Source organism: Micropterus salmoides, unplaced genomic scaffold, assembly GCF_014851395.1.
Source record: "Micropterus salmoides isolate LMB-PRFRI ecotype aquatic unplaced genomic scaffold, ASM1485139v1 Ms_hic_scaffold_7, whole genome shotgun sequence".
In the NCBI taxonomy this organism is placed as follows: domain Eukaryota; kingdom Metazoa; phylum Chordata; class Actinopteri; order Centrarchiformes; family Centrarchidae; genus Micropterus; species Micropterus salmoides.
Window position 1 is genome coordinate 13,923,979 of NW_024044459.1, and position 144,179 is coordinate 14,068,157.

Here is a 144,179-nt window from a genome sequence, read left to right on the forward strand (position 1 = left end):
GGACTCTTGAATCCACAGTGTAATCATTTGGCTTCTGAACACTTGGATCATGCCGCTGAACTGTTTGGGGTAATTTGCTGGTCATTTTCTCCTCAAAAGGAATCAGCTGACTCAGACTTCCACCTGCTGAGTTAATGTGGTTATTAAAACTTGGTTTTTAGATTTACTTGAAGGTGAATAGAAATCACAGTGCTATATATATATATATATATATATATATATATATATATATATTTGCATTCACATTCTTTTGTCTGCGGTCCAGAGAGAATATACTGTCCAAATAACAGAGTGGGAAGCCACTTGGGTGGCAAGATCAGTTGCCATCTAGTGCCAGCCTTAACACCAGCTCATCTCTCACACATACAGAATGTGTATTACCAGAATCTGCGAGACCTTAACCTAGCAGGCTGTAATCATTAAACATTTTCAGTCACAAAAGAGCCCTGTGATGCATTGGACTCTGAACACTGTGGCTATTGGATTCAGAAAGTGGTCTGACCTTCAAAGTTTCCTCCTGTTGAGACGGCTTTAGGTAGACTGATTTTGCGGAAATAAAAGGTGCCACATGTCACCCGAGGATACAAAGTTGGTGGTGCCCTTTTGTGTCTAGCCAGCGGTTCTTGGACACTGCTGACACTGTCAGACTGACCAATGGTCTGTTGTGCATTAGAAAATGCCAGCCACAACAGTGGACGTTTTGGTGTGGACTCATCTCAGTGTCTGTGTAAAGGAAGAATTCTGGAGATGTTGAAAGTTATTTAAAGGGGTTATATAACCAATTCAGATATTGCAGGTTATAACTGATCATACATGAAATAGGTAAAACTAGTCAAACTTTCCTTTCCTGGGTGCTCCTATATACTTAGCTTTATGTTCTCACCTGTTTTTCACAGACTGCTTAGTTGTGTTTGCTGGATGGCATCCATGTTCAAGTGTAAGGAGAATGAAGATACCCTTAGAAACCTTAGAGCTTTTTATTGGCCACTTGAGGACAGCAAAAAAGTTGTGAACTCAACATTGACATATCATCACCTATTAAGACAAACTTGTTAGCAGTAACACTTACATATTTAACACATCCAACAATAACGGACCAACATTATCATTCATCTGGAGTCGTGCTTCTGTCCACCTGGAGAATTAAAGTCCAATATTCACTCTTTGAGCTCTGTTTCTAATCTCCACAAATTCCTTAGGGAAATATTTGGCTCTTTAGCTGTTCACTATCAGTCTGTAACTTTGTCTGTCTGTTCAGTGCTGAGCAGGAAGGAGCTTTTTATCTGAAAACAGCTTTCTGCTGTGGTAAAAAACAAAGATCTGAGACCGGTAAGAGTAAAACATAATTCTTTAATTGTTGTTTCATTAGCTTGTGACTTCATGACTTTCCCTATTAAGAATGACTCGGAATTGATCACATGTATCAGAGGTCTGTTACAGAAAATAACACATTACTTCTGTTTGCAGTCTCAGAGACCACAACTGTAAAACATGGTTAAATACAATGCATGTCTTTATCCGTGATTGGCGTTGACAGCACCTTTCAGGCAGCATTACCCAAATTTTGGAATTGTATACAGTACAGTTTGTTCACAAATGTTCTAACAGGGACTTAAGTGAGATGTTTTATCACTATGTAGAAGGATGTGGATAAGATATTATATATTTCTTCATCTGTGGATGACTTTTTGGCAAACAGAAAGAATATGTATGTGTTCATCCATTGCCCATATAACATATAAAACAAGAAATATTTCCTTATTTGGCTTAATAACACTACATGGTCATTTTCACAGTTTGTCACCTTAATCAAATGCAAGCCCATTTTGTGCAACAGGAAGGGCTACCACTTCAGCGTATTTCAAGTTTCTTATTGCAGTTATTATTATTATTATTTGTTCTTTATTATTATTATTTTTTTACACATACATAAGTGGGGTTTGTTGCACCCCAAACAACGATGAAGTAAAGCCAGTCTAAAAAACAACAACACAAGGGTTACTGTGGTGTCAGTAAATCGGTTTTATGAATGTTTCCATAACCACTTTGCATAATAATAATAATTCACTTTTATTGCTTTGTTTCCCGAAACAGATGCATACACTGGTCAAATAAACTGCTTAGCCAAGATACAGCCAGGACACTACTGTAATTTATGGTCAATTATAGTTTTATCCATAAAGCAAGAACATTTTATAAATCATGAAAAAACATAAGGCCCCCAAAACAAATTCTCATTGTAGGGTCCCAAGAAGGCCATGACTGGCCCTGTATGTGACTGAAATGAAATGTCTGAAACGTGCCTGAAATGCAGTCTCCTGCCTACGGAATTACCAAGAAGACAACTCACCGACATCAAAAATTCAACTGGCTCTTCTGCCCTGCTACATCTTACCCCGGACTTCTTAGCCAAACATGTCAAAAAGTACAACCGTTCATTTCAGCTGGATCGCTCTGCACAGATAGTGGTGCAGCAAAGCATACAGTTGGAGAAAGACAGCCAGACAGAAAGACAGACAGATAGACACTTTATTTAAATTCACGTGACACAGCAGCAGCACATAAAAGAATGGTGCAGATGATGAGAGAAAGCTAGAGGGATTTATTAACTACTTTAACTGCTGTCCCCTTCTTTTTTCTCTCGTCCTCTCTTATAATATGTTAAATACTACTGTATGTCACCTCAGTCTAGCCAACTAAATCATGCAAAACTCCAAATGCATTATAGTGCCTGGTCATCCGTTAAAATATAAGCAAGTGGCGTTGCGAGTTACTAATCAACAATAAACCTACCATACTTAGTCATCATTCACACTTTATGGTTTGGCTATAGCTTAACATCGGTGAATAACCGGAATGCACACATAGAGAGTACTTGAACAAAAACAAAGAGAAACAGAGAGGGAGGGAGGGGAGGGTGTGTTTGTGCGGACGTATGTATCAGAGAAACAGTGACGGGATTGAGAGAGAGAGAGAGAGAGAGAGAGAGAGAGAGAGAGAGAGAGAGAGAGACTACATATCAGATATACACAGAGAGCTTCCTTTCACAAAAAACAAACACTCCTCCAACTGAAGATGGAACAACTGGATCGCACTGCGCCCCCGTGCCCATGACCAATTAGGAGCGACCAATTCTTGTCTTTGAGGATCCCGACACGCGCTTGCCAGTCATTTTTCTCACGCTTTCAAGAGACACATTTAGGTTTGCTTGGTTGTATCAATATTTTAAGTGTAACACGTCGTTTCTGTGGATTATATTAAGGTGGCTGGATCTTGAGGACGGAGTGCGTCAAGTGAGCGCACGTATCCAACAAGTGGATGCATGAATTTACTCTCTGCGGAGAAACGCTGGGACTAAAACCACAATCAATCATTGGATTGATAACCTACAAATCTGTGTATCGACTGGTCGGTTTACAACAGACTAATAACCCGCACTAATTAGCTCAGATGTGGAGCTGGTCTTGATTGAAGGTGATGTATATGTGTGCGCATTGTCTCAGTCTGAGGTAGTTTTTTTATCCATTGACTTTGTGTATTATCAAGGAAATTGTTTTTCAAACAAAATGCAATGTAAGACACCCCCTACATTTTCCCTGCTCTTCCGTCATTGACCAAAAGCAAGATTTCGGCAGACACGCTGCGGAATCCACCGTCTCTCACCTCGCCCCTCTTCCCCATATCCATGGACTCGCTTCTCTGTTCCCTCGGTGACCGCGGGAGGAAGTTGGGACCCTCTCTGTAGACATTTCTGTATGACGAGGGCGCAGGTGGCAGCCAAAGGTCGCAGTCATGCCGATGCATCCAGTCACCTCCACGTTGATGTACCGGGGGGTCTGCACCATCCCTGACATCCTCTCCTACAGGACCCCGGTGAACCTGCCCGAAGACGAAGTTGAAGGTGAGATGTTACCTGTACGTGTATACCTGAGGGTGGTCAAGGCTAGTGAGCAACACAGGAGCTGTTAATTCATAACAAGCTCATGTAGTGGCGGTGTGTGTGTGTCTGTGGTCAGCTCCTGGTGGAGCTCGTTCAAACAGATCAGCACCTTGGACAGCGCTCCAGAGATCCAGATGCAGATTTAACACGTGGATAAAGATTTGAAATGATTGATTTTCAGCTTGACAGAGGACTGTTTTAGGGTTTTGGATACATTTTAAAACCCACCCCACCCCCATCCCCTTTTCTGATCTTGTCTGATCTTGAGATATGTAACAGAATGTGCAAAAATAATTACTCACTTTGTTATTATCAGTGTTACTCAAAGGTCAGCTGTCTTGTTACAATTCTCTTTCACTGATTAAAAATATAGATTTGCATCTCATTCAGAGTTTTGGTTGAATATGCCCCCAGTGTGTAGCTGATTTGGTTGAATAAAAAAGGCATCCCCGCACCCTTTCTGCCATGAAGTGTTGCTTCTTGATGACAGCAATGATGCATTGTCTTTAACCAGAAGCAGATTTCATCAGCCCATTAAGTCTGGCCACACAGACTTTCCGATGGTCAGATAATCCAGAAGTGTTTGATAATCAATCCTTTTTCCATCTTTTCTGGGGGTGAAATATTTGTACCACAGCTACTAAATTATTTAACCAACATCCAGGGTAAATCCTCTCTTGATTTAAAAAAAAGTTATTTGAAAACCATCCTTCTACATCAATATACACATTCAGCTTCTACGGCACTGCAGAGGCACCCAGCAGCAAAAGAAGTGACATCCCCCAACAACTATGACAACTATTCAGAGCAAATTATTCTGAGGATATTCATGCCTGGAGCACTTGCGATATGAACCTGTGACATCTGGACATTATCATGCAGCAGCCCCTGGACATTGTTCAAGTCCCAATGCGTGTGTGATGTAAGTAAGTTCTTGCGTTGATGCCATGTTTTCAGTGCAGTGACACTGTAAGGTAGCTGACGTTATCCCTGCTGAATGATTTGTTCACTGCACCTCTCCTCCTTTTTTTTTTTTTGACAGATTCAGAAAGATGATGTGCACACTATCTATAAAAGATACATTTCTGATTAGGCTATGACTGAAATGCAGAAGTGTGAATTACAGACAAGCTAGGTCTTGTGAGCAATCTTGTCAGTGGGTGCTGACACAGAATTTCACAGGGAGAAATCCGAACCGTTAATTGAACCTAGAGCTGGCCACATTTGAAATTACACAGCCACACAGTCCTTCTCTTTCTCTCTCTCTCTCTCTCTTCTCTCTCCCACACACACACACACACACACACACACACACACACACACACACACACACACACTGAGGTTTGCATCTGCAATACGCACGCTGGTAGACACATAATAAGGTTGGCAGGGAAATGTTACTCAGTACTGAGGTTGATATTAATTAGAAAAGCTGAGTAGAAGAAGCCAAATATGAATTTGGTTTGACTCCCCAAAGGTGTTCAATGAATGGCCTCAGTACCTTTTACACAACACCTGTTTAAGAATGCAAAAACAGAAACAGCAGAAACATCTAGATAAAACACGAATGTGTGCAAGATAGATCACGCTGTGTTCCTTCTGTGTTTTATACCCTATTGCCTTTCTCTTTTGCTTTGACACGCAACAAACTGATCCTGTGATAGAAGAATTGTCAACATGTTAGTGCCAAAAGTGATCTTTGCATGATGTCACGCCCGTGATTATAGCATTGCATCACTCTTTATTGCGCTTTATTGTCAAACATAATTTCCAGTCTACAGAGCCTTTGCGCGACAGAAATATATTTTGTGCACAGCAGCAGCAAAGAAAAAAAAGAAAAAGATTTGTGCCATATTTCAGTATTTTTTTATCAACTCCAGAAGAAGCTTTTGGTTGCTGAAATTGAGGAATCTCAATTTATTTTTCGCCCTCCCACTTTAATTTATGCTCAGCTTTGGGTGCGATAAACAGACACCATTTCATTTTAACTTTAATTAGTCAAATCCACTTGCACTTTCCTGCCGCAGTAACTGTCGCAGGACAAAGTGAGCTGTTCCGGCTTTACAGCTCAACTTATAGTGGCGAGTGTGGAGAGAATAGGAGAGCCTGAGGTAATGCACAGTTAACAGCGGTGACAAAGCCTTTTTCAGCTGTTGTAGAGAATTAGTGATCCCATGTGAGGGATGTCTTACAGGTTGTGAAAGAGGCAGACTTTAAAGGCAGTGTCACTGGGAGACTCAATGGTGCTGTTGTCAAGAATGTAATTGAGATTCATAGCTTTTTCTTTCCAGATATCGCAACATGGGAATAATATAAATGTGACAGGGCTGATTGGTTTGTTGATTGTTGAATAGTTCAAAAGGTGACTACATACATATTTTATCATAGAGTGTGCTAAGATTTGTGCTTTAAAAACAAAATGTATAGCCTTTGGAAACAATCTATTTCTGCTCTGATTTAGTATCTTCCTAAATCAGAACATTCTTTGGGTCCAGGCCCTGAAAACTAAACTAAACTGAAAACATGTTTAACATTGTTTTATTTGCTTGATACTTCACGATTTAATCATTAATTTTCTTAAAACTTGTTTTAAACGTGATTTTGAACTGAGGATGTTTCAAAAGTCTGCTATTCCAATATGCTCTTAGAGACCTCACTGTAAAACATGGTTAAATACAATGCATTTGTGTATGCTCTACATCTGTGAGTGGTGTTGACGGTACTTTTTATGCAGCGCTATACTCTGACATTCCAAATAAATCTATTATTATTTCTGTAATGGAGATTTATAACAGAGATGTCTAAAAGAGAGTCAGACCTAGAATCTTATTGGGTTTTATAAAAAGGTTAGAAGACAATATATAAAGGAGAAAATTTGGTTGGTTTGCAGCACCCTAACTTCAACTAAACCTAAAGGCTGATCTTACCTACATCAAAGGTCGTTAAGTTCCAAAATATAGTGTGCATTGAACAATCTCGAGTATTCGTTGATCAGATGAGAAACGCGTTGCGTGAGCATCAATCTCCGTGTCTCGTCACCGCTCTCATCTCTTGAGAGATAGATGAGAATTGGTTGGAAGTCTGAGGTGTCACATACATCAGCTCGGCCGTCAGAGAGACGGGACTTTGTCACGTAATGAAATTGCACATTAGTGAATATGTGTGTGCGAGCGCATGTATAGGGACAGGAGCCTCAAGCCCTATTGGCACGCATAGCCAAGGACTTGATTTTCAATTACTGGCTTGGACACCCCAGGGATTGCACCATTGGCACCATACTTTGGTAGCCGAGAAGGCTGTCAAAGCTATAATTGGAACAAAAAGCAATTTTTCTGATGCTCGATAAGCCTTTGTGTGTGTGTGTGTGTGTGTGTGTGTGTGTGTGTGTGTGGTAGAAGGTGTGGGGTGGTAGCAAGTAACTAAATGTACAATGATGTGAGCATAAATTGAGCTCCATATTCTCCATTTCCCCTCCTACACGAGAGTAATGAAAAAAAACAGTTGGTCATATTACAGGAGCTTGATATAGTTTAGACCTCCTCCACCACACACACACGCACACACACACACACACACACACACACACACACACACACAAAGCTCAGTGTCAATATCACTGCAGGTAGAATTAAGTGGGTTTTACATTTCCACACAGCCAAGCAACAACCCTATTGGAAGCAGTTTCAAAATAGTCCCAGGGCTGAGCTTAAAGCATTTGTAACAGGTCCCAGAGTGTGGCTGTGTAAGCAGACGCCAGCAGCTTACTCTAGACAGGAACAAAATGTTTGCGTCTTTCCGACAAGGTTGTAATCAGTGCATTTTATTTATCGTCTCAGTTCAATACTGCTCTGGCTTTCCTTTCATTGTTTCTCACTTTTGTTATATTCAGAGTTGTAGAATTGCACAGACAAGCTCAATTTCAAGATAGAATAATACATATTCCTGTGTCTGCCCTTTTGTTCATTGACTCTGTCTTACATCCATTGAAACAAACTCTGAAGATTGCTTGAGGGGGGTTTATTTAATGAATTAGGCCCAAATTCTGTTTGTAACTGACAGATTCTCTAGAGAGTTGTCCCCGAAACCTCAAAACACCTTTATTCATTTGGGACGAAGAGTAAAAACTAATATATTCATACATTTATAAAAGTTAAATCCTGACATTAAAAAATGATCCATTTGACTGCTAAAAAAGCTAACAAAATGATACATTTCCTGTTGTCAAAACAGGAACATAATTGCAGCAATGTATTAGGGAAGTAGCTACAAATATAAATGAATTGATAACAAAAAGCTATATATTGTAACCATCTCAATCTACATACTAGTTATTCTCTTTGGAAGCAAGATGTCAAATTACTGTCTAAGTCATTTAATATGGTTGCAGAGAAAAGAGAAAGAGAGAAGAAAGATTCTACTTTATTTCAATGGCAGCTGCAGTCGATGAACCCTTTTTCTGCAGATGGAATGAGAAAATCAAGTATTCCTCAGATTAAAATGTACACCAAAATTATGGTTTCATATCCATATACATGTTTAATGATACTTACACTCAGTTCTAGTTCCAGAGTGTTTGGTCAGGCATGAAAGCCTTCTCTTAATCACTGTCGAAGAAACATGAAAGTGTATCCAGAGCCAAACCTGTCACAGTGCCCGAGCGGGACAAATCTCTCAAGGAGCATTTCAAACTCACCGAGGAACTGTTTGAGGTTATCAAAATCAACACAGCCTACGAAGTTATCTCTTCATTTGTTCACGCTTGTGGCAGAGTGAGGGGCCTTTTTACTTGTCTCCTGATCAAACACAGATTGGCCTGTACCCCCAGACACAGGAGGCTGAGATGCTCCACACAGGAAGTGATTGGAATAATGGCACCAAAGTCACGGAAGAAGAAACTGGGTTTATAGCAACAGCACTGACATTCTTTCATTTGCTATGTGATAGAAGTGATTGTGGGAAGGTCTGCTTCATTTTATTGCTGATTAGGAGAGTACTGGCTTGCAGTCACTGTGTTTACGGTATGTACACTTTGATAGAGCGACAATTGCGATGTGCAGAAGGTTTGCACTGGAGATGGCTTTGCTAGATGTGTGTTGCTGTAAAGGAGAAGATTACGGAAACTTTCTGAAAATTCCTTAATGTTTTTAGCAATGCTAGCTGCATTGGCTCTAGAAATGGCACTGTCAGTTGGTCAGTCAATTAACTAGTTTGGTCCAGACTGAAATATCTCAACTACTGTTGGATTGATTGCCATGAAATTTGGCACAGACATTCATGTCCACCTCAGGATGAATTGTAATAACTTTGGTGATCCCTTTTCATGTAACGCCACATGAAAGTCATATTTTGAAAATTGCCCGTTTTTTGATTTATGACCAAATACCTGCAAAACTAATGACATTCCTATCAGCCTCAGCTATACCTCATTTAGCGCTATAAGGGAAGTTGCATGTCAGCTATGGTGTTGCTACGGTGGCTATTTGGCATAAATGAATGAAATCACTCCACCAAAGAGGGTATTTAGTATCTTTAGTTAGACCCACAACAACACGCAGACCTTCTAAACAAATTAATTTTACTAAATTGAGGTAGTTATGCCTTACACAGCGCAGGGTTAGTCTGATGTGTGTCAGAGAAAAATAAAATCTGTGGGGACAGGGATGTTAGGTTGAATGTGAAACCTTCCAAAAACAACCAGTGACATTCAAATACCATAGGTTAAGTTTGTATGTTTGGATGATGAAACACTGGAAGTCAGCACTCTTGGCTTGTGGCCAGGACTGATTGGGGACTTTCTTTTCTCTGCATGTGTCCCTTAGGTTGTAAATATTCTTATATAATATTTTCTTACTGTCTTCCACACTGCATTATGTTTTTGAAAGTAGTTTGCTTTCAGCTGTAACAATTTAACACATGCCATTGGGGCTTCTTTTTCAACTTCTTTCGTTGTTCCCTTGGCAGAGTTTTTTAGACTTTGCAAATCGCTTTGACTGACAGCTGCTCAAAAAAACACTGACACCACTCTGTTCTTAATGGTATAAACTGCCTGTGAGGCGATCTTGATGTTGCTGCTCGACTCCTACTGTAGCTGCCACAGAAAACATTGACTCATTCCTTTGCCCTGAGGTGGAGGGTTGACTTCCATTCCTTTGGAAATACTTACATGAATACAAATGAAGATATTTAAAGACACCGGCATCTGCTTGGCAAGACAGAAATTATGCACATAACGTATTGCTGGTGCAGAATCAGTGGGTGTTATGTGGGTGTACTTCCAAGGGGTCAACTGAGACCATTTTAAAGCTTGTTCTGCTAAGAATATTTGCACAACAACACATAACAAAATGACCAATCATGATAGCAGCAGATATGCTGGCTCATTTTCTTGAGTGTGTAATGTGCAAACGATCCAGATGTGTTTACTTTTTTTGTCTTGCTCACTTTAGCTATTGACTGCAATTTGCAAGGCTATCTCCCAAGAAGCCATAATTAGTTCAATTATTGTTCTCTTACAGAAAAACACCTAATTTTATCCTTTGTCCTAACGGTTTGTTTCCCCTTGCATAGGCACGAGCTTTTCATATCTCCCAACAGAAGAAAAAACTGAGTTTTCATCAAAACATTCTCCCTCTGAAACAATACTGAAATAAAAAAGCGAATCAAGCTAATAAATTAAGTGTTTTTTCACTACTAACATCATTACATTTCCAGTTTCTGCCTTTCAAATCATTTTGACAATGTTACAAGGCCTGCAAACTCAATTTATAACTCGAACGGCTTTTCTTACTGATTTAGAAAGAAGAAAGACATGTGGCACTGACTGCTGTAATTGTTAAATTACTCCAAAGTTAAATGCCAATTTTCCAGTTTATATATTTATTTTAGTTCATTGCCAGAATTTGGCATTCTATAAAACCCTGATGCAGGATGGGTAAATAACTTTGCATGAGTGTGGCGGAAAGGTCCATCAGTTTGTTCTGTATGAGTGCTAGAAAAGCCTCAGAGGCGTTCCTGATTATCATTAACGACCACAAAAGACAAAAAAAAGATATACACCTACATGAAGGAGAGAAACACAAGCAAGACACGAAGATCAACTTCCATCCATTTTGAAAAAGGACATGATTTGTGACATTCCACACATGCGGCGCTGGGGACACCCATGAAAACACCTTGCTTACATACAATCAGGCTGAGAATTATAAATCTTTTTTTGTACGTCTCTTGTCAGTCCGCTCAATCCTCAACTGTTCTCGCTCTACCTACATGATGGAGGGTTGTCTTACACAATCTGCCAGACAGGCAGGAGGGCAGAAATGGATTTCAAAATGGCTCTCTCGGTTGCACATGTATCACCTGCCTGGATGAGACAAGCGGCATATGAAAAAGCTCTACTTGACATAGATGGTGACAAAGATGTGAGATGTAATGAGCCATTTGTTAGAGGACGACGTGACCCAGCACCACAGCCGGTGAGCCACAGGTTGTATCTGTCCACTAAAACAGCTTTTTTAAAAGAAGTGTGGTTTCGTGGAAATATTGTGGAGTTTGTGACGATATTATTGGCTGAAGTTTAACATAAACTTAATGGTATTCTGGAAATAACCATTGAAATGTTTTTTTTTTATTAAGCAAACGTTTGACATTTTTGGAAATATGTTTATTCGCTTTCTAGAGGTGAGTTAAATGGGAAGATTAACTATGCCTGTACGTGAACGTGAAGCTACAGTCGGCCGTTAGCTTAGCATAAAGACTGGAAACTGGAAGGCTATAGGTAACAAAATCTACCAACACCTCTGAAGCTCACTAATTAACACATTGTATCTTGTTTGTTTAATCTGTCCTTCTGAAACTTCACTGAAGACTCCAGCTAGTTACTGTGCCTGGTCAAGAAATAATCCATCACCTAATGCCCAGAAAAATGTCAAATGTCATTTTTTCACTTTGGTTTTTGTAGCTACAGATTAAAAAATTTTGAAATAACATGTTAATTAGTGAGCTTTAAAGGTAGCTGGATTTTGTTACTGTTACAGAGGAAATATGTTAATTTCTTTGCATTTATTCCAAAATAGTGAACCAGAGAAAATGTTGTCAATCGATATTTCCTGGTGCCTTTTCAATAGTGATCACAGAATGTAGTTTGTGGTCAATGACATGATCTGAAGACCAGAAATGTTCAGTCTCGCTGTTATCTGGCATGACATCGTAACTTGCCAAACTGGGTTTTGATGGTAAACATGTGGGGCAAATTAGCAGAGAATATCATGAAGTGCTCTGATTATGGCTGATGGGTAGGTTAAAGTTAAGCCATTTACTTTTTTGATCAATTGCAATGAAGGAGGGAATCTAACAGCCTTTATTACCTGCAAAATTAACTATGATGAGTTCTTGGAGGTGAAGCGCTTTCCCCCCCTTGTAATATTTCCTCCCTTTAATGAACAATACTGCAAAGTCTACATCAGACAGTAACAAAATCCAGCGGTAGAAAAACGGGATCCATTAGCGAGCATGTACCGTTAACGTGGTGGAACTGATGAGGGAGTGTTGGATAAGCTGTAATGCATAGCAGAGGCTTTTGATTGTTCATCTGACCTTTGTTTGAGGTGCTTCCTTGTGGATGTTGGCCGTGGCTCAGCTTGGTATCGGCTGTGATGATGAAAACTTGCAGCTTTGAAAACATAAGAGTGAGGGAGGGAAAAATGGAGATAGATCAATGATTCCCCTTTCCTGCTGGAAAAGAAAACTGAAATAAGCAACAGAGACAGGCTACAATTTCACAGCTTTTCACTGACTTCAATCATTCAAGGTCAAGTGGGGTTTAAGAAGTTAGCAGGGGGATTTTTTTCTTACTGAGGATAAAGTACCTCGACCTTTCCAACTTTTTTTTTCTCTTCCAGTTTCTCCCTGTGGTCGTGTCAGTGTTGCATTGGCGGGGTTAAAGCGCTTCAAATATAATAATGAATGGAGGAGTTTCTATCCAGATACAGAGATGGGATTTTTACTTAAGACACAGGCGACTTATGACTCTGCCACATACCCCTTTTGAATACTCCAGAGCCTTATTAGAAGCCTGTTATGGTAATATTCAAATCTTCCGAGTGCCCAAGTCAGCCCTTATCCACATAAAGATGGATTAAGGTTGCTATGGGTGTTTAAAAATAGTTGCATGAGGTTCACACACACACAAAGCAAAGCTGTGTTTTTCTCACACTGATAAGTTCTTACATAAAGAGTGGGTGTGCTGCAATTACCAATCCAAAGCAGCTCTGAGCAGATGCAGGTCTGACTGAGGCAAAGAGGATCTCTGGCTCCGAAAAACAGGCCTTGGATTACATTCCCGGACACTTCACTGCCCCAAAAGCTACGGCATTACCCTGTTCTGCTCAGAGTGCACCGCATGTAATTAGCAAAAGTTTTCACTGATGCTAAATTTAGCCGGAAATAAAGCTTTGCTCCAGGCATGCCTTGAAAAGCTATGTAAACATTTCCCATGTGATGTGTTTCTGTTATGTGAGGATGAGAAGAGTTCATATCACCCATTTTTTTGTGATTACTTTTTCTTTGTTATATATATATACAGTCAAAGATGATGACATGATGACTTAAAATCCACCTCAATCCTCTATCACTATATTGTCGAGAGTCTAACAGAAAACACCACACAGAAAGTTGATGTCATGCCCCTTGTCATTGAGGTTTCAACCTAGTCATGATCCGAGCACTTTCTATTTGTCTGCTTGAGTCAGCTCCATTTCCAAGTGATTCCTGACTTTGTCTAGTGCAGTAGTACAGTTCACAGACTGCAGCAAGGTTCCAGTGCACTTCATTGATATACAACAGTGCACGGGGAGAGCAGTGTAGTGTGAGTACATTGCACCTTTCTCTTGTGGGAGTTCAGCTTCAGATGCTTGACTCTCACAGCACACAATCTTAACATGGGCTTTTCATCCTCTGTCAGATCCCACCACAGGGGACTGCATGGCAACTTTGAAGGCCAACAAGCACCTCTCTACATCAAAGCAAATACCACATGCTTTCAACAAAAATATTCACGCCTCCCTGGTGGAGCCGTGGTCCCAGAGACAGAGTGGAAGATGCAACAACAACAGCTTCAAAATCTAAAAAAAAAAGAAAATCATATGTATATTAATAGGGTTGTAACGGTAAATGTAATTAAAGCTGAAAGTGAGAGTTGGAGTTTAAAGAATCCAGAAGCAATTATAAAACCTGCAGCAATGAAGGACAAATCTAAAATGGTGACAATCTAATTTAAATGGAATGCCAAGTTCATTATTTGTCCGCTTTTATGTCAGTTCAAACTGCTCTAAACGGGTACATTTTGACTTCAACAAATATGGAAAATTATTTCAAAACCTATTTGAACACCCATCGTTGCTATTCACATCACTTTTTTAATTTAAAACCATCCATAATGGCATTTTGCTATAATCCACGCTCACTGGTTTGCTATTTGGCAACCACCAAGATTCCAAGTCTTGAGAACTTAAACCTGCTCTGATCAATATTTTATATTAACAAGGGATCAAATGACAACATGTAATATGATCATTGTGTTATATCCAAGAGGAATTGTTAAACAGGAAAGAGTTGCTATGATTCAATATGAGGAATTAGCCAACAGTGTGAAAAAGTCAAATCTCCTGTCATTGTGGCAAGCAAGAAGATCTCTATCCACTACCTCAATGATTTAGAAGAAGAAGAAGAAGAATTACTTTATCCATCCCTGAGGGGATACTAAACACATACACATTGGCTCGAGATACAGACAATTAATGAAGTAACGTATTAACTTAGGTTAATAGCTGAGCCACACCTTCAAGCCAGTCTTAACCCATGCTATTTATCCTGCCCCTTTTGTCTCTGAGTGTTGACCCACCCTCCCTTTGCCTTCATCTATTCACCTTCCCCCCTCATCACTTCATCCCTACACACATCCACTCATCCTCTCCCCCTCCTCCCTTCTTCCCTCACCCATCATCCCTTCATTCCTTCTTCCCTCATCCACTCATCCTCTCCCATCCCTTCCTGTTCAATGCAGTGCCTCTCTCATGTCTAATCTAGGTACAGTCTGGATTGCCTGTAATAAACTCGGGTGAAAACACTCCGGAGACAGAGCCCCCACACAGAGTCTCCTCCGCCCGGTCTTCCATTTATCCTCCCAGACCAGTCTATCAGAAGACATCCTTCTTTCACCGTCACCCTTCCCCTTCACATCCATTCATCCGTCCTCTATCATATACATTCAGAATCTTCATAAAACCTTTAAATGACATATTGTTGCGGCAGCGTTCTTGCTAGTGAAGTTACAATTAGTCTGGGGACATGATAGTGGATTGTAGCTACTGACTTTCTATGCATTCAAAGCAACATTACATAAGATGTGTTTTTTTGCGCGATTTGGCAGTGTAATTTACCGCTGTTGTAAATAAGGACAGCTGTAGACATGCATTACATAGATTACATCATGATCGAAAACTAGCCTGTCGCCAACTTTGCTAACACAGCCAAACATCCAGCTAATAGGTTATTACTTACTAATCTGGCTCTGCCATTCCTACACATACATACATATATATATATACATTCCTCTGCCATCAGAGCAGGGGCGTCTCTCTATAACTTCAAGAAGCTCTTAAAAACTCACCTCTTCTTAGAACATTTCCACTCATAACACCTCTAACTCCTAACCTCTAACATGAACTTCCTGTGCCTTTTTTTTGCCTCCTTACAGTTATCTTATAGATTGCACTATTCATTAATTCTTACCTCTTCCCCATGGTATTTATCCCATTTATGCTGTACGGGCTAATAGCTCTTACTAGTATTTATTGCTGCTTTTATTAGTATCTATTGTCACATGTAGATCTCTTTCTTCATCTTCAAATGTAAGTTGCTTTGAATAAAAGCATCTGCCAAATGAGTAAGAGTAAATGTAAATGTAGTCCAAAAGCAAGAATGCCAGCTCAACATCTGTCTTGTATCCTTTCAGCTCTTTTAGCTCTCACCAATGAGATAAAGTCAGTCCAATATTTACTCTTGTCAAGTCTCTTGCTCAGTCTCTCTCTTTTTCTCTTCCTTGTTTCCTCCGAAGTCTTCTTAGGCCTCTTTGCAGCCTCTGCCATGATATCCATACTGAGAATACCAAGCTAGCTTCCAAAGAACCTACATAGTACATTTTAAACTTTTTGTTTCGTCATATAGCTTGCTTGCTGAAGAGTGGAGTATGAGTAAATATCCTACCCGGGATTCCGATGTTACATTGCACAGTATAGCTATAGCGCAGCGAGCCAGTAGTGGCAATGACAGAGCCATTCACTCTCTTACAAATCAGTGTTCCATCAAAATAGATTGCTTTAAGTATGTGTGTCTCGTATTTAGATCAATTTATTTCAAGGCTACATGAATAGGCGGTGATTAAATTTTGTGCACACTTGTTTTTGTTCATTCATGATTGGATGGGACAATTCAGGTCATCTGTGCAGCGTGCAGGTATACACCAATATCAGAGCTATTCCCTTTATTTTTGCCAGAGCATCTATTCACAGTCAGGGGAAAGAGAACATTTTGTATTCTGACAGACGCAGTTTCTCAATGACCATAGAGTCACTGTGGGGGTATACATGTGAATTTGCCACATTTTGGGCTCACAGAATAAAGTGAAAATGGGAGAATACAGTTGTCTCTCCTCAGGACATTTAAGATAAACTCTCAAAGAAGATAACACTCTGTCTGGATGGCGTGTGGTCAAAAAGAGAAATTAATTCTTTTAGAGGATGATTAGTCAGACTCCTTTGATAAATTGGAGTGGGGATTATGTATGGTCTGCTTTTCTTTAGAGATTGGTTACTTCATTCTAGTACTACTCTATTTGTCTCGATTTCAAGCTGAGCCAAGTGGTTTTGATAATATATTTACAATCGCTATATATTCTGGCTTTATGGTTGTATATACCTCACTGGACTTGATAAGCCATCTATTATATTTCTGGCCCATGCGGCACTTAAGCATCTGTGATCCGTGAATGGTTTGTGACAGAGTATAAAATCCACAACAAATTGTGGCTCTATTATATTACACAATACAAACTTTTTATATGAAATATACTACACACCACTCACCAGTCAAGATTTTTTGCTCAACTTGGCCTTTGATCAATAAATAAAGCTTTTAGGGGAGACACAGTATTAGCTAAAATTGTTTTGGCACCTTATTTAAGAGTGTGTTTGCCTCCTACGTGGTGGCAACATGTTTTTTTCAGCAAGTGTCGGCTGGAAAGCCCCTCTTTCTAAAGTAAACAGATGGAGCAGGGACCTCAGGTGGATACTGAGGTATTGTTATTCTACAAACAATAAGATCACACCCAGGGAAGGAAAAAAACACACAGCTGGAGGCTCTCAATGATTCAAACTATACTACCAATAAGACATTTTGTAGGGAAAAACAATGTGAAAAATAGCTGCTGCAAATGTCAATCTGCCTGGTTTTATAAATTGCATCCCCAGATGTAATCCATTTTAATACATGATTGTCAAGTACCCTTGTCCCTGCGGCAGCATTTCTATTCTGTGGACGTGTACTTGATAAAGTATTTCCTTTTGCCCCGCCACCACATTATACACAGAATGACACACACTGTGTCCTGCAATCATTGATATTTAATGTTTTGTTTTCTAACTGAAATATTTGTCACAGACTGTCACGCTGTGGATTTTGGCCAGAGGCTGACCATTTGTCGCCGTTCTGACACAAATCACCGGAGCAGCAATTCTCAATCGACAGGACTTTGGGCTATGCAGTGGATGGATAAAGTGTGTTTTGTATTACAATTCAGGAACTTAACAACAGCTAATTGGCTGTAAACTGAGAAGAGAAAGTAATTGTAATTCACATTTGAATTTTTATTTTGCCTACCTAGAAGGCTGTTATTCTCAGTCACTTGTATAACAGAGGCAAATTATGCATAATTTAGCAACAGCATTCAGTTCTTGTTTTGTTTCAATTATTTATTCAAAACCCGCTGAACAATTAATTTATAAAAATATCTTTACATTGGCCTAATCTATAATTGTCTATAAAATACCTTAATTCTCTGAACCTTATTCCAAAGCCTGAGTGTGACTCTTGCAGGACTATTTAATGATGCATTTTAATTTCCAGATTCCAACAAACGTTATGGTAGAGAGATTACTTACATTTCATGTGATTTTCTAATTTTTCTCATCTCTATCTTAACATTCATCTCCTGCGCTTTTGTGTGCTAATCAGGCGTGTGACATGACGATGTGACAAGTCTAAAACTGTTGGTGCCCTGGTTGTGGATGTTAATGCATATAAATGAAGGGATATAGTCCCTCATGAAAAGTAAACAAGCAGAGAATGCAGTGTGGCTGAACTAAGGATTAAACAGATTTGCTGTAGTGATTGTGTACCTGTATTAGTGGGGGACATCTTCTACTCTTCTTCTCTTTGCTCCTAAGAGTTTAAACTGTGTGTCCAGTACTGCAAGATCTTTTGCTGCGTCATAAATCGCATCACACCTTATTGACTCATGTTAAGGGGGTATTCCAAAGGTTTAGTATTGCACCAGAAACAGGTTATGAATGGTCAAAATTGTTGTATTTTGGGTGTTTTAATACATTTTTGTTCTTAGTCTAAGTCAGGCTAGTTTGTTGCAAGGTTGGAAATCTTGGGAGGAGCATTGTTTGACTATCACATGAACTGGTCTTTGGAGGTAAGATTCAACATGGCAGCATCTTAGTGGGCATTAACACCTACCTCATTTGGTCTAGACTTTGACCCAAACTAAAATTACAGGTGTGAAACCCCTCCCGGACCACGGTCTGGACCAAACATACAAAATTTGGTCAGATGAAAAGAAGTACTCTCAGTCTGGATCAAACTAAAACATGGTTCTGTTTGTTCCTAGTGTGAAAGCATTTTTTGGATGGTTCAGACAAGCCATTTACAGGAAATTTGGAGGTTCCTGTGTAAACCAGAAACAAACAAATTCACAGAGAAATGCACTGAAATAAGGACACAATTATAAATCTCCCGTGAAAGCTCATCTTTTAAACCTTGCTTGCTGTCTTCTCCTCCTTTCCTGCCAATTGCAACGATATAATGTTCACACAACAAGGACTTTAATTTGGCAAATTTGAACTAGCCTCAAGTTAAGTTGGTGCTGCATGTAGTAATGCCATGATAATAACGCAGTCTCAATGATAATGTATCTGTTTATCCCTCATTCATTCATTCTTATCAAAGCCACCTGTGGAACTGTTTACAAACCAATCAATGTAAAGTATAGGGAGACACAGCCCACATAGATGGATGCAAGTATGTCATGTAAAAGTTCTTTAGTGCGCTCACCGAATTGCAATGTGAGACCAAACCAAAACTAACCGAATGTATCAAAATGTATCAACACATGAACATGGTTCCAACCTTAGTGTGGCTTTTCATGTGTGAAAGGACCCTTAGAGACAGAGCAGCTAGCAGCTACTCAAAGAAAATGTATTTTATGTAGGAAAAACTAAAGCACCAATCAGCCCACACCAACCATTCCTCTGCTTCTCTAAACCCACTGCAGAATAATCTCAGTGTCATTTAACAGACTTGGAAGCTTTCATTAACCACTGTTATTTTGGGCAAAAGTACACCAAAATCATCCCAAAAAAACCCAAAATGATTTAGTAGCCCAGAATTTGTACGCAACGACATTGCATCTATTGAAAAAGCAAACAATTCACTCCATTCCTCTGTTGAATCACAGACTGAAATTGTCACTTATGAAAAGAAACTGATTATATAAACGATTCTGGACTGGAAATATCTGAGACAACTTCATATTCAACACGTGAGTGGAAAGTGAGCAGGGAGAGCAAGCGAGGGGGTTTTGGATGGAGCGCAGAACAGATTTTTTAAAATGCTAAGTGTTGCCTCATCTCCAGCTTGAATCATGCTCCAGTACCGCTTCTTTTGGGGGCAAATGAGTGTATAGAATATTATCTCTTGGTTAGACCCTCCCTGCCTGGTAAACACCAATATCTTTAAAACTCCATGTGAACAGTTTTTTATGTAGGCTTTCTGTTAAAAATGTGTAGTGTCTAGAACAAATTGAGATATCCCTGATGATATCATTTGGGTTATTTTGAGTTCAAAATGAATATATAAACATATAAAAATGTTTTTTGACTAAAGCATAGACGCACATTCACTTCATTAAGTCTAATAATCAGTCACTTTTATCTCAGGGTCCGCCATACCTTGTCTCAAAGTTGGGTCTATTTGGCTGTTATATTTTCTACACCATGTATATACATAGATTTTGTAGTACACATTTTGTGCAGTGGAGCTCAGTGCATGGTAGTATGACTAATCCTTTCACATTATTTGATTTTAATGGCTCTTACACAGATGGGTTCAGCATTCACTTTGAGTTGTCAGTAATTGTTTAAAATATTAGGCATCTTATTAAAAGTCAGTAATTTGTTTTCTTTCTAAGGAATTATTGGACTGATAGTAATCTAGGAATCACCATAATGCTAGACCTCCCCCACTTGGTATGACAGCAGAACATATCTTGTTAGGCTATTTTTGGCAGAAAGCATTTTAGTTTTTGGCAGCCAAGAGAGTAAGACTTTATGGTTTTGATTCATCCCCATACAATCTAAAATACAAGGAAGGCAGAGCACACTGCCCTTCAAAATGTTGACAATTTGTCCTGATCTCAGCTCTTGTTGAAGGGTATTTGTTTTATTTTGGCAGGGTTATTTGTTTTTTGTTTTTTTGTCATTTTAATGGTGGAATATTTGTTCTCCTGAGCTGCCAACCCCCATATAACTATGACTCAAACATTGATGCGGCATAACAAATGTGTCTTTGGTGCGTGGAACATTTCCTGCTTTCATATCCTGCTCTGCCGTAAGACTTCAGCTCGAGTGTGTGTGTGTCTTCTCTGCAGAAATACGTGAGGCCTTCAAAGTATTTGACCGTGATGGGAATGGATTCATCTCAAAGCAGGAGCTGGGAATGGCCATGCGCTCCCTTGGCTACATGCCAAATGAGGTGGAGCTGGAGGTCATCATCCAGAGACTGGACATGGACGGTGAGGCAAACACACAGCTTGGATTTTATTATCTTGAGTCACAGAGCACAGGAGCAGTTTGCTCTCTTTGTGCTCACAAAGCTGGACTGTAGTAGGCAGTAAAACCAACGACAATAAATACCAACTGCTCCTCTTTTCCACAGGTGATGGCCAGGTGGACTTTGAAGAGTTTGTCACTCTTCTGGGCCCAAAGCTGACGGCAGCGGGGTTGCCAGATAAGTTCCACGGCACTGACTTTGACTCTGTTTTTTGGAAGGTGCTCATTATTCAGTTACTCCTTTCCTGACTATTAGAGAGAAGACAGCAGAGTCGCAGCTGTAGCAAATCTCCAAGCGCAGAAACATTTAGACTCCGCCACTGTATGACTTTAAAAGAAAACCAGTTTTAATTGCCACATCCACTGGGTTGTTAAAGCGAGGATTTGAATCTTGGAGAGGTTTGGATTCCCTTAAGAACTGTGTTCTTCATCAAGACTTTGAGGTGATATCTCCGCCTTTTTGTGTGTGGCGACAGTCTTATTACTTAGAGCATTAACGTCAATTTTTATGTAAAATAGATATTAATTTATTTACAGACACCTCATTAGATAATCAATTGCTCACTTTGACAGTGGGATGAAATGAATGGGATGGAGCTTGTGTCAAAGCTGCCTTTGTTGGTAGGTGATAACAGCGCCAGAGTGGCTGTCAGAAAGTGAGGCTCCAAATAGCACGTGAAAGAGAGGGGAATTATGGGAATTCTTGGTGCCGTCAGTGTACATAAAAAGAATCACAACCAAAGACACCTGCTGGGAGAGTCGAGAAACCTGAGGGACTCTTGCAAAGGCTGCATAGCTTCACATATTATTATATGTGAACAGTAGTATCACGCGTGTGTTGCTGGATTGATCACATAGAGCCTCTGGTCACACTCAGTCTAAGCTGAAAATGAGTAACATGGATGAGCTTTTCAAACAGGCACAGATCATGGATTGGCATTTATGTAGGGATTGTGCTGGTCTTAGCCATAACAGATTATTTTTTCACTTAACTGGGTGGCGATGGAGCAGTGGATAAGACACATGCCTCTGGTGTGGGAGACCTGGGTTTCATTCCCACTGCAACATCCACCAATGTGTCCCTGAGCAAGACACTTAACCCCTAGTTGCTCCAGAGGTGTGCAACCTCTGACGTATATAGCAATTTTAAGTTTCTTTGGATAAAAGATTTTTGCTCTACTAATTTTATCCGACAGCTGGACTTTGCAGAACACAATTTTACAAAACAGGTTAGGGTTAGGATGATCTGGTTCTAAAATACGATGCATAGATTAAATTACCCAACAGTATGTAAGGGGTTGAAATTAGTTCCACCTGCTAACTACACCAGTAAAAATCTGCTCACACACTAATGTATTGGTAATAACAATATAATGCAGTTATATAATATACAGCATGGCACTGACAGGAGCCATACTCCATAGTGTGTACTTTATGTACATTTTGTTGCCCATACTTCTGCACGTTTATATAAAGTAGAATTTTCCACCATGATGCAAGTTTGGTTGCAATGCTTTGATGCCCAGTAGACAAATCACACTGCTTAATTATCAAAATAGGAAAAATATGAGTGGATGTGTACTTAGAAGTTTAACTTTCTGCACATTCTATTTTTTTTATATTTATATAAATCATGTTTATATTTTATGTGTATTTCATACTATTTTTGCTATTATTGTGTACTTTTTTCATTTTTATGTGTTATATGTGTGTTCTTGCATACTGTATGCATGTGTGTGTTTGTGGTATTGTTTCCACCACTGTGTCCATGTTAATGTTCAGTTATGTCTATGTATCTCCAGTGTGACATGCAGAAGTTAACGGTCGAAGAGCTGAAAAGGCTTCTGTATGACACCTTCTGTGATCACCTTTCCATGAAAGACATCGAGACCATCATCATGACTGAGGAGAACCACATAGAGAACCCTGGGGAGTGCCAGGTGGATATAGACAGTAAGGAAGAACCTCCTACTTCTGATGTGTGATGCATTTAGCATTTCATGGACAATTTTGCATTTGATGATATAATATTCACATACCTGTCACAGATCCAAACTAGAATACATATGTCTATATTTTATTAGTGTATGTTAAACATCAATGGGTGACTTCACCCAAATATAAAAACTGAACATGGTCCAGTACCACAAAGGTTATGTGAAAAGAAATGCTTCTTATGAGCCAGTGTTTTGAACTATTGGTATGGGGATTAATCAGTGTCATTGTAAATGTACAAATGACTGTCAGTCACCAATATACATGACAATTTGTAAACACAAAACACGATCTACAAATAGATTCAGAATCGACAAACAAACTCTTCATGATCCACAAATAGAAATCTAATCAAAATCTAAAAAATAGTAAAATTATTTGTCTGCGTGTGATGGTGATATTCTATTTGTAGATTGTTTCACTTTTGTTACAAATTGCAGTTGCTACAAATGCACGCATCACAGTTTACAAACACAATCTAACTTGCATTTTCAAACCACAGTGGATCACAGTGTATTTGCAGATCGCTTCCTACAAATAATATTGACACTAGTTTACCAAAGATAATGTGACTATGATCCACAAATATAGCCAGCCAATCAGTGGTGTTACTTCTATGACATGCCCCCTAAATAAGCCTTTCAAAATTAGAGCTGAAACGTGTCGCAACATGTACATCATCTACTCTTTATCCATTCCTTTATTTGTGTTCATGGGCATGATAACTTAAGTGCTGAATAATTATTTCCCTGTCCTCGTTTGGTTGGTGAAGTGTGACTCTGGAATACAGTTTAATATTTACATATTACTATGTATGTGTTTACTAAGCCATGCAGATTGTGTTATTTGCTCTGTAATATATTTATATCTATCTATCTATCTATCTATCTATCTATATATACTGTATATATTTGTCACAAATATATCTTTACATAAAATTTGATAGTGACAGTAGAGATACACACAGGAAGCATGGGAGAGAGGGAGAGAGTGTGTGTTCACTTTTTTCAAACATCATTTTATCTTGGCTTCGAGCACCACAAATAGATTTTATTCACTTTTGTTATATTAAAATCTTAGAGGTAGATATAATAAATAAAACCCAAGCAATGTGCATGGCTCGAGTCAGTAGTTTGTGATTTGGGTGAATTTACCATTTAAGATGCAAGCAGAACTCTTCTTAAAATTACATCAAAGATGACATAGCAAGCCATATCAAGCCATATCATGCTTAGTCTTTCACCACACTCCAATGACAATATATCAGTAATAATGCTTTTTAAAATGACACATTTCACCCTTACTGATTCCTCAACTTTTCTAGTCTCACTTTTTTCCACCAAAGTCCAGCAATCGCTTAAGGAGAATTGTGTTGTTGAAACAGCAGTGATACCAATTTTTCACATCAGCAGCCTCAATTAATCATAATGTACTTCAGCAGTGTCTGAAATACTGTGCCCTTTTAAGCAGCTGTTTTGTAATTCGAGCAACTCTGTGCAGCAAATGGCATCTTCCCCTCCCCCCTCTCGCTTTCTCCTCACCTGATAAAATTACCACACTGTTGCTAAACTCTTTCCACCTACACACACTGTCTGGAGCTCATTTGAAAGTCATTGTCAGAATTGCAGGAAATCACTAAATGAAGTAGAAGTAGAGGCAGTTTTAGGGAAAATGGCCACAGTATAAAGGTAAATTCCACCTCTTCAGTAAATTATTAAAGTATTCCTTTAATGGTTAATTTACAGGCTGTTAGGATTCTTTGTTTTTATATGATAATCTATCTAATGTACTCATATAGGTTTAATGATGGTTGGAGCCATTACAAACCATCCTATTTGCAATGACAAATATCTTTTCTTTTCTATTAGAAAAACACTCAATGATACATCAAAAGCAAGATCAATTTTAAGCAGTTTGAAATATTTGTTTTGCTTCAACTGCCTTGGTTCTTCAGATGATTCTGCTGGTATGTGACACGTTTTCTTGGAGCACTGGTGTTTTGATGAGCATCCTTTAATTTGCCAGTCAGGTGCCAATCCATTTGTTTGTTGTTTCAAAACTCCAATCAACATTTTAATCCAGATGCAGTTAAGCAGCGTACAGGTGTGAAAACAAATATTCTTGGCAGTTTCATCTTTTTTTTGTGTGTGATTGTGTTCATGTAATTGTAAAGTTTTGTGATGAACTTGTTCACTCATCAGATATCTTTCAAGCATTAAATAACACCTGATTCAATGGATCTTCACATAATTTTTTCTCCTTCCCTCCCACCTCTTCTTTTCCCCCAGCTTCCAGCCCGACGCAGCAAGTCAAGCAAACTTGTGTGCGCAAGAGCCTCATCTGCGCCTTTGCCATAGCTTTCATCATCAGCGTCATGCTCATCGCAGCCAATCAGGTGCTGCGGAGTGGCATGAAATAGGAACTGTGGCATTTTCAGCCTTGAACACCACCTAAAGGCTGCCTTACAGATACAGATAAAGCTAAAAAAACAAAAAACAAATAACAGACAATCGCACAGCTGTAAAACAGGCCAACATATGACCGTAGAGTAACTGGAGTTACCAAGGACACTACATGTGCAGGAATTGCTGACATGCTGACAACTTACAGAGCTTCAAGGACAACAGGACCTCACATGTGTTTAAAGTGGACAGCTGACTATACATATCACTCTTCGTAAAACAACATTTAGTATTCATTAGCTGTGTGCACTCGAGCAGTGTTTTCAGTATGGTGGCAGCTATAGAGAGAAGTGTAGTGTCCAGTTTTGTATTTGTCCAGTGTACCATGTGGTTTATTATAAACGAGTAGAAAGAAATCTGTGAAATATTGTAATGACATTGGAGAAAATTAGATAAGAAAGTGCAGTTATGTGCAAGGTCTGGAGTGCAAAGTGTTGTGGAGCTGTTGTATGTGTTGCAACATAGTTCAGAAACCACTTGGGAATAACAATACCTTTGTAAGAAACAGATAAAATGGTTTGCAGGGAGGTGCATGTCATCGTGTGGACAGTTTTACTCATTCACTGACTGCAGGGCTTCAGCGTGAGAAGGATGGAGCGGGATGAAGCAGGTGAATGGCTCTCAGGAGGAAGGTGCAATCTGAATGCACAGGTAACTGGCTGGACATGCAGTGAACACTCAGCTCTCTCTGTCTCCACAGCAGGGCCTTGTGGGCCTCAGAGAATGACCATCATCTATGCATGAAATGCATGGATTTAAACAGTTGTCTTGACACATTTGTAAAAGTTCTTATCAATGTATTAATCATTATGACTGTGTAACAGAGCTGTTTTCAATTACTTATGACAACTGTGAGCAATTATGTGTGGTGGGGATATCAGCAATTTCAGCAAAAGTAAAGCATACAGCTGCATGAAGAAGAAGGGCTGCTTTAGTACATGCTCGTAAAAAAATATTTTCGGGATTGCTAAACTATGGACCCTTTGCCCCGTTTGGGCACCTGATGATCATCAGTCACAGCAAACGACTCGTGCCACTCAACTATTTAAAGAATATGCATTGAAACTGATCTGGTTGGGAGTGCTGACACATACGCACAGGAATGCATTTTGTTCTTTTTTTTAAATTTCTTTTCTGTTTGGATGCGTTGCTATGGAGCAATAAATGTGTGTACAATAGACATCTCACAATGCTTTGAACAGATGTGAATCTTCAAAAGCGTTAGCACCAATGGACCTACTAACTTTTGAGGTCAGAAAATGTTCTATAGCACTTTTCAAATTAAGGTGTTGGCAATACATCAGAGACATTGGCCCAGATCAAACAGCGGACAACCCTCTTATTCAGTGAGATACAAAAACAGGTGAGTGGAAACCTGGGTGTCAGAAGCTGCCCAGGGCATTGCAGTTTGACAAGGGCCAAATGGTGTAAACTGTGGCAATAAAACATAAATATCTGTGAAGCACCACATGAATTTGATTGGGTGTAGTTTAGATTGTTGTGCATGCACCTGGGTAAGGTCTGTCACTATTGATGTGTATTGTACATAGAAAACAATTTCAACCAAAGCTTTAGAGGGGTCTGTGACAAGAGAACTGGGCCAAATAATGAGAGCAAGCTTCGTAAACAACTGATTAAATTAATATTTTACCAGTAATTATTTAGAAGAAACCAGAACCAGAAGTCAAAGATTCAATCTTACCTGAAAGGTAAGGTAAAAAGGCCCTTCAAAATGGTCTCAAAAACAAGATTAAATAAAAATTATTCACATGAATATCCCTTTTAAGGATCGTTATTGGCAGCTCCTCCAACTTGAATCTCACACAAGAGCCAGAACCTCATAGAGGCAACAAAATCTTCGCCCAAAGCCAGAAAGCATAACGACTATCTGATGCACCCAGGCAATTTGTCAAAAGTGTCAACTCTGTGCAGAACACAGTAAAAAAAAGATAATTTTTTTTTATTAACAAATATCTTTGTTTCCATTTTGCACTTGAAAATGTGCTGCAGCGCACAACAACAACTCACCGTCATGATTGTTCATCCATTTCCAAATATAGTTTAGGCATAAAGAATTACTTTACCATAGATATATCTATTTTTGTGATAAGAACGTGATGGAAAAGAATATTAACTGACTGACAAATTATACAAATTTTCATTAGTTTTCTATTATATCATCACTGAGGGAACATTTTCATGGGGAATAAAGTTATAATAATTAGATTTGTTGCCTTATTCTTTGAGACACTTTGGCATTGTGAATACACATAAAAACACCAATCATGAGTTTATTATTTATCACTCGAGCAAAAATGTACAAACCAATATTTATTTTCTTTTTACATGTGAAAAGAACTGTATGAACATGTTGATAGTCTGAATGTCCTATTTCCATTGTTCTGTACTTTGATACTTGTCTTTGGATGTTTGTTGACTATGTGATATCTGTTCATTGATTCCACCCGATGTTCTTCTTCTATGTCTGTGAAATGGTATTTCACAGGAATAAAAATCACGTAACAACCATGGTATGTGTCCGTGAAATAATTTTCGATTAATCAAATCCTCAATCAGGGATTGAGGCGACTGTGGAATGGTGAGGATCAGTTTCACTGTATTGATTGACATCCTGACATTTCAAATTGAAATCCACAGAAAGTGATCGATTGACCAAATTCATTGATTGCTTTATTCCATTTTGACATGCCCTTTGGCTTAGCTGGGGCTTAGCTTTTGGGTCCCCTCTGTCACATTTATCCCCAAATAACCACCTCTTATATCTCCACTAGTGATTGCAAGCTGTATTCTGGCAGTATAAAGGAGACTGACAGAGACTTTCTGACTAGAAAAATGCTGCTTTATACATACTGCATAAAATTGTCTACCTAAGTTATGTAGACCGACTCTTGTCATGTAGACCGACTCTTGTCATGAATAAAATTACAAAAGGTGCATTAAGTAATCAAAGACAGATGCATTCCCTACAGGTGTGCCATTCCCTTGAGCTGTGGTAGACTATAATGGTCAGTAAGCTAAAATCCAAGAGAAAAATCTTGTGAGCTGGTAATATATCAACATACAAATACTACCACTGCATGTACATCTGCTTTTTTGGCTGAATAAGGAGACATCTCAACCTTTTTAGCTGGTAAATGTTGTGATGATGTACTACTGTATGTTATGATGCTGCTCACGGCGCCATGTTCTGTCTTTGAGCAGCTGAAAATGCACGTAGGTGGTGTGAAGAGATTAGGAGTGTCTTGAATTGCTAGGAGGCAGACAGTTTGTGTCCCAAAACGGAGTTTAAACCAACCACTATGCTGGAAATCTAAGCTGCCTTTGATGTAATTGTGCAACCATTGATACATAGAGTTTTGATCATTTTGTGCAATAGGATGAAGCTTACTACGTCTGTTACATAAACAACACTTGACAAAAACATTTTAGTGGTCTTCACTGGTTTAAGCAAGTAAACCCTTTATTTTCTGCTGGTGTGACCAAAGAGTTGACATTCAATTTGTCCATTAAAAAGGTAAGTGTCTATTTACAGCAAACATGCACTTTTAATCAATCCCATAATCTCCATTAAAGTGAACAATATAACCTAAACAAAGAACATATACATGAGACAATTTTAAAAATAAACAAAATGAACTAACAAAAAGCTTCCCCAACACTTTCCTCTGGTCACACCTTTTGGGCACAAGTTTGGCTAGTGACAGAGACTGTCTGACAAGAAAAACTTTTTCTGACTAGAAATAGTTAATAACTCTACTACCATATTTTTAAAACAGTATTACAAAAGTTTTGAGACCTTTCAGTGGTATATATTTATATCATGCCATTCTGTCAATTCTCTAAAACACACCACATAAAAAACATATTTCACTATGTCCTGGAAGGAAGCCATCTGAAAAGGTTTGGTTCTGAAATAGCAGTGTCACAGTTTGTATGGGCCAAAAACACTTCAACACATGGCTTAGGTTGAATTAAAAACCCTGAAACATGTTGAGATATACAAAGTACACATCTGGAAATATGGGATACATAGGAAAGTTAAACAAATAAATATATTACATTAGATCTATTTAAAACTTCATGTAAGAAATGAAAAAGTTTTTAAAATATTTGCAGTTGCAAAGAAAACTGAAATTCTTGTGAAAACAACTGTGCACTTCTAGAGAGCATTTGTCATGCATTATTCCAGTGTAAGGACATCTCTATCAGAGAACCAATAACTAATAATTATTATTATGTGTTTCCTTTACCATATTTTCCTGCCCCGATATGCTCTAGTTCCAAATGGCAGCACAGGCCCTTTACAGAATGACGGTTTTGATTCCCAGAGGGAAAGGAAATAGGAAAGTATTTAATTTCTTTTGTCTCAACTTTAATCAATTGCTGAATGCCTCAAGGTGAGCACTGGTAATCAAAAGGAAATAACTGGCATGACATTCATCTTTTTTGTGTGACACTTGAAAACCTTTGAGACACACAAAAGAAGGTAATAACACCCAGCAATGGCCAGCGACCCATTAGAGAAACCTGCTGATCAATGAAGGTCAGAAAATTAAGTTCCGCATGAACACATCGATCATGATGGAGGAAGAAGAGGCACTTGTTAGTTTTCTACATGGTGGTGGAGAACTAAAGTCAAAAGCCTTGTTTTTTCAGGAGAGAAGCCAGATTTATCCCAAATTCCTCTGTGGGGTCAGTGACTCGTGGTAACTTTATTACTCAACTGCGGGGTTCAGAAAGAGCTCTAATGCATCAGTCCATAAAGGGCTTTCAAGTTCTGCATATCACCGGTGCCTTTGTGCACCCAGGGACGATCTCCCTCCCTGGCAAAGCTTTAAGAATTCTGCTTCAAAAGAACAAGCCAAGGTTTGAGAATATGACTTGAAATCCAGAGATGGCATAAGCCCAATAGGTGGTAGAGAAAGGACAAAAATACTCAAGATAATACCTTAAATACCCTAATAGAAAGTTTTTCTAATCTCATCACAGCTGCACCAAAAACAAGGCAAGTGAGCATGTTTTCCTCTCTACCATACCCAAATAAGCACTAGAGCTAAGCCGATATGGTGCAATAGCAGAGGTAATGAAATTTATTTATGGAAGGGAGCAAATTAGAGAGCATATAAAAGTTTGTTTTAGGTGTCTCCGAATTCATAAAAAACACATTTAATTGGATAAGCAAATGATCACATGGGAGGACAACAATATTCATGCAGCACTGAATGTTACATTGCTAATTGCTTGACAGTTTGTCAGTCAGGTGCATAATGTGTATTTGTGTCAAGATATGCATTCAGATGTTAAAAATGAAACATCAATCTCTGAATTAAACGCTGCACATTCTTGCTTCAGCCAGTTCTTTCAATCGTCCTCGCTCTCCTGGGCGTCTGAGCACAACGGATCATTATCATTTCCCATTAAGGTATTAAACACACTTGCACCATCCAACTAAGTTAATCGTCAAGGGACCGTCTGTAGTGTTTGCCAATCACCATCAATTTGGATGGCCCAGGCTGCATACAGATGACTCGTTTGTGTTCTATACATGCAGCCATCTTTCTGACACAGCCATCTGGTAATTTGTGTCTGTGCCATTGGTGAAAGAAGTCCTCAAATCTTTCACTTAAGTTCACGCCACACAGTAGAAATCAATGTCCGGTCTCGAAAATGTTACTTAAGTAAAAGCACAAATGTATTAGCATCAAGATATACTTAAAGTACCAAATGTAAAAGTACTCTTTTGCAATAATATGTACAGTACAAATTATATTATTGGATTGTAATTATTGATGAAACTGATGGTCACTTTAATGTTTCTGCTGGTTAATGTGGATCTAAATTTAATTTATTTACATAGACTTTATATTCATACTGCTGAATAACTTGGGAATTTCCCCCTCGGGACCAATAAACCCATCATGACAAAGCTATCATAATTTATTTATTGATTATATTTTTTACTGTTACTTAGAATCTGCAAAGTAACTAATATCTGAAGCTTTTTAAATAAATAAAGTGCAGTAAAAAATACAATATATTTAAAGTAACACTATAAAGTATCGAAAAAAATAGAAGTACAGTACTAAGTAAACGTACTTAATAACTTTCCACCACTGCTTTGTGCATATTGCAGCATCAGATCACATCGTTTTCAACAGGGACATTAGCAGTCACATCAGACCACACTATGATTTCCCACAGAGAGCGAGTGATTAAAAGGACTGGTTCTCACAGCAGCGGCAGAAAAATGGAGACATTTCTCATCCATTACTGATGAGCCTGTTTAGCCTCCATAGATGAAACCAGGGATCTGAGCTTATTAATGATTTATACTTTCAATTTCAAATGTCAGTAAGGGCAAAGTTAGAATTGTTTAAATTAGCTTTTTCCAAGTCATTATATCATTTACAGTAACTGACAGTAAACAAAGGTGCAGAAAACTAAAACCATTTAGGGAAAGTATAAAGTGATCAATTGCATTGACCTAAGTTATTATGGGTCACAAATGATTACACATCTCTATAAAAATAAAAAGGACAGTGCTTTTTTATTGTTCTAATGTTACAAAACTTTGTCTCTCAGCCTCCTAATCACAAAACCGTTCTTACATCAGCCACAAGTTAGAAAAAGGGAAAGATGTATGGGATTATAAATCTCATAAGTATTTTAAACAAATGTCAACATATGTAACTTGTAAAACTCAATGCATAAATAAATGTAGAGTGATGTGTCTGTAAATCTGGATCCGTATCTGTGCCTCTAATTTACAATTTGTACATCATTCATCATGTATCATTTGTACATCAACTTAACATTTGTCAATGGAAATATATTTGTGAATCTCCACCTATTTATGTGGATCCTTTTGAGGTATGCCATTTGTGTCACAAGACAAATCACAGGTGAAGGGAAGATAAAGACTTTCCAGTAGATGGCAGTAATGCAACATCTCAAAACAACATGATATCATGGGATTGTGTATTAATAGAACCTGACATTTTTCTCTCTATGACATTCTCGCGTAACATGACACGGTGTCTCTGCACAGAATAAGACAGCACAGACAAATTGACACGAAAAGCAAAAAAGGCGTTGTGAGAACACCCAAAATTAAAGAGGTCATATGATGCTTTTTGGCTTTTCCCCTCTCCTTTATTGAGTTATATATCTTTCTTGTGCATGTAATAGGTTTGCAAAGTGAAAAAGCCTAAAGTCAACCCCAAAGGGAGTTCCCATCTCTCATAGAAAACACTGCTCTGAACTGCCTGAAAATAGCTTACATTGTAGTCCAGCCTTTACTTCCTTAAACTATCCGCTTTGTAACACGTAACACATTTGTCATAATGCTCGCCAAGCAGCTAGTGTGGCACGCCCTCAAAAACACTGGTGGAGAAACACACTGAGCTGCAGACTAAATGATTTATTGCTGATTAAAACGGAAAGATGTTCGAGGCTTGCAGGTCTTAAATAGACATTCAAAAGTGTTATGGGGAAGCTGCGGTTGGGAAATCCGCCGTAGCACCCTGGCACGGCGGACCCCCTATAACCTTATGGAGAGGAAGAAGGAGATCAGGAGGTAGGACAGAGAAAGCAGTGGGGGGAGGTGTGCAGAATGCGAGAGCATAGAAGAGGAGATGGGACATGGAGGTGGGTATTTTTGGAAATGCTGGTAATGACATGATTGCTGTGTGATCCCGCTCCTGAAACTCTGCTAATTAGCTCCACTTAAAAAGTTACATATGAGACAAATTTGTAACAAATGAATAACTTACGACTCTGAAACTCTTGCTCCAGTCTAGGTTGCAAACTAGTTCAGGAACATGTACAACTGAACCAAAGCCCTGGGATGAATTCAGCGCCGACAGAACTTAGCAAAATGTTTATTTCAAAGGAAACGGTGGTGCCTTGAACACATTGTTGCCTACGAAAGCGCTACTTTTTACTGCCTTTTTAACAACACTGTGTTTACAAACAGGGCTGGACCGGTAATCCGCAGTTATTCATGGTAAAACAGTGGAGCTCTTGATCATGGTCCCTGAGGGTAAACCACAGTCTCTCACTGCCACCTACTGCCAGCAGGCCAACCATTCACATTTTTAGCCATTTTACTTATCTACCACATAAAATCTTCTTCAAATAAAGGAAATAAAATACAGACATCACCTTAGATGATTTAACATCTTAAAATCAAATACAATGTGATCACACTCTTGTGGGCATCACACTACGCATCACGCATCAAGGACCTGTTGATTACATTTACAAAGCATCTTACAATTGCTATAAATGTCAGAGATCGCACGCCTCTGGACCAACTAGGGATTAAGTGTCTTGCTTAGGGACACAATGGATAGATCACAGTGGGGATTGAACCCGGGTCTCTCATATGAAACGCACAGCCTTATCCATTGTGCCATCGCCACACCCTGATTAACAAATAAAAATGCTAGGAGAAAGGTTTATTTGCACAATAAAAAAACCTGCAATACAATGTAAGTATAGAAGAAACCTCTGCGTTGCCCCAAAAAAGTATTTTAAGCAAAAAATAATAATAAGCTACTGATTCCTACATTATTTTTTATTATAATTTTATATTCTGAATTGTTACCTGCCACCTGAATTTTTTGCTTCCCTTTATAAAAATAAAGACATTTCCACATAAATTGGTGCAGAAATTTAGTGTTTAATACTCAAAATCCCCCAAACCCCCCTATCAAATATTTCATCTATAAATATTTTTTTCTAAATAGTAGGTTTATTAAAATATATTCTTGCCAATCTTGTGCAAATCTTACATCTCAGTGTTTTATCACACCCCTAATCTGACCTCCTAAATGGATCAATGATGTATTGGTGAGGAGTGTCCGACCGATTTTGGTGGGCCGCCTCGGCCAAAAATGCCAGGGACGATTTTGTGTCCCACTCCAGCCCTGTTTACAAACTCGTCGCAGCTGATTGGGTTATATTTCTGTCGTGCCCAACCAACAGGATAAAACATACCTCACGTTACCTGACGTTCAATCAGAAAATTCTGCAAACTGGTGCAAAACATTTTGAGCTTGAACTCGCATCTGTATACCACTTGACAGGACCGGCCATACTCTGCTTCCTTAACTAGGTACTGCGCATGCGCAACTCCCATCAAAGATCAATTTAAAATGAAATGCTTCACACAGTAGCAAAAACACACAAGGTGAAAAGAGCTGTAACAATGTGCAGTATGACAAAAATATTAAAATTAAACCATGCAAACCTGTTCTTGTACAATCTATTAATTAAATTATGAACCTGAAAATCAGCATTATATGATCAATATGACATACTTGGTGATACTAGGCTGCTCAAACACATTTATGAAACAATGTTCAAGCTTCGTTAGACACAAATGTCAATCCTAAAATTAACTCAACCATGAATTCTATGCCTTATTACAACTCTAATGTAATCTGAGAATCTTTTAATAAATGCAAATCTTAAATTATACATAAACATCATCCTATACCAGAAATACCCGTCAAATGACTTTGTCAAAGTGACAACCAAGCAAAGTGGCCCTAAACTGTAGGCTTTTCCGCATGTGTGACATTTTAAGACATTTGTTCAACACACTGAAATACAGGGTCATCAGACTTTTCAGCAAATCAACTAAAACTTCATGCTTAAAACAAGTTTTAATGAGCTTCCACATGTCCAAGCATGAGAGGAGCTCATTTCCAGCCACTTCCTACCAGGAAATCATACTACAGTCCCTCCCATGCCCCATCCAGCCTGTTCACAGCTCAGGAGATGAAGAATAATCATCAGACTTCCAGGAAATCAAATAATTTTTTATTTCCTGCCAAGCAGAGATGTCATTCAAGTCGACCCTTAGGTCACTTCCTGTTTGCTTATGTGAGTGATGATCTGAGGACCTGTTTGACGCCATCATTGCTGGATTTGATGGACCGATGAACAGATGGAGCGCTCGCTGCTGATGTCAGGCCAGCTGCAGCTGCAAGAAATGTCACGTTTTAATTTATCTTTTCATTGTTTATTTACAGTGTATACGTTTTTATCCATTTTGTGTGTTTGTTTTTTGACTAGACAGATATAATGTGATGGAGGTTCAATGATAGGTTTACAATTGTATCACAAATGTCTGGCCATGTTAAGATTTGAGAACACACACAAATAATTAAATGGCTCTGTACACCAATGCAGGAGTTAGTTATTTTAGTCACTTCGACCTATGATATGGTTTAAGTTGGAGGAAGTTCTGCTGGAAGTTATGAGGTCATCAAACTATATACTACTACTAGTATATAATAATACTATTCAATGAAGGTTAAAGTCAAGGGCAACTGGACTTGGTTGAAGATACTGAAAGACGTTTCGTCCCTCATCCAAAGGACTTCTTTAGTTCTGACTGACTGGCAGGGAAACTCAGCTATTTAACCTCAGTGGGGTCGTTTGCCAGGGTCATCGATACTGCTGGTTCGGTAGTGTTCCTGGTTGTCCTAACGACAGTCCTAACGACAGTTGTTACAGTCATTACTACCGGTGGCCAAGACTGAACGACCATCGTTTTTTCACCTGAGGCCAATAGGTTACGTTTGTTGAGTTTCCTGGGAAGTGATGAAAGGACAGCATTGTAAGTGGGGGATAAGTGGTGGTGTAGACCCCTTCCTCTGTTCAATGACGGCTTCTCGACCCGGGTGTAGATGGCTTCCTTGACACCTCTTTCAAACCATCCATCTTCTCTTTCTAAAATGTGCACCTGGTGGTCCTCAAACGAGTGTCCTCTGTCCTTCAGATGTAAGTAGACTGCAGAGTCTTGACCTGAGGAGTTGGCCCTTCTGTGTTGAGCCATGCGTTTGTGTAGTGGTTGTTTAGTCTCCCCAATATAGAGGTCTGTGCATTCCTCACTGCATTGGACCGCATACACTAGATTGCTTTTCTTGTGTTTGGGTGTGCGGTCTTTGGGGTGGACCAGCATCTGTCTTAGTGTGTTCTTGGGTTTAAAAAACACAGGGATGTTGTGTTTGTTGAAAATCCTCCTGAGTTTCTCTGATACTCCAGACACGTATGGAATCACAATGTTATTGCGTTTGACCTTCTTTTCCTCCTCCCCTGTAGTTTTGTTCTTCTTGGATCTTGTGGCTGTTTTCACAAAGGTCCATTTAGGGTATCCACAGGCTGTAAGTGCCCCCTTCAGGTGTTTCTGTTCCTTCTCTCTGGCTTGGGCGCTTGGTATGTTTTCCGCTCTGTGGTGCAGTGTTCTCATGACCCCTAGCTTGTGCTCCAGTGGGTTGTGGGAATCGAAGAGTAGGTATTGGTCTGTGTGTGTGGGTTTTCTGTAAACACCAATCTGCAGGCTCCTGTCCTCTTCAATGTGTACAGCGCAGTCCAGGAAGGCCAAACTGTTGTTGTGAACATCTTCTCGTGTGAACTTGATGTTACTGTCCACAGAGTTGATGTGTTCTGTGAAGGCTTGCACTTCCTGGCTTTTAATTTTGACCCAGGTGTCGTCCACATATCTGTACCAGTGGCTCGGTGCTGTTCCTCTGAAGGAGTTGAGGGCTTTGTTCTCCACTTCATCCATATAGATGTTTGCCACAATTGGGCATACTGGTGAGCCCATGGCCCAGCCATGCTTCTGTCTGTAGAATCCTCCGTTGTACCGGAAGTAGGTGGTGTTTAGACAGAGGTCGAGTAATTTACAGATCTGGTCAGGGCTGAGGCTAGTTCTGTTGTCCAGGGTGTTGTCTTGTGTTAGCCGTTTCCTAACGGTTTCTACTGCCTCTATGGTGGGGATGCAGGTGAACAAAGAAGTCACGTCATAGGATACCATATTTTCATCTGGATCCAGTTTTAGTCATCGAACTTTGTTTACAAAGTCAATAGAGTTTTGGATGTGGTGAAGCGTGTTTCCCACCAAAGGAGCTAAGATGGTAGAAATGTGTTTGGCAATGTTGTAGGTGACCGACTTAATGCTGCTGATAATCGGCCTGAGTGGGGCTCCTTCTTTGTGGTCTTGGGTAGTCCATAAATGCATGGAATGGCTTCTCCAGGATACAAAAGGTAATATTGTTCACGGGTGATAGTGTTGTCCTTCTGTAGCTGTTGTAGACATTCTATGGCGTTTTTCTTGTATCCGCTGGTTGGGTCTCATCTCAGTGTCTCATATGTGTCCAATAGTAGTGTGTTGACTTTGTTCTGGTAGTCCGCTGTGTTAAGGACTACCGTGCATCTTCCTTTGTCAGCAGGTAGGATAGTGATGTTTTGATCCTTGCTCAGAGATGTAACAGCTTTCCTTTCTTGGATGGTGAGGTTGGAAGGGGGGGGCTTCGCATTAGAAAGGACTGCAGATACCTTTAGTCTGAGCTGTTCCGCTTTTGTTTCTGTTAATTTGTTTTTCCTAATGGCCGATTCTGTGGCTGTGATGAGGTCTACTATAGGTAGTTGCTGTGGTGTAATGGCAAAGGTTAATCCTTTGGCCAGAACGTCTTTCTCTGGTTGGGTGAGTTCCCTATCTGACAAGTTTTATCGCCCATCTGTTGTATGTTTCATGTGTTGTGGGGTTGTTGTCCTTTCTCCTCCAAGACAATTCTCCTGTTCTGTGCAGCTTGCTCTGGACTGTAGGTTTTGGAATTTCCGGGTCTGTCTTTCTTTGCTCTTGTTGTGCTGAGATAGCTGTGCTTTCTTGATGAACTCCATGACCTTTCCCAGTGCTGTACTGGGCAGATATGTTTCTAGTTTGTGGTGTATGTTGTCCAATTCTTTGTTCAGGGCTTCAATTGTGAAATGTATCTGTCTCACTCTCTCATTCAGTAGCTGGTGTTGCACTTTCTCCAGGATTATTCCGGCTCTGTGTCCTTTTACCGTGGAGCCTAAGTGTAGGCTGTTGGGAAGAAGTTTGTGTTGTCGGCATCTCAGGTTAAATCGTAGTCTGTAGTCTGCAATTTTCCTGGCTGTCCTTTCATACTCCTGTACCAATCTGAAGGTGTTCATCCCAAAATGATTAGCAAGATGTCTATGACGATTCTCATCCGACTGTCGTTACAGCAACCAGGAACACTAACGAACCAGCAGTATCGATGATCCTGGCAAACGACCCCACTGAGGTTAAATAGCTGAGTTTCCCTGCCAGTCAGTCAGAACTGAAGAAGTCCTTTGGATGAGGGATGAAACGTCTTCCAGTATCTTCAACCAAGTCCAGTTGCCCTTGACTTTAACCTTCACTGGATAACTATGACCTGGATGACTGAGAATCTTCATAGACATCTTACTAATACTATTACTCATAGTACTACTACATAACTAATAAATGAGTAATCGAGATAACAAAAGAAGAAGAAAGGTCCTGTACGCATTCTCTGCCTTTGCAGTGCTTCTCTTTTGAACAGCAGGGAGCGTAGTTGTACTTATTGTTTTGAGCAGTGCAGTTACTCAGAGGTCAGGAGGCAAGAGCAATTATATGAAGTCCAATTAACACATTTGTCCTTTTAAGTTGATGAATAATAATCTTTGTTATTAGAGTTTTCTGTTCAAATACAACAATGTGTTGGTTGCTTACTGTCCATTATGTTGATAGACAGTTCCTATAAATGCTTGGTAGTCTTGAAAGTCTTAAACCTTTGCTGATGGGCATTAGCAAATGTTGATGAATTGTATTTTTTTGTAAACCTTATTAGTGGCTTAAATTGTCAAAGTTCAAAGTATTTAACTCAACTGAGTGAGCTAAAATACTGCATAGTGATTCTATGTGTATTCCGCAATAGATTTGTCACAGCCATTCTTGTACCGTACTTTGGCTCCAATTGTGAAATATTTTGGCAGACTTTGTATCGTCTTTGTACTGGTTTTTAGCTTCAAACATTTTTAAAAGAATTTGGAAACCAGTCTTTTTTGGAAGCCAGAAAACATTGGGGAAACTACCAAAGAAACCCTCCTGGCAAGAGAAAATAAAGACCTCACAAATAGTATTTCAAGCATTGTGTGTGATATTCTCCGGCTTTAAAACAAAAACGCAATGAAAGAGTAAGCTGCTCCAGTCTAGTTGCAACAACTGAACAGGGAAAATGTCAATCAAGAACAGCCTGTGCACACGCACACAGTCCTGACAAAAAATCTAATCAACCCAAATAAGTATACCTATGTGGTGTACCTTGTGTGGGGGCTTTAACAAACTGTAAAAATGTATTTAAAAATTTCAACACAAGTGTATGTACACCACGAAAACATGATGTGGATTTGTATTTTCATTCACTTTTATTATCACACATTCAGTGAGTGGTCTAAAAAGGTAGATTTGTTTTCAGTTTCGGTTGTATTTTTTGCTTGTCACACAAGCAAATGCCATGTTAAGTTATGTGATTTAATCAAAGGTCATTGTAAACCCTAGCAACAGTGCTTGTGCATGAGGTACTGTAACTTTCCATTCACACAGAAGGCTGAAAGGATCTCTTGTACCAAATGGCATCTAGTTGGAAAAATGCCTAATCATTTCACCTGTACACAGTTCTTAATTGAAAGCTTAAGGTCACAGCAAGCGGAAGGCCATGGTTAGTCAATTTCATGAGTAATTTGTAATGCCTTAAAATGTAAGGAGCCTCAACACTTAGAGATGTGACTCACTGCCTACTTGCGGCCATGAGCCCAGCCAGGTCCCTCTGCAGGGATGAATAATATCCCTCAACTGAAAACTGAAAGACTCAGCAGCACTGTGCTGCAGAGGTGTCAAGCAGTGGTGCTGCAGAAGGCGGTCACACAAAGTACAATAGGATTACAAAGTGACTACTCTCAAACCACACCACTCCTTATAATATCCAACAGCTGCAATGAGAGCAAGAGGATTTCCTCTCTGGGCTGGAACACAAATCTAGCAATAGTTCATCAGAATAATGTTATGTTATGAGTTATCCATCCATCCATCCATGGTCAACCGCTTATCCTTCATACAGGGTCGCGGGGGGGCTGGAGCCAATCCCAGCTGACACTGGGCGCAAGGCAGGGTACAACCTGGACAGGTCGACAGTCCATCGCAGGGCCACACATAGACGAACAACCACTCACACTCACACCTAAGGACAGTTTAGGGTAACCAATTAACCTAGTCTGCATGTCTTTGGATGGTGGGAGGAAGCCAGAGCACCCGGAGAGAACCCACGCAGACACGGGGAGAACATGCAAACTCCACACAGAAAGGCCGGGGCAACCGGCAACCTCACTTGCTGTGAGGCGACAGTGCTAACCATGATGATGATAAATAATTGTGTGGCCTGTGTAGAAAGCACTATTGATTGAGAAGTGTTGTTCAATCAGAAGTGTGAGAGATGAACATCTACTACAAAAGGCTGTAATGTGGCATGTGTAGACATGCTGGAACGCCTGTTATAGCCTGACCCTCTTACTAAACGTGAGTGTAGTAGTGTAATATAACATAAGTGTTATATCTGTACTCTTTTAAACTACAACCCTAGATGATTCTACGGCTAACCTTCTAACTTGAACCACAACAGAAACCCCAGTCCTGAGCAACAAAAACAGGCAGTCACACAAGGTATTGGTGGATTACAGAGAGAATATATTGATCTTCAGTTATTTCATTGTTTTGCATTTCTGCATTTCATTTCTCTGTCATATTTGTGCCCCATTATTATTTTTGCAGTTAATGTTGCGTTTCTTTTCTCCATCAGTCCAATAGATCAGTGCAGCACACCGTGCAGCATTAGAGAAATTTTACTCCCCAACCTCTCCTGGTAGCATTCAAACAAATAAAATCATCATCACAGTCTGTAGACATCTGGCCATCATGCTGCAATGACTTAAAGACATGTTCTTTGTCTCACTGTTTTTTGAATTCATCTCAGAGCTATATATTTCCACCATGGTCCTGCCCTCAAGATTCAAGTGTGTCATGTTTCTATCTGTCTCTTCTGTTGCATTATCATTCACGTCATGGTCATGGACTGGAGCCAAGAGCTTGATTGGATCAGAAGTCACCGAATTTCCAGTTTTAGTTGAATGCTCCCTCCAGGAGTCTATGGCCCATGGGCAGAAAATACTAAGCAGAGAATTAAGAATACGCATGACATGTCTGGGGTGCATTAACTGGAGGCTTTAAAGAGGTTAATAGCCAATGAATATCAATACATACTTTTTTCTTTTACATTTTTCTGTAGTCAGAATACATGTGGCTTGATTTCAGACTGAGTAAGAAAATATAAACAAACCATTACTTTTATCACTATACAGCTTGATTAAATATTTCATTAAAAAATGTGGAGAAAAATACGGGTCTGAGATGGTAGTTGTGTCTTCTTCTTTTAATCTCTATATCTCGATTGTCAAATACTTTCCTCTTTTTTATCTCTTTGATGTGCTGGGCTTCACTTGAAGAATTGTCAGGCTGGAAAGCAGTTATTAGTTTTCTTTCAAAAGCCTGGCATCACTTTCCGCCATGTTTTCCCTCAACTGTTTGTCAGCTTGGAGGCAGCTTGATCATCCGGCTAACTATCACAGTTAAAACATGTTTTCCCCTGAGTGCCTGTGGAGAGTTTTCAGAAGCTCAGTGGCTTGTGCTGTTGCTACCCCTTGACAAAAACACATTAATGCCAGAACATGCGGAAATAGATTTCATATGAGAATACTTGTTGGGGAGTTATGGGTAAATAGTCATATTTTTCCTGAATAAATCATCAATATTCTCAAATTTATTATAATTTTTGTGTATTTGTGCCCACCACATGTGCACATCCAACCAATCAGTTAGCATATATGCTGTTATCCTCCTGGAAATCTCACAGACCAAAAGCTTTAATCCTTTTGACAGAACACACCTCAAATGGATATCAGAGTGCTGCCTGAATCAAACTCCTGGCCAGCCTGCAACAGCTTTAGCCCTTCAACAGAAGGGTCCAAATGAACTTTCATTATTTGTATTCATCATCAAAATTTATTTTGAGAACAAAGAAAGCAACTAAATGATTAAAGGCAGGATATTTATATGAAGACTTGATGACTAAATTCATACAGAATATACAATATAAATGTGAGGTTTAAGAACTTAAAAGTCACAATGAGATGGGGAAAAAAAATCTAAAAATATTTTTGACCTCTTAACAAGTTGTCCATATCATAGATTAGAAGCAGATACCGCAAATATTGATATTACTCTGTATTGGATGTTCCTTTGTTCCTTCTGTCATACAACAGCAGCAAAATGATCAGCTTCCAAAGTAGGTGTGATACATGTAAGACACAGAAGTAATACAAAATATAGAAATTAATTACTTGGTGTCCACCCCTTATAATTGCAGGTTCATCCCATTCTTTATTAATTTCAACACACAGCACTAGTATGTTGTCCATATTTTCTTCACTGGCTTGATTTTTATTTCCATTATGAATATAGACAATATATTATTATTATATTTTATTTTTATATATCAAAATATGAAGGAGATATAAAAATACTATAACAAATATGTACAATATAATAATAGTAATAGGCTAATTATTAGATGTGTAATATTTAGTCTTGATGAAAGGTCGGCACCTTTTGAGTTATTGAACTTTTATACTTATTTGGCATGTAGGGGCAGATATACATTAATTAATTAATTCAAGAAGATACATATGGATTCTGTAAATGCAAGCAGATTTTATGATAGGCCTTTACTAGCCACTTGCATGTGTCAACTTTCTGGTCCACTTTGTATGACAAATTCAATCAAGTCATGGTATGATCTGTGATAAAACCATCTGCTTACGTACATACAGTTTCTTTCTCGAAATGCCCTCATTATTAAATGTTCATTTGCGTGACCCTGCTGATATATGCTCCAGACTAATAACAACATGAACAGAAGTTACTTATTGTAACTCCAGATTCTATGAGTAAAGGCTTGGCCCTCTAAAGAGTGATTTATATTTCTGCGTCGAATCAACGGCATAGCCTCTGCGTAGCCCTGTACCCTACGCCTAACCCTATGCCAAAGTTAGCCTGCTCGGTTGGCAAAAGTCTGTGCCGATCAGGCTGTCCATCCATCGGCCCATCAAGCATGACATAAACCACTCCGAGTAGCACTCTAAAAACGGCAGTACGGGGTTTGTTGTCTTTTTACCCTCCAACTATATGACCAATGTTTAAATGACATTGCAACTACATGGCTTTTGGTTACAATTTCTGGACATTGAGTTTTTGCCTTTGTGAATGCAAACCAGACCAGTTGGAAAATTGAAGCAATGAATCATCCTTGCATTGGTTCGATTCGGGAACTGGACCTTTTGGTGTGAACCCACCATGAGAAAACCAAAAATGTCAGCAGGCTTCTTTTTGGTAGCTTTGCTAGCTTTTTCTACTTTTACAGTATAATGTTAACCAGTGAAGAAGCACATAACACAGAAGAAATTTTAAAATAAAGAGAAAGCTACCATTGGTAAGTGGTATTGTAGAGAAAAAAAACAATATTTTCAATAATTGATTACTACTAAAGTAAATGTATCCATTGTAAGATGTTTATCTTGCATGGCCAATAGTTAATCAGTAAGCCAGCAATAAACATTGCTAGATATTAGTCTGCCAGCCACAATGCTAGCTCAGCTACCCCTGTCAGTGACATGACCCTAACATTGTATGTCATAGTGGTTTGTCAAGAGTGGTACCACATGGAGGAAACATTAAATCTCTCAAGTTGAGGTACAGTACGGTGTGTTTAATTATTTTTATTTTACTTTTATGAAAGAAAAAAAACAAAACGCTGAATTATTTCTGTGTTATGCAACAATGTGTTAGTAGCATAAACTGAGAGGAGTCTAAGGAGGGAGAGGAGCAGGGAGCAGCGCTGCAACCTTTGGAAAAATAAACACCTGTAGTCGGACTATAGATCTATCTTTTGTTTGCTTACATTAGCTAACCATTCTTCTTTAAAAAATGCTCTCATTGTAGTCAATCCATAGACAGGCCTCTCAAAAGCATGCCTAAGTCTCAGCCTTCTTTACAAGCGCCTGTCTGAAGCAGGAATTATGATATTTCTATGGTGATGAAAGAAAGAAGGTTCATGTGCTCAGTCCTTGCAATGACCAAAGTTAATGTAGATCCATCAGCCAAAGCTGAAGTGTCCTTGAGAGAACTGTTTACCCCCACCTGTTCCCTCAATGACCAATCCTTTGATCATCAGACACTATAATGGCTGAACTGTAAGTGATACCTACGTAAGTACCATGCTTTTTGATCATCTTTTCAATGCTGAAATATTGACATATCTACAAATTATCAGTGGTCATGGCAAAATAAGCCACTAGTGACATTAGTTGCAATATAAGGAAGCCAAAAACACAGAGGAAAAAAGCCCAGTTTTCTTTTGGATAAAATGCTTGGTCACAGATTTGTAGGCAGTATTTTGCTTTTAATCCATCAATTGTGCTGCCAAGAACCATGACACATACCAGAATTCAGTTAAATAATGACTCTACTGGATCTTATTTACAAGAGATGGGATGTTTTTCTTTTCTATGCAGTTTTTCGACACATCATACTTTGGTAAATGCATTGTTGTAATTGTCCTTTAACTGAAGGTTCACAGCCTTTATATCACCACATCTAACGCATATATCATTGTCAGTTGCATTCAGTGTCCTTCACTACTGCGCTCTGATTTAACTGTTTCAGATAGACCTTGTTTCCCACACATTAACACATTACAGTAATAACTTCTACTTGTAGAATACAGCAAGGCCAGGGGGGCTGGCAGGCAGATGGATGCCTTTTATGGTGTAGTTAAATTTAATCTATAATAGTAGTGTATTTACAACTTGTAATCCTGGCTGGTTGGCTTGCTGACTGGATTGATGGATGGATGGACTGTGTTTGCTGGCTAGATGTTTGTGAACAGAGAGGATAGCAAACTGGAGTATGATGTTTCTGTTCTGCCTAAAATGTTTCTGTTTCACGGAAACTCTGAGAAGGCTGTGCAACCAATCCAAGCTGGAAGTGGGTCCAATTCGCAGAGCAAATGTTTCTAAACTGAAAATTCCTTATCAGTGTGTACTATGGTGGTTTCCTTACTCACTTAGTTGCGTGGAACAATCTCAATTCAATTCACTTTATTTCAACAGGATAATAATCTCAAGATCAATACTGATTTCTAGTCAAAGACTTTCGGCCTGGCTCCAAGCTACTATCGACTAACAAAACAGTGTTAGACCCGACTTAACGTTTGATCAGCAGTGCTGCAAGTCATGGCAGGCCAGACTTTGAAAGACCATATAAAAATTGACATTGCTGTGAGTGACAGTGGTCATAGCTCTTTTCTGTGTTAAGGATGGAAAGGAGTCATGTGGCTCAGGTCCTACGTGTTTTGGCGGCACCTGGAAGTTCTTCCTTAATCCTTGATTGTTCAGGTATGTTTGCAATATACTGGACCTCCTGTCTATATATTGTAAATCTACTATTGCTATGCAGATCTGACATCTATTGTCTGCCCACCCTGGAAGAGGAATGATGCCCATTTTTTTGTTAGGTATGTTTTCACTTATCCAAACTGGGGGTCTATACAAGATTGTAAAACCATTTAAGGAAAATTTGTGATTTAGTATTATATAAATAAAACCAAACCAAACTAAAACATTCAAACGTAAACTGAAATCAGGATGCACTTGACTAACTGAATGTGCAGACCATTACTATTATTTGTTTTATTGTTTGTATACATTGTTGATTTTAATATATATCATCCTAAAATAAAATTAAAATTAAATTGGCAACATTTGCTGAAACTAAATTATTTCAAGTAGACATGTGATTCAAATTGTTAGTCAGTGCTTGAATATTGAGGTTAATTTCTGACCTTTGTTGCTTAAATTATCTTTACAGATTTGTTCAGTTTTGTAAATGATATGAAATATATAAATATGAATTATGGACGGAAGACAACAAGTGTGTCTACTGTACTTTTGCTTTACCTGAATATGCACTCCAGTAGCAAAAAGATTTGCAAAAGATTAGAAGAATCCAGCTCTCAGTGAAAGAGCGAAACAAACCTCCCTCTCATGTAAAGAGCAAATGCAGGTAACATGCAAATGACTCTATTCTGAAACCCTCTCAAATTATAGCACAATAAAAAAAAAACATCAACTCATTATAACAGCTTTTATGTGGTATGCTTCGAAGGCAGTGCATTCTCCTGTGTCATCATGCTCTGCAGATTTAATACTGTCACTCCTGATAAAATATTAATCTGTACTATAATGGTGAGTGGCCATTTACACCACTGGGAGAAGTGAATTGCCCTGCCATTCCCCTCATCCAGTTAATCAGACCCAAATTGATAATATCCCGCTACCAATTTTAGTCTGAATTTCAATATTTCCTGCCTGCCAGTATGATGTCACATTTTGTGCAGAGCCTGCTGGCTGTAAAGGTGGAGACAATATAAGTGGCTTATGAATGAAATTTAAATTTCATGGCCCATTATCATTTAGAGTTAGTAATTGAGCAATATATATTCTGTACCCTTAAAAGGCACTTCCTCTCTTTCTGATTTGACTGGGAAGCAGTTGGGTCATAGGAATGGTGTCAAATAATGGAGCCATACATGTGTTCCCATCAACTATAATATTGCTATTTCTTTGCAAATGCCAGGTCCTATTCTATCAGCCATATCTGGGGAAATGAGTAAGAAAGATTGAACAACTTCCCACAGGATTTAGCAGTAGAATCGCAGCTTGATAATCCCTGCTGGCCTGCACAACTGAGGCTCATAGTATTTTCCTTCAGTTGCTAATGGAAACAGGTTATAGAGGAACTGCAGGGGTCTGTAGAGGTGGGTCAGTTTGAATGTGTTACTGGTTTAATGAGTTCATTAATAGCTAACAAAAGGTCTGGTTCACCAAAATTACAAAAAAATATTTTTTTCACCTCTAGTTTGCACAATTAAAACATGAAAGTAAATAACACACAACAACTAGAAGAGTGCATTCAGTAATGTGGAAGAAGTGGAAGATAATAATAACATCACATTAATCATTTTCTCAAGTGAAATATCGAGTACCTGAGGGCTATGTTCTTAACCCTCTGATTTTATATATGTATATTTCACCACTTGTTCAAATTATACGCTGTTTTAAGATTAATGTCCACTGCTACGCTGATGACGTTCAAATTAGAAAAAAACTTTAAATCTAAAGACCTATTTATCTGTTGTGAAATCCTGGATGTCACATCATTTCCTATGAAACTGAGGCTGAACTAACCCATGCCTTTTGTTTTATCTGGATTACTGTAACATTTCGCTGTGTGGCCTACTGCACTCTGCTACTAAAAGTCTTCAAATGGTTCAGAATGATGGAGCAAGGATCTTAACTAAAACCAGAAAATCTGGTTCAGATTTCAAGTAGTACTTATCCTGCTTGTGAAGGCTCTCAGTCATCCAGGTCATAGTTATCCAACGAAGGTTGAGGGCAAGAACAACTGGACTTGGTTGAAGATACTAGAAGACGGTTCTTTAGTGCTCCTGGCTGTGGTTACGACAGTTCATCATGGTCGTTAGAACCACCCGTGGCCAAGTCTGAACGACCATTGTTGGTATGTTCACCTGAGGCCAAGAGGAAATGCTTGTTCAGTTTCCTGGGCAGTGATGAAAGGACAGCATTGTAAGTGGGGAATAAGTGGTGGCGTAGACCCCTCCTCTGTTCAGCGACGGCTTCTCAACCCGGGTGTAAATGGCTTCCTTGACACCTCTTTCAAACCATCCATCTTCTCTTACTAAAATGCGCACCTGGTTATCCTCAAATGAGTGTCCTTTATCCTTCAGATGTAAATAAATTGCTGAATCTTGACCTGAGGACCCAAAGAAGGTTAAAGTCAAAGGCAACTGGACTTGATTGAGGATAGGAACAGGAACACTAGCGAACCGGCAGTATCGACGATCCTGGCAAAAGACCCCACTGAGGTTAAATAGCTTAGTTTCCCTGCCAGAAACATCTTCTAGTATCTTCAACCAAGTCCAGTTGCCCTTGACTTTAACCTTCTTTGGATAACTGTGACCTGGATGACTGAGAATCTTTACAGACATCTTGACCTGAGGAGTTAGCCCTTCTGTGTTGAGCCATGCGTTTGTGTAGTCATTGTTTAGTTTCCCAATGGACAGGTCTTGATATTCCTCACTGCATTGGATTGCATAAACTAGATTGCTTTTCTTGTGTTTGGGTTTGCGGTCTTTGGGTGGTATCAGTATCTGTCTTAGCGTGTTCTTGGGTTTAAAAAACACAGTGGTGTTGTGTTTGTTGAAAATCCTCACACATATGGAATGACAATCTTGTTGCGTTTGACCTTCTTCTCCTCATCCCCTGTAGTGGTGGTCTTCTTCCTGGATTTTGTGCCTGTTTTCACAAAGGTCCATTTAGGGTATCCACAGGCTGTCAGTGCCCTCTTCAGGTGGTTCTGTTCCTTCTCTCTGGCTTTTGCACTTGTTGGTATGTGGTCCGCTGTGTGGTTTAGGGTTCTGATTACCCCTAGCTTGTGTTCCAGTGGGTGGTGGGAATCAAAAAGTAAGTATAGGTCTGTGTGTGTGGGTTTCCTGTAAACCCCAATTTGCAGGCTCCTGTCCTCTTCAATGTGTACAGCACAATCCAGGAAAGCCAGACCAGATCTGTAAATTACTCAGCCTCTGTCTAAACACCACCTATTTTCAGTACAACGGATAGCTTTCATGAGGAGGAGGTGCGTAGGCCCACCCACTCCCTGGAAGAAGTCCTCGACCTGCTGTTACCGCAAGAACAGGAGTTGTACGACTCCGCTTCTTCTATTCACGGGTCTCCCAGTGGCTCCCCGCTTCCCGGGGAGATCACTGGCCTCGAGGTGTGCGAGCCCAACCTCAAGATAGCGCACTCCGTCAAGGTCTCTGTCCCGCTAATGGCCGCCACATCCCTGCCATCCATCGGCGGCCTCATCAGAGAGCTTCCTTACATCATCCAGAGAGCTGCCGCCCACTGTCACCTGTTGTTCCTCTGGCCCAAGAGCTCACCCTCCGGACGAAATGGCCAGCGTTCTCGCTCTCAGACAGCCTGCTAAGCAGGATCCGGTCTGGCTGTGCTTTCCTCCCATCTGGCGGTACAAGGAGGGTGCCGCCACAGACCCAAAGGTTCTGCAGGCTCCCGTCTCCACCTACGTCCCGATCACCAAGGTGGAAGGCTTCTCTGACCTGGGGTTCCCCCAAGTCCCCCCGCTGGAGCCCAATCTCCCCACCTTATTCGGCGTGATGTCAGCTCAGGTGGCGGCTGGATGGCGCTCTCCTGGCTTCCCCTGGAGCGCAGTGGGTGGCCCATCTCGCTGATAAATCCCACCAATGCCCCTTCCAGAATTCAGCCTCCGCCTATAAAATGGCGCTGATTGCGTCCTCCTTCACGAAGTTAGCGGCAAACTCCACCACCATGATGGAGGAGATCAGCAAAGGCTTCAGGCTTCAGCTGTCACCGCTGCCCGGATCGGTGTTTGGCAGTCACAAATTTACCTAATTCTGTTGCCCCTGCAGTCTGCCATCCTTGAGGCCATCAGGAAGGATTTGGCTGAGGCCCCGGTGAGCCCTGACAGGCTCTTCGGACCCGGCAGGCGGCAGTGACATTCTGGAGGGAATTCTGTGTTCATCGTTCATGTTCTGCCAATGTCACAAGCACGCCGCCTCGTGTGGGCACCCCAGGTGACGCCGTCTCCCCCTGTTTCCCTCCCATCTCTGGGGGAGCGGCATGGCGTACCCACGAGAGCAGCCATGCTGCCTCATGCAGACCCTCCCACCATACACAGGAGGACGCTCCAACCCTCCTTTATTGTGTGTGGAAGGCTGCCATGGTCTGTGCCCTTCTAGTGGTGCCATATAGGCTGGCCTACATGCTGGATTCCACATGATCCTATGTGCGCTAGTGCTTGAGTCTACCACTGCACAATGGAATACACATATTAAAACCTGGCCAAATATAACCAAAACTGTCTGCATGGGTTGATACCACAAGAGTTAAAGGATTAGTTAGAAGGTTAGACTTCCCTAACCCGCCTTTGGAACTCAGCCTTAAGCCCATAGTTTCTTCTGAAGACACAAATCTTTAAAAGGCAGTTCACAAATATATTGTTTAATTGTTTAAAAAGGGTAAATAAATTCCTTTAACAACTGGGCACTGTAGCTTTTAGCAAACAGTACTCAAACAGGAGTAAAAGGTGCATTTTTGGGGGGATTATTTTCTGTTGTCAACTTACAGGACTCCCTTGTAAAAGAGTCTGTGTCTCAGTGGGACTTTTCCTGTTTCAATAAATGTTTATATATATATATATATATATATATATATATATATTTGATACACTAGCATCCACAGTAGCATCACTGGTTATGTGGTACTTACACAATAAACTACAGTGCCCATGTTCATCAAAGGAATGATCCACCCAGTGCAACAGTGTGGCTTATTGATGTGTTTTTAGAAAACAATGATGGTCTGTGACATAGAGAAATGCTAGGCTTTGGCTTCATAGGAAATACTTGTTAGCAGGATCAATTAATTGTTGGTTTTGGATTTTTCATAGGATTTGTTAATGATAAGAAAGACAACAGTTTGTGAGGTTTAAAGCTCATTGTTTAACCACCTGGGATTAAGAGGATGGAAACATTTCCAGGCGTCTTGGCAGGGCTGGCGAGCTCTCCATCATGAGGGATTACTGAAATAAGGGATGAGGATGTCGCTGTGATGTCTTGGATATTGCCTCCTGCCTGTGCTTAGCACAGCCTCGTCAGTCACATTCTGTGATTACCTCTGAGCTGCACCCAATCGTAATTAAGGTGATGACAGACTTACCGAAGCCCAAATGACGATGTGCTACATTGCTGTACTGTGGGAAAGACAATGAATAAGAAAACTTGATAAGAAGTTGCATGAGCACATTTCAAAGGATGCTAAAGCATCCTAAAGCATAAGGGAAAGAATGTTTAGTTAGATAAAGAACATTTTGTCCCTAGATTATCCAAGGCAAGAAAGACAATTTGATGAGGCAAAAGGTGTGAGAACCTGCTTCAGATGTGACTACTGTGTCTCCAGGGGGAATTTCCATTACTTTCACCACCAGCTGGTTAATCTCCTCCTCTCTGGTTCCTCCAGAGTTAGAATAGAGTTCATACTTATTAAAACCAGATACAACAGAAGCTGAATGGGTCAGCGCATTGTGATGAATGTACAGTACTTTCTGAAGAGTAGTGAGCATGGAAGCAATGCTATAATACATAAAACATCAGAGTAGTGTCACTCCAAGAAAGATATAAGCTTGAAAAGAGGACATTATTTCTCTTTTAGGAACACAATTTCGGTTGACAATAAATTAAGTTTTATAAGTTTGGGAACAGAGACCACGCCTCAAACACATCCCATTTAAGCACAAACATATTTAAAGACACCTTTTACCTTCCCTTCACCTTTGACTCAGTTTTCAGATGACCCACAACCAGGGTAGTTGGGATTACTTTAAAAATGTAATCCAGTACAATTACTAATTACTTGTTAAAAAATGTAATCAGTAACGTAATCCAAATACCACAATATAAAAGTAATACAGCCTGATTACTTTTAGTTACTTTTGGATTACTTCAGTACCAAATACGCAAATAACAGCAAGAGAGTATCAAAGATGTGTTGTCTGCTCAGTTATTTTTAGAGAAACTTATAATACTAATACATTGCACCATCACCACCCTTACGTAATCAATATCTGTGACACGTCCCTCTCTAGCTTTGTGTTTTTACAGGAAACATGGAAACAAGTAGCACTGCGCTTTCTGTGCTACATGTAATCCGTTACTCCTCAACCCTGCCCACGACAATTCAGAACTCTCCGCACAGGTTGTTTCCGTACATGTTCCAACTGGCTTTCTTTGGCTTTCTGTGCTGCTCAGAGTTAACCCCTTAAGGCCAATTGTCGCAAATTTGCATCATACTGCTTCCATTCAGACTGCCAAGATATTGTAGTGAACAACGGTGTGGATTTGTGCATTTTACATTGAATAAATTTGGAGCTACTCCAAATTCCTCTCTCATCTCCCAGAGAAGAAGGGGGGGGGGGGTTGCTTTCTTTAAGTGCTATGCCTTGGCAGTTGATCCTAAAACTGACACCTTTTTGATCTATGAAGCTGGGGCCTGACTGTTAAACTGACAAAGGGACACAAACCAGCCATTAGCATTTCCCTGAACAGCCATCAAAACTGCCCCCCACACACATGTAACCGTGGCAACTGACCTTTCTCTGTGTTTCATTACCCCATCAAAGGGATACCCCTGTCTCACCCAAGTTGTGACATAGCCCAGAAAGCCGAACTTTAAATAACCAAAGACTGGAGTCTCCAAAGACTCAAAGCATTTAATTAAGTTTAATTAAATCTTTAGTTACCTGATCACGTTTGCCTCTATTTGAGTAGTTATGTTAACATGTTGTTGCTATCTGTTGTTGATATTAATGCTGAAAAGAATCTAAATAAGTTACTTTTGCAGTGTTTTTATTTTCAGCAAGACACTCCCTCATCTAATGGAATCAATGCTTATTCATAATACTTTCCTACAAAATTCCTTTAGAAATGATGTTAAAGAAATGTCTTACTATACTCTTAATCGCCAGCTTGAATTTAAGGATGAATAACTAAATCCCCGGGTTCCTAAGGAGAGATGATCTTGGATTAATCTAAGCTTTCCTCATGTAACCGGAGCTCCCCCAAGTGGACGAAATAAGTATTACATACCATCGTTGGAAATGCCGTTAAATGTATAAATACCCTGACCAATAATGTGACAATTGTTTCCTGTTACCAAATGCTTAACTTAGAACAGTACAACCGTTTGACCATTGAGGTTCGATTGTGGAAAATATTTGATTATAATATGCGCAAATAGATTTTCTTTTCTTTTAGACATTAAGTTTAATAAGGCAGTCCCTCGGGAAACCTGAAACGCCCTCTGGGGAACCACGCCCCAGGCAACAAAAGAGCGACACGCGACTTCATTCGCTCTCTTTTCTTCTCTGCTCCTCTCTCTCGGCTCTCGGCTCTCTGGACGCTTCGGCACGTGTCCGGCGTGCCTCGCCAGGCAACGCCCTCAGAGTCGACCAGCGAAACAGGCCTTTTGTTCGCTTGAAGTTACACACGCAAAGTGGCGCGACATCGATCTGCCCCTCAGTTTGTTTTATTTTCTTTCTTTCTTTTGTTTTGTTTGTCTTCTTCGTCGAGCCAACTTCACCGAGGTCAAACCAAGCCACGTGGTCTCGCCAGCGGCAACGATGGAAACCTGAAAACAGCCAAATTGCCAGACGGAGGATGACGTTTTCTTCAGTCAGACACGGAGAACCCCTGAGAATCCCTAAGAAAAAGCCAGGATCGGGCAGCTAGCGTGGGACCCGTGCAACAGGCCAAAGCAGGTCTGCCGTAAGACCTAACAAACATTCTGTGGTCAGAGATTTCCTTTTAACTCCTAAATTCATAATGTTAGCTTACTTTCATTAGTTCCCCTCTGCCGTATGAGTCAAATGCGTCCCATAATCGAACCTCCATTTCTCATTGTTCAGCAATTGTTTATTTTACCTTTATTTAACCACCTTTTATATCGCATTAGTTAGAGAATAAATTCACTGTAATATAATCAGGAACTGTGTGTGTTGCCTATTTCTACGTCCCTGCCAAGAGAATTGACCCTTTAGATATGAGACTGACTGATTGATTTAAGATAATTGAGCGATTATTAACTAACTGATCACTAGTAATAATTGTATAATTATTACAGCTACCTAGAGGTCCGGAGACTCTAGGAACAACTCCGGTGGTGCCCTGGAACGAGGAATAAATTTTGATTTTATGAATATTAAAATTCATAATTGGGTATTAGTTCTCATAAATTTATTAAAATACATAACTAAATCTAGGTCTGCTACAATATCATATGTATTCCCCCAATGCCAGTTTGTGCATATTCGATACATACCTAAGAACCTTTTGCAAGCATCCATTTATGCTTTATGTTGTCACTAATTTGCATCATACCTACTGTAGGAGCCACCTGTAAGTCTCCCTTGTGTTCTATGTTTAGGATCTCATTCATAATATTCACTGGATTGTAGGTGGTGGGCGTGTCCACTGGGGTTTGGGAGGAAGTGATAGTGGTCTATTTGTTTGCTTCACCTGTTCACCTGTGTTTTTTGGGCTTTGACAGAGAGAGGGGGTGAGCCTGGGAGCGAACACTTTCTGTTGACCACTTTCGCACTCACACAACAATTTTTATGACTTGGTAACTGCAGTGCCAGTTTGTATTTTTTATGTGTTGAAGTGTAAATAAATGCTTGAACTTAAATCGTTGAGTGGAACACAAATAATTCATTTTTTTTATGTAAATGTAAATACATTCAGGTGTCAAGGGGTTAACCGCTTTTACCCTCAACTACCATCTATCTCGACACGAAACTATGTCTATGTCTATGGCTTTCCTCCTGCTCGACTCCGAAGCATCAGTCAAACTGGGCTGAAGTGGTGGTCCGTGGCTGCAAGAGAGGCTTGGATGGGGCTGACGCTTCGGTCGATCCAGCGGATGCACCTGCGGCTTCGAGTCTCCCTGATACGGATCTCTTTCGGCAGACAGTGCCTGCCGACACTGTTGCATCTCCTTCACCGGCTACATCTCCTGCACTCGGCCGCCGGTCTGCCGGGCCTGATCTGTGGCCGTCATCCCAGTCAAAAGCCTCCGCTTCCCGACGTAGGATCCTGAAGGAGGCTGTACTCAGACGCTCCGGAGGCCGTTTCTACCCTGCACCGTCGGGTAGCCCTTCTCTCAGGTATTTTACTGCTACTCCAACACAACACTCTGCAGCTCACACACTCCATCCTCAGTCCGCACGCAGTGTTGAAGCAGATTCTGCTCAGTCCTGCTCTGGAACCCCACAACCGGCATCTCCTCGTTCTCTTTTCTCCCCAACCAAACAAATAATTGGTGACTCCACAACCAGAAACATCCGTTTCTTTAACGCTACCACTCATTGCTTCCCGGTGCCACCACAGCTGACATTTAAAAAAAACTCCAGGACCTAATGCCATCGCTCCCGTCCTCCATCCAAGAGTGATAGTCCATGTGGGAACAAACGACACAGCTCTTCAGCACTCTGAGCTGACAAAATCAGATTTTAACTGTCTTTTTAACTTTTTAAAGCAGTGTGGAAAGTCTGTTTTTATCTCTGGTCCCATTCCCACAGTTGGTCGCTGTGCTGGCCACTTCAGTAGACTCCTTGGCCTCCACTACTGGCTCCAGTCCGCCTGCAGGGCTCACCGTGTGAGTTATGTGGATAATTTTAATATTTTCTGGCAAAGAATGTCTCTTTTTAAGACAGACGGACTTCACCCAAACAAACGGGGCTCAGAAATGTTAGCTGCTCACATACAGCATGTGGTGCGGTCCACACATGACTTACGTGAATTTTAGTCAACCGAGGGTCAGTGGTCGTGGTGGTGGGCTAGTGAGCGTGTATAGGAAAAATTTAAAATGTCATCAAGTAAGCTGTGATGAATTTAACTCCTTTAAAGTTCTCAGGAGGGCTTCAATCATATTTGTTATAATTTATCGCCCCCCCCAAAACCGCCTGGAGGATTTTTATCAGAACTTCCTGAATTTTTATCTATTCTCGTTTTAAATTATGACAGAATTGTTCTTTGTGGTGATTTTAATATTCATGTTGATGACCCCACCAATGTTAATGCAACTGACTTTTTAAATATGGCCACTTCCTTTAACTTCAAACAACATGTCAAAGGGCAAACCCATAACCGTGGTCATACACTGGACTTGGTTTTTACACTGGGTGTCAGCATTTCCTCTGTGGAATTAGTGGACATGACCATATCTGACCACAGATGTATTGATTTTAGCTGCGATTCGCCTGTTACTCATGCCGCCTCACCAAGCTGTACCAAGTGTTTCAAAGTTTTGCGCATTCTTTCATAGCCAAAGCCAACACCTGTCTGATTCCAACACCAACAATCTGGTCGATCACTTCAATCATATCTGCTTGTCGTCACTAAATATTACTGCTCCTCTAAAGGTTAGGCCTATGTCTAAAGCTAGTAAGCAACCCTGGATAAATGACAGCATTCGCAGCCTAAAAAGGGAATGCAGGAAAGCAGAGCGCAGATGGAAAAAATCCAGTCTCCAAGTCCATTACCTCAGTCTGAAGGATTTATTAATTAACTACAATAACATGGTTAAGGATACGAGAACACACTAATTCTCTGAACTCATTACTACACATAAACACAATCCCAGGTTTCTGTTTAAGACTGTGGATCAGCTGGTAAACCCAACCCCTCCCCCCCAAGTAATGATGACTGTGAATTGTTTTTATCTTATTTTACCAATAAGGTGGTGTCAATCAGAGCCTCTGTTATCCCCACGGCCTCTTACTCAGAGGTCCCTCACCAGCAACAAGAGAGTTTTAACCAGTTTTATCCCATCGACTTGTCTGAGCTTTTACAGTATCACAAATGAGAGTGTCCTCCAGCCCACTTAATGTAATACCTACAAAGTTTTTACTGAAAGTAATGGATTCTGTTGGGCCCCATTTGATCTCTGTTTTTAACAGCTCCCTATCTACTGGTTGTGTCCCTGATTATTTTAAAACGGCTTGCGTGAACCCACTTTTAAAGAAACCTGGTTTAGATCCCTCCCTCCCACAAAATTTTAGACCAATTTCAAAACTGCCTTTTATTAAGATTCTAGAAAGAATTGTGACCAAACAATTGCTCACTGTACTGGAAAATAACAAAATATTTGAAAAGTTTCAATCTGGTTTCAGGAAGTACCACAGCACTGAGACTGCCCTGCTTAAAGTCACCAATAACCTTTTAATGTCTGCTGATGAAGGTATGTGCTCAGTCCTGGTACTCCTGGACCTTAGCGCTGCTTTTGACACCATTGATCACAACATCATGTTAGACAGACTGAGGCACTGGGTGGGGATCTCTGGTACTGCCCTAGAATGGTTTTTTTACCTGTCAAATAGGAAGTTTTGCGTGTCTGTAAATAACTATGTCTCTTCGTTCTGTCCAGTTAAATATGGTGTGCCTCAGGGGTCGGTCTTAGGACCCATTTTGTTTTCCTTGTATCTGCTTCCCCTTGGACATATTATCCATAAACATGGCATTTCTTTTCATATTTATGCTGATGACACACAAATATACTTGCCTTTCAGATCCACAGACCCTGGAATGCTGAGTTCACTTAACAACTGCCTTTGTGAAGTTAAAAAATGGATGTCAAATAATTTCCTCCAACTGAACTCAGACAAAACAGAAATCCTGGTCATCGGGTCCCAGCAGATGGTAAATCAAATACTGCCATCTGCTGGTTCCCTAGTAAATCACATTAAGCCTGTGGCAAAGAACCTTGGTGTCTGGTTTGATAGTAATTTAAATTTCGAGCAGCATACCACAAAGCTTGTTCAATCCTGTTTTCATCTTAGAAATATAGCAATTAACTTTTAAGGACACCGAGACCATTTTACACGCCTTCATCTCATCACGCCTGGATTATTGCAACAGCCTTTTCACCTGTTTAACCCAAAAATCTATTGATCGACTCCAGACTGTCCAGAACTCAGCTGCCAGGCTTTTAACCATAACAAAGAAATATGACCACATTACTCCTATTTTAGCTTCATTACACTGGCTCCCAGTATGTTTTAGAATTGACTTTAAAATTCTATTGATCACTTTTAAAGCTCTTCATGGCCTCTTGCCTTGTTATATTTCTTAACTTTTAGTTCCATACACACCAGCACGTACCTTGAGATCCTCGGGTAGAGGTCTGTTGTCTGTTCCAGAGTCTTGACTGAAAACTAAAGGGGACAGAGCGTTTGCTGTCAGGGCCCTGAGGCTCTGGAACAGCCTGCCCGAGGAAATCAGGTCAGCTGAGTCAGTAAACTCTTTTAAGTCCCTTCTTAAAACATACTTTTATAGGAGAGTCTTTCCCGATCTTATTTGACTTTATTTTATCCCTTTTATTTTATTCTATTTTACTAATTTTATATTTATCTTAAACGTGTATTTTAGTCTTTTCTTTTCTTTATCTTGTATTGTTTTTGTATTATTGTTTTTTTGGGTATTATTGTCTTTACACTTGTTAAAGCACTTTGTAACTTGTTTTTGAAAAGTGCTCTACAAGATTATTATTATTATTATTATTACTATAGGGTATCTACACATGATAAGTGGTCTAATCTGGTAACACAGGAAACAGTAATAATCAGGCACCACAGGTACAGACAGACAACAAACAATCTGGAAAACATCAACTAAAAAACCGCCCTCTATATATAAACTGGGATGAGCTAATGAGTTACAAGGTACAGGTGAACAAAATCATGTGATTAAGGAAGAAACCTCAAAGAGGAGAAAAAGATTATAGGGCCTGACAAAAAGATTATAGGGCCTGACACTCTTGCCAAATGAATGTATTACATCTTACCGAAAAACTTATGACTTTAAAATGGTGGAGGGCTCACGAGTTTGGCAGATTCTTGTTGTAAATAAAATTCCCAGTTGAACAATATGTATAAGATGTGATTGGTAGAAAGATGTTTTATTTATGCCCGGGGTAAAGTAATTTGCATGTCACAGCAGCAGTACACAAAAGAACCTCAAAGAATAGAGTAACTGGAGGAATAGAGTAAAACATATGTCAAACCAAGTATCAACATAAAAATAAAAAAAGTATGTCCTTTTAAGTGAAAATTGTAGTAAGGTGTGCAAAATTAATGCATTTTTCAGTTAAAAGTGCTTGAAGCACAGCTTTTCCTCTCTACAAGGTCACACTGGTAAAATTCAAGACGTCTAGCATTTTTAATTGAGGTTAAAAAGTCTTAGGACCATGGAATATTTTCCATGTGTTTGGCACCAACTTGCTTATTAGGTCAGTTTAACTTGTTTCAACCCTCAAGTGTTATTTCTAAGGACAACCAAGATACATTGAAAAGTAAATAGATATATTTTCCACATCTTTCTTCTCTGCTGCAATATGTGACCACTTCTACAGTACATAAAGTGGTAAGTGTACATTACAACCCTCCATTTTCTTCCCTCCATGAACAGTGCAGCAGCCACTGCAGGTTGGTGTTTCCTGAATATAAAGTAGAGCGGAATAAGCATGTTGAATCACAGAAATTGTGTCTCTCACATAGCCTGCTTGTTGACAACGTAGTGCACCAAACAGAATAATTTCTCAACAGCAAAGAAATAATAGAACACTGAGTACTGGCAGTAAGCTTGTTGTAAAACAAGTGTGACATCTATAGTGGCTGTATTTACATCCAAACAGAGGAAAACGAGGTGTACACAGCAAAATATGAAATCGATTTCCATGTAGACATGATGTGGGGTTATAGATCATCAAAAAATACATCATGATATATCATATTCAAGTGTGGACATGCCTAACCTTTATCCTGCTGCCAGAGGGTTTCCTGACCAACATGTGCTGCATAGTAATCTGTTCTCATTGGACTTTGCAGCACTGTCAAATGCTCCCCATCCCTCTTTTGGTCGCTGACTGCCACTGTGTGGTCATCAATATTTAACACAATTCTGCTGCAGTTCTTTCACTTTACAAGCCTTAAGAAATTTGATTGCTGCATCCCACTTATGAAACAGTAAAGCTAATATTCTATACTGTAGGAACGACTTAAAGATAAATTGGAAACATTTAATGTAAGTCTCACATTGTTCCTTCCAGAAACAAAAGAACAGCTTGCTTTATGCCCGGGGTACCCTAATCTTGTCTCATGGGCAAAAAATTTAATCTACCACTCCAGCCTCCATCATCCATCATCATTAAAGAAGAACAAAAAAAAAAGATACCCTTTAACACTGTTTGATAAAAGCAGCTACTGGCTTGTATTTCTGAGCCGATTTTGTCGTTTGATGGAGCATTTTCCTCCGTTACCCTGTACAGTCATACCACTCCATGATAGTTGACAGCTTGCATCAGGTTTTGACACTTATGGTGCAGCTAAAGTGATGTTTTAGGATGTTTCATCTTTTTAAAACATCAAAAACAAATGTCAAGATTTGGCATCAGTGTTATTTAAAACACTTATAGTACAGGCTTCTTTCTAGAGATGTCATTTTACACCAGTAGTCTGACGTCATACAAAAAGATATGACACACATTTCTGCACAAAGTGGCCTCAAAAGACCTGAATACAATGTTGTCACAATACATAAAGAATGACACAACCCAGCTTTTACAGAAGGGTAGGATAGCTGTATTTAAATACTCACAATGCTAACATTCATTCTCTGGCAGTTGTTGAGAGGCATTCTGGCAAACTTAAAGCACACAAAGTTCTTTTGTTTACTTAGTAATAGTCAGTAAATAAATGTTGTATAAATTAGAAACCACGAACTTGAACAACTTAGCCACAACCTCCTTTCCTCCCTACTACTACTGTAACTCCTTATTTACTTGCCTAAACGATGCAGCAGTTGCCCATCTACAGCTGGTGCAGAATGCAGCAGTGAGACTTCTCACAAACACTCGATGTAGGGAACACATCACTCCCGTAGTGGCTGAATTACACTGCCTGTCCATTCGTTACAGAATTCAATTTAAGATTCTACTGATTACTTTTAAATCCATACATGGTCTGGCTCTTCTTTACGTTTAAGAACTCTCAACCCTTTATTCTGCTCCGAGACCCCTCAGATCAGAGAATCAAATGTTGTTAAAAATGCTCCACGCTTAAAACAGGGGAATCATACTTTTACTGTTTTAACTCCAGTGCTGTGGAACAAACTCCCCCTCAATATCAAATCAGCTGAGTCAGTGCATCAGTTCAAAATGTTTATTTATTATTTGTATTATTATTCCAAATGTAAATATCTAAAAATGCAAGGTTAATTGAAAATGGATTTTTACTTTAATGGTACATGTCATGGGTGGGGGACATGGGCAGGACGCTGCGGTGGTAAGGCAGCACGTAGACAGGACTCATTCCTGCATGGCGGAGGTTCTCCACCTTGCCAAACTGCCGCAGATGGAAGAGCAGGGTGAGCTTCCGGGTCATGGTCTTGAGTGCCAGAAAGGAGGCCAGAATTTGGGCAAGCAGGAAGAGGAGGTAGAGGGAGTGGACGGCTTTCTCTAAAGGCAGGATAATAATTCCTTCATCGGTCAGGAAGAACAGCAGCACTGGCAGCTGGAACATGAAAGACAGGAGCCAGAAGGCTGCCAGCTCTGGCATCTGATGACAGGGTGAGAATTCGGGTTGGTGGATGGAGGCGATACAAAGATAGAGCAGTCAGGCATCAAGTGCTTCAGTTGTATCCACATGAAAGCACAGACACACACACACATACATGCACACACTCAATAGACAGTTGTAGCCAAGAGCTGATTGTTTACGCACACAGCCAGAATACTTAAGCAGCCACTTCCTCCGGTGTGTTATTCAGGTTCATAAAAGAGCTCTGCGTTGGGCTTCAGAGAGGATGTTTGTTTGAATTACCTTTTCTTTAAGGTTGCCAATGTAGCCCAAATAAAGTCGGACCACTTCAATGACTGTGAGGAGGATCATCCCGGTTATGAGCAGAGCCTGGTAGTACCCGGGAAGATAATAGAACTGGAAATAAAGCAGATCTGGGAGGTGAGTATGTCAGGAAGGTACGAAAACATATTTTGACTTGCTGCTCACGGGACTTCAAACAGAGTACCATTTGGTGGCCAAAAATGCCTAAAACACAGATAAAAGTATGGTGTGATTATAAGATCTTTCAAATTATTCTGATGGCATATGCTTGGCTTTAAAGAAAGAGATATTGAGATTATCCCTGTGGTGCAGTCTACTGTATGTGTTGCTTTCGCTCCATAAGTTTTACTGGTTAGATGATTGCCATAAGGTCTATTTAGCTGCTACAGCTAGACGGCGCCAAAGTCAAAAGTATTCCAATTTGACATAGTGGATTTAATAAGTGGGTTAAATTTGACAACTTCTGCTACTTCGGAATACACAAAAAGTATCCTCACCAATATTATTTTTTTACATGTTTGAGTATACTTTATCTTTTTATATGGGTACAGCCTTTAAGTGCAGTGAAGTACAGCATGAATTGCTCTCCAAAAGAATAAGTCTTCTTTTGGTTTTTCTGTGTGTCCATTTACACTAATGATGCAACATGGCAGGTCATCAGAGCTCACTACAAACTAACCTTAACTTCCAACATGAAGACAGCAGAAAACCACCAACAGGGAAAATAAAACATGTTGAAGTACAGTAGCATCTGCAGGGGAAGGTGAGAAACCAGCTCGTTGACCACTGCAAGACAGTCCATAAACACTCATATTCATTACGTCCATAACTCATTATTATGATGATCACATAATGTTTTCTTTGTACAATTCCCATTAGCAGACAGCTGCATGGAATACAAAATCCCACAATTTAGATGTCAGGGGTATGCTTTGTCTATGTATTGCAAACACCATAAAAATATAGAACAAAAATATGTATACAGAAGGTAGAAAAATTAATGTACATAAAAAGAGACTTAAATCCTACTATAACTTAATCACAATTAGCAGCACTGCAAAGGTCCATTATAGGTTTAATTGCAGTAAGCAGCTAGTTGAGGTCAGGAAATCAGAACTTTGTCATGTGACTTTTTAAACAGCATGACAAAAATAAATCTTCTAAAATATACGTAAATAATCCCAAGAGTAACATTTAATGGAAAAAAATAATAATAATGTCAAGAGAAACATCATTAAAAATGATGACAGTATATGAGAATCAGACACTAGGTTTTCAGCAAACCCACTGTCCAGAAGAAAAGAGTGCAGTGTTCACATTATTTTGATGTCATATACCCTCACAGCTAGGTATATGATTTCAGAATTGGTTTCAGATACACATTATCACGTAATTCCCATGTATGTTATCACTATACTATATTATAATTTATTCTAAAATGGTATCTTACATTATACAGCAGCAAACTACACAATAGTAAACAGTCTGTGGAATCAGTAACTAACCAGAAACGTCCTCCTGCTCCCTGGCGAAGTCGCTGTCTGCTGTCCTGTTGTTGGTGAACACAGAGCCTCCCATATAGGCCAGACCCATGTGCAGGTGCTCGGGAACAGGTGAGTAAAACACAGGCATTGTGGGTAGAGCTGGGGACCATGACCAAGCCAAGGAGTCAGGAAGTGTAACAGTCCAAAACTGTGTTCATTACCCTGTGTCTACTGCTACTAATCCCTGTTGTGTTATATCACAGAAGTAAACAAATGCATGAAGTCACAGCTACAAATGGACACACACAGACGCATGCTGGCAGACACCACTGCTAATCAGATTATAGTGAAGGGGGTGGGTTGAGGATTAGGCTGAGACAGCGGCATGGCAGTTTGTTAGTAAGTCACTGCTTGTTTATGATGTTCAGTTTAAAAAAAAAATCTAAGTAGAGAATTTAACAGTTATTTAAGCTCTGCAAAGATAAAACAGTGTAAAATCTGGCCATCAGAATAGGGACCAAAATGAAAACCAGAACAATGCATGTTCATAAAAGAAAAAGGAAATCTGTCCTAATTTTACACCCACATATAATTGTTCTCCCATACAGATAATCCACACAATGATCCACTGAATCATTTATTATGGTGTTTTACCGCCTTTTTATTTAAATTCAGCATATAAACAGAGTGACACAACAATGACTAACACACTGCACGCTGCACTTGGCCAGCGAGTCCTCAGAATGGTGCCTGGCTTATCGTTTTGGCCTTGGGGCCCCACTCGTCATTAATGTGGCCGGGGTGCAGTGGCAAAGTTTGGCCACAAGGTGTCATCACAGCTCATCCCTTGGGGCACGAAGGGGGAAATGCTGGAACTCCTCTGGCACCTCTTCCCCTTTCTGGGACCTCTTGAAGAAACCGAGTGAGTCTAACAGGCTGCTGATCTCGTCCGCCTTCATTTTCTTCACGGGAACAGTCTGACGTGTCGTGCAGGGAACAAAGAGAAGTACAGACGCACATGCATTTGGACACATGGTAAAAGGCTTAAAAGTAGTGATGCAGTGTAAATGGATGTGTGAAAAGATGTATGTTTCTCCAGATATACACTGTGTTCTGACTCGCCTTAGTTTACCAGTACCTTAATTTTGTTTACCAAAATTGGATTTTTATTAAAACGTGTTCAGTGACTGCTGAGAGGTTCCTCCTGAAAATTTGTTTTCATTTATTTGTTCAATGATTTAGTCTCTGAAAAAAAAACTTAATTTAAAGGAAAATTACAGTCTCAAAGGGCTCCCACTTTATGAAGCAGTAAATGAAAACAACAAACATTAGAGCCTGAATGTGAAAAAAGAAAACTCCTACTTAAGCTTTATAAGAGGAAATGAAAGGTGAACACTTCTAGAAAGCAGTTAAGTTTACATAGTTTACTTTTAAATCACAGCTGTGGCTCTGTGCATAGAAGTGGCTAAAGAAATGTATGCTTTTATTTTAGAGGTTTATTGTCCCATGCTGGTCTAAATGCAGGGCTTTTAAAAAAAAAAATAGAAGTCTGTGAGAAACACTGAACAGTTGTAATTTCAGGGCATAAAAATGTTCAAATTCATATCAGATTCATAAGCAAAAATATTGCTCAGCTGTCAGAAACCCTAATTTATATACTTTCTTACTCTCCCTCTTTCTTGTCATCTTTTTTTTTTTTTCTGTCTCGCTCTTTCAAGCACACTTGGCCTTGACTTAGTATCTGACAGCGGATCTGATATCAGATGCGGCAGTCTTAAAACTCCCCTACATGAATCTGTCTTGACATTCTGGCGCTCCCCAGATAAGCCCCATCCTAAGGCGGATGAGTAAAACATCCCTGAACTCACGTCTCACCTTTACAACCTCGTCCTTTTCATTATAGAATATCAGACGTGGATTCTTCTCCTCCGATGAATCATATTCCAAGTTGTGGCTACACAGGAAGGAACGGATCAAGGCAAACAACAGGTAGGCAGTGAAGAATAAATCACATCCATCTGTTTTTGCTATTTTTAGGCTCACTCAGCATGATTTCAACTTGGAAGAGCAGAGTTTTGGAAAGCTCACAGAGCTGGCACTGGGCTTGGCAACTTGTTAGGAACATTGTTTTGTTTATGAAAGAGGTCATGAGAAAATCTGTGGTGTTTTTTAGGAAAAGTCAGGTCTTACCAAAAAGCCTGAGGAACAGAAGAGCACAAGGATACTATAAAGCCCAGCGCTCCATGAGAAAATGATGGAGCTCTGGCATTTTCTTTATGCCTCATCCGACCACACTGGGAGCCTGCAGGGACGACAACAGACAGTTGTTAAAACAGCATGACAAATAGCATTGTGCACGCTTCGTTCGTTGTGTGATCAAAGGTGCCAGAAATAGGTTTCATATCTCAGCAGAATACATACTGACATGACACATGCACATGACTTATCCCTCATCTCATTTATTTTCCCATTTGCTCGTTGAATGCTACTGTGCTCCCTGCCCTCTTTTCATGTGTAAATATTTAATTGCAAAGTTTTCTTGTCTCTGCACTGATATCACAAAATCCTGAACATTTTAGGGTTATGACAGGCATCCAGATAAAGTTACTCCATATTATTATATTCCATACTTACCAGCAGTTTACCTCTGGCTATAACAAGCTTTTCGTCAATCGCCGTGTCATTGTTAGTCATGTCGTTGTTAGTGTCTGATGCCCTAACAGCGAGGGCAAGAGCGAGCACCAAGGAGGCCCACATTTCTATGACAACTTAGTATGTTTGAAGGGTTTTGCCTGAGTTATTAGACAACAACAATATGTAACCCTTTAAAGCACTTGGACCGTTTCCCAGGGTGGACAAGTCCATGACACATTCCTATAGGGGAGCAGTGCCCTCCTGTGTTAGATGTTTCCTACTGTTTCTTGTTGTTTTTCTATCTTTTTTTTTATAATCTGAGAAGTAGGTCACTGGTTAGCCAGCCTGTCTGCATACCTATTTTGCTCTAGTCTTGGTTACAAGCCTGTTTTTGATATTTTCAAAGGCCATGCAGAGGCCCCTAGCTTTATAGTTTATAGTTTCTTCCACATCAGATGTCATTAGGTGTCCAGAGAAACCACAGAACATCTGTGCTCTTATCACTTTTTCCCACACTGTTAACTTGCAGGTGGTTGATGGCCCCTGAGAGCCAGCTACACTTTCATGGCTGCTGAAAAGCAAATTTTAACATACTATATATATGAAAAATTTGGCTTGTGTACTAAAAAGAAAGGCATTTTGAATCTCAGGGGATTGTTTCTGGTAGGAGAGGATCAGTATTAAGAGAACATCTCTACCTTCTCCAACTGAAACTCATAGGTTTGTTATTGGTTAGTTGTGAAGGCAACCACCAGTCGCTTCATGTGTTTAGGATTCTTCTAGAAAAATGTCAAACAATTACCAGACTTCTTAATTGGTGTAAATAAACTTTTATAAATCCGAAACCAATTTTTCTAACAGCAAAGCACCAAAACATCTCTTTGAGAGTTAGATGAGAAGATTGACACTACACTCATTTATACAAACACTGTTAGCTTAACATTAAAACTAGAAACAAGGGGACACAACTTGCCTGGCTCTGGCCTAAGTCCTAAAAAAATATGTCTAACTACACCTCTAAAACTAATTAACATGTCATCCCCATCCGTTGTTTGTTTAATTCATACACAAACATAAATGGAAGAAATTACCATTTTCCGGGGAGTTACATGCTGTAACTACTTCTTGGCAAACAGCCAAGCACAGTGACTTCCCAGAGACTTGTTGCGAACATGTGCCAGACAACCAGCAGAACATGCTGCCTGCAGAGAAATGCTGGATGGATGGACAAACTGTTGTTTATCAAGAAACAGTGAACAGTGAAGGCTCAAAGTTGCGGGATGTAAGACAAAACGCTGAGCTGAAAGATGCTACAAAGCTATGAAAAGCTGAGCTAATTGCAGAGTTGGCAATAATTCTGTGGGTTGATCACTACCATTGACCCCTTTTAATTATTGAGCTTGAGAAGTGTTAGTTGTATTTTTAAATAATAAAATACTACCAGGCCAGCTGTGTCCCGCTGCTTCCAGTCTTCATGCAAAGCTAAGCTGTAGTTAACACACAGAGATGAGAGCGGCAACTCTGTTTGTTTAACTCTAAATTCTGTATGCAGGTTTGAGTCAAAAAAAGTTTATCTTAAGACACGTTTGTTAAGTTTTCATCATTGTATTCTTTATATTCCAAAGTTTCAGACCAAAATCATCAGCAACAGATACAACTAACATGGCAAACCCCCAGTGCATTTCTTTCTTTCTTTGCTCTCTTTTTCGTTATTGCTTTCTCACTGTAGCTGCATGAGAAGTAGTGTTTAATTCCATTATGTACTCGTGTGTGAACTCAGACCTCATGACAGCACGGCACATTTGCACTATGTTAACACCCTGAAAGAGGAAAAACATCTCTGCTCTCCAACTTTAGTCAACTGCTGTGTTGAGAAAAAGCAAAGATTAGATTAGGTCACCACAAGAGGGCAGTAACGTCCACATTTACACTTTCTGGCAGTTTAGCTGGTAAAATGTACTTCCAAATCCTAGCCACAGACAATTATGTTTCCAACAAAAATAAACCATTCCTGCCTGGAATGCTAACGCATAACCATCTCTCTCTCCTTCTATCTTTTCCAGACACAGAGCTCTGCAGCTCAGAGTCCTGCGCTCTGCATGTACTGTTTAAGATTATGTGTCAAATGGCAGTAAAACAGTCCCCCTATTTAATAGGGTTTCCTCCCCTTGGCAGCCATCATAAATCCACAGGCCTGTATACTTCCTTGCTGTGGAGTGTTTACATCTTTGTGTTTTAAAGTTCCAGTCTTGCTTCTTACATTGTATGTTTGGCCTGCAAGAACTTAAATAGTTGGTTTAGAGAAAGAAAGAGTTGACAAGAGAGGGGAGAAAACACACTGCAGAGTGGGGGTGGGGCTGACTCTTCACTCTATATGTGTGGATACATACCATATGTGTTCACAATCAGCATGTTTGTGCTACGTGCCATACAGGGGCGAGCACGGCCGTTTATAACCAGTGCGTTATGGAGCTGAGAGTAGATTATGAAAACATTGACAAACTTTTTTCCTGTAGGAGTTTTGCAAATTGCAACACTTGCAGCTGGCAAAAGATCAAATGCTAAAAACACCTCACTGTAATCCTGCCTCCCTCGGAGAGCTTGTTATAAAGACACACACACACTTCCTGTTTCCCCAAAGCACCGGATGCTGCCCACCAGCCAGCAGGACATTGTGTTGTGTTTCTGTTCTCTTATGATGTGCACAGTCATTTGTGCATGTTTGTGAAAAAATATTTTGCTCTAGTGTCTATTTCTCTGTTCTTTAGTGTGAACATTTATGTGTACGTTGGTCAACGGGGGATGAATAAAAATATGAGTCTGAGCATAAACGGCTATCTTTGTGTGTGTGCTTATCTGTCTGGGGCCTTGGGGCAACTGGGCGGATGCCTGTTGCCTCTCTGCCTGCTGCGCTCCAGTCTGCTTATAAAGAAGAGGCAGTGTTGAAAGTAGTGACGGCCATGAGGAGGGCTTCATTCAGTAAGAATTCAATGCTAATGAATGTGTGCCACTGTATAATACAGTAAGTAGACATAACATGGTGGAGGTTCAGGTTCAAGGCACAAAACATTATTTCCTCTAAATGTGTCTTAGATTTGTGTCAGCACAATAGCTACATTAAAAAGACATCACATCTGGTTAAGAAAACACAACATAAACAAGTTTATCTCTAAATTGTTAATTTGATAATTGTCAATTGATTGTCATGAAGCTGCTTTCTTGGCCGTGATTCTCTTTAAGAAGCGATGACTTATTAGTTGATTTAAAAAAAATCAGCAAGTAAAGCAATAAAAAACAGGGAAATGGAGTGGGGTGTCTATGCGTGACAGTAACTGTAAGCAAATTTACAGCTCATGGAGTGAACGAAAATGTCACTGAGTTTGATTTAGCTTGAGGTTGGTGTGAACCTACGACCTAAAATATGTGGCTCCAATTTTACCCACACAGGGAGGCCGCAGAATGGTGAGAGACCCTGGTTGCCTTGGCAGAGGATCTGTGTTGTCCCGGCATGGATGATGAGGATGGTTTGCTGCCAGTGACCTTGTTTGCAGCGTTTTTGTCATGTTGGTGGTGAAGGTGAGAGAAGGCTGCTAAGATTATAGCCTATTTAGTCAGTTGTAGTGCAGTATGTGAGATAGTGTTTGACATCTCTTCTACAGTTAAAATTTGCTGCATCTTGACCAGCTACAACAATAATTAGTACTTACTTTAGATACTTTTAATACATTTTGCAGATAACTCTTCTGTACTTTAGTAAAACACAGTATTTTTACTTACAGTAATAGTCCAGCAAATTGGGAAATACACTTATTCGTTTTCTTGCCGAGAGTTAGATGAGGAGACTGATATGAGTAGGAATAGGAAGTAACTACGCCTGGCCAAAAGTCCTGCACAGAATAGATGGATTTGACCCTTGGAGAGAGCCAGGCTAGCTGTTTCCCCCAATAGTGAATTTCACACCATGGTCCAACAATTGTCACAGACTCACTATCCCAATAACCATGCCGAAATCGGTGATTGTGATATATTTGTCTAAGGGATAGACTACTACTACTACTGTTGACTGAAATAACATGATAGTGTTAACTTGCACCAAAGTCATTGAAACCGCAAGCAGTTTATGTTTGTCTTTCACTCCCCTTATTTTTTGTCTTGTAACTTTCAGGACAGGTCAAGGGGTGTAGCATGTTCCTATATGGGTTTATAGGATACTGCATTTGCGTCCATATGGCTTAGGGGATAACGCTTTTACCATGTTGTTTTAAACACCGTCTGGCTCATTAGAAACAACGATGAAAACCCTGCAGAAACTCAAACTCCACTGGTATTAAATGCAAATAGAAAGACATAAATTACTAGAATTTGTCTGACTGACAAATTCTCTGTCAAACTTTCATTGATTATCACTTCAAAGTTTTGGGATGTAGTGTACTCATTAAAAAACTATATTTGTAAGCAAGTTTTGACACTGATAAATGATGTGAAGAAATTGCTTGTACTTTTTTGGGTTGACTGCTATTTGAGCTACCCTTCAGACTCTTTGATGACACATAGTCATCCTGCTGAAGTGTCCTTGAGTAAATCATTGATTCCTCACACTCTCTGGTACGCTGTTCTGTAGCTCACCCTGACCTCTGACCTCCCTAGAGGGGCATATAAAAATCCCTTGTCTTTTGTGGTCACACACCAGAGTTACAACAGTTTTTATGATTCAGGAACAAGAGCACATTTTCAAGAATACAACAGTGACAGCTTGGTGCTTTTGGTACGATATGTAGGTCACTACACTGACAAAGATTCCAGTAGTCACGTATTTAAATGGGGAACAGGATAAGGTGATAGATAGGCCTGGTAGTGACATCAAGGCGGATGTGAAGGTTTGGAATAGAGGTGGGAAGGCGGTGAGGGCGGCGGAGGGATTTGCACTGATGGATGTCCAGTTGCTGGCCACATGAGAGGGGCCAGGGGGCACGCAGACAGCAACCGCTGCTCCCCTCCCTCTAATCTGCGCCTGGGTAATCAGAAACACATGGCTCCCCATAATGGCTTCAGTGTTGGCCTGTGAAGTAGAACAGGGCTGTGAGGGTTGCATACACAAAGCCACGGTGACGGTAAATACACAGCAAACACTTCACCCTTCACATGCCAATGCACTGCAACCACAGCAAATACATTCTGGCATAAACAAGTAAAGGCAACTTCTCTTTTAGGCTGTTATGAAAGTGTGTCTAACCAAATAAGTCGCGCATAAGAAGAGTGTGAATAATCCTGACCCGGCCGCTGAGTCACAAAGACACGATAAGTAAATCTGATGTGGTTTGAAAAATGGGGAAATGTTCCTGTTGGCTCAAGGTGAGTAACTGTACATGTGTTTCTGTGGCTGGATTTGGCAAAATAAAAATGGAGTGAAAGTTTTTGTCTCAAACAACAAAGCTGTTGTAAGCTACAGTTCGTCGGTCACAGACAGGACTGAGTGTCAGGACAGTTGGGGTTCAGTGCATAAAAACATAAGCCATCTGGTTATTTTCCTTGGGTTTGGGCAGACACATTTGGTCTTGTGATCATTTTCCATTTCAATATCTGGAATAAAGCAGCAGCTTTCTCGCTCTTTCTCTCGCTCTGCTTTCTCTCGCTCGGTTGGAGTGAGTGAGAAGCAGAAAAGGAAAAAAAAAACATTGGGTCAGCCTGTAGAATTATGTGAAAGCTGAAACCTCAAGCCACATTATGAAGTCTGAAGTCCCACTTTACTGCACAGATAGCGGATGGATGGGTGTGTGAGGGAATAAAGGATATGGGGAGGAGGCGAGGGAATAAGGAGTGCATGAGGGAAAAGTGAAATAGGCTACAGAGAAAAATATGAGAGAAGGAGAGAGGATTTAAAAGAAAGAGGAAGAATAAAGAAAAAGAGAGAAAGAAAGGAAAAGAAAGAAACTGCATCTGACTGATCTGCTTTCTATTAGCCAACCAAATCTTCTCCCCTGATACTCGTTCCATAGAATTATGCTGACAAAGGGGAAAAAATCCAGGGCAATTTGAAGTCCCAGACAACTGTTTGTACACCCCTCCATGTGGAGAAGAAAAAAAGAGAAAGAAAATCTCCATCTGGATAGAGAGAGAAACTGTGGCTTAATTACTTTTCTGGCTATTCATATTCATTTCTATTTCCACATTTACAGAACTAGTCAAGATGAACACAGTCAAGATGTGTGTATGTGTCTTCCAGAAGCTCTATGTCCTAACGCTGCTAGAATACTGATACTGATCATTCACTCACAGTAGCGTCGCAAGATGTCACGGCTGCATCAAATTCATACAATCTCAAACTACTCAGTTCAGTTTCAGCTCTTTTGACCTAGTTTCAGCACTTCACCAACTTGTCTGAGCATCTATTTGGGAGGTCGGCCTGTGGTGTGGTTGCGCTTAATTTGTGCATTAAGAGCGGCCTTTTTTTGCTCAGTGCCACTGCAAGGGAGTTTCGGGTCTTTTATAATGTCTTAAAACGCAGAGTGAGTAGATGTCACTGGAAATCTATAAACACACATCTGATGTTAGCGCTGTTTCTCCTCCCCATTCTGGTTGCGCACTGACCTCAGTTTCAGCGGTTTTGGCTCAAGAAAAGCATCAGCTCCATTTCCAGTAAATGTCATTTCATAGTTACTGCATTTCCACAGGGCTGAGAAACAATATTTAACGTGTAAGGAGGACTGCAATTAGACACTGTTTCTCGCAGACAGCGCGTCGACAGGGATAAGAGACAAAAACAGCATTTTCAAATCTCCTCTGGCCATGTCTGATGCAATGAATCGGCATGGGAAATGACTGCATTTTAGGAAATCGTGCTGCAACAGAAACACATTTATGTCAGACAGTGAAACATTTGGTGGTTTGAACACTAGAATAAAAAACGACTTTTTAAGTGTAAACGTCAAAACCTCAGACTCTCTGTGACACTGAGATTTTCAAGAAATAGCTTGTGCTAAGCTCATGCAACACGCAAGCATTTAAACAATGGGTTTCCAGAACAAATAAGGGGATTTACACAGAAAAGTGCTTTCTATGACCACATCAAATCTTGCCTTTGTTTCTTTAGCATATTTATGCATCCATGCTAATAGAAGTTGCTTTCCACTTAATGCCTCTTGCAAGGTCTCAACTTAAATTGCGTAAAGCTTAACTCATTATTGGGAATTTACATGGGCACCGAAAAACTGCTCTTGACTGAATCCATGGTAGAATTAATATTTTCAACCTCTTTCAAGTGTAACTCGACTCCACTTTCTTTCTGCTTTGCATTGCAGAAAATATTTGTCTTTTTCCCCCTCACTCATAAATTTCTTTCTTCCTCTCCTTGCAGGGACTGAAATGGCTACCAGATGTGGTTCCAATCTGTTCTCGTTGTCATGGAAACACAGGGACTGGAATAGGTTTTCTGAGTCCAGGGCTTTTGGCTGACTCATAGGGCCTGAGTTTTAAAGCCTAGCTGTTTCTATAGACTTGGCACACTGACGATGCCCCAGCTCCAAGTCATGTTTAGATTGGCAGCCGACATGTCATTGAACCCCCTTCCCACACGCCAAACCCTGACTTTTTGACCAAGCTTTGCGTTTTCCTGTATAGTCACTCCTTTGTGTTATTTTATGTTGCCTGAGCCAAAGTGAATTTATGTTTCACACGTCAATCTTCAATACCAAATCAATAAAACCAGCAAAATATTACTAATAGCTAACTGCAGAGGGGATATGAAAAGGCCAAGTTCCATAATCATACACAGGCCTTTCCAATTTATATCCATTCAAAAGCAGCAAGCGCAGAAATCCATCACAAGTCGTACACATGCTCAATCAACACAGTTTATCCTGAAATGCTGCGCAGTGGTGACACGCAATTCCAAAGTGTGACTTTCCCACAACACGTCAAGGATGAAAAGCCAGAGAACATGTGTTGGTATGCTCAGCTGAGAATCTTCTCCATCTGCGAGTTGAGGATGGGCAGATGGAGGCAGTTGTGTCAACATTCCTCTCCATCCTGGCAATGAATCAGACTTCAAGCCATTGTCGCATGAAAAATGGGCCGATTCAGTGGGGGAAAGTGTTTAGATTCCAGTATGGGGTTGGAGAACAAGACTAAGTCTATAGCCAGCTTAGTGAGACTGTACACAGTGGTTATCTGAGCTAAATGCTCAGATCAGCATGCTAACATGCTCACAATGACAATATTAACAGATGTTTAGCAGGCATAATGTTTACTTACCATCTTAGTTTCTTAGCATGCTAACATTTTAATTAGCACTAAACAATGAAATACAGATGAGGTAGATGGGCAAAAAAAAAATGAGTCTCAAAAGTCAAGCTCATGATGATACTAGGAGAATCCTAAAGTCATCAAGGTTCATCCTTTGGAGGCCATAAAAGGCAATCCATCCAACAGTTTTTGTGATTTTACATTACAGATTAAAGTAGTAGACTAGCTGACATTGCTATCCCTAGAGCTGTGCTTGGAGGAAAGGCTGTCCATGCTGAGAGAATCTTTCATTGTTTAAAAAAAAAAATCTTTTTAGAGTGGTTTATAAATCACTAGATCAACATCAATTTGTTGTCAACATCAAATCAAGGCAAAATAAGATAGTCCCTAATTCCCTGAAGTTTTACAGCCCTGAAAAACACTTTTGAATTACACACATGTACATTGTAGGTAGAACACCAGAAGTGTAGAATCCAAAACAAAGCTGCTTCGCCTTCTGGTTCCAATTACCCATCACATGACCTATCCATCCATCCTTATATCCATCCATTCATCCTCCTTCATTGCCTTGTGGCCCAGCCCTGCTATATCCCTCTTCTCCTCGCCAAAAGAGGACACATAAGCAGCGCGTGATTAAGTCCTTAGCACAGAGTTTCCACTGTTTTTCCCCCATGAAAGGAGCTCTTGTCCCACCGTCCTGAAGGAGCCAAATGAACAGTTCCCTCAAACTCCCTGACTCTTTGAAGAGCCGCTGTGACCGAACGACTCTGGAGGACTCGGTACTTGGCAGCCCAGTAGCCTAGAGTCACAGGAAAGGGTCAAATATCAATGAGCATTTGAATAAATCTGTTTGAAGAATACAATAAACGATTTATGTTGTGTAGCACCCAATATCTCCCTTTTGACCTTTGTTGTTCTAGTTGATTGTACACTGGAAAAAGACAAAAGATGCCAAGGAGAGGTCAAATCCCCATGATAACGAGGGTTCTCAAAGAATCACTATATGATGACTGTCATTGTTAATCGATTAAATGAAGACTTATTTTTAAGTTCTGGTTTGACTAAAGCTACATGTATTGCTTTTTTATTCCAAAGAAGTAAATGAGGAAACACCAATTTAATGGCCATACACAAATGCAAATCAAAGATGGTAAAAACAAACCACAAAAGACAAAATATACCTTACAGTTGGTAATGTTTTGCAGCTTTTCAGGCCCTTCTTTACAAAAATGCACTGTAAGCCTATAAAAACAGGCAGGGCCAGTCAGATAAAAATTGCCACTTCATAATTACACAATGCTATGGTTTTAAGTATATGAAATTGTTTCAACAGTGGTATCATAGTAGTATTGTACAATCCTTTCTGTATGAGTTATTTTTTTATGGGAGACAATAATAACAATTGGGGGGAGAAGGTTACATGTTTCCTGTGCAGCTATTAATGCCATATAATTACACTCTGCGTCATGCAGTTAAGTGTTACACAAACAATAACATCAACAGAGAACAATTACAAAGCCAATGTAAACTTTACAGGAGTAAAGTAATCATACTGTAGTTTTGCTTCGGAGCCAAAAATAAGCAACATACAAAAAAAGCAAATAAAACATGAAAGCCAGTTCATTGACACCAAGGAAAACTACAAAGGTCATATAAGCACAGCTTACAAAGATAATAAAAAGTACACAATGTATACAAGTAGAAAATGTTGAAATAATAACCAGAGAAATGTGTTGTACCTTGATAAAAAATACATAAAACCAAGACAATTTTTCAAATTAGCTGTGAATGAAGATATTCTTCAGCTCAAAACATACCATGTTAACCATGGCATGTTAACTTGCTGCATGCATACCTATCATCCTTTGTACATAGCTCTTATTTTGAGTGCTACTTTCAAAAAAGCTATCCACCAATAACTGGAATTAAAAGATTTTTCCTCTTGACAAGCTGAATTCGTCCAGTTTTAGTATACCACCCCACCACCTTTTTTGGTTTACTTATTTCATGATCAACACTTGAAAAAGTTGGAAACAACATTTAGGCAAACAAAGCTTCTTTTGCTTAAACTGATCCACAGTCGAGGCACATTTTAACACTTGAGGCACGGTACCATCTAGCCTTACAATCTTACCTTAAAACAATGAAATTAAAGCACAGTATTACTTCAGCATGAATCTACTAGCTTAAAATAATATGATACTTAAGGGACAAAACATCTTTAACAGTTTTTTTCACACAATACCCCAATGGCATAAACAAATTCAGAAATGAGAATAGGCGATGGCGATATTGACCTAGTTTCTCAACTAAACCAAAAGAGCACATGGCAGTCTCTTTCTGTAGTCTCATCTGGGGAAAATGATACTAATATTTATTACTTTAACGGAACTATCTATTGCATCTGATCTACATGGAGGATTTGTCCTGCAGTATGTTTTCTTAAATACAGCAAAGGGAAACTGCAGATGTTAATGTATTACAGAGAAAGTGAGTGAGTTTAAAGTGATTTATAAGCATGACATAAGTGAGGACATGGCATAGCTTAGGATTTTATTTTTGGTTTAGTGGTTAAGCTGACTGAATAAAATGTACAGTAAGAACACATTCTGGTGATTTGGTGTTAACAGAAGTATGAAAAAGGTTTAAAACAGCCCTTTTTGCAGAAAGATCAAAGCTCTTGTTTGGGTTTCAACAAACCGTGTCTGACATAGTTGGACAAAAGAGAGCAAAAATGTTTAATCCAAAAATGTAACATTTCTGTAGAGAATAGCTTTGAAACCAAAGCTAAAGCTCAGTCAGGAATTGAAGGTGACTCATGAGCACAGAAGACAATTCAGTCTTCATTGTAGCATAACTTGTGTACTTTGGGGGTATTGAATTTAGCTGATTAAAGAGAAGTAATCCTAATAACATAGTAAATCAACCTGGAAGTTTCTCTGGTAGCAAAATAGAGAAGGAACATAAAAAGGTGCTTTCTCTGCTAAAGACAACGTTCTCCAACAAGTCACACTGAAACTTTTAAATGTGACTCTTAATTGATAATAATTAAGTAGACCCTTATCTGCAAAGAACAGCTTTGACATCAAGAATGAGGATTATTTCTAATTTAGGGTGACTTAAGGTAGAACTGTTTTTGTGCATGTTGGTCCAAAACAAAACAAAACAAAAAATAGCTTGCAATCCTTAGAGGATCTAATTTTCTTGTTATTTTCAGTACCTTCAGTACCCGTGGAGAGTGTCCATAAAAATAGCTATTTTTTCGATACCTGCATATCAAATTACAGTTACTCAATCTCAAATGTAATCCATATATAAATATAGTGGTGGACATACTGCAGAGGAATAGAGATGAATGAACTGTGGATTATGAGTGTGCAGCACTGTTTTCAGTGTCCAGCTGATCCACAGGTTGTGGTGTGAGATTGATACATAGTTGTTACACAAAAAAGGATTCTTGAAATGAAATACAATGGTGTATAGAGGTCATTATAATACAACTCACCAATACGATTCAACTGCGCACTCAATTTAAAGGCCTTTCTCACTGTTGACTGGTCCTGGAGTCACAACATACTCACACAGAAAAAATATAAAATTCCTCTTTGGACAAATCCATTTTAGTCTCTTTGATATCCATCACAAACTTTGGCCATTTGTCTTTAAAAACATTTATTTCACTAACTGGGGTGGCATAATCGCTGTCTTTTGCTGGGGTATTTTACTTTCCGATGTATCCAAAGTACCCTCCTTGCCTTTCTTCCTGGGTGGCTTTTTTATCGGAGTCTTCTTTGGTGTAGAATCCAACATTGGATCCCCTGCCCTAGAGCCGTTCAAGTCCTGCTTCTCCGGGCTCTTGGCTTCAGGGGTCCCAAGGTCGGTGGTGACCGGTGCCACCATCTTCTGGAGGCTGCTTGAGGTGGGCAACAGGGGCTTGGTGGAGCCCTGCTGATTCAATCCACTGGAGGGGGTCCTCTTGGCTTTCTGTGGAGGTGTTGGCTTCTCTCTGTTTCCCTTGGGTGTGGAGAGACCATTGGTCTTCGTCAGACCTGTTCCCTCATTCCTGTTGATGCTTTGGGTTTTCTCCTTGAGCTGAGCAGCCAGGAGTGTGGCAGCCTCAGAGTTCATATGCGGGTGAATAACCTTGGGGCTCTTGGGTGGCTCCTTGGGGGTCTCCTTTGGACTGTCAGCACTCTTCTTCTCAGATGAGGAGCTGTGGAAGTTACTTATCTTCTTGAGGGCATTCTGAACCACACCATTGATATGCTCCATGTGACTGGGACTGCTGTGCTCGTCCCCAGACTTCTTACCTCGCAGAGGTTTGTGTTTGCTGGGCGAACCATTGATGTCTGCCCCCTTTCCCTCTTTCTTCTGTTGCTCACGGCTCTTCTCCTTCATTTTCTGCCGTTCCTCACTCTTGGCTGAGCCATCACTGGAGCTCCTCTTCTTCTCCTTTGGCACTGCAAGCACCTTCATTCCCCCCTGTCCCTGCTGCTCTGACTGGGGAGAGCCTGTAGTATTTCCATGTATCCATGATACTTTGGGCTTAGTAGACGGGTCTGGTGGGCGAGGTTTGGGCTTGCCAGGTGAAGGTGGTGGCTTTCCATTGCGCTTAGCCTCTGGTGTAGGGGTGCTATCCCCATCCTTGCCGCTGATATCGTCCTCCTTGGAGTGCTTGGATAGGCGGGCAATGCGGGCGTAGAGGGCCGCAGTAGTGGACTCAGAGCCACTGGTGGAGCCTTCACTGTCAGAGGACTTGAGAAGGGGCTGTTCGCTGCCATCTGGCTTTGTGACACTGGTGTCTTTCAGGGAGGTGTACTCCCCTGCATCCTCTTCATTAGGGATAGCTTCTGACCTCTCTGCTGCCGGGCTGAGACTGTGTTTCTCTTTGCTTTCGTTCACAGATTCTGTGGATCATTGAAAGACAGTATTAGTCAAGGATTATCTATCTTATATTCAAAATTAAAGAAGATTTTACTTTAATATTTTCCTGTAATTACCACTTGTGGCCACTGTGGGTGCTGTATGAGAGTGCTGTATATTAATTTAAAAAAAGTACAATGTTTAATTTTGTGTTTTGTTTTTTCTCAGTGTGGAGGATGGAGGGTTGTATGCTATGTCGTAAAGCCCTTTGGGGCAACTAAGTTACTTGTGATTTTGAGTATATAAATGAAATTTACTTTACAATAAAAGTCTATTTAAAATTTAGTGTAAACATACACATACTAAATATCTTTTAAATCTGTAACATCTTGTCATTATAAGGAGACGTTCTTTTCTTCCCACCAGAGAAGAACTAATAAACATGTCATTTAAAGATATCTGTACCACTTTATTCTCTAATTTGTATACACATACTTGAGAGTGGAGCAGCACCAAAGCAACAGATCCTATCGGTGGAACTCTAATTCAAAACCCTTTCATGATGTTTACAGTGATTATTCTGTGCTCAAGGCTCAAAATCAATTGTTTCAAAGCCCTTGAACCATTTATGTGGAGAATGAGAACTAAACCACAACTACTGAGGAAGCACTAAAAATCCACCAATCACAGAACACACAAAAAAAAAAAAATTCCCCCAAAACAAAGCGTGACTTGGACTGTCAGACTTCAAGAATAGAAACTGATAGAATTGGGTGTTTTCCACCAAACTTCAAGGAGTTAGTCACTGTTTGGATTTGTGTCATGTGTGGACTTGACCATTCCATTTCCTGTTCATACTTTCCTTGTTCTTGACGGAAAACCTGGACCTAGTATGATAAAGACACCATCTCCCTAATTAGATTTACAGAAGTGGGTGAGTCACTGAATGGTCACACTGGGGATCTTAACTTCTTCAGAAACACATACAAGCAATGTATGTGAAAAGGCTCCTGTGCATGCCAAAGACAAATTATGGATTTATGCATGTCATTCCAGATAACTAAACTGTTTATTTATCCTTATGATGACTCACCTTCATGGGGCACACAGTAAACTGGCCCCTCGTCTCCGCTCTCAAAGGAAGAGAAAGACTCCTGGGACGACCAGGAGGAGGGGGAAGGCTGCTCGGCCACTGAAGGGGGCTCGATGAAGCTGCAGTTGAAGGTGTTCTCTGGGTCATGGTGGGCCACTGAGAACAGAAAACAAACGCAGAAGCCAAAAGGTCAGCCAGAGGGTATTGTACTGTGTTACAAGAACAACAGTCTGTTCCCACTCACTCTCACAACTGCTGCAGTTGTAGAAAGTGTTGGATTATGAGGAGAAATTCTCTGAATTTGACAAAAGATGTGTATTGGATTAGACTCACATACCCTACCTTTAAGTGCGTCAGTGGAAAACTGTGTTTTATTGTTATTTTTGCATGTGAATTTGTTAAGAAAGGTTTTGACATTATTGAAAGATGTGAATGATGAATGATGAAGTGAATGATGATATTTTTTACATATATTACAGCTGCTCAGTATTTGATTAGATTTTGATGGAATTTTATTCCTAGCAGGTTAAAAGGAAACAGCATACAAGACCAAAATCAACCCAAGACTATCGGCATTGTACTTAGTAGGACAGCAGCTCCTTGTTGACAAAAACTGCCTGTGCTGTTGTAAGGGGAAGCAAGAGATACAGTCACCCTTTTAAAATATTACCGCATAAAGCTATAATGTGTAGATAGTAATGTACTAACTCATTTTTTCATTTATAAATGAATAAACAATTGAGTAGTATATTAGCTATTATATATTGTTATTTTCTCAATCTACGAGATGCTAAAGTATCCACTCTAATTCAATTAACCAAATGATAATGAAAATAAAACAAAAAGGCTTAAAATATATATAATTTTCTTTAAAGCAATGGCTCAGTATTTTGGGAAATATGCATCTCTTTCTGAGAGTGAGATGAGAAGATTAATACCAATCTCAACTTATTAAGTATGAAGCCAATAAAGACATACTTAACCTAGCTTAGTATAAACAAGTAGAAGCAGGCAGTCTGCTCACCAGCCAGCCTGTACACAATAAGAATATTGCCCAAAATGTGAACTATTCCTTTACAATTCATGGAGCTGTAATAAATGAGAATCTGTCATTACAACAGCATGGTACAGTATAATATCTGATATACTAATTAAGTATTCATATCAGTATCATCTTCCACTGAATCCTCTCCCTCAGTTATATGTAGGTCGAGTCATGTTTCTCTCTGCCTCTCTTCCTCAATCTTCCTCTCCCTTCCTCCCCTTCAGACACTGTAGCATTCTGTTGACCCTCCAGTCTCAGGACAGCTGTGGTTTCTGAGGGATACTTGTGGTTGATCTTCCCATCTGGTACGAACAGTGCAGTTTTGGGCTAAACTGTACTGGGCGTTAACGCGACATGACCGACCACATCAGATGCTCTGTTTACATGCCCGATGACACATGGGTCCATCCGTTTGTTTAGACCTCAGATAAATCCCCCCGTGGAAAAAATCCCCTAATTGTAGCCAGGACCCTGGCCAGGAACAAATCCTAGCTCTTTAGCTGTTTGTTGTATGACTGTAACTAAAAAGATGAACTACTTAAAGAGATCTAAGACTGGATCCTTGCAGACTTGGTGACTTAGTAGAAGCACTATCAGATGAAAAACTGCATTTACTTTGTATTTCGTCTGTAATATCAGGGTATGGGAAGCCTATGTCACTCAGCTTTGTTTAAAGTCTTACTGCATCTCCCCTTGTTAGTATCTGATATGCACGCACTTTTATCTTTTTAGAGGTTCCTCTCACCATGTAAACTAAACTTGTTGGGTTTATTTTTCATCATAAACCTGCCTGATGTTTATTGTCTTACTTCCCGTGTCCATCCATCTGCCTCACACCATGTGACTTTCTGTTGTGCCTTTCTTGCTTTCAACTGCTTTCAACATTTTCTCAAACAACAACCAGATTTTGTCATGGTCAGATCTGAAGTGGGTCATAGAGGGTGTGTGTCTGTGCCATATAAATGTTTTGTGTGTTTGTACAAAGCAATTTTCAAGGATCCTGATTTGTTTTTTTTCTTTGAGGCTGCTGAGTTGTATCCAGTTTTCCAAATTATATATTTTAACTGTATGATGCTATGTGAGTTAGAAGATCTGTTTTAAATTCTTGCTGACATGCTAAGAAATAAGATTCATTACGTTAATCTTTATTGCTACACTGATCTAAAACCATTGTTCCTTAACAAGATTTTCTTACATTTATCTAAAACAAGTTATTATTCCTCTGAACTACAAGTTTGGGTTTGCGTAGTCTAATGTGTTTGTGTCACTCATATGGTGGATAATGTCAACACAGGTGCAACATGTCTACAATAAGAAGGCACAGATGTGTGTAAAAGGGGGAAAAAAGACCAAGAATAACAAGAGTTTCAAGAGGGGACTTCCATCCAAGGGCACCCATTTATGTGATTATTTAAAGATATCCTGTTTACCAGAATAATACAAACCTGCTCTGTATATGTGCAGCTAATGTTGGACTTTTGTGGATTCAAAAATGACTTAAAAATCTAACATGGTACTACTTTTCTGATTGGATTAACTGTAAAAAAATAAATCAGCTTTGTGTGGATGTGGTAGATTAATAACAATATATACTGTATACAGAACCCAGCAAAATATTTATCCAGAAGTTTCACAAAACATAATTTGCCCAAATCCAATGAAAGGAATACATAAATGAACAAGACAGGGTCTGTCTTCTCACTTCTGCCCCTGTGCAGGGTCCTTACTCTGCAGCAGCAGGCAGATTGGCAGATACTCTTGACTGACTGTGGAATGTATTACAGCTAACCCATGCAAAGACTTCAGTTAAGTTCGTCAACAGGCTAACACATGGGTATTTTGCGACATTACTTGTATGCAGTGATGAACAACTGCTGCCCTTGAAAGCTGCTCCCTCCAGACTGTGGGTCTAGTGGGGCAGACTGTTCTGCAGACTGGACGCCACTGTGATCCCTCCCAACATGAAGGCCAACACACAACAGGGCATTATTGACACATCCCAGCTGCAGAGCTCCACCACCACAGTTGCTCAGTGGGGGGATGCATTACCAGACCTGAGGCAGAGGTACTCCAAAGGCTAGAGAGCTGGGCTGGAATAAGAAGGTTGCCGGTTCAAATGCCTGGTCCAGCTGTGGAAATTATCATTTGCCAATAATACAAAAAAACAATATGTTAAATAGCCTGTGTCAGGGTTACAGAGTCTAAAACAAATACAGTACACTGACCGACATCCAACATGGCCAGCTTGGAGCCTAATAACCAAGTGTAACACAAATGTAATAGATGCAAGTTTGTTCTCACTAAAACAGCCATTTTCCCCTTTGTTTCATCGTAATTAATGCGCTTAAGAGTGACTTCAGGGTGTGAGAAAGTTTTCCTCAGGCAGCTCAAACTGCAGGAATGTGAGGTTGAAACATTTGCACTCTGAGCCAACTTTCCCAGGATAAATAAAGATGAAAAAAGCAGGTGGCGCTGCTCTCAGCCCTCACCCATGGGGAAGCATTTGGACACAGAGGATGCAAGGAATGCCTGACAGACGTGTATCTGTAGGGTGTGGAGTAAATCTGCTTAGAATGGAATGCCAAACTACAAACAAATAGCCTTACTTTTGCCAAGAGGAGAATATGTGACACTGTGTTCATGTAGCTATTTCTCTGAGGCTAACCATGCTAACAGAGGAGTTTATGTTGTCTTCATTTCCTGCTAACCCCCTGTTCCTTTCTAATCTGTTGCTGCTGACCCTGGTGTGGATAAATCACAGTTCTGACACGGATTGGGCTAAATTTGACCACTTCCAGAGGGCCCCCTCTGGAATGTGTGTGTGCAGGACTGCGTAGCCCCAAAAGCCCTAAATGTTGGCAGACCACGCGTCTGTAGCCCAAGAAAAGGCAGAGTGGCAGCAATTTGGATAGGACACACCAGGACGGACAAGAGAGACACATAATAGTTAAATCGTCTTTTGACTGGGTATTGAGGTCTGTTCTTGAATTTGATTGGTGATGGTAGTCTTATTTGTTATCTAAAAATGTTGAAGTCTTGACTAACAGCCTAAAAATAGATTATTGTTTTTTTGCTTGCAGTGTGAACACATCACAGTATCTTATCATAAAAATGTGGAATTGATTATTTGTTTGAAAAGGCATTTGACTAACATGATGTCCACAAACTATGATGACAAACTTGTGTGTCACAGGGTTGCATTTTGACCAAGGCATAATAGAGACAGATTATTGCTTAAAAATTAAGCTGGTTAACTGAGGAGACACATGTTGCTCAGACATGGAAAAAAAGGTGTTTTACCTACTTCCACAGCACACTGACTACAGTGGAGTCCTTTTAAATAATTAAATTACAGTGTTTTGTAATGATGAAGCAAATAGCTGAGGCAAAGTTTGAAATCTGCTGTGCAAGACTTTGAATATACATGTACTGTGTATATACTGTATATATATTTACACACACACATATATATTCAACCAATCAATCATTTAATCAGTGAACATCGGATTAGAGAATAGATTCCCATCACAAGTTGCCAGAGCCCAAACCCATGGCGTGTTTTGTCAGACCAGCAAGCCAAAGATTCAATTTACAATGAAACATTTCCTGGTCCCATCTTGTCAAATGTGCTGCTTTTGCTTTTAACAATATATTGATTAAGAAAATTGTTGTGCATTAACTTTCTGTCAGTGGACTAATGTACCAGTTGCTTTAATACTACTACAAATGCCACCCCTACATAAACATTATTAATCTGCTACTTCAATTAGTAATTAAAACCACTTGCACAAATAGGCTTCTATATACAGTAGGTATGTACAGTAAGAAGAATATTTCCATATCTTTAAAAAGTATTGCTATTCTCATATGCTGTACATGGCAATACATTTACCATGTAACTGTACTCAATGAAGAATATCTCTTGGAGGAATTCAGATAATTGTATTTTTAAACCATTAAAACTGTTTTTGAACGCTGAACAAAAACAGACGTGTGGTGGGGTTTAAAGATCAGCATATCTCCTCTGTCTACTAAAAAAAAACGCCTGGGGTCACAGACAGATCTGTCACAGACCATGAGACCTCTGCATGGAGCAGCAGAGCTGCAGCGTCCACCCAAACAGTGCAGCCTTTGATAGCGCGTCACTCAGCACCACCAGGGCCCCCTGACAACCACTGGCCTTCTTTTAATAACACAACCTTCTCCTCAGCCCAAGACAAATTTTCTTGAGGAAGAAGACGATGGAAACGAGTAAAGAAAAAGGGAAGAAAAAAGCTCCAGTTTAGGGTTGTAATAATATGAACACATGGCATTTGAAGGTGCCAAGAATAATAAGGGGCTCTAAAACCAGTGCATTCCTTTCAAATGAAACCCCACACTCGCCTGGCAGCCACCATACACTTTTCAACCCTATTCATCATCTAAGAGGCAGACTAAGGTACCACTGAAAGAAAATGTCCACTCTGACTGCCATTCGTTGCTGTCATTCTCTCTGCTGTGTGTGTGTTAAGCTGAAGACATTTAAAAGCACTGAAAGTGAAACCATAGTTTTCATATTCTGCAACACCTCCATTGTATGTCAAAAGCTGAATATCATTACAGTACATTCAATTATGCATTGGCTATTAATGCAGCTAAGAGAGATGCAAGTTTAGCAGATCGTGTTGTACAAGCACCAGAGAGGATGATTACATAAAATACAGCAGCTTCTGGCAGCACTGCGGTAGGATATGAGACAGAGTTTTGGGGCTTACCAACTACTTTGGGCAGTTTCTGTCGCCTCAGTGGAATACGGGGAAGTTTAGTGCTGATTCGGCTGAATCGTCCACACAGGATCCGCTTGGCTTTTTTGCTGTTGGTAGAGTTGTCTTGGTTAGGATTGAAAAGGGATGACGCTATGGAAATCCAAATGAATCATTCAAAAGAGGCATATTAAACCTGGCCCCGTGCCTCTTTTGCGGGCTCACGGGCTGCTCACATTGCTACGCACACTGTAATGTCAATATATAAAAGTACTTAAAATACAATTTATATGCATTTACCGATTCAACAACCTGGTATATGGGAGAGACAGTAAAAAGAAAATATGTTCCTCTATTTTCATAACCAGGGCAAGCTTCCGACTAGGAACTCGAGCCCCCATCATGGACCACGGAGGTGACGACACCTATCTGTCACTCACTTGTGGTCGTCTTTGTGTCGACAGAGGCAGCAGCAGCACAGCAGTGAGAGAAGGACAATCAGTAAAAAGGAGACCAGGGTTCCAGCCGCAATCACACCCATCCGCTGGTTGGGCTCTGAAAGACAAGATGCAGGGAAATCTGGGTGTGCCACATTGGTGCAGCAAAACTGAATGCCAGTTTCAACAAATTACTAGAGACCTTTAGCTAAGTATTAAAATTTAGTGTAAATTTAAGTACATTAAAATGACTTGAGAAGAGGGTTTTATAATCTTTATTAATGTGATGGCTAGCTTTGTAACAATAATATTAAAAGATGGTGTTGCCTCAACAATTGATTTGTAACAGCTGCTTGACATGAAACATCTCTAAAGTAATGAGATTGCAGGCTGAAATTTACGACATATTCACTATTAATCCCATCTCTCCCAAGACATGGGATCTCTTACCCTTACATTGTGGATTCCCTGCAAGCACCCCCTCTTTACTACACACCCCTCTGTAGGGGGTAAAATGAATGAAGCCCGATGGAAAAATATGAAATGAATGCAACACTAAAGACCCAAAAGGGCACTGGAAACTGGCTCTTTATTTTTCAACCAGTGGCAATGTGTTTGCATAAAACGTGTTCAAAAAATGTGCAGAAATTGAAGCTGAGGATGCTGTGGCCCTGTTTTATACCCTTCTCCCCCTCTACACTCTTGCACATGTCACTTTGCCTTTACCAACTTAATTTATGTATCTGTATCTGTGTTCTTTAAGGGGCCCCTGGTTCTTTCTTGGACTGTCCATATTTACCGCCCAACTTAGGTCGCTAATCACCCACTTCATTCATTTTAACTGTGCCACTGACACACTCCGTGTCAGGACCCTCAAGAGCATCTTCCTCTGTGCGTGACACTTATGTCATTACCCCTACACTTGAAATCCTCCTTTTGCGGCCCTCGGCATGGTCTTACTTAACCTTAGACTCCCTGTCAGCGGGGGAGAGGGAGTTCCTTTGGGCTTCCCTTTACTACAGGGTCTCTGCCCGGCCACAGCAACCTCTGCCCAATTTGTTATGTTTCAATATAGTAAACATATTTTATGAATATACTAACATAATTATATGAATATGCTGACTACATATAGCATGCAAATATATGTTTGTCTAATAAAGAATATGTATTGGTTACTTATGATATGCAAAACATGTTGAACACCAGCTCAATATAAAGGCCTCAATCATGATCTCAACTTTTAACTATGAATATACTGTACAACTACTTTATATTGGTAACACCATATTTATAAAACCTTGCTTCCACACCTCACCATAAGTCATCAAGGATTTATAAGTACCCCTCCCTCTTCAAGTGGGATAAATCCTAAATATAAAAAGTGCTGTATTGCATAAGTATGGACAGCATTTAGTGACTGTAAGGACAAATGACACCAGAAGAGAAGCAAACCATCAGTTAAGGGGTAAGCAGCGGCGGCCCTCCTGTTTTTACACTGTCACATAAGGCTGAGATGAATTGGTGGGCAGTCTGGGTGTGACATGTTGTCTTTGCTCTGTCCTCACAGCTTGGTAAAGAATGGAAAATGGTTTGGGAGTAGGTTAAGATAAAAGTGACAAGGTCTTATGATATCACTGGGCAACCTATCATGACCATGGCTAAAATGCCCATGCTACTTTTATGTCCTATAAAATTCTCCTTGCCTGACTCCAATCAACTCCCCTTCCAAGCAGTCCACTTTTTCCTCTACTCTCCCTCCCTGTCCCCCTTCCAAGTTCTCTTATATTTTATCCACCCCCTTTTTATTTCTTCCTGCCTTCCTCTCTCTCTCTCTTTTTCTCTCTTTCTCTTTCACTTCCTCTCTCTCTCTCTGGCTGGACAGGAACACAGCCAACAAACGCAGCCATAAAAAGGACACCCGTCTGAGTCTGGAAACTCTATCAAGGCCTCACTACGTTAACTCTCCCACTACACACAGTGACCGGAATATCAGTGTTTGTTGGTACTTAGTGTGTACAGCGAACTATTTAATTTAATCCACAGACAGCACTAGTGGCATCAGACCCCATCCCAGCTAGGCTTCTTAAAGAAGATTTCCCCTTAGTTAGCACTTCTTCACTAGACATGATCAATCTGTCTTTAAAGTAGCTGTAATTAAACCACTTCTTAAAAAGCCCACTCTTGATCCAGGGGGTTTGGGCAACTATAGACCTATATCCAATCCTCCCTTTCTCTCTAAGATCCTTGAGAAAGCAGATGCCTGTGGCTTTCTACACAACAGTAGTTTCTTATTTGAGGATCTTCAGTCAGGATTTAGAGTGCATCATAGTACGGAAACAGCTCTGATGAAAATTACAAATGACCTTCTAACTGCATAAGACAAAGGTCTTGTCTCTTTACTTGTCTTGTTAGATCTTGCATTTGATACCACTGACAATCACATCCTGTTACAGAGACATTTAATTGGCATAAAGGAACCACTTTAAGCTGGTTTAAGTCATGTTAATCTGATCAGCCTCAGTTTGTACATTAACGATGAATCCTTCATGCACGCCAAAGTTAGTCACAGAGTTCCACAAGGCCACAAGACCAATTGTATTAAACTTATATATGCTTCCTTTAGGCAATATTATTAGGAAACACTCCATACATTTTAATTTTATGCAGATGGTACCCAATTATATCTATCAATCAAGTCAGATGAAACCAATCAGTTGGCTAAACTTTACGCATGCCATAAGGACATAAAAACCTGGATGATGTGCAATTTTATGATATTATAGTACTTGGCCTCAAACACCTCCAAGATGAATTATCGTAAGATATAGTTACTTTAAATGGCATCACCCTGGTCGCCTCCACCACCATAGCGAGTTATCTTTGCTCAGGATATGATCTTTAAATCTCACATGAAACCAACTTCAAGGACTGCCTTATTTTCACCTAAGTAACATTTCAAAAATCAAGCACATCCTGTCTCAAAATGATGCATAAAAACTAGTCCCAGCATTTGTTACTCCTAGGCAGTATTATTGTTATTCCATATTATCAGGCTGCCCCAAAAAATCTCTCTTGTTGATCCAGAATGCTGGGGACAGTATCAAAAAGAACTAGGAAAAGAGCACAAGAGCTTTTCTGCACTGGCTCCCTGTAAAATCCAAAATAGAATTTAAAATCCTTCTCCACACCTATAAAGCCTTTAATAGTCATATATTTAGGTGCTCATAGTACATTATTCCACCACTGGAACACTGCACCGCCAGAGTCCAGTGTCTGGATCTGTGGTTGTGGGCAGCCTGCTGCCCCCATGTTCCTGCTCAACACCTGCTGCTACAATGTTTTGTATCTTATTATTATAGTCATATTTTATTATTAATAATTTTTTTATCATTACAGCTACCATTAAATTTTTTTACATCTCTATGTGGAACTTGCATTGTGCTACTGTCTTCCACCCCCTCGATCTTTGACTAACTCTTTGTGTTAATAATTCTTTCTGTATGTGTAGTACGAGTAAGTAGTAAACATTTTATTTTGTCTCTGAAAAGGTACATTACTGAGAAATACGCTAGTTTCAGACTGCAGCTGTTCACATAAAACCCATTAAAAACACCATAACCACAAAGCATGTGGTTGAAATTAAAAAAGGAGATTTTCTTACGGAGATAGCAAGTACCAGACACAGGATCACAGTTCTTGTCATTGCAAGAGCAGGTTTGGTTGCAGTTCACTCCAAACTGGCCAGGTTGACAGGTTATATTGCAGCTAGAGTAAAGAGAAGATACAAAAACAACATCTGTTTAATGTTCATTCCAAGTGACAATGGATAAATGGGATCAGTTCTTTCTTCCAGGCAAAATTTTTCCTTTGATGAAAGTTTGTAGGAATTTCATTTTTCTATCTTCATCGGTATCTGTAAAAATTTGCCTCAAAAGCTTGCTCATTCCATTCTCAAGATATAAAAGTGTGTGACAAAAGTAGTATGAAAGCCTGTGTACTATAAAGCTGCCTAGGGCATCAACATGAGGTTTTTGGGAATGAGGTGTCTTATGACTTACTAGGTGCCATAAAACCCCGGGTCACACAGGCACTCTCCGGTGACAACATGACAGATGCCATTAAAACAGTGACTGCAGTTGTTCACACAGTTCTCGCCATATGTGCCATTGGGGCAAAGCACCTCACACCTATCACACACAAAAGGAATGCCATGATTACAGTCATTTTCAAGATTAGCAGTATGAGTCATAGATATTATCACAGTGTGGAAAATGGTATTAGAGTAGCTACTAGTTAAAGGCACTGCCATTATGTTTTTGACTTTGAAAATGATAAAGCTCTACAGGAAAAAAATTCTGACTGAACAACAAAATATGAACAATGCATGTTTCGTTTACTCAGTGTGTTTTCTTACCTGTCCCCGATCCAGCCAGGGTTACAGTAAGAGCACTTCCCATGAATGGGGTCGCAGTGGTGACCGTCTTTGCAGGTGGGACACACTTCCTGGCAGTTTTCGCCAAAAAAGCCTTCGAAGCAGAGCTGGTCACACCGTGTCCCATTCCAGCCTCTGTCGCAGGTGATGCAGCGCCCCTCTGTCACCTTACAAGGCTGCTGGCCCTTGCAGTGCCCACACCTGTGGTCAGGAAAACAGAAAAAAATAGCTGTCATTTATCTTTACACATAAAAAAAGCCTCCATCTGATTTTAATATAGTAGGCCTAAAACTGTTTAAGGATCTGAAACATGATAAAGTAAAAGGAATAAAAAAGGAATACGGCTCCCTTGGAATGTGTACCAGATGGAATCTGTTGTCCAAGTTGTAGTAAGCTGGTGGCAGCACACTATGGTTCATTTCAGCAATACAAGTAGAATCTCAAGGTATATAATGTAAAAGCTCTTTTTGTGTAGACAAAGATTATGATCAGTAAATATAGATGATAACAGAAATAACAAAGTCAATTTTTATTTTATTCCAACAAAGAATGGAATATGAGAGCACCCATCTTGGAAAACGCAAGAGAGGAGCAGTAATCAATGTTGAGAGAATGCTGAACTCTACCTGTGTTCTTTTTGGTCCATGCAAGTTAAAGCACTTAACCTGAATTGCTTTTACATGTCGGCCGATGATGATGGGATAATGTGAATACCAACTCCCAAATCTCACTTTATTATTGCTCTGTTAAATAACATGTTCAGATATTTTAAGGGTTATCAGCTGCAGCATATATTAAATCTTATTTCCTATCAAAACCACAAACCACACTATATTATGGATCAGACAAGGGAACTGAACATTAGGCATCTTTAAAACGGCATGTTTCCTGTAGTTTTGAAATGGCACATTTGCTCACTCTCAAGCTTTCCCCCCCTACCTGTTCCTGCAGTTTTGACCATAGAACCCGGCAGGACACGGCTCCCTGCAGAACTTCCCACGGTATCCTGGTGTGCAGGTACATGAGCCATCCGCCTGGTTGCACTTGCCGTGGACGCACTGGCAGTATCGTTCACACCGTGGGCCCCACAGCCTCTCCCGGCACTGGCAGCGTCCCGTGAACTGGTCGCAGGGTGAATTGTTACAGTTACATTGGATTGCACAGTTCCTCCCCGTCCAACCAGGATTGCACATACATCGCCCTGTCATAGCATCGCAGATGGAGTTGATGCTGCAGTAGCAGTTGTTGTTGCACTGGGGACCCCAGGCACCAGGGTGACATGTGCATTTGCCGGTCTCTTGGTCACACTTGCCCTTTTGGCATAAGCAAGGATTCTCGCAGTTAGGTCCCCAACGATTGTGGTTGCAGGTACACTCACCGGTCAAGTCATCGCACTGGCCATTGGGGTAGCAATTACATTTCCCCTTGCAGTCAGGGCCCCAGAACTGGGCAGGGCACTCTGTTAAAAGACAATCAGTAATCAGGAAATGGAAACAATTATTCTGAACTGTCTACAGTCTACAGCCATACTAGAGGTTGTGTGAGGCCATACAGTAGTAGCATACTCACAATGGCAATGCTAACATGCTGATGTTTTGAAGGTACAATGTTTACGATGGTCACCAACTCAAATAAAAAGTGTTGATTTAATAAGAGTGCTAGATGAACAGGGATCACCCAATATATCATAATTTATCCTGTGGGGAATATGAACATGTGTGCTAAATTTTATGGCAGTCCATTCAATAGTTGTCAAGACATTTCACTCAGAACCACAGATGCCAACCTGTTAGCAAAGGATAGGATAGGATTTATCCTATGGGCCCCATTAACATCAGTACAAAGTTTCATGCCAATCCCCTCAATAATTATTGAGATATATATCAGTCTGGAGCAAAGTTATGAACCAACTGAAATACCATTGCCATGCCACTAGCATAGCAAAAAACTTCAAAGAGAGCTAAAGTGTTCTTTTACAGGTGACATATGTTCTATTCATTTGACCTTTAAACACCATAGTCAAGAGGCAAAAGGTAGAAATACTGATAAAAAATGTAACAAAGAAATCTTACTAGTGTCACAGCTAGCTCCAAAGTATCCATGGCGACAGCGACATTCATTCGGCCTGACACACACCTCATTTTCCTTGCAAGTGAAGTTGCCTTCACAGAGAGCTTGGGTGAACAAGAATACGCCACATTATTCAACTGGCTTGCACAGCGAGCTATATGACATACACTGATAAATGTTAGCACTCTGTATGGTACATACGTGTCAGGCATTCATCCCCTAGCTGTCCCCATCCGCTGCAGCACACTCCTGATGATCTGGAAAACAAGTTATGAGATTCAGAATGAGAAGGGAATGATGAATAACCTAATCTTAAAGCAGTACAGTCAAACAAATGCATATCAAAAGCGGCAGAATCCACACCCAACTCATGCCTCTTTGATCTCACAGTTCTTAGTACTGCGGCTGATGCCAAATTCCAATGTATTCAGGGCATTGCACGTGATGCATATGCCAAGCACATGGTTGTATAATGATCTGAATAGGGGTTATTCCCATCTGGATACAGTACATAAACTCAAAAGACCTTAACCCCTGAATCAGCATAGTTTATCAGGTTTAGATTTCCCCTGATTTTGCGAAAATACTGAAGAAGGAAGGTAAATATTCAGAGATACTATTTTGCTGCCAAGTTTTACGCCTGTCAGGAAAACAAGGATGTGTCTGCTCTTCCTCCCACGTCTGTGACCTCATTGGGGCCCAAGCAACACGTTAGCGTCCTCAAAAGTGTTTATAGATGGCAGTTTTCTTTCGGTCAATGAGCAGTGGCTGCCAAAATTGGTGCGTGGTATTACAGGTCTAACCTCTGTATGCTTTCACTTGTTATTCAAGGTGTGATTTTTAAACAAGCATTTTACCATTTTTTGTGCATAATATGGTACTGGAGTCAACTTACTGGAACTGAGCTGCTTCCAATTTTCAAGCAATCCAGTCAGCATGTATGGAGTTCACCCTTGCTGATATTTTAGTACACAATCAGTCCATTTCAGCACTCAAGATGAAAGATTGCATTCACTGGTGTGTAAAATTCATTTGATGTTTAGAAGCATAGGAACACACCTGTTTGCCTTCCACTATTATATAAAGAATGTACCAACTACATTTGCCAAGGACTTCAATAGCTGCTCTTTCAGTCACTCAAAAACACATTTTTCTACATCAGTGCTGAAAGCATCGCATTCAAGTCAAAATAAAACACATAATGGGCATAATGGGAAAAACAAGTGAGTGGTGAGTGGAGAGTTCACTGTAATGCATGTTGAATACTGGAAGGAGGGCAACATGTCAAACTTGTAGAGCAGTAGAGGCCAGTACGATCACACTGAACACTTTGCAATGCACTAATAGGCATATATTATATAAAATAGGCTATATTTTGGGGGGAAATGACAATTTGTTGCCCACTGAATAAAAGAATGAGACGGCAGGACAAGTACAATACAAATACTGAAGAGCAGCTCTTGATTTCTTAAGGCTTTTCAGATAAGCTAATTTCAGTTTAGTTTAGTTGTCATTCTCATCCGTCCCAAAGTCTGGAAAGGACGTCAGTTTCTGTTACAGGACACATGAGATACTTCAACAATCTAGAAGCTCATGATTTCTTATCACACATCTTTTACAGCGTAGTGGAAAACGAACCCTGGATTGCATTTGCTGTTTGTTTCTTGCCTACCACAATTTCTAAATTCATAGACATCACTACAACAAGCTTGGATGCTGCAGTCAGCAATTGTGGACGTGGATGATTTTCTTTTACACTAGTAACCAGATATCCACAGGCTCAGCTATAATCCTAGAGGTCATCAAGAAATGCTTTTTGGATCCCTTAACATTTGGGATGGGGCTGTCTGGATATGTGGATACACAGTTATTCTATTGCATTTCATAGAGTTGATTCTCATTTTGAATTATCAACTTTCAACAAAGCTATGCTCCTTTACGTTTTAAAAACTTTTAAAAGTGCACTGTCAACCACAATGTGTTATTAAACGGTGCCACGAATGCTGTGAAGGTCAATGAGCAATGCCAGCGCCCCCTACAGAGCAATGAAATCACTGTTCCAGATGTAAGCCTACACATCTGTACAGCTGCTCTCTTCAAGGACTCCTCCTCCTGCTATGCAGAGGACTGGGAACACGTTATAGCCTATGTAGAAAGGAAAGAGGTCAATGTGAAATAATATATCTAATAAAACCGTGTTAATAAGAATCCCTGATATAAAAAGTAAAAAAAAACGTTTAAAGAATGAATTCAGTGGTTGATTTCATATAGTTAGCAGCGACTTTTCACTTTAGTGAGAACCGCTATTCGCGCATAAAGCCAACAATGCAAACGATGTCAATCTTATCAAGTTGTTGTTATCTTTTGCTCAGTTTTAATTAGTAATATTCTCCAAGCAAATGAAAAATACCAGAGGAATTAGATCACACTTGTGTTTTTAATGCAATTTCAACTCTGACGAGACTATTTTAAAGACGCAGTCCCGAAGCAAGGGAGAATGAATGTCACAAGGAAAACTTAAAAACAAGCTGGTTTGCATTAACAACCAGTGGAATAAATTATGTTATCTTCTGCGCTGATTCTTACCCAGGTGCTTTGCATACATTTCTGCCTTTAGGGTTGAGTTCTTGGCTGAAAGTGGAGCAAAAGAAGAGACAAGCCACCGCAACAACAGCTAAAGAGTTCTTCACTTCCATTGTACAAGCAACAGCATCCTTCTAGACGCCGTTTTTTCTCCGCATTTCCCTTTCTCCAGAATTGGCGAAGGATTTTCACTGGATTTCAAACACTTCGATTTGTTTTAGGCACATACTCCAGATGGATCTACATTATAAATATCAAATCCTGGTCGAAAAAGGTGATTAAAAAACTCTGGCCACCAACTCCATCGAGAAACTCGGCAGCGAAAAAGTAACCAGCGACTGAAATACCAAGCCAACAGTTGAAAAAGAAAAAAAGTCAGAAAACCAAAACTTGCAAATCACAGTATTCTTGATAAACGTTGTTCTCCTGCAGTGCGTCGAATATTCCATCAAAGTTTCTAAAAAAGGCCATCATTTACTGCTGATGTCCAGACCCGACTCATAATGACATAAAAACAACTTTTCCCCCAACATAATGCCCTCAACGCGTCTGGAAACATGTAGATTAATGATAATCTTGACAAAGGAGTACAGAAAATTAGCTGCCTTTCGCTTTTTACTCTCTGAGGAGAAGCACTAATCCATAACTGTTGTCCTCTCTTGCGCTCTCAGGAGTGGCAGGAGGGAAATTCCTGGTTTGTTACTCTATGTTTGGCTTTGTGCGCCATGCGTGCGCCACCAAATTTACATAGGCCTGTGAGCCTAGCCAGGATCTGTTTGAATGGCCTGGGCAAAAAAATAAAAAATAAATGAATAGTTTTCTGGCCTTATTTGTTTGTTTTTTTTTAAAAACACACAAATGATGAAGAGGACGATAGCCTTTTGTTTAACGATAAATAGCCTATAACTATTTTCATTATTATCAAAAATAGCGGCATATTTAAAGCATTTGATGCTCATCAAACAAACAATGACAGATTTGTAGGTAAGATTTGTAGAACAAATACACTAAACACCAGTTTAATTGATAGATGGGGAGAGTATGTGTGCCTTTGTGTGTGTGTGTGTGTGTGTGTGTGTGTGTGTGGGGTGGGGTGTGTGGGGTGGGGTGAAGGGGGTAGCAGCTTAATAAGTAGGCCTACATGTTAGACAATGGCTCCCCCATCTGTTAACATGAACGAAGTGGTTTTGGCATATGGCACCTCCTGCACTGCATGAATGTAGGTGCAAGGCCTCTGAACCATTGACAGCTGTAGGAGTCAAGAGAAATACAATATGTTTTCATTACATCACACGCATTGTAACATCCAGTCCAATGCCTTTCTTTACCAATGGTTGCACAATCCATGTGCCTGGGGTCATCTCACAAGAGCACACCTCATTTCATTTGTGAGTTTTGTGGATTTTAAGGGCTGCAGGTTCGAAATAAAGTGGTTTGTCCCTCCACAAAATGTTATGACATGTTTCTCATTTAATTTAAAAAAAGCATGAGCCATGATCCATAGATTATGTCAACAGAACCCACTACCAAAAATTCATAGCAGAAAACTGCTATGACCCCAAATTGTTTGACAAGTCTTAATTTCATTAATGACCTTAGCAATAGAGAATTAAGTTACAATGAATAATGCTCTCTGATGTTGTGGCTATAATACACATAGTGGGGTGGTGTTGGAACAGTGGCACATGACACATAAGACACATGCCATTGGTGTGAGAGACCAGGGTTCATCTCCCCACTGTGACACATCCACTGTGTCCCTGAGCAAGACACTTCACCCCTAGTTCCTCCAGATGCATGCAACCTCTGACATACTTAGCAATTATAAGTCGCTTAAAAGCATCAGCTAAATGAATAAATGTAAATATGGTAAATAAAATGTAGATGGGTTATTTCAATTTCATTATGAATGTCAAAAATGTTCAAATAGTTAGGCTACTTAGATATTACCCAAGCATGGGACTGTTTATCCAGCAAATTATGCTGAAAGGTAAGGTACAACATCCAGTAGTTTAAGAAGTATTTAGGTCCTTTAAGTAAAAGTAGCAATGCCACAATGCATAAATACTCAATTACTCTTTCAGAGTGATGTATATTATTCTAATATAATGTTATTGGATTATCTAAAGCATACTATCTATCTATCTATCTATCTATCTCTTCTACTGAAGCTGGTGGAGGTATTGTGTCATTAAATCAGTAGCAATGCATTTTTAAAAATGGGAATGATTTACCATTTTTAAATATGGTTACAGTTACCATGGTTGCCAAGTTTAATAAATAGTACAAAGGTAGGCTGCTAAAGATATTTTAACTTGAACTTACTGAGTAAAGTAAGTAGCCTACTACCACAAATGTGTGTTTTCATAAAAAAAAAACGAGTAGGCCTACTTTGTCTCTTTCCTTCAGTAGCCTACCTGCAGTCTTTAAAACTGTAACATTACACTTGCTCATTCTATGGAAGCTGAGAAAAAAAAAGGCAGTAATGCTTGTAGAAAAGTTTGGGAGTGGTCTGGGAGTGATTTAAAAGCAAAACTCTTGCGTCACATGTGTTCCACCGTTGTGATCGATGTCAATGTGACTGGCTTCATGTTTGCGCTGTAGCTTACGCAGCTACCGCATGTTTGCGTAACTTAACGGCCTCCGCCGGCTGACATCCACCTCCTCCAGGCTGATGTTTTATGTCAAAGCCGTGCCAGCCCTGACACGGGCATGGGCGGACATTCCCCTTAAACGATTACTGTCCAGCCGAAAACTACGGTCCACCGTCACCTCCACCTCGGCGACCCGGACGGAGCAGCAGGACGATGTCAGCAGCCGCGGCGGCGCTCAACGTGAGTCAGCACGGTCGGGGTGTCTCGGACAGCCGCGGAGAGGAGGGAGAGACTGCACCACCGCCGTTGCTAATGAGTTCTCCGTGGACTTTGACCAGACCCGTGAGGCGTACAAGAGCAAAGACTCATTAGAGCTGCTCAGAAGTTTGGTGGTTTTCAAACTCTGCACCTATGACTTCCTGGTTGATAAGAATAAAGAGGTAACGAGGTGCTATCTTACCGTGCTGCCCGGTCATTAAACATTAAGTCTATTTGTTAATTAGATTTTTGTTGTTCAGGGGACTTTATCTTGGCAGTAGGCTATATTAAAGGTTAGCAGAATTGCATTAAAGTATAATTTGCACTCTTTTGTAACACACTGAAATAGTGTGTCACCATCAAAACAAACAGGTGTGCGCACAGGCCAGAACATGTCTCCTGACTCGGGCTGTAGCTCTGGGCAGATTTAACTCATTAACCCTAGAATACTTGTGCCAATATATTTTTGAGTTGTATGGTTAACAAGCTGTAACTGTAAAGGCCTTCAGTTGCATTCAAGGTAAACAAAACTTAAGTCATCTATGCATTAGTAAGTCTGCACATAAGTCTGGACCCACAGGCCTAACTGCCTGCCTGCTCCTCTACTTGTGTCACTCGAACCTATAAAATTACAGCCTGATTTGTATGGAACGAACGTCTCTGCAGTCCGTGTTAACTAACCTCAGGTGTCAGACCATTTTAAAACATCTGGTAAATTTCGTACACAGTATATGGATTACCCACAAGACCCTACAGCAAAGGCAATTTCTTTCAGCCCATGTTGTGCTGCATGGTGGTACAGTGCTTTAATAGACTTGGAGCACTGCAGGTTCCTATACTTTCCACGCTCTATCATGTCTTCATGTAATCAGCGAAATCGATGGAAGGCTGCGGTTGTGAAAGCTAGTAGCTACACCAAATATGAAGTCGCAATCTAACATGGCGTTACTCTGATTTTCAGTGTAGCTGCAATGCTTCATCCTTTGTCTGTGTTTTAGCCTTAGTGGAATATTTAATTTATAGCTTGGGGGTTAAAACATGATTTGAATTCCTTTGCTTATGAAAGATCAACTTGCTACTTTCTGTCCTTTCCCCGTGGTCTATCGGGTAAGCCGTTGGCCTTCAAAACTTTCTTAGACACAGCCTGGCATTTAAGGGACATTATCATTACATAAACTAGGCTAAATGGCATGTAGAATAAATTACACCTGTCAAAAAAATCAAAACTGGTTCTAAACTAATGTTCTCTCCCTTTCTGCTCAGATAATGGATTTCGGTAAGAAGATCCTCGGCCAGAGAGCATTTGACCAGTTCATGAAAATGACATTTTATGGTCAGTTTGTAGCTGGTGAGGACCATGTTGCCATCAGGCCGCTGATCCAGAAGAATCAGGCCTTTGGCGTCGGCTCTGTCCTGGACTACAGTGTGGAAGAAGACATCAGCCCGAATGAGGCCGAGCAGAAAGAGATGGAGTAAGTTACCTAATAGATTTCAGTAGATAGTACTTTAAAAAAAGATTTCTGGGTATGTTTTGAGGTCTATATTGTCAGTGTTACAAGCTTGTTTTTTTTAAACAATTTAAGAGAATTAAAGTTAGTAGAATCATTTGTGTATAAAATCAGTTCAGTTATATTGAGATCACTATTGGCCATAGAAGTTTAGATCTTGACCTCTAGACAGAGTACATCACCTTGCACGGTATTTTCCTCTTGTTCGATGCTAGAAATAGGCGTATATTAATACGCCTGACAACTAGGAAGTAAACGCTCTTTACAACATGATTTGTTGGCTCAGTCATGGCCCCTCGTTCTGGATTGGCTGGCTGGAGAGCATTTCTGTCTTGTTAAGAATCCTGTCACACGGGTGTAGCACAGGGCAGTGGGTATTAGATCTGTGAACGGATGTAAACTTGGATGACAGTATGCAAACAGTCTCTCTACGCAGTGGCAGTAGCAAATGTTACTTAAGTTGCAGCTCTGGGAATTAATGCGTTGTGAGTAATCAGGACATCTCGTAGTCCAAAGTAAAGTTGAGACTTTTTGAGCTATTCAGCAATCACTCCACAGTCAAATCAGTAGACAAAATTGCTAAAGTGAATATTATTTGTTGCCCCTTTCATTGAAGTGAAAAAAACAATTGCACTTGTCAGATTTACTTAGCATGAGTATAATAGTCAGCCTGACCTATGACTGACCTCTTTCTTTTATCGCACACACAACATCTCTTGGTTTGTAAAGGTCAGATGCAGTGAATAAACAAGGCCATTTGACATTATATTTAAGTGTCTAGTGTTTAAGTCTGTTGACGCAGAGTGACTGCTGACTGCAATGCCAGCGTATGCCAGGACGGAATGCCCTCTATTATTATTTTATTGTTTTTTCACATTCTGTAAGGTGATAAAGTTCCCAAGTAAGCCCTTTGCTATGACTTTTTCCACCCTTGTTTGTACTTCAACTCAGTGTATGTTTTTTTTATTTTTTTTATACCATATCACTAGTAACAAGATATCACTGCAAAGCTTTGATATACTTTGTCTTGAGGATGACTGCTCAGAAACATCAAAAGAGGTATCAAACTTCAACCTACAAAGCTTGTGTTTGGTGAATATACATCTCCAAACCGTAAAGCAGGAGGACAAGGCACATTAAGCCAGCTTGATCTCAGACAGCAGGGTTTGACAGGCACTCCAGTGATCTGTCAAGATAGCAACAACAACATTAGTCAATTCCTTGTAAGAGAAAGAACATATAAGGAACAGAGGCAAGTACTGGCTTGATGTTGAGAGCATAAGACTTACATTCCATGCTTCAGTTGCGTAAGCCATGTAAAAGTAAAATATATACGCCTGATTTTACAGTCAGGATATGATTAATGCAGACTTTTGAAGACCTCTACTTTAACAAGGCTGCCAATAATCAATAAATTGTGCCAGTTGTCACATTCTGTTAAAATGTCTCTTTACATGCCAAAAGATTCCCCCGAAACCAAGTTGACATGTTTTATCCAACCAATGGTCCAAAAAACATATATAACGTAAAAACGTACATAAATATTCATATTACAATGCAGTAAAACGGAGCAAATCCTCACATTTTGCTAAGCATTTTCCATGATAAATGGTTGATAAAATGGTTATTTATTACAATTGTTCACAATAAATTTTCTGTCAATTGACTTCTTGTTTCTGCCCTACTATTTTTAAAGAAAATGTTAACATAAAGAGAACAGTACGGAACAAGTGGCCTAAGCGACTGAAATTGTATTGTCTTACACACATTTTATTTAGTCAGTGTCAAATGGATTCCATTGCAGTTAAATCCAGATTTAGGCCTGCCAAATGGCACATAATCAGAAAAGTTTCCTGGCTCTGAATCCTATTTATTTCCCTGATGGCCAGCATTCTTAGTCATCTGTTTGGTTACATGAGTTTCCCATTCCCCTGTGATGAGGGGGGAATAGGTCAAGTGTGGCGTAACGCTACAACTGCCCTCTCTGGAGGGTCAGCAGGCTTGACAGCAGGACAGTTCAGCATATACTGTATAGGGTCACTAAACACAATGTCAGCCTCTGGCATGCCAGGGTGAAATTTTGAAAGAACGTGAGCAAGGTCCCACATTTAACTCAAAACCAAGACATTTGCTGTAATTCTAGTGAAAATTAAAATTTTAATGTTGCCCTAAATACAGGGCAAATTAACTAATTTTATCCTTTCGTATTTCTTCTAATTTAGCTCATGTGCATCTGCTGCAGAGATAGAGAGCATAGGTAAGCTGCCTCATTTTGTTCTTATTCGTGGACACAGCATATGATGTAATTAGAAGTAATAGGCATGCAAATTTGTTTTCATCCCCAGGCGAGGACCACAGAGACAAAAAACATAAAGGAAAAAAACAATTCGGGGACAGTCGCAGGGGAGTGACTGGAGCCCACACGTATTTCTATACAGATGAGGCCAAATGTGATCAGCACATGGAGACCTTCATCAAATGCATCAAAGCATCTGGTAAGTGAATAGAAATTAAGCTACTATCAGTAATAAAACTTTACAAAATGTCTGTTTTGGCACATTGTGTGAAAGTTGTAACTCTATAATGGCCCATATATTTCCTACTGATTAGCAAATATTCCCTCAACCAACGAATACACGGAGCACAGTCTTTAAGCATGCATTCACTATCATGTTAATATTTTTGTCTTTACATCATTTGATTTATTTTAAAACCAAGTGTGTTGGACCTCTAGGTTGTAACTCTATAATGGCCCATATATTTCCTACTGATTAGCAAATATTCCCTCAACCAACGAATACACGGAGCACAGTCTTTAAGCATGCATTCACTATCATGTTAATATTTTTGTCTTTACATCATTTGATTTATTTTAAAACCAAGTGTGTTGGACCTCTAGGTGGGAGTTCAACGGGAGGTTTTTCTGCCATCAAAATGACTGCTCTAGGACGACCTCAGTTTCTGGTATGAACCAAGGGGTGATTATAAGCTCAATGCACTAATGTAGCTGATACCTTTACAGAAGTTGTGTGATGGACTGACATCATGCCTTTTTTTTAAAGCTCCAGTTCTCAGAGGTCCTGGTGAAATGGCGTCGATTTTTTACTTTCCTGGCATCGCAGCAGGGGAAAGATGGCATGGAGGCCTTAGAGCAGAAGTTGGAGCTGAAACAACTGCAGGTGGAGTTTAAATTAAATAAAAGTGGTACATGTGTAAACTCTACCAAACATTAACTTCAGTGTTATAGATCATCTTGGCACTCCTATTCCATACACAATATGAGGATTATGCTATACTATGTGCCTTTCAGTACAGTAGAGCTTTATGTCCATCTAGGAATTCCTGACCAAACTGGGTGCAAAAGGTGACTTCTATGGCTGGTTGACTAGAAGGAAAGAGGAATCTTCAGGGTAAGCATGAACACTGACTACTAAAATTAGCAGCACTTATGTACGTGGAATTAACATGTTCAAGGCAATGAAAGAAAAAGGTATGAGGAAAAGAACAAATTGTGTCCTAATGGATTTAATGCCATTTGCAGTCATACTACTTTTACAACAATATTTATGTACATGTACAGTATTTATTTTACAAATGATTTGTTGAAAACTAATAGGTGATGTGATTTGCAAACATTAACTGCTGAAATGTATTTGCAGAACTCTCTGCTGCTGCATAATATACAGTGACAAGACCGATGCGATAAGATGGAAATCAGTTTAGTTCACACCATGTAATGAAAAAGGTTAGAAACTGTGGTAGGAATTCATTGTATTTTTCCACTCCAGAAATATTTGACCTTTAGCAACTACAAATATTTTAAAGTTTATCTTAAAGACGTGCTTAGTTTCAGAGTGACTGAAATAAAATAAAAATGGCCCAGATACTGGTAACAGTTTAGACTCTACAATATGCTGTTGCCAAGATACTTGCCAAGGTACCTTTCTGTCCTCTGCCTTGACAGAACCGTTGACATGCTGGACTGGAACAGCCTGATAGATGACAGAACAAAGATATCTGACCTGCTGGTCGTCCCAAATGTAGAGGTCAGTTTCACAAAACACTAAGGGAGAGAAATTTACTGTAAAAAGTGTTGTTAAAAGAATATCCCAGAAAATCTACAGCTTCAAGCCCAAACTCTTTGGAGAAATTAATTGAGTTTCTATTTGCAAATAATAATACCAAAATCATGTGTCTCTTATGTGAACAAGCTTGTGACGCATTTATGAATTTCAGAAAAATCTGGCATAAACTACAAGTTGAACAACATCTGATGTAGTTCTAACATCTGATTAGTTTTTTGTAATTACATTGCTGAATTTGAGATACTTTTGCCATAACCACACCTTGAACCTGATGGAGGTCAATGATGTATCAATTGCAGCATTGAAAACATCACAGCTATTTGCTGCTTTTATCAGCCCACAAACTTGTTGTTTAGATTTCTTTTTAGGGTTACCCCCAGTTTGAAGTCAATTTAAAGTGAATTGCCTCTGTTTTAAAACTGGGATAACTTAGGTTTCATGTGTGAATCACTTCGCTCTGAGCTAAGGAAAAGCCTGGGTTAATTGCTTGTCTACAGAGTCTGGGCAAGTTACCCTCGACATATCTGTTGACCTTGGACTAAAGACAGCTGAAGGGTGGATGAAGTAAAAAGAACTAATAAGTGTCGTGCTGTGCAGTATGTGAGTCATTAGCATCTCATGGTTCACACTCTCCTGGGTTGTTTGCCCAGCTAGGTCAGCTGGTGCCTCTGCTGGAGACGTTCACTGTAGAGGAAGAGAAGCAAATGGAGAGGATGTTACAGCGCTTGGACGTCTTAGTTAAGGTAAACGCTCATAAACTACAAAGACTGATCACTGTACACAAATATACACACAGTAGCAATTGCATTTGTTGTTGCAAGGAGCAAGCACTTATAGTAAAAACAATTGTGGTATCAACACAGTGGCATGTTTATTGGGTAAATGTCAGACTTATGGACTGTACTTAAAGATGTTTCGACTTCTTCCCACTGTACAAAAATGAAGCCAAAATATCGGATATCTTGCGCTGGTGATGTCATTTGGAGCCAGAGTCTCACACAGTAGACTGTGAGGTCGAGGTTGGAGCCGCGGTATCGACGTCCCATACATTAACCTGGCCGACTTGATCGCCAGGGCTCAGCTGTCAATCATGATGTGGATTCCCCTTTTATTGTATTAAATATAAAACTAATTAAAACCAAAAAAGAAAGATGAAAACTTGATCATACATCAGCGTGATAAGAACTACCAAAAATGACAGGAACCATCTTTGGGGAAAAATGCAATTGACGTGTACTTTTTAGTTGGGTCCTTTCCGCTAACATGTGGGGTGTTTATGACCTATAATGGAGCCAGCCACATGGGGGCGATAGAGTTTTGTTCGTTTTAGTAGCTAAATCTAAGGCAAGACATCTTTTCTCCTTATGTGAGATTAATGCGTTTTGTACGTGTACCTGACAAATATATGTAATGACACAACAGTGTAGTGATAATTCATAGCAAGCTGTGCTTTCTTGGTTGCCTTGAGACATTTGTTTGTTATTGCACCTTCCAATCTATCTTGTTTTTTTGTTTATACAGTACAAATACACTTATGAATAAATATTTTCAGTCAGTACAAATGTGTTTCTAGCTATTGTGTTAAAGCTGCATTAAATATGACCACAGCCACCACAGGGCTGCTAACCACTGTAAGCATATTCACAATAACCGAGGGTATTATTTGTATTCAGAGTCACAATGTATGTGTAATAGAACAGAAACAGTAATCATATTGATTTAGTTGAACGCTTTGTCAGTTAACTTTTTTTTAAATTAAACTATGGCATAATACACTATACACTGGTAATGATATAAAAAATGAATTGGATTTTTTTTATTCCAGCATGCCATTGAGAATGGTGTTCGCCTGATGGTGGATGCAGAGCAAACCTACTTGCAGCCAGCTATCAGCAGACTGACATTAGAGATGCAGAGGATCTACAACAGAGAAAAGCCTGCCATCTTCAACACCTACCAATGCTACCTCAAGGTCAGAATCCACAATTGGCAAAAAGACAGTGATGTGAGATCAAAAATGTAAATTATGGATATAAACACAAAGCATGCAGACACAACAGTTCTAATTCTTATAATAAAGAACATGCTGTGACAAATCCTGTACCTCAAAAATTCAACGTGTAAAGAGATTACTTTGAGTCAGCTGAATTGAGACGAGAAGAAGAGGATAATGTTGGAGAGGACGTTGGTGCTTTCATTTTATATCTTTTAAATACACCATTTCAAATGAAAAGCTGTTAAAGTCACAGTAGAGTTTCATTTGTGTGATTGACATCCTTTTTATTATTTTATCAAAAGGACATACCTTACCATATTGTAACCTAAAACATGCAGTATTGTGAAATAAAAAGAACACATGATACCTGTTAGATCAAATTGAACTGTATAGTTGACTTTGGGTCCCACTTTATCAATGATGTTTGTAATACTGTAACACACTACTGCTTTGCTGCTGACATTGCTAATACTAGAATTCTTAAGCAAGTTCTCAAAATGTGTCTGTTTTTTTATTTTTTTTATTTGATCATTTATATGGAAACATGGCCATGAACTGATGTCAGCATAATTCTTTGCAAAAGAGCGAATCATCTTCTTTTTCTTTCTTTCTGCAGGAGGCCTATGACAATGTCACTGTTGACATAGAATTGTCTCGACGTGAGGGTTGGTATTTTGCTGCCAAGCTGGTGCGTGGGGCCTACATGTATCAGGAGCGAGAGAGGGCTAAAGAGATTGGTTATGAGGACCCTATTAACCCTAATTATGAGTCTACCAATAGAATGTACCACAGGTAAGAGCCAAGGCTTGTTTTTGTTTATTAACTGTTGAAATGTGCACCTCACCAACGTTTGATCATTTTCAACCAAGCCAAGCTCTCAGGTCTTCATATTCACAATGAGAAGCTGTCTGCCATTACTATAGCCTTTAGCTGTTAAGTGTCTTGCACAAAGACGCCCCAGGAAAAAATATGTTTTTGTGCCAATTCACTACAATGGACAGCATTCAGATTACATTTTTAGTAAAGTGGTCCTTCACATGGAGTTCCTGGGTGCAATATCTTGTGCCACAAAACTTCCACATTGTTGACTTGTCCTTGTGCGAGTTACAGAACACAATCCAGCTCCAGGGGTGCTGTGTTGTAACAATTCTCTGACATTTCAAGATTAAGGCAAGCGCAAAGAAATCACCCTGCGGAGATACATATGTTTTGCTCAAAAAGAGGTGGGTTTAAGGGCTATCCTTAGGCCCTGAATTAGATTTTGAGGTAAACGTCAACATAGGACAGTAACCAAATTTGGATAATGGGCTACAGCACAGCACGAGGTGGGATTCAATGTATGCAGATGGTAAAGTTCATGCATATTAACACAGCTACAGCAGCAGGAAAGCAGAAAACAGAGGCCCTCCCTGAATGGATTGGTTCAGATTTCTGGCAAGTATGTTCAGTGTTTAGGGGCATTTTTACTGTTTAGTTGTGTTAAGATAGTCCTGCAGCACACAATAAATCTTAAATGCTAATGAGAAAGAATTGTTTGTATAAGTTTTGAAACAATGTAAGCCACAAAATGCGTACAATTGTGTATTTTATAGTGAAAAGTACAGGAGTTTTCAAAGTCTGAGACTGTGGGCCTCCCCTCAGGCAAAGGCCCTCAACCCCTCCCTTAGCTTAATTTTGCTCAAGACACTCAACAATTAAGCCAAGACAGCCTAATATAGCAATGTTATGCTATGTCAAACAGCAGTTTGATATAGCCTCAGACCACAGGAGTTCTGACCCTGGGAAAGTGAAGACAGTAAAATTCCCCCCCAAACTACTATATCTATGAACTCTCTTTAACCTAATTACACACATTTACGATATTATATGTGTAAGTTGCCTTCCTTGTGTGTGTTCGTATGTGTCTGTATATTTGCCTTAGGTGTCTGGACTATGTGCTGGATGAGATTGCACTCAACAGAAATGCCAACGTAATGGTGGCTTCCCATAACGAGGACACAGTGAAACACACCTTGAGGAGGTACGGTTTCAATTCTATCCAAACATGCTGTTGAAACCACATTTATGATTAATATTCCAGCTTTGTATCTGTATAAACCAACTTATTTTTGTAAGTCTGTCTTTCTCATTTAGAATGAATGAGCTGGATCTCTTACCCACAGAGGACAAGGTGTACTTCGGTCAACTATTAGGCATGTGTGATCAGATCAGCTTCCCATTAGGTGAGAAAAAAACACACAAACATGCTTGTTCACACAAGCAATAATGACTAGACACTGGTCTTTCCTGATTAAAATAAATATAATAATAAATATTAATACAAGTGAAATCTTTCCTGCCCTACATGGCAATGCTTTGGCAGTGTAAGTTAAGCCTCTGCAGTCTGTATTTGCCACCCTCCCCTCTATCTCTCAGTTGTATCTCTTAACGCCTTTCAGCTACGCATATCCCACAGATCACCTGGACTGCATGAGAAGTAGAAGTCAGTCTGCAGCCCATAATGTGACATATGAACTGAGACACTTTGGTATTGACAAGCTGTCTTAACACAGCGCTGCTGCTGGCTCTCACCACTTTGTTTGTCAGTCAAAGACACATACAGCGGCAGCTGGCGGTTCTCTGTCAATGCGAGGCTCAAGTTGAAACGGTCTTGACCGGTATTGATGTAAACAGGCACACATGTGTGTCTTTGTTATTTTCTTGAGGGAGAGAGCAGTCAGTGCTGTGTCTTTGAATCTCGAAACAATAAAGTAGTTTTATGAAATAAAGAAGATAGAGGTTGACATCTTTCTTTATTTTTAAAGGTGCCTTGTTCAGTTCATTCAGATACTGTGGCTCAGGATGTCCTCTTTTCGTGACTTTTTATCGTATCATGTTTTCACTTTTTGCTAGTAGTTGTGAACTAGTTAAATGTATATTTATTTTTGATGAATTGGAAGAGTAAGCCCTGGCAAAACAGTCACAGTGTGTGAGCCTGACTGGCAGACAAACAGCAGCTCTTCTCATTCAAATGCAGCAAACTGAGTGTGTCTTTTGTAAATGCAGCAAACCTGCATGATTGAAGGATTGTTGTAATCATTCACGGAGCGAAGCCAATCCACATAGCATCCAGTTGTGATGTGGTCTCTGGAGTTTGTCCAAAATAACCGGTAGAAATCATGTTCTTGTGAAATTGAAACTAGTCAATCAAACATAACATTTTCACAATGTCTTCAAAAGAGAGGCATTTGATGATATTTCTACAAGTATATCATCTTGATCCATATCATGCCACAAAGCCCCTTTCTCTTTTGTTTTCTCCCATCCCTTCCACTTCAACCCCAGGCCAGGCAGGCTTCCCTGTCTATAAGTACGTACCCTATGGGCCTGTGAATGAGGTGATGCCCTACCTGTCTCGGAGAGCCCAGGAGAACCGAGGCTTCATGAAGGGTGCCCAAAAGGAGAGGGAGCTGCTGTGGCAGGAGCTGAAACGCAGACTTGCCTCTGGGGAGCTTCTCTACAGGCCGGCATACTGAAAAAGAAGAGACAAAAAGTAGAGTGTGTCAACGTGTTGAGTTTTTTTCATCTTCCCTGGTTGACAGTTGCTGCTGTGGCTGTCTGTTATGTCTCTCCCTCTGTACAGCTCTCCCTTGATGTACATCTCCTGTTCTACCCTGTCCTGCATTTTTCTTGCTGATGAACTGTTTCGGCATGTCACTCTCCTTTTCTGTGTTCCCACTGTTGTTATTCTCTATTCTATTCCTCACTGACGTTACCCACCTTCGCCCCCATCCGTTCTTCTGTGTACTGCCCATGTTCTTTCGTTCCTTTTTCCTTATCCGCCTCTGCATCCATAAGCGTCCCTCATTTTGTCTCCACATTGTCTACAGAGCTCTGGTATCCATCAAGTGAGCGTCTTTACTGCTCCAAAAGGACTCCCTAAAATGTCAACGAGACCGGGGCGGGCGTCTCGTTTTATCTCCCTATTTATCTTGGAGCGGGACAACAATAATAAAAATAACAGGCTTGATTTAAATGGTAGTAAAGGAAAAATCAATATTCCCTCCTATATTGTGTTTTTATTTATTTTTTTTGCTCTTAGACAGCCACATAGTCCCCTGAGGAGGTTTCCCTGTACTGTATATTTGTGTGCTGTGTTTGAGGCTGTATTGCTGGGTTGAAAATGATGCCTGTTTATGAACCAATGAGAAAGTATAAACGGTTTCTCACTGCACATCCCTCTTCTTCCAAGAGCTTTTGTTTTTGTATTTACTGGAAGAAGCTATATTCTTGGTCACTGAGGTGTTCCTAGAGAACATGCAGCACTCAGTATTCAGTGAGTGAATCTCCTTTTAATACAGATGCCTGCAAGTCGTGGAAGTTGTTTCTTTTTCATGACACAAGATAATATGCAAGGGAATAATAAGTTAGAGGGTTGCCTTGTGCTCTTATTTTGATGGATTAACACGGTGCAGTTTCTATCTATGACAATGTAAATATGTTTGAAACAGTTAATTCCATTTGTTGTTTCTTTTGTGTCTCACTTTATGGACCTGGGAAATTGCTCAATGAATAAATATGTATGTAGGTATGTGTAGCAAAAGTCTACTTCAAAATGTTATTAAAAGGAGTTTATTGAATGCAACATTGAAGTTGTGAGCTTTATGTACAGCTTGGGTTTTATTTGGGTTTTAATTCTGTGATGTCTTCTGCTTGGTTATTGATATACAATTAGTATTTGAGTCAGAGGGCAACCAAGCTTCATGGTAATTATGGCCATGTCATTTTATGAGAGCAATCAGTGCTCTGTAGACATCATTTAATTACCCGTGATGCTACGCTCAATACAGATCACAGAAATTGGATGCATTAATCATTACTCAGAAGAAACTTTAGTGACTCTTAAGTTTTACTGAAGCAAAGCGCCACAGAGCTGTCACTGCTGCTATATTGTATTGGTTTAATTAAGAATCAAGTCTACTTTTGATGTAAGAAGTGCCTTTGGGTATACATTTGCCAACAAATCCCTTCTCAAAGGGCGCCGGAGTTTTCCAGGTTAGCTTCAGTTGCAAAGATGGTTTAGAGGACACATTATAGTGTGAAAAATTCTACACAAGTTCCAAGTCAGTCAAAACCAGCTCGGGCTCAGCATATTCTTTGGGACTTATCAACACGTCTCCCTACATTAAAGCACACAGGCATGTGATGGAGTGAGCCGAGGCTAATTTACTTTACGTAATGAGTGTTGACTTTGTATTATGTAAGACGTGAAGGATGGCGTACGTAACTGATTTCTTTGGGCTCCCCCGCCTTGGTTCCACACGTTCTGACGTCTTGGATTGTTTGTTTGGCTGTGCCCTTGGCTTTGTGGTTCCAATGGGACCGCACAGCGTTCCGGTGCCTTTCAAAGCACAGCTCCATATGCTGTGACAGGCCTTGATTTGGAAAAAAAAAAACTGAGCATTGTTTTTCAGGTTTAGAAAATATTTAGCTTTTCTGTATCACAATGGATGGAATGGTTTGCTGCTTTATTCCAGCGGGCATTTAATCTAATAAGTGTTTGTGTGCTAATAGATGAACTGACACTAAGTATCATGATGGCTTTGAGCCACCCAGGAGTATGGTGTATTTTTCTTTTTTGACAGCAAACTGAGAGATTACTGGCTCACAACACACAAAACAGAAAATTGGGCCCATGCACATTCAGTTCATCATGAGATGATGTTAAAACTTCATTTCACTCCAGGAGGGCTGAGAAAGGTTTGAGAAAACATGTTGCATTATAAAGTATAAGGTTGCTTCATAATCTTGCAAAAGTTAAAAAGGGAGATTTCATCCATCAGCACAAGTAACTATGTAACCTCACCTAAACATTGACAGAGGCGATTTGAACTCACCATAACCTCACCATCATTTGGGTTGAAACCACAGATGAATAGTCAGTGTGTGTCCATCAGTGTACTGACTTTTGGCAGCTATTTCTCTTCAAACGCAACATGAATATCCAGTTTTGCTTCGTTCTCAATTATCATCAGTTACAAAAGGAGTACTCCGCATGACAACAGGTTGGATGAGATGTTTAAATCATAGTGGAGATGGAGGGAAAATTCAGAAACGAGACCAACAACACACAGTAGAGTGTATTTCCTGACATTGCAACATAATCGTAACATCATTTCTACATGGCCAGTCAGAATGACAAGCACAGTATAACTCAGTATATTGGCATCAGTGAAAAAGCTGCAAGACATGTTGTCAATATTTTATAACAACATCTGAGGCTAACTTGGCTCATACGTCTAACAAGGAGAAAGTGTAACTTTCTGCAAGACACTGACATTTCCCAAATAGGAATATTGGTGACACTTACAAAGAACAACTGAGGAACAAACCAGAAACTAAGTTCCTGAATAACTGTAAGTATTATAGAATATAGTCCACATAGAGTTAATAACGTTTTTGGAAATTCACTTACTTGCTTCATTGCTGAGCGTTAGATTGATACCATGTCTGTACAATAAGCTAGGAGCCGGTTAGCTAAACGGGGACTCTCAGATGTCACTGTGCCTGGCAAAGACATATTCCAGCGCAAAATCCCCTGTAAAATAAAAATAACCCAAACAGTCGTACAATCTGTTGAATACAGCTGGTAGGTGGATTTTGACAGAGCCAAGCTAGCTGTTTCCTCATGTTTCCAGTGTTTGTGCTGAGCTAAGCTAAACACTTGCTGGCGGAAGGTTCATATTTACCCGTCAAACAATCATTCAGTGATATGTATGAGAACCGATAACTAACCAAATAATTGTGATACACAGAACATTGTCAGTGGTAAAATTTCATTTAATACAGAAATGGATGACTAGGCTACTACTACTGTTGTTTATTTATGTAAGTATATAACGTTATTGGGTCATATCGTTTTGGTTCACTCTGTTTTGTGTTTCGTTGTCTAAATTAGCATCGGTAGACTGAAGCTGTAGAAGAACTGTTTTGCACATGAATAATGTGACCTTTGACTGATGATTAACTCTTTACTAATGATATATCAGGCTATGAAAAGTGATATGTGAATATTATCTCATTAAACAAAAGAAAATAATATCACAAGCTTCTGAGGATACAAGGATGGAGGGTGTCCTATGCTGTACAGATTGTAAAGACAAATTTGTAATTTATGAAATTGGGCTGAAGAAATCAAACCGACATGACGTCTTGTGATCGAATGAGTGCAAGCGGGTATTTTTAAAAATGGTTGCAGGGATGAATGGACAAATCATAAGCCTGTGGACAACAGCTTTGACGAAGAGCTTATTTCTAGTCTGGCATACATTAAAAACATCATGGTGGAGAACTTTGGGTTTTGGCAGACTTTTATTTGACTTTTAATGTCGCCAGCTGCATCTGTAATACTCATCTACATAATGTGAAACTATTGCAGGCTTTCTTCACATCACCACCTGCCCTGTCAAGCCATGCTGATGTTCACAGCTATTCCCCGGTAGTCCACAACCACAAACAAATAGTTTGATTTGAAACCTTGTCTGGTAAATTACTTGTTAGTCCTGGTTAACAATGGAGTTGATCCACAGGTAGTGAAATGGTTGACCTGACCAAACAGCAAGGTCAAAACTGGCATTTTGTCTGCAATTCTCTTTTTTGGCTTTGTCACGTGGAATACTCCGTTACTTTGCCTTTCATTATGCCTGTAAATGAAGGGAATCTGTGTTGTTCATCACAGCTACTTAGTGAGAAATGTGATGAATCATTGAGCTAAGTTGACCCAGTCCTGCACTGAAGGAATCCCCCTGGCCGCAGTAAGCTCTGATGTGAACCAGTGAGTAAACAAATGAGTCGTAAACACAACAGATGGAACAGGCGATGACTAATCTCATCTGCCCAAATAGAGTGGCAGAACGTAGCACAAATGATCAAAAACCGGGCGGGGGAGAGCAAGAGAGAGACAGAAAGTTTGTGTTTTTCGTCCTCCACTCTGTCAAGTGTGCACAACGAGAAACACTTCTATTTCACACAACAAAGCGTCACATGGATGTGTAGCCATGCCAGAGCGTTTTCACTTATCACAGGTTTTGTGACAGGCAGGGCTGAAAAAATGCAAGGCAACACATCACATGCCTCACACATCTCTGAAATCATTTCTTGGTAAGTTTTTTGTGATCTTATTTAAAAACACGATGGCCAGGACAGCGGCCTCCTAATCCTCTCCCTCGAAGGCACTGGTGTAGGTGGATGATACAATGTGAATCTTGTCTTCATTTCTTACAGTCTGCCGTTTCTCCCCCAACCTTTTGTTCTGTGCCAATGAATGGCGCCCATGTATTATAGATCATTAAACCGCTTTCATCTCCTCTATTTGAGATGCACGCTGTTTTCCCTTTGAAAGTGATAAGCATGGTGCAGCACGAATGAGCCACGCCTGGATAAAAAAGGAAGATGGGAGGTGTGTGTGTGTGTGTGTGTGTTGAAGAGGAAACTGCTAGGAGAATGCCACCAGTGTGTGAAAGGAGCAGAGCAAGCGATCCATCACAGACGCTGGCCACACAGCCTCTTTTCAATACTTACCCTTAAGGCCCCAATTGCCCACCTTTATCCCCACATTAACACATGGAGGCACCCATGCATGATTACATGTACACATACAGAAAGCATGTAGATGTGGAAGTGTACATGCATACCCAGTCACACATTCATGCACTGACAGAATAGGCTCTCACAAACACACCTTCACCCTCCCACTCACACACACACACTTCCTCCCATCAGTTCCCATATCTATCAGTCTGGGGTGAGAGATGATTTGGAGCGGCTCAATGTTTTGATCATTAGTTTGGACTCATGGAGTGCTGCAGCAGTGAAAAATGAGACCACTATCTCATGGCCACCTGTTATTTTAATAAGAAAAAGAACAATTCCCCATCACAGGATGGATTGGCTACCTGATGCCCGGGGAAGAAAATCATGTTGGTTGTGTGTGCGCTTGGTGGAGTGTTTATTTGTGCCTGCACGCGAATACATCTGAATTCAATTCTGCCTATATTTGTTTGTGGGTGTATTGTATATACACAATAGAGCCGACATAAAGGTAACACATAACTCTTCTCTGAGTACAAAGATCATTCAGTAGATATGTGTGAATATATCAGGTAAAGTGTGCAAGCTGCTCTTTCTTTCCCATATCTTCCTGGAGTTACAGCTGAAGAGATATTTTTGCCCCTTGGTGAGAAATGTTTGAAACAGTGTTCCAAACTAATGATAATTTAGTTGCCCTGTTTAGTGCACAAGTTAATCCAACATTTACCAATTTACCATTCTTGCTTAGAAAAAAATTCTAGCTAGCCTAAAGTAGCCTAGCAAGTAGAGTTAGCACTGGACCAAAAGCAACAGTCCGGCTGCTTGTCTGCTGGTTTCTGCTAAAAAAAAGTCACGTTTGAAGATTGGGAGCATGACAAACATTTTATGAATTACAGCCCTATTTATAGGTGAGACCGAGTATGTTCGTAACATGGGGAGAGTTGTAACACCACCCATTCCTCCAATTAGAGATAAGAGAGGAATGAGTCAGTATTTATCTGTCCTCCCCGATTCTGCATGGTGGTTGTCAAGGCTGGAAACTCACATTCAGAATATAGAGAAAATGATTTTAAGGTAAAGTACATTTTTGACTATATTTTGTTTGGTATCCATACTTTTGCTGATAAAATTGTATGACCTAGATTACATAAAATGTAGTTTCTTAGGCAACGTGATTTATTTTTCACCTGCTAATTTCAAACCGCAAGCTAATACTAATACAGCTAGCTAAACAATGGCTTCTTTCAAAAGTGTTACAGCCATCCCTTATAAATACAACTTAGGACTTTCTTGCTTTAATATTTTCACCGTTTGCCCTGTGCAGTCTCTGTGCCCACCAAGCCTGCAGTCCAGGGTTATCAGCATTCATTTGTCATCACTATTGACCAGTGCATGAAGTGGAAAAAAATAGGTGCCAGAACTCCCCATTCACACACTGTTCACATGTTGGCGTGTGTATCGGCACCCAGTCTTTTCCCTTTTCTGTCTCCGCTGGTGTAGAAGGCAGAAAAGAGTAAATAAATAACAGCCCACTATCCCAGGGATTGCATTGATATTGGACAATTTACTAATGTACTATTACTGTATTCTCAGCATCTCTGTAAATTCAACTTTATTTGGTAGAAAACCGATTTGTTGAGATTGTCCTCACCAGAAAATAAAACACCATTTATTAATTCAAATGCTTAAAATTACCTATGGTTATGTTTTCCTGACATGTGACCTTTTCATTTGTTCATCATCCAATCATGGGTCAAATTGTTTTTCTAGCTCAAAGATTTTTCAAATAAATTACATTAAAATGAAAACTATTACTATTTTTGGTTATACTGTTTACACACACAGAAACACCCACACATTGCCATGCACGTGTGTGTGAGCATTTGTCCATTTGATTACATGTTCCGTGGCTTATGTCCATGTCTTTGTATGTATATGTTATTGGATATGTGTGTGTATGCCTATAGAAAGCAGCATGCAACCAGGCAAACGCGGCATGGTGCTCTTTGGTTTGGGGATCAAATTGTCATGCCAGAACAGCAGGAGGACCAGTGAAGCTGAGATGAAAGCGGAGAGAGTAGAGCAGCCAAGCTGGTTTTGTTGCTGCTGTGCAGTGAGCAGACAAACAGAGATCGACCAGATTGGTGTTGGGATTTGCTCGAGATATTACTGAGGTGCTTTTGTGAAGGAAGCTGAGCTAAACCAAAGTAAACACTGTTAAACTGAACCTTATGGGTCTGACCCACTTCTAACATGTATTATTCTCTTTGTCTGTCTCACTGGCATTTGTTTAACCATCATATTTGTTTTAGATTCCTATTGTTTTCAGTGTCTTCCAAGGGTTCGTTCACCCATATCAAATAATCAGATTTTCTCACCAACCTCCTCCACCTTCCTCCACCCCAGTAAAATGGAGATGAATAGAATTTTATTTGTGCTTTTAAAAACATGATGGCAGACAGGCTCAGTCCTACATAGAGCTGAGGGGAAGTGCACAGTCAGGTGATATTTCTCTGTGGGTTTGTAACAACTAGCAGAAACTCTTACATGCAAGAATTCATGTGATCCATTGTTTATATTAAACTTTAAAAAGAAGCGATTAGGCTATAGCCGCTTTAATTTCAATTTGCTTGAAATCATTCATTTGTACAACACATTTTTTATGACAATGACACGTTATGACCATGTCATCTACTACATGATACAATGGCACTAAAAGTTGATGAACAAAGATATTGAATCATTGCAGTTTTTTTCTTCATATTTTCTTTCATTTTTCCCCTCTAGTGAAATATGAATGTTTAACTGGACGGACGTGTTCAATAAAATAGCATTAAAAAATACAATTGGATTGAGCTATTAAAGAGAGAACACAATTCATAGATGGATTAATTAAATGGGCGTCTTGGCTGAAAGGAAATAATTTGACACAGGACACTTTAATCACAGGTCTGGTTTCCCATTGTGAACAGGTTTTGGGATGAAAAGACCTGCTATAGAGAATATACAGTGGATAAATTGAATAGAGTTGAAAAGATGAGTAATTGGAGGTGAGCTTTGAGCTGTGTCAGCAGTATTAACTTATTTGATCTTCTCCAAACAGGAGATGAATAATTGCTTGTTTTATTTCGGGATGATGAGTCAGAGTGCGCCTCCCTATTCTTACACAACCTAAGATTGAACGTGAGGCAGCAGCCTATAAGAGCACTGATTTTCTAGATAGGAGAGCCAAGTCTGGCACATCTTCATTGATTTCTCCCTCTCCCTTTTGCTGGCGAAGGCTCCGACTCTGAGAGCTACAGAAAGAGGGCGTGTGAAGGGGAAGTAAATGGACATCTCATCCGCTCTCCTTCAGCGTTTTGGACACCTACATCTTCATTGAAGCTGCGATCACGATGCCTATATGAGGAAACTGAACCCACACGCTTATGCCTCGCCAAATGCTCAGTAGAGGAGAGCCTCTGGATGCAAGCCCAAGTGGGGGGGAAAAAACATGTTGTCCCAGTGGCAAACACCAGGGGGCAGTAGTAGCCTTCACGGCCCTCCCATGAACCTCGACCCAGCTGCATGTATGCGTGTGAGAAAGAGATCCTCAGCAGCATCTTCTCCTCCACAATCCTCAGTCCTAAAAAGCCCTTTTAAAAGGCTGTATGAAAATTCATCGTGCTTTCAAACTGACCTATTTTGGGAGATCGGTTGCTTGGCTTCACTGAATTCTTCTCTTTTTCCTCCTGTATTCTCTCTTATCATGATGAGGATTTTGAGAAAGCAGAAGAAATATTGGCAAGTTGCTGGGGCAGATTTAAACACATGGAAGCACCAGCAATAATTTGAGACCGCTGCTGCTAAAAATAGAGCCATAATACCCGAAATGTCTCTTATTTTTCATAAATTACCCGACAGAACATATGGCAGCTATGCACCCACACACAGCCGGCGTGCTCACACAGAGAAACATAGTACTTTCTTCCTCTTTCTGCTTCCACCCTTTTCTGCCATTTCAAAGCGTCTTGGAAGTCCAAACATGCCACCATCCCTGGGTGAGAGCACTCCATTTCCACAGACATCCACTGTAGTAAACACAGTAATCCCCTCCTCCATGTTTTAAGGATTAATATCATCTTTATTCATAAGCATAGCGGGAAGACTGCTGTTGTGTTTGTGAAGGGACACTCAGGCTACACACACATACACAGGCTGACATGTGCAAATAACCACCAAGTGTCATGTGGGCCGGCTCAAACACACGTGTCCTTGTCCTCTTTCCGTGATGACATGATCTGTTGGTGGCAGATTGATTTGGCTTCGCGCGAGAGAGAAACAATCAGATCAAAGAGGAAGAGAAAGTGAGAGAGAAAGTAAGAGAGAGAGAGAGCTCTTCCACTTTGACTTGATGGATTTAACTCTCATTCAAAGGGACAGACTTATGACACATGTGAGAGAGATTCGCTTTTCCTTCCTTTTATCTGCGGAAGTGCTACAGTGTCTCTTCTACATGCACAACACACACACACACACACACGGGGTTGTAAAAACAACCTCGCACTCCACTGTCCTCTCTCTCTACTCCACACACACAAACACACACCCCTCCAGCACTCATCTATCTCCCCCTTCTTTTCTTTCAGAGATGGCTAACAAGCCCAGGGCTCGGGGGGGTGCATTAGCTGGGTCCTCGGTCCACGGTCCCCATCACTGTCCTGGAGGAAGGGTTTCAGAGCACTGCTATCTGTCTGATTGCCTATGTGATAAAAGAATATAGCTCTTAGGAAAGGAGGAGGAGGAGGAGAGGGAGTATCATCATAACAGCCTTAGGGGGGGCCCAAGTTCGGCTCCTGGGGGCAAGATTGTGTGCCTCTCATTTCCCTGCATGTTCTGTACCCAGACTGATAAGACACAGGCAAAGTGCAGGGGATTTCTAGATGTGAGGTATCTTGGTGGCATTTTGGTCATGACTGTGTGCGAGCATGGTGTGTTTGTTAGTTTGTGTGTTTGTGCGTGGTCCCAGGCGAGGATTACCTTAGCACTCATTATCACTCATGGTGAAGATCATCATTATAGCCTAGCCTGCCACTCATGGCTCATCTACCTCCTTCCAGTAACTCACTACTAATAGCCACACTGCCCTGAGACACACCGGAGGCTGCAGCGAGCCGCAAAGGGCACGTGCTGCACATAAAATGAAACCGGCTAGCAGGGATGGTTTGCTTCCATAAGTAAAAAACGCAAGATATCACAAAATAATAGTTGTGAGTGAAACATATTCATCTGTAGAAAGCACACATCTGGAAGGCAGGGAGATTTATTACGTATTCCGCTGTTGGTATTGTTTCGTCTGAGTGAAAGCTGCTTACAAGCTGCTCCAGCGGTTTACAAATCTGTCTCTGGAAAACAATTTCACTTTCACAGACCTCCCTCACGCCCATTGTTCTCAGTCTTCTGTCTCCCATGCGGGCAATACAGCAAGCTCACCCCATGATCTCACTTTCTGCATCGGATGCATTGTTCCCCCATGGAAGCTGCATGGTAGATTTATTGCTTTGTGATGCAAATGCTGCATGTAATACATAATAATAATAATAATAACAACAATCAACGTTATTTATATAGCACTTTGCAAAACACAGTTACAAAATGCTTTACAATAAAAAAACAGGATGCATTTAAAACAAAAAGAGAATAAAATGGACTAAAATACATAAAAACCAAACACGTATTTGTACTGCACGTATAATGGCAGTGTAAATTCAGCTATATTATTGTTGTTTTATTCCATTTCTGGCAGGTGCTGATGAAAACATTCCAACAGTGATTCAAAGGTTTAAAGGCAAAATGTCAGATGATGATATTTTGTGTGTATAACTCCACTTTGCAGCAGCACAAATGCATTAAAGCATGAATTCAGTGTTCACGAGGCGCCATCCAATTTTGACTATGACTCATGCGACCGTCGTGATCTGGTTCCTGTTTTTATTTGGACCACGCTAGGAGTTCTTTGGCTCAAAAATATCCCTACTATTCAGTTTTAGATTGGCAAGTTACACATCAGAAGCATAGAAAAGGAAAAATACTATGAAATCTTGATATATATGCCACCCAGTAGCAAAGCAAGGCCAACAAAGTGAACCTTTTTTCCCTATTTGTCAAAAAGTAATCTTGAAAAGCTGAAAGCTGTCCTCTAGTTCTTATTGCAAGTTGAAATATAGTCTTTAAAAATCCAACCATATTATTATTCATGAGTGACATCAAATCACATTTCGCTTACATGTCATGTTGACTGAAAAAAGTGGTGGGTTGTGAATAATGCCATCTCAAAGAGTTAAGGTTCTGATAATCTTGCCTCACACCCAGAGAATAATAAGATCCACCAGCTCACAAAAGCAAGCCAGAGAAATACTACTAATACTTTTCATCTGCTTTCAGCTTAGTTTAATGAGAACTTGAGCTGTTAAACAAACAGCCTGGCCCACAGCCAATGAAAGTTATAGACCTCCTTATGCTGTACGTACTGAATCTGATTGATGAACTTCAATCACTCAGTCAATAACATCAGTATAGAAACACATGCTCCAGGGGGTTGGAGGTGATCCAGCTCTCCTTTAAATGCAGAAAAACAAAAAGGAAAAAAAGCTGATTTCTGTGTTATGTGGCACAAAAGAATAAAAAAGAACCCAAAGGGCACAAAGAAGGCAGAAACGATGGTTATCATCAGTTCATTTGGCAATGACTTATAGAGACAATCCTAGACGGAATATGTTCAAGCACTTTTCTGGTTGATTCCCCCTCATTTTGTAGTTCTCCTTGACAAAGAACCTGGGCTGGAAATTTCTCCTGATGCTGGTGTGGCTCCAGTGGGAAGGAGCGATGAGGTGTGTCTGAGGTGCGCAGGACTATTTCTAAATGTAAACAGAGGCATTCATGACCACTGAGTCGCATCTGTCTCTGTCTGCCGATCTGCCTCGGTGTCTTTTTCCACACACAGCCCCAAAAATATTCACCGACACGCACGCTCACACAGAAATTCATCTCCCTCTCTATCCCATCATCCCAATTCACGCTCCCTTTCAGTTGTTTAATCACTGCAGAGGATTGTGGGACACAGACCTGATAGAAAAAAACAGATATTGAGAGAGCAGATATTGGCTGGGCAGTAGTTGATGTAGATTCTAGTCTCAGCGGTCCCAACCTCAGTCGACCTTGAGGTGGTGTTAGAATGGGATATAGGAAGTTGTCTGGCTCAGCAAGGGTCCTTCTCTCTCTCTGTTCCACACACACACACATATACAGACACTTACTCTGACCTACTTGTTTTTCAATTTCCCTTTCTCACCCCGGACTCACATGAAAAGTATATTGTGTTTTCTCTAATCCATTCACCTCTTATGCTGTCTCTCCCTCTGTCACACACACTCATACACACACAGCGGACTAATCTCATCAATTGTAACACCCAGCGGAAATGAGTCCCTCGCTGCCTCATGTACATGTTTCTTGATTATACATGAATCTTTCTCCTGCTTCTCTCCATTGTCAGTTGAAATACAGTGATTCAACATACGGACAGTTCAGGAAAGCTTATGATATTTTTGGCTCTGCACACCTGGGGCCTGTTTCAAAAAGCAAGCCTGCTGAATAATCTGGTTAATTTACCCAAACCAGGACCCCTGTCAAATCTGAAACATAGACTGATGTACAACAAAGTTTTTTCCCCCAAAACTTTAGCGAGGAAATTTATTGAGACAGCCTAAATAAACCTGCTTCTAGAAACACGCCCTGGCATCTGACAGGTATGGATTTATAATGAGGACTGGGTAATGGACTATGAAAGCTGGTGACCCAGGGAGCATGTGCAAAAAGAATGTGTGTAGCTCCCCTCCATACAGTGTGTCAACGCTTAAAGTATGTTTGTTCCCACTTCACACAACACAGATTTTTTTCATAAAGTTTATGCTTGTATTTCCCTCATCTAGTCTTATTCATGTAAGTGATGGATACTCATTACCATCTGTTTAGGCTGTCTGTTGTTGATATTTGGTGAACACCTATTTGCATTTGAGTGTTTCAACTCTTTGTTCTCAGGCACGAGAGATTTTTGATCCAGAATTTTGTATGTGTTCTGTTCATTTATCACGTTGAATTTATGTAAATTCATATAAAAAAATGAATAAAATTTGTGATCAATATGGATAGAAAAAGGAGATAAGGAAACATCTAATTTCCCCATTATAGATGATGCCCTGCTGAATTTGCTGAGATTTTAAAAACCCCAAACAGAAACTTAAATTATCTAATGATGGAGCTCACTAATTAAAAACCAGAGTCCTTGAAAATACAAAACATCGCCTGAAACATTCACAAATTCCAGCATTACTGAAACATTAACAAAGGGTCCAAAATGGATAACTAAGCGGTAGCATGTAGGAGTAACCTCACGAAAAGTTACACGGAATAAAAGGTCATCTATTGCCTTGACTTTAGTGTAGTAGAAGCAGTTGCGCTGAAGAACAGTGTGAGGTAGAGAGAGAAAGGGATTAACCCTGTCCTCCAGGACAGCAGGATACTGTCTTCACGAGTACGTGTGCATGTTTGTGTGTGTATGTGTGTTTAGGGATGGCATATCTGTATCCCGCTCACTTCCTCTGTGCATGTGGGATGCAGCCAGTAGGTGGAAGGAGGTCTGGCATTTAAGTGTTTGACACTATCAGTGGTGTGTGAGTGAGTGTCAGGGGTGCGCGGGGGTGCAAGCATGGGTGAGAGGAGGGCGGAGGAAGACCGTGTGTTTGTGTGTGTGTGTGGGCTGGTGGTGAGGGGGTGGGAGGGATTTCCACTGAGCCACAAAGCAGATGGTGCAGATGTGAGTGGGTGTTCTCAGGCTCACCAAGGCCAGGTTTATCCAGCAGCTATGTGGAATTCCAGGGATTCATCTCTTTCTCACTCTCCATTGAGGATTCTGCTGCTTACTAGCTCATTACCAGCCTCAGGCTAAACTGTGAACATTTGTATGTATACAGCACAACTGGTACACTGCCAGGCTACATATTGTGGCAAAGTTTAACTTGGTGAAAGTACAGACTTTAAATTCTGTGAGGTGTCAAAGTGATGTATCATCATCTCTCACATTGCTCATCACACAGTGGAGGAGAGGGGTTAGGTGTTTTTTTTTTTTCAGATTGTAGCTATTTATAAATGAGGTGTTGAGTGTTGAGGTGTGATGCTGCTGACAACATATACAACTTGCTTTCATATCATCTAATAAACCACAATCACACATACAGAAGAGTTAGCTCAACATTATTCCTCCATGCTAGAGTGAACATCACACTTTTTCCATGTGGTTTCACAGAGTTTTGGTTAGCATCCTTGACTCCATGGTGGAGGAAAAAAATCACATCATTAATAAATGTATGACCCGTTAATTATTAAATTTTCCCATGAATTAACCATCCACACAATCAGCCACATATGAGTCAGTCAATCACTGTTGATCCCAAAGAAGCCTCCAACTCCTTTCCCTCCCAACACCAGCTCAATAGATAAACGAGATGGGAGAAATACTTGCAGATGCAACGTCTGATGTCCCTGCCTGAAGGGTAGCCTGGGGCCAATTTTCATCATTACTTCCATGTTCTTAAAGTATTCTACTGTGGCCTGTTCTTGACACAATGGTGGCATTTTCAGTATGTCAGGTATGTGCCTGTAATCAGGCTCTAACCGTCAGAAGTAATGTTGCATCAAGAAATCCTGTCTTAGCACAGGATACAGTCCTGGCTCACCGGGCTTTAACTAAAAACTGAAGTGTAGCAGGCCGGCTGCGAATTATAGGTTTCTTCCATTAGAGAGTTCCAGGAGGCATTTAACTTTGGAGTAACATACCATTTGAATAAACTTTTTCAGTGTTTAATTAGACAAATCAATTTATTCATTAAATAAATATGGATTAATTAATTATTACATTTTTCAGATTTAAGTACATATTCTTTTAATTAGAGTATTTAATGTATTATTTAAATGCAAATGCAATTGCTGTTTTTTATTTAGCATTTATTTATTGATTACAATTAGACACTAAACTAGTCTATAATTATTTTGGTGTTAGTCTCCAGGCTCCATAGTTTTTACCACAGCACAAACAAAGGGAATTACAGTAAAGTCATATTTTAGCATTCGAGTCATGTTTTAACTAGGCATAACATGAGTCAGCTAACTAATTTGGACAAAGATCCAATAAAAACATGTCATAAAGAGGAAATTCTTCGTTTTTGTGTTTTCTGGCTTGAGAGAAAGGCAGCAGAATGGAGTTAGCAAGTGTGAGTTTTTTCCCAGACCACAACAGAGGCTGCAAAGTGAGTTTTGAAAGCTATCAATGTTAAATATAATAGTAATTTCATAAAGTAATTGAGTCATCGGTACTGATCAGCAATGTACTGCACTGCTGCAGATAAATTGCTAATTTCTTTTGCTGTGGGGCAGGCAAAATCTTACGTTCTCTTTAAATGACCCAATAAAATCTGATCAAATCAATCTATATTACAGCCACATTACAACATAATAACCAAACTGATTAACCTACTAAATTGCACTTTACCACCATCTGATATGCATCAGTGTGTGTCAGATTACGTGTGGCCACTGCTGCAATATTATCCTGCTCTATCAAAACTTTACCCTGTGGTCATTCGCCGCTTTCCTTCTTTTCATCATCTTGGTCTCATTATAATTATTATCCTCCTTCTTCTATCTCTCTTCTATTTCTCTATATCTTTCCTTTCTCCCACTATAACCCATAACTCTGTCCTCCACTCCCTCTGCTCCTTTCTCAAACAAACTCCCACAATCTCTCTCTGTCTGTGTCTAATAAGAAACGGTATGTCCAGGCAAAAGGGGACAGTGGCAGAAGCCTGAGAGCAGCAATTTGTTCATTTTGGATTGATTAACAACCAGAGCACCACCTCCCAGCCACCATCACCAGTGGCCAGCCAGTGAAGCATCTGACAAATGAAACTGATGAGGACTTACAGTTTTTCTCGCTTTGGCTCAATCGTCAAATGACTATTAAAGTTTGTCAAACTATAGGACTATTTATATGAACAGTAGGTCAGTTGTTTACACTGACTATAGCCATTTATAATTGCTTTGGCACAAAATGCACTAAGTAGGCCTTACAGATCAAAATACTTTACATTTGTTTGCTATTGAAACATATTTCTCTATGTTCATTGTGTAAATCCCTACATGCTAAATAGAGAGACCAACAATCACAATAACCTGTCACACATACAGTATATCACACTGAACAAAATTATAAATGCAACACTTTTGTTTTTGCCCCCATTCACCATGAGCTGAACTCAAAGATCTAAGACTTTCTCTATGTACACAAAAGGCCTCTTTCTCTCAAATATTGTTCACAAATCAGACAGCATGAGTATTGCACAGGTGTGCCTTAGGCTGGCCACAATAAAAGGCCACTGGAAAATGTGCAGTTTTACTGTTCAGCTCATGATAAAGGGGGCAAAAACAAAAGTGTTGCGTTTATAATTTGTGTAGATAGTGTAGATACATAATAGTTATGTGGCATTGTTGTAAATGTTGTCAGGGGGAATGGCTTTGGCTAGATGGGGAACAATTCAATTTAGAGCAGGGGCATTCAATTAAAATTCAAAGAGGTCCAGTTAGAGAAAATTTCCCAAAGCAAAGGTCCGGAACATCATAACGACTAACTTGCATCATCATTCAGTACCATAACGTATAGTTGTATCTATATGATTTTAGTCAACAACTGACTGTCAATCAAATAATCAATCATAATCAATCAAGCAAATCAAATAATATTTCAACAATAGTTACAGTCAGTTTTCAAATCAAACTGGAGAAATAATAAATAATAACTACTCTAATAATACATTTTTAATTTAAGTAATCTAAAGGTTGGATCTTAAAATGAAGTGCTTAATTCAGAAAAAATATAAGTGTAGTTGGAAGTTTAGTTTTAGATTAGACTTTTAGATTGAAGTGTAGTCTCAACCGATTTTATAATAAACACTCAACACATTTTAACAATTGAACAGCTTTAATACCTCCCCTTCTCTTTGTGATAGCCCCAGGTTTGGGCCCCCTCTTGTTCTTTATATCTTGCTGTGTTTTGTTCTTTTAATCCAGGTAATTGGTGGGTGGAGTTGATACCTGGTGTGAGATGCAACACACCTGAGCAGACGCGGCTTAGGTGGCTATAAAGGAGCGTGCTTGATGATTTGACTTCTCGTGGCCTGCCGACTATTCTGTTTTGTTTGGTTCTTTGTGTTCTACACCCGGACACTCCACTCAAACATACACTGCATACATACTGGTCTGACAGACACCTACAATTGTATATTTTGCTTAATTTACTTATTAAAATATCTATTATTATTTTCAGACTGTGTGGTTTCCCGCTTTTGTCACTTACTGTTGAGCCAGGTTGTTATTCTCCCTCCACTTCCCTACTTTCTCTTGTTCAGTGAGAAATGTGAGCTCTAGCTTGTCCTGCTGGATTGCTGGATCTGTTCCCTCAGTTCGGATTTGAGTCGGTACGTGAGCTTAACCAGTACAGTAAATGCTAGAAAAGCTGCGCTGGTTAAAAAAGAAACGCTCCATTACGAGGTAGTAATTCTCAATAATAAATTGGCTTAAGGTCAGGGGTCCAGAGAGGGCTAAAAATACAATGTTAGCAATTGCAGGTAACTATCACACTTTGAGAGTGCACTGTCATTTGACAAAGTGTCTTTGCATGTTGACTGTCTCGGTCTAAAGTGCAATTTATACTTCTGCGTCAAATTGACGGCGTAGGTGACGTCCACCTCCTCCAAAATGTAACTACACGTCGAGTCGACGCGGCCCGTAAGCTCTGTGATTGGTCGGCTGGGTAGCCTCACCATGCCTCCGAGCCGACCGGAAGTATACCGCGCTTTGAAGTAACATTTACTAGCGGCCAAAACGGCAGCTGTAACACAGTGAATCAATATATTTGACCGTTGCAACCCGAGCAAAATGAATTGTTTCGCTATCAGAATGTGATCCATTCGGTCGGTAAAATTTGAAAAGGCTACACCAGCCACACATATGCAATTTTACCCCCATTTATGTTAGCGGAGCGCTAAACCGGAAGTTAGCCTGCTCGGCCGGCAAAAGTCAACACAGTGGACGCTGTAGCACTACTGCCGACTAGCGTTTGGGGGTCTAATTGCAGAATGACGGACACACCTACGCAAAAGTATAAATGCATGGCTACGTGCGTAGCCTACGGCTTAGTTACGCACGTATGCCGTACACAGGATAAAGGAACCTATTGTTTTGATGACCATGATTTATTCATTGATGGATTTATTTACATTTGAAACATGAGTTAATTCTTTTGATTGAGTAATCACCTTTGAGTGTGCTGAATGTCCCCCGTGGTGTGAGGATTGTACTTAAAGTAAAGGCAATTGTAAGTTTGTTTCAGTAAATGTGCCAAATCGATTGAGAAACTAATATGGATGTCGAGCCAACTGTTGACAGAGCAGAGGAACTGATCATTAGCAGATGTGTGTGACATGTCAAACTGTAATAGCACAGATGTCCTTCTGACCTTTTGACTTACTGGTACACATTTTACCAGCACCTTCTCTCTCCTAATACATCAAATATAGCCCCTTGGCCAGTGGCTGGTGATGTTGTAGGTACCCTTCTAGCATAATTTCTGGTTGCGCCAGTCTAGTGTATATTAGTAGTAATAAGTAAGTGAAGTAGTATAATGAGCGAAAGAAAATCCGCACAGGGTGGGGATCAAGGTGGTTAGATACATTGAACAGAGGACTTTCACCCAGGAGGCCGCTGTTCACTTCTTGCGTGAAACCAATCAATGCTGTTTGCTAGTGACAAAAAGATAATTATTACCTGACTTTGCAGAGCATTTTGGCATCTTACAGCAGCAACTGTACTGTTTAGCTTTAGTCTGACCGCTCTCATCAATCTTGTTTCCTGACTCAGCCAGCAGCTCTTACAGTTTCTCATTCACTTTGGTACATTTCTCAGATCAGAATTGAAATTCTCACTAGTTCAACCTCCACATCTTCTTGTCACTTGTGCACATCATTAAAGCAATTTCTCATTCTTTTGAACAAATTCCAAATGCTTCGACACAATCATGCAAATGATTGTGTACAATCGTCAGCTGTTTCCTACATTATGGATTGCTTATGTCATGCTGATCACAATGTTTTAAACCAGTTCTCTGTTGAATAGTTTTACCCCCGAAACATGTAGGCATAAGTTCATTGCATAAATCAATACATGCAAAGTGGTTGAACAAGTTGTCATAATCTCTCAAGCATATTTTCTATACGTGTATATTAGACTTTTTGTTGTAAATATGTCCTGAATTGATGAAGATATCCCTTGTGATGTGGATGAGAATCTGTGGCCTGACAGACAGGAACTTCAGCCTAAGGGGTGTTTCCCATGTTTACATTTCTATTTTTGTAATCCTGTCCAATCTCTTGCAATGTATTACTTTGTATGTGGGAATTGATATGTACCATACAGAAAAGTGCAGCCTTGTGCATTTTTAATCATTGTCATCCAAATCTTAGCCATTTAACATCACAAAATACTAGTTCACTGTTATATTGACAACATGGCTAAGTATTTTGACTGTCTTGTTTGTAAACAATGAAACAAGGACTTGTCATTCTGTTTACACTGACATGTTCACTGACATAAAGTTTTACTTTTGAGCAATAGACTAAGGATTTTGAGCAAGGCTTTTGCAGGTAAACCACTGTGTTGTGTTGTACGATTTGTATAGAGAAATGCACTTACTGTTTTGCAAATGTTAAGGATGATTCGAGAAATGTCTCCAAGCGACTGAGGAAAAACTGTAATCAGATGGCCAAAAACATGACTCCAAATTAATGTGAATGTTTCTTTATGTCTGCTGGGTATGTAAATAAGCCATTTTTGGCCATGTTTGATATGCTGTATCAAGTGCCAGTAGCAGAAAACACATCAAACTACTTTACAGATAAGCAGATATATTCAACATAAAGTTTTTTTTTATGTTGATAGAAAATGTTAAGGCAGTGTTTTCTTAGTATTTTTTGATGCAAATTATTTACGTAACGTTATTAGTAGGAGACGGGTTGGTCCAGAAACAGAATGTGTGTTGTAATTGCAGTAGTGTAATTAGATTACAATTTGACATAGAAATCCACTCAGTAATCATATGTAATTGATGCGATGCAATCTACCTATTTGAACATGTTTGATTATAATTCAAAATACATGTCTTGTGCTCCTGTCTGTCTTTATTTATTTCCTACTCTTCTTCTATGCTGTCTTACCCACTTCACATTGATTTAACTTTCCTTGGATAACTATGACCTGGATGACTGAGAATCATCACATACAGTACATACCGTAGTATAGGCCCAAAGCTCTCAACAACAGATGTGAACAGCTGGTTGTGTTACTAAAAATATGACTTGGCTCTCTCTCAAGTGAACTGAGTACATGCTTCTTTACTGTGCTCTTTTTTTGACTGGGAGCTGTTCATTTACTGATGCCTCAAATCAATGTCGGCTTCTTTAGCTTGTTGGTTAGCTTGTCTCAACATCCTGTTGTGACCACATCTGATTAGTTTTCAGCTAATTGCAGAAGCTGTTCCCTGGTTGGCAATGACAGCGGAGTGATTACGACATACAAGATACGTGCATTGTAGCAACAAGAAGATTTCTTTGGGGCAGAACAAAAGCAATAAGTTTAGGAAGCATGCTGTAAAAATGTCAAAGAGAGGTACATCTACGTGTTATTATAGAGATTAAAAAAAAATCTTTCTGTGATAATTTCTTCTGTTCAGCTCTCACATTCATCAAGTGCACCCACTGGCAACCTCACTCATTTACCTATTCATTACATAGCCATTTAATCACCTTTTAACTGTCTGTTGTAAACTCTACACTGACAATGTCTCCTGTGGCTGTAACATCTCATATGTTCGGCATTCCCTTTAAAGTCGCAATAAAATGGCATTTTGACAGCATGCCCCTATTTTTATTTGACATTCATACCGGTGTGGGGATTATTGGTTGAATGTTGTTTTTACAGCTCTTGGTAGAAAATGAGGAAATTAACTACAAATGTTGTGGTTTCAAGGAGGTAAAAGCAACAAGATGGTAATATGAAAGTGCTATTTTTTTTTATTGTTTAATGTAGTAAAATGACATGCTTGCATAAGCATACACAGTGCATTGATATAAAAGTATCATGAAAATAGTCACAGATAATGTGTCATCAGAAAAGCGAGTGCAGCAACACTTCATGGTTAGTTAAATCTACAGCACAGCAAATTTACTGCTCTCATGAAGTTAATTTAGTAATTTAATGTTTACATATTGAAGGGTGGAGAAAATCGATGATACACTAATTTGACACACTCTGTTTTTTTTATTGTTTTTGATGCATTTTTTTTTTTTTTTGTTCATTGAGAAAAGGCAAATCCTTTCACACGCCCAATGCACAAATCTCTTTGGTGCAATCATCTGACGAATAATTAGACACTAATTATAATTGATAAACATATCTGTCCAAATTGATTATATTTCTAGCCCATTTTATTAAAAGAACGCAATATCAAATTAACCAAATCCGTTCTTATGTGGAATAAAATGCCATGGCACATTTGCAGGCACACTTAATATTGTGCTCACAGGCTCATCACATCTCTGTCAATTCTTGCAGATGGTGGCATCTCGGCTTGTAATGAGTAGCAACTTATCAGTCCTGTGCAGCTGAGTTAGCCCTTATAAGTGCCACTGCAGGGGCACTATGACACGCTAACATTAATAATCTGCCTATACTCTACTGTACTGTATAACTTTATCACATGTGTGATTGCCCAGGCTATATGGGTGTAGTGGAGGACAGGGGATGCGTGGGTGCTGAGCACCCCAAGAGAGTGGACAGCTTGCCATAGATGAGCAATGAAGATGCAAAGGGTCCATCTGTTGAGAGCATAAGTTGGAATTTTTAATTTGTCAGGCAGAAAGTAAATTCTAATTTTCTTCTCAGTTTTTGGCACCACAATCCTCATTAATTACATGGAAAGAAGCTCACCAGATATACAAGTGTGTGACACAAAAAAAGTGTCAAATAAGGAATTGTTGTTTTCTTGAGTTAACATTAATAGTCATAAATCTCAAGTATAACATTTGTCAGCATTGGATGCTAGGTTGGAGCAGCTCAGTTGAGTCAGTCAATGTGAAAATGTGTTTTCTTCTGTGCAGCTTGGTCTTATTAATGAATATAGGTGGCTAGATGGACAGATAATGGTTGCATGACCGTTTACCAGTGACCATGTCATGCTTGTCACCACACATGTGTGACGGGCAGACTGATGATTAATGAAGTTTATATTATTCCAGACTGCCAAATTGTTCCCACTAGCTCCCAAGTAAACAGAGGTTAGTACAATTTAACCTCTGCTCATTCTCTTCCCCTTTGGACCAACTCCAGCCTCTGTGAGACTGATTACGCTGAAAAACATGCATAAATCATACTTTGTCAATTGTTGGGCCAATTCATTATATTTTGCTCCCCACTTGGCTTAGCAATTACATTGATTCACAAAGGCAAAGTACAATGCACAATGGGTCTGTTTACCCTCAGTATTGTCGGAGCAGGTGCCAATTACTGTACCTAGTGGTCTCTGGTTAGTGTGGTGTGCATGTGTGTCTGCAAAGCCCCATTGCATGTGTGGATCATACAGCATCATCTTTGCGTGGATGTCTTTACACTTGTATGTGTGTTTCCAGTCATGAACACTGCCTAATGTCACACTAATGTTACAACGCACCTCCACACATTTCTCCTCCACATACCCCTCCTCCTCGGGAGAGGACCAACGAGAGCAGAGATTCCACATTGAGCCAATTAAGCTGATGGGAAGGTGCTGCGCTGGCATGAGCATATGTTTACGATCTCATTATAAACACACTTCCATGTCCTGATAGGGGCCGCCTCATCATTATTCTGCGCGAAGAGTAATTCCCAGGTCCTTAATTTGGCAACACACTGAATTGAGATTGTCATTACCTGTGACTCAGAGGTGTCGGTAGTAGGTCGTGATGGGGGGGGGTGAAGTGCTGCAGCATTGTGGGAGATGCTCATTGACTGGCTGTTGCTAATTAAAGACGCTTGAAGATATGAAATGCGCAGGTTCTTTTTCTATCTGCATACTTGTGTGGGTGTGTTCCAGTCACCATTTTGGTAAAAAATAGACACATGACTGTTCTGCCAGAAGAAGTACACCAAAATATGGAAAATGTATAATTGTTTGGAATATACAGAGGACATGGATGGACATGAGAGAAGTGGATTATGCAGCTGAAGTGGTTTGAGAAGTTTCTGTGGCTGTCTGGATACTTTCCCCTGATGTAAGAACTTGTCACAATTGGATTCCACTATAAAGTAAACAACATAAATCAAATCGACCACAGCCGCTGTTCTTTGTGAAGGTGCATGTACAAACTTTACAAACATTATCCATTCAAGGCTGCAGAGTGTGGGAGCAGATCTGTCTTTACTCAAAATAGATTTGGGGTGGAGTATCACTTTATACAACCCTAGTGTTCTGTGTTAATGCACTTGCTATGTCTCAAGGGAGTCACATATTCTGTGACAAGGATCCTTCTCCCCACAGCCATGTGTGACAACCATGGTTGCCAGCTGGTTAGGACAGGAATTTAGGTTAAAGTTGCTTTTGGTTTAACAAACTCTTGATCAAACACTTACTACTGTCTATGAAATTTCAAATTCACACAATGGGAGTTAATAATAAAATGAATATCTGGATAATCACAGAAAGGATTAAAAACAATGTTAACCAGAGAACAAAGTGACAACAATGAAAACAGTGAATAAATAAGCTGAAGCACAATTATTCCCAAATAGAAAGCAGCAACAAGAAAGCTTGCTATTACAAGATCAAGAGGAAGGGTTTTTCAGGGGCATAAAAACAAAAATCAGAATCAAAAATCAGTCACGGTCCAAAAACTACTGTTTCCTTCATATCTATTTTTGTAAATATAATTTTTTCCCACTTATTCTTTATTAAAATTTTGACAACAGAACTAAACATCATGAACTTTTTCATTATGATAAAGTATACATGTATAATATTCTTTTACTGCCCATCCAGAGCAGTTGGGTTTTAAATAATATAGAATGATGAACTTTGGCCAGCACAGCCACATGTAAAATAAATCTGAGTCTAATTGCATGCAACATGCAGGGAGCAGTAATGTATTTTGCCATAGCATTCTACACCTCCCACAGTGAGCCTCTCGCCTGTGACTGACATCGGGATGTTCATGTGAATGAAGCATGACCAGAACTGGTACATGCTTTCATGCTCTGGTGCACAGTGAACACAGACCTGCACACACACACACATGCACAACAACATGCTGATGACTACAAAGCACACACACTGGTCCTCACAGTGTGCACAGAACAGGTGAACAGAAAGTGTTAGACAAAGAAGGTGTGTGGGGGAGCACGTGTGGATACATAAAATTATGCAAATGTCCAGAGGCAAAGAGAAAAATTCTGCATGAGAGTGATTGCATGTAAACAATACAAGTGTGTATGGTTCTGGGTGAGCAAGACACAGAGTGGAGGTTAATAATGATCAAATATAGAATGAGTTGTGTATATTCTTGACTATGCAGCATGCTGCAATCCTGTGAAGCGTGAACCTAACAACACAAGCTGGAGAATACATCACTGTAAATACATCCGCATGATTTATGCACATGCTTTCTCTGTAGGAGATTGGCTTGAGGCAAAAAAGACAAACTTATGGAATTTAGAGGTAAAAATAAAAGAAAAAAACCCTGAGATGTTTGAAGGTAAAAGTTTTCCCATACAATAGGAGGGCCTTAGAATTAACCTAAAAATGAGCCATGGCCGGTGCTGTGACAGTCAGTCACTGGAGTGGTTTAATGCTGATATGACAGAGAGTTTAATCCAGCCACTTAACTCAAACCCATTGCTTTGAAGTGGGGGGAATATGACTAGTGGAACTGGACCAATTTTCACCCGATACTCCACATAGGTTTTTCGTGGCACCCAACAGCAGGAATTCACACCGTCACCTTGATTGGCTCAATAGGCCGTGAAAACCAGCCGCTGGCGTTTCACGTGGAGTCCTCCTTTCCGAGCATCAGCAGTCAGCCAGCCATCCGGTTGCTAAGTGAAAGTGAATCTCCATCAATAATGATTAGTCAGTGCCGAACACTAAGTCTCACCCTCGCTCTCCAGCTGTATGGATATAGATGGATGTTTCTTTTCCACCAATATACAACATAATTACTTCTAGTGAACTGTCAAGTGGAGAAAAGAAAGTTTAGCATCACCTTACTTCACCGGAGCCTTGGGTACCAGTTTATGCAAGGAACAGGAACAAGATAGCAGCTAATTAGTTGTAGCTGTGTTTCCTATTACCCTCTGCCCTGCATGTAAAATGCAACTTTATTTTCCAACATGTTTTAGTTACGCCGACTGTCCAAATTTTACACAACTCCTGAGAATACAACTGTTGTTTCTGCTAGTCTTTTGTCAGAATTAAATCTCACCTTTGCTAGCCTCCGAGTGATGCAATTCCCTAAGGAGCTGCTGGCGGGAGAGCAAATATCAACCTCTGTGCTCTCAGCTCATTGCCCACCAGCAACTGAGCAGGCAATGCATACGTGGCTCCCAGCGTGGGAGCAGCAAATAACATGCCTGAATGCTGAGCCCACTGACTGTGATTGTCTAGGTGAATGGACAGGAGAAAATAATTTAGTTATATACCTACCATTATGGATGCAGAAACTCTAGTCCATACGTTGAAAATATTAAACAAACAGTGCACAACTTCAAAAGAGCCATTTAAATTAAGCTGGGGAACGGCAGTAAGTTAGTTTTCAAGCCAACAGCACTGTCAAAGCATATTAGGCAGCTGATTGCCACTTTCATTTTTCTCATTTAGCTACAGATATGGTACACAACTACTTTTTTCCCCCACTTAAGATTGCACAAATCATATTTATGTCGTGCCATGTTATACATATGCATGTGCAGTCTATGATTCAGCTGAAAGGGAAACCAATTTCCCCACTGCGCCGTAACTAAAAGCATTTGGAGAAAATAGAAAATGGATTGCATTAACGTGCAGTGCACATTGCGTGGCAGAATGGATATTGAATCATTCCTGTGATCCGCCACGAGCACACAGAGGATGTAATGAAAGCAGGCAAGTAGTAGGTATAATGGCACCCATGAGAACTACCTCAAAAGCCCACATGTGTAACCCCCCATCCTGTCAGTGTTGAGGAATCAGATGTGATGATCATTCCAAAGATCAGTGATGGATTACCAATTTTTTCTCCATGTGAGTCCAGCTCTGTCTATATACTTCTTAGTGTGTGTGTGTTTACTGAGTTCAATTTCTGATATGGGCCCCTTCTGGCGACTTATAGGCCAGAGGTCCCTGGAGAGAGTGCATCCTTTAATTCCTCTAAACAAATAGATAGCGGGTTAGCCAAAGCGCCTCTGTAATGGCACAAGACCAACAACACACAGCTGCCTGGCTGGCTGCAGTCAATCCGCCTCCAAGACATGCTCAGGAGGATAGAGATCAGAGAGAGAATCAGAAAGAGACAGACAGAGAGAATTTGTGTTAGAGAACAGCGAGTGCTGCGGCAGAGGGAGGGAGGCCAACAGACAAGCAGGAGGATGTATGTGGGAATAGGAGAGGTAGCTGAGCAGCATAGACAGAAGCAAGCAAACCTAAAGGACAAATGGCAAAATGATCCAAGGTGGGAACGGGTCTATGTGTGTGAAAGAAAGATCCAGCAGATATAAATGTGTGTGCCGGCTTCTAAAATTTAAATTCTCCCAGGGCAGAACACAAGATCCATCATATTTTTTATTCCCAACAGTTGCAAACATAGACAGATTTAGATAAATAAACCTACTTTTTATCATATAAAAGTCCACTCACATTTCATTCCTAATACTTTCCATAATCATAAACTCATTCCTCATAATACATATTTTTACTTTTCTTCTCACGTATCACGTATAAGTGCCTTTTCGTTCTCATTTTTTAAAATTTTTAAATAATTTTTTATCAGCAATTTTATGCTACCTTATACTGAATACCTTATACTGAAAGGGAAATGTTGTACTTCTCTGCTTTTGCCAGCTAGTGTTACAACCTACCTTTCAGATATGGATTTTACATGAGCTTATCAAATATGATAGATCGCCAACCAGCTACACCACTAATTCTTTACCATCCATCCCCATTTTCTGCATCAATAATGAAAAAATATTACTATTATTATAATAGTATTTTCGATCAATAAACCCTTGTAATGAATTTGGACATATGGTAACGTTTTCAAGCTTACTATATTGTTCGATTGCCAGATGACTTTGAAGGTTGAGAGATGCCATATTTTAAAGGTCTTTTCGGGCAAACAATTACTGAAAAGACAAGAGTTTAAAGATACATAAAGTATATCTATAAAGTCCATGAAAAAGTTATACATTGCACTGTTTGGTAGAAGGTTAAAATGCTGCTTTCATGTTATGCATCAACAATTAACCTAATGCTATGGTACAATGTATAATAACTCTGCCATTCTGCATAATATGTACTTTTTAGACTTTGGTAAATTATATTAAGAATTATTATGTAGTTTTACTGAAGACAAACCCTTTACTTAAGCAAAGAATATAAATTCTTTTTCCACTGCATATCAATACATACTTACCCTCTGTGTGCACTTCTGTACTTCATGTTATGTCCCAAATTTCCCTCAAAGGCCTTAACAAACTGAAAAGAAACTCAGTTTAGATAAAAAAACATCTAAATAATGCTATGCTGATAACACTAAACAGGAAGGAACAGTGCCAAGATGCATGATGTAAAACTGTTGCCAACCCAGTATGTATTTACTATATGTCGATGCATTGAGCCGAGTCATTGACTGTGGACTGCAGCTTTATCATTGCTTAAACAGATGGAGCCGGCATCTCTTTGCATCTTGCTGGGCAGGTCACCAAGCTCACCAAAACAGTTTTAATTAACCCAGATCTCTGTAGGGTGAGTTTCTCCTAATCCTTATGTGCTCACGGCTGGGCAGCACCACCCGCTTGTGTTGGTATTACACAACTCCTCCTGCCAGCCAAGAAATGTTACGCAAACACACGCACACGCACACACACACACACAAAACTTGCGAGTGCATCTATAATAAAGTTTAATGTACAAAATATTTTCTGTAACATCAATAGTAAATGTCAGGCTTTGGTGTCATTCCCTCAGTATCAAAGAGCAAGGTCTTCTTTCTACTGTCAGAACTTTGCAATGATGTGCGACTGTCACACAAGAAGAAATCCACCACAGCAGTAGCATAAATCACAATTTTTTCATTCCTCAAAAGCCCAGACTGCAATACAAGAAATGCTGTCTTTTAAGTAAAATGCACCCACTTCTACTTTTACTCCAAGTCTCATGCAGTTACTATAATATCATCATCATCACGATTGTGCTTTCTAGTTAAAATGCAACAAGTTCATGTATGTTATCTTCATCTGACTATTTGTATATTGTGTACGTTGGAATAAAGTAATATATATACACACACACACACATATATATATATATATATATATGCACACACACACACACACACACACATACACACATACACACATACACTGCCCTGATGTGGTTATAGGAAGAACACAAAATGCTAATTAAGCAAATACCAAATTAATGACTTTATTGTTAATTGTAACTTCTGACACAATTCTGAGACTCATGAAGCTGAATTCTTCATTCAGCTTTGATGGCTGTCTGCACTGTATTAGCACTTTTTACTCTAGCTAGTTCCACAACTTAACTAATATTGCTTTTACTCAGCTGTGCACAATTATAGCCACAACAAATTTGAAAGAGGCCTTACCTTAGATTAGAACAAACCAGATCACCCTATGCTGTGAGTAGCGAGGTGAATTTGAGGGTGGGTTGCTGTTTTTAGCTGGATAGCTTGCAGGTCAGCCTGTAGACAAGACTGCAAGCTACTCTTGAAATGTTATTCTGACTGCGCAGTGAATCAACTGACTTTGATCCTTAATACAAGTGTAAGCACTCTGAGATTTAATTTTCTCCCAGTCCAGCTCTTTTTCACTGCAGACATTTTGGCATGTCATAGCAGGAAAAGCATTAATGATGGTTTGGTCTCATATGTGGGAGCCAATGTAAGTAAGGCAGCATTATTAGCAGGGACTTGGAAGTACGACAGTTAAATGTAATGCAGTCATGTATGTAAACCATGTTTGACAAGTAAAAATGCATGCTGTAAGAAACCTTTGGCGTTTAATAATTCTAGTTGGGCCATGATCAGTTTAATAATGATACCCTAATAATGATGCCCATGAGATGCATTAAAAAAGTGCCCCCTGTGGCACTTTCAACCGTTTTCTGATACTATGCCCCTGTGGTTAAGGTTTGATTATGGATGTTAGTTTATTCATTATAATTTCAGATAATAGTAGGCTATAGACTAGGGAGCTATATAACTTACCACTAGTAGGATACAATATTAATTCCACATGGACAAAACAGCCGTTTAAATTTTTGTGTGCTGTTTTCATTTATTAAATTATTGTACAAGAAAAATGTTCTACATGGTGGTTAGTCTCTGATTTGTTAATGCTAAGTACTAACTTGTAAATAATCCGAACCATTCATGCAGGATCCACGAGTTCAACATTTTTAATGTTTGCTAATTGCTGTAAAACAAACACTTTGTGTTGAAAAGTGGTGGGGACAGAAGGGCACAGATCAGAGTTGTGATGATACACTCGGTGGGTCCCCCCCCCCAGAAGATTTTGAGCATTAAACTCTTAAATTCCTCCATTCTGTAGACATTTTCCCCACCAATTTATGGTGGATTGTCTTTATTTATATGAAGGGAAACACAAAATGGCAGGTGACAATACAAAATATAAAAATATGATGGAATGTAATGCAGTAATTAGTAGCTTGTTTAATTTTTTTTAGGTTAAGTTACTTTTTGTGGACTATACACATTTGTTTCTTCTATATTTAAATTGCATTGCAAGTTTTCTTATTGTACAAGAAAAGCTTTCTCAAAGCAGTTTCATTTGTTATTTAACATTTCTTTTTGCAAGCTGTTTTTCAGAACATTTTTAACAATATGCTTATAAAAGTGATGTGGACATTCTGACATGTCCCTAGTGTTCCCAATGTAAATGACACCCATAGCTGTCAACCTTTTATTAATTTCCCTGCCCATCCAGGCAGTGATTGGTCGGTTCACAAAAAGTAACAGTGAAGAGCTAATTTATGCACACAGCTGCGTGAAAGGCACCCTCCCTCCTCCCTTGTCTGTCTCTGCCGACAGAGATAAGCAGGCAAGCGAGAACAGGAACAGCTGAGCGTTTTGTAGTGCCCAGAGAATCTGATATGGAGAACGCAGCAAAGAGTACTGGCAGCTTTGGAAAAGTGTTGGTACACAAGAAAAAGTCCCAGAACGCCGAAGAGTAAAATGTCGAAGTGCCAGTACTGCGTACCGGTGCGTACTGGTCCACTTCAAGCACCGATTGTTGGTGAGTAAATGAGTGTGGCAGTCTGAAACATGTGCCATCTGGCAGGTTGCCGCCATAGCATGATGTGTCCCATGTTGTACTTCCAGTGACCTGCAATATGCTACATTTATTCTAGGGCATGGTCTGATGATGGATGAGTCATGGAAAACAAGGTTGAGCATAACATGACAGCAGTAGCTCTGGCTGACGGTATCAGTGAAGAGATAGGGAAGGTAGTGCAACTTCAAAGCAGCTTATATAGATGGGAGATATTGTCTCATGAAAGAAGCTTAATTTGATATGAATCAGTACAGCGATTGACATAAGTGACGTATGTAATGCGTAGCATTGATGATCTTATTATCGATGCATGGATACAGATCCCCAGCACTTAATTGGTGACATATCCATGTCTTTAATTACATGTGGACAACACACACCGCTTGTAAGACCATTTTGTTCATTTCACATCGTTCTTCTGCTATTTCCCTAATGTGAGCAAACTGTCAATTAACATTCAGGATGCATTTTCTCATTTTGATTCAGCAATGCATTACATTGAAGTGGTTTTGGTTTTGCTGCTCCACTTTGCAGGCACACTCAAATGGTGATTTTCACAACTTGGCTCGGGTTCAGCTCAACCACAGGCACAGGGGACTATGTTGCAGCTTTGAGAAACCCTCTAAATGACACAGCTAAATTCATTCAAGTTTGTGAGCCACATTTGATATGTCTCGCCGTGTTTAAGCACAACAGGAAGTGATTTGCAAAATCCCTGTGAGTGTTCAATACTGACAACCACTGTGAACACTTTATATGCTTAGGAAAAAGCAGCAAACAAAACTACAGCCCTCTCTATGTCACTCCCTCAAGAAAGCTATTTTAGTAAATCCTTATTCCATAGACCTTGGTGGGGGGGGGGGGCAAAATTAATTTTTACCACTTTAAAGCTCCCTGTTGCTACAATCCCTGGTCCTTTTTCACTACAAATCTTCCCTCAAATCATTACTCTTTGTATCGTGCATATCTGATGGCAAGTCAGGGGCCCTGAAACCTATAACTCTCTCCCTATAAAAGAGAAGCCATCGCATTTCCTTCATTAGACCTCCGCTACAGCTAGGATAGCAGTCTTTTAATCTGGTGGTTTGGTACTTTAATCTGCCTCACATATGGTGTTCTGGATAAATCAGACAAGCTCCACTGTGCTCTTCACAGTAATGCCCCACTGGAGTTATCAACATATATTTCCCTCATCACTAATAACTACACTGCAATAAGCCAGAGTCAAGTCTCATCCACTTTCTCTACACTCACTCATTTGTGTCAAAACTAAGACAGGTTATGTCTCCTACTGTTTTAGCATACAGAGAAACTGTGTTTAAAGTAGTTCCCACTTTATTTTGTGTGTGTGTGTGTGTGTGTGTGTGTGTGTGTGTGTGTGTGTGTTCCTGTGCATGCATCTGTAGGTATGTGTTGTGAAAGAAGTTGTAAATAGACATGACATCCGCTCCTCTACACTGTCAGAACAACTTACAGTTTTCAGCTTCCTACGTCTGGACTCAATGTTAATCTTTTGCGAAAATGACACACCTCCAACTTCCCCTGCTCAGCATTAGCTTGAGCGATCTAAACTATCATAATTTTTGCTGAACTGTTCTTCACCATAAGAAAATATTTTAATAGTAACACAGGTAAAAAGAATGCAAACCCGGGCCCTGTGGTTCAGAACCGGTAGGACATTTGGTGCCCTAGGCCCTCGGCAAGCTTCGCCTCATAAATAACGTAAAAAACTATTTATTACGTTTGATAAATGCCAACAGGCAACAGTGTTTAGAAACTGCAGCATGTATAAACTCCAGCTTGTTAGTTTATACCTCATTTAGTTCTGTATAGTTCTACTTCTACTACTAGAGCAAAATAGGGTAGAGGGATTGTAGTATTAACACTGTGTGTTATCTTTCATTAAGCTTACAATAATTCAATTTTTATATTTTAATTATAAATTCTGAAATAGTTTTCCCTTTAGTTAAATAAATGTATGTTGTGAACATCAGCAATATAGTTTAAGAAAAGTATGTAATACTTAATGATTTGCTGATACCGGTCAATGTGCACACCAACATGTCAATAAGGGGAGTACTTTGTTTCCACTTCAAGCACTGACTCAGAGAAAGCTTCTGTTTTGCAGGAACACCCTGATCACATTTGCACAGTTACACATTACCAACTGGAAGCTGCCCAGTACAACCACAGTCTGATCTGCTTGCCACTGATCAGCTCCACTGGAGCAGTTGGGGTGAAGGGCCTTGCTCAAAGGCACCTCAGTAATGAGAGGAGGGCAAGTGTTGCTTTTCCACCCAGATTTAACCCCTTAACGCCTGAATTTTTTTACAATCAAAACATAAAAATAATTATGTGTTTTCATTTGCTTTCAAGCTGATGTTAAATTAAGTGAAGATTGTTAATTTGTCTATAGAACATAGAAAAGATATAAATTCAGGTATGTGTAGGTATGATGCAAACAGGCATAAACGAGAAACCAGGGCTTGCAAAAGGTTCCTAGGTACGTATCGAATATGTACCAACAGGCATTGGGGGAATCCATGTGCTATCTTGGCTTGCAGTCTGCAAGGAAGAGGTATGATACGAATTCGCGACAATCGGCGTCAAGGGGTTAATCTGCCGCTCTGAGGAGTGAACTAATGATCTCCTGGTTACAAGCTTCTCTAACCTTTAGGCCTCCACTGCCCCGAGTATGACATAAACTGTCAGTTCTCACTATGACTCTGCGGATTCCTGAGGTGAAAACAGTTTGCTGCTGCAACTGCCTCAACCATCCCAACCTTATGTGATTGATGCTGAGATCGAATGTCCATGTGTGATTACAGTGACCTCTGAATAGCCAACCATAACCAATAACCAAACTGAATAACCAAAACCACAGGGTCACATGTAACAACAGTGCAGCATCTGTGAAACTAAGAGGTGTTGCTTTGGCTCACATAATTCTTGGCAGGGTTGACTCCGTTTACCACGAGTCAGAACCATTAATTCAAATATTTCCCCCAAAGAGGTCTTCATTTCCCAAGACACTGCAAGGAAAACACATCATCAATCATGCAATCCGGTCGAGCTCTTCTTGTTTGACTTGCCTTATTGTTCATGGACACAGTAATTTAAAAGCTCCCCTGTGAGATGATTATAGTTGGGATCAGCAATTTGTAAAGTTGGAGATGGCTTTTTTTCAGCGTCTAAATGGCATCAAAATTATCACAAAATACTCTTAATACAAATCATGAGATCATTAAAATATTAATAGAATATGAAAAAAGTTAGGAGTGACAGAGTAGATCTTATGCTAACTATAATGGTCCAGTTAAGGGCTTGTTAAAGGCAATAAATAAGTGAGAGTCAGCCAATCAAAGGGAAACAGTTTCAGGTAAATAAATCTGGGTCAGAACAACAAATTAGAAAAATTTCACAAATATCTGAAAACCTTTATAAATGATAGGAGTTTATATAAAATGGTTTTGCTCTCTCTGCAATGAGCGGAAAGTGATATGTTGTTTTGACACAGAGGCTGAGGCCTCTAACTGGATGTCATTAGGATTACGCAGCAGAATGAGGGTTTGCAGTTGAAAGGTGGGCTGGATATTTTTTCTGTTGGCACATATTTTCAAACATGATAGATGCAGTAGGTACACTGAGGGACAGCGCCGCCGAG

At 39.9% G+C, this 144,179-nt stretch overlaps 5 protein-coding genes and 1 long non-coding RNA gene across 6 annotated transcripts; 3 read left to right on the top strand and 3 right to left on the bottom strand.

Moving 5' to 3' along the window:
- The first annotated feature begins 3,010 nt into the window (after positions 1-3,010).
- LOC119891140 (calcium-binding protein 7) lies at positions 3,011-27,987 on the top strand. Its single transcript, XM_038702482.1, has 5 exons — positions 3,011-3,901; positions 20,925-21,068; positions 21,212-21,324; positions 22,908-23,058; positions 25,389-27,987. Exons 1-5 carry the CDS (start codon positions 3,793-3,795, stop codon positions 25,517-25,519), a joined length of 648 nt encoding a protein of 215 aa, XP_038558410.1. The 5' UTR covers positions 3,011-3,792; the 3' UTR covers positions 25,520-27,987.
- A 33,546-nt stretch (positions 27,988-61,533) lies between these two features.
- zgc:112294 (transmembrane protein 17A) lies at positions 61,534-64,000 on the bottom strand. The gene is made up of 4 exons (XM_038703527.1): positions 63,645-64,000; positions 62,819-62,925; positions 62,119-62,232; positions 61,534-61,854 (listed from the first exon to the last, which is right to left on the bottom strand). Exons 1-4 carry the CDS (start codon positions 63,769-63,771, stop codon positions 61,534-61,536), a joined length of 669 nt encoding a protein of 222 aa, XP_038559455.1. The 5' UTR covers positions 63,772-64,000.
- A 263-nt stretch (positions 64,001-64,263) lies between these two features.
- On the bottom strand, positions 64,264-66,429 carry selenoe (selenoprotein e). The gene is made up of 4 exons (XM_038703097.1): positions 66,258-66,429; positions 65,849-65,925; positions 65,499-65,577; positions 64,264-64,600 (listed from the first exon to the last, which is right to left on the bottom strand). The coding sequence occupies exons 1-4, from the start codon at positions 66,378-66,380 to the stop codon at positions 64,457-64,459; spliced, it is 423 nt and encodes a 140-aa protein (XP_038559025.1). The 5' UTR covers positions 66,381-66,429; the 3' UTR covers positions 64,264-64,456.
- Positions 64,523-75,384, top strand: LOC119891443. The gene is made up of 4 exons (XR_005442442.1): positions 64,523-64,658; positions 65,527-65,612; positions 69,705-69,833; positions 73,612-75,384. It is a non-coding gene; the product is annotated as an uncharacterized LOC119891443 (long non-coding RNA).
- Positions 75,385-75,551: 167 nt separating this feature from the next.
- On the bottom strand, positions 75,552-96,446 carry scarf2 (scavenger receptor class F, member 2). Its single transcript, XM_038703096.1, has 11 exons — positions 95,767-96,446; positions 93,382-93,437; positions 93,183-93,284; positions 92,050-92,569; positions 91,093-91,311; positions 90,737-90,865; positions 90,340-90,443; positions 86,682-86,796; positions 86,254-86,351; positions 80,455-80,610; positions 75,552-79,405 (listed from the first exon to the last, which is right to left on the bottom strand). The coding sequence occupies exons 1-11, from the start codon at positions 95,874-95,876 to the stop codon at positions 78,171-78,173; spliced, it is 2,844 nt and encodes a 947-aa protein (XP_038559024.1). The 5' UTR covers positions 95,877-96,446; the 3' UTR covers positions 75,552-78,170.
- Positions 96,447-98,325: 1,879 nt separating this feature from the next.
- Positions 98,326-110,828, top strand: prodhb (proline dehydrogenase (oxidase) 1b). Its single transcript, XM_038703574.1, has 14 exons — positions 98,326-98,797; positions 99,879-100,087; positions 102,346-102,380; positions 102,469-102,618; positions 103,023-103,087; positions 103,186-103,302; positions 103,460-103,533; positions 104,088-104,169; positions 104,859-104,951; positions 106,034-106,180; positions 106,821-106,996; positions 108,126-108,224; positions 108,338-108,426; positions 109,529-110,828. The coding sequence occupies exons 1-14, from the start codon at positions 98,438-98,440 to the stop codon at positions 109,717-109,719; spliced, it is 1,887 nt and encodes a 628-aa protein (XP_038559502.1). The 5' UTR covers positions 98,326-98,437; the 3' UTR covers positions 109,720-110,828.
- The last annotated feature ends 33,351 nt before the right edge of the window (positions 110,829-144,179 follow it).

Bases quoted from the DNA above. Each gene is read 5' to 3' on its own strand.
- LOC119891140 (XM_038702482.1), top strand. From the start codon at position 3,793: ATGCCGATGCATCCAGTCACCTCCACGTTGATGTACCGGGGGGTCTGC. The intron at 3,902-20,924 runs GTGAGATGTTAC...TCTTCTCTGCAG, and splicing joins GCCCGAAGACGAAGTTGAAG to AAATACGTGAGGCCTTCAAA. The intron at 23,059-25,388 runs GTAAGGAAGAAC...CTTTTCCCCCAG, and splicing joins GTGCCAGGTGGATATAGACA to CTTCCAGCCCGACGCAGCAA.
- zgc:112294 (XM_038703527.1), bottom strand. From the start codon at position 63,771: ATGCCTGTGTTTTACTCACCTGTTCCCGAGCACCTGCACATGGGTCTG. The intron at 62,233-62,818 runs GTTAGTTTGTAG...CTTTATTTCCAG, and splicing joins TCTTCATGTTGGAAGTTAAG to TTCTATTATCTTCCCGGGTA. The intron at 61,855-62,118 runs GTAATTCAAACA...CCCTGTCATCAG, and splicing joins TTGGCAACCTTAAAGAAAAG to ATGCCAGAGCTGGCAGCCTT.
- scarf2 (XM_038703096.1), bottom strand. From the start codon at position 95,876: ATGGAAGTGAAGAACTCTTTAGCTGTTGTTGCGGTGGCTTGTCTCTTC. The intron at 93,438-95,766 runs GTAAGAATCAGC...CTTGTTTTCCAG, and splicing joins AATGTATGCAAAGCACCTGG to ATCATCAGGAGTGTGCTGCA. The intron at 79,406-80,454 runs GTGAGTCATCAT...AATGATCCACAG, and splicing joins TTACTGTGTGCCCCATGAAG to AATCTGTGAACGAAAGCAAA.
- prodhb (XM_038703574.1), top strand. From the start codon at position 98,438: ATGTTTTATGTCAAAGCCGTGCCAGCCCTGACACGGGCATGGGCGGAC. The intron at 98,798-99,878 runs GTAACGAGGTGC...CTTTCTGCTCAG, and splicing joins TGGTTGATAAGAATAAAGAG to ATAATGGATTTCGGTAAGAA. The intron at 103,088-103,185 runs GTATGAACCAAG...TTTTTTTTAAAG, and splicing joins TAGGACGACCTCAGTTTCTG to CTCCAGTTCTCAGAGGTCCT.